General features: G+C 42.1%; 3 protein-coding genes and 3 pseudogenes across 6 annotated transcripts; 5 read left to right on the top strand and 1 right to left on the bottom strand.

Annotated features, from left to right (window-relative positions):
* The first annotated feature begins 8,170 nt into the window (after window positions 1-8,170).
* LOC143268759 (selenoprotein K pseudogene) lies at window positions 8,171-8,842 on the top strand (annotated as a pseudogene).
* Window positions 8,843-20,370: 11,528 nt separating this feature from the next.
* Window positions 20,371-55,148, top strand: Prkaa1 (protein kinase AMP-activated catalytic subunit alpha 1). 2 transcript variants are annotated; one of them, XM_076551840.1, is made up of 9 exons: window positions 20,371-20,641; window positions 39,875-40,016; window positions 41,738-41,831; window positions 45,744-45,888; window positions 47,127-47,214; window positions 50,044-50,268; window positions 51,834-52,320; window positions 52,430-52,556; window positions 54,896-55,148. In XM_076551840.1, the coding sequence occupies exons 1-9, from the start codon at window positions 20,515-20,517 to the stop codon at window positions 55,138-55,140; spliced, it is 1,680 nt and encodes a 559-aa protein (XP_076407955.1). In that variant the 5' UTR covers window positions 20,371-20,514; the 3' UTR covers window positions 55,141-55,148. The 2 variants fall into 2 exon arrangements, with proteins under 2 accessions (XP_076407955.1, XP_076407956.1); XM_076551841.1 differs by lacking the exon at window positions 41,738-41,831 and having other exon boundaries at window positions 20,527-20,641.
* Window positions 55,149-61,979: 6,831 nt separating this feature from the next.
* Ttc33 (tetratricopeptide repeat domain 33) lies at window positions 61,980-103,499 on the top strand. Of its 3 annotated transcripts, none has more exons than XM_006996790.4 (5): window positions 61,980-62,224; window positions 65,328-65,614; window positions 89,078-89,159; window positions 93,910-94,041; window positions 98,595-103,499. In XM_006996790.4, exons 2-5 carry the CDS (start codon window positions 65,394-65,396, stop codon window positions 98,946-98,948), a joined length of 789 nt encoding a protein of 262 aa, XP_006996852.1. In that variant the 5' UTR covers window positions 61,980-62,224; window positions 65,328-65,393; the 3' UTR covers window positions 98,949-103,499. The 3 variants fall into 3 exon arrangements, with proteins under 3 accessions (XP_006996852.1, XP_006996851.1, XP_076407957.1); XM_006996789.4 differs by having other exon boundaries at window positions 61,986-62,224; window positions 65,296-65,614; XM_076551842.1 differs by lacking the exon at window positions 93,910-94,041 and having other exon boundaries at window positions 61,996-62,224; window positions 65,296-65,614.
* On the top strand, window positions 89,223-91,546 carry LOC143268779 (heat shock protein HSP 90-alpha pseudogene; annotated as a pseudogene).
* On the top strand, window positions 91,461-92,203 carry LOC143268663 (heat shock protein HSP 90-alpha pseudogene; annotated as a pseudogene).
* An 8,687-nt stretch (window positions 103,500-112,186) lies between the features above and the next one.
* Ptger4 (prostaglandin E receptor 4) lies at window positions 112,187-123,184 on the bottom strand. The gene is made up of 3 exons (XM_006996787.4): window positions 122,633-123,184; window positions 121,261-122,179; window positions 112,187-114,013 (listed from the first exon to the last, which is right to left on the bottom strand). Exons 2-3 carry the CDS (start codon window positions 122,134-122,136, stop codon window positions 113,423-113,425), a joined length of 1,467 nt encoding a protein of 488 aa, XP_006996849.1. The 5' UTR covers window positions 122,137-122,179; window positions 122,633-123,184; the 3' UTR covers window positions 112,187-113,422.
* Between the last annotated feature and the right edge of the window lie 682 nt (window positions 123,185-123,866).

Genomic DNA, 123,866 nt, shown 5'->3' with positions numbered 1-123,866 from the left:
GACTTAGTCAGCTCAGACAGAGCCAAGGGGGAGCATGACCCTGCTCTCCCTTGCCGCACCTGCTCCTCCTTGGGTCTGAGTGGCCTGCGGGTGGCACCGTAGATGTAGCTGTAGCTGTGGCCTTTCTATCCACCATACCTGGCTGTTGAGGAAGTTCCTGGCTGGGCAAACCATCTCCACCCTTGGCATAACCTTGGGCTGGAGGGAAATGTTCCCTCCTTAGTCTGGGGGAATAATTACCCACCCCTGGGGCAGGCTTTATGGTCGTCACTGGTTTTGTTTTAGAATGAATGTCTTCTGTGAAGTGCTCCAGCTTTAAAGCCTTCCAGAAGCTCATTAGCATACAACTTTGCCTTTCTATCAATTTTTTTCCTTAGGAACTCTGGCTCAACACAAATCTTGCCACATTTGTCTTCCAATAACCCAGACAGATCTCTTCCTCTGCTTTACCATTTTTGAAAGTCTCCTCTAGGTTGCTCTCTCACTTGGTGGGCACTCTTTACATGTTGGTCTAAGTCACTGAGATCTGCCAAAGCCTTTCCTACTTATAAAGATCCTCTCCCACCAAAGGGCTCAGCAATACCACTAAAGGTCCATGCTGAATCAACCTGCTCCTTAACTCCTCTTTGAACACAGTTCTACCTGGGTCAGTGAACTGGGGTTCAAACACAGGTTCTCTTATTCCTAGTTCCCTCAATAGTGTCTGTCCCCCCTCTATTGTTTTCCATTCCCAGGCATTTATGGGGACTGTAGACAGAGATAACCAAGTGTTCCCAATGGTTCTGATAAGTCAGTCCATCAGGGACTGGTTTTCCTCACACTGTTTCAGGTTATTCGATCTTTGCCCTAAGCAGGGGTGAGAAGTTACATTACTCAGTTTTCTGCCTCCACAGCAGTCAGACTGATCCCATCTGCTCTCATGTCCCACAGCCTCACAAAAGCATGCTGTTAGATGCTCTCTCATTACTTCTTTGAAAGTCTCCCCTAATTCTAGCAATTCAAGCACTGAGCATTTCCTGATCATCCTAGTTTCTCACACTGCACCATTGTTTTGTTTTGTTGTTCGGTTTAGTTTTGATTTTTTTTTTTTTTTCGAGACAGGGTTTCTCTGTGTAGCTTTGTGCCTTTCCTGGAACTCACTTTGGAGACCAGGCTGGCCTTGAACTCACAGAGATCCACCTGTCTCTGCCTCCCAAGTGCTGGGATTAAAGGCATGTGCCACCACTGCCCGGCATGATTTTTTTTTTTTTTGAGACAGGGTTTCTCTGTGTAGCTCTGACTGTCCTGGAACTCACTCTGTAGACCAGGCTGGCCTCGAACTCAGAGACTGGGCTGCCTCTTTCTCCAGAGAGCTGGTGAAGAACTGAAGCACCCCCATTTCTAGCAAGCCCCTCACCCCAGCGTGAAACAGGCCTGAGTTTCAAAATTCTCAGAGCTGCTGACATAGGTCCCAGGACAAAGTCAGGATGTTTTAAGAGCCATCTGGTAGCAACTGATTAACCATAGAATACCCCAATGCTGGAGGTAATCTGTAAAGTTTGACAAACAACCTGTTAAAACTACAAAGTAAGATAACACAGAAATTCTAAAGGCCCTAAAACTTGAGTGAATCAGAATTGTACCCATACTAGCACCCCTAAATGATGTAACCTTATGGTTTTTGCCTTTAAAAACTGAGCTTGCAGAGGGGTGGGCACCCCCTCTAGTCTCCGCTGCGTCGGGGTGCTGGACTGAGGTCCCTGCCGTATAGCTTGAACTGCTCTAATAAACCTCGCTTTTGCATTTCGGTGAGTTCATGTCTCCGGTGGTCTCTTTGGGGGGGTCTCATGCCCAGGGCACAACACTGGGATTAAAGGCATGTGACACCACTGCCCAGTGTACAGGACCATTGTAAATGCCCTGTCTTAGTCATTGTTCTATTGCTGTGAGGAGACACCATGACCATGACAACATAGCAACTTTGATAAAGGAAAGCATTTAATTGGGGGTTGTTTATAATTTCAGAGTCTTAGTCCATTATTATCAAGGCAGGGAACATGGTGGCAGGCAGGCATGGTGCTGGAGAAGTAGCTAAGAGCTACATTCTGATCTATAGACCCATAGAGACACTGAGCCGGCCATGGGCTTTGTTTTTTGTTTGCTTTTTCGAAACAGGGTTTCTTTGTGTAGTTTTAGTGACTGTCCTAGATCTTGCCCTGTAGACCAGGCTGGCCTTGAACTCACAGAGATCTGCCTGGCTGTACCTCCCCAGTGCTGGAATCAAAGGTGTGCGCCACCCCCTCCCCCTCCCGCCCCCTGCCATGGGCTTTTTAAACCTCAAAGGCCACCCCCAGTGACACATTTTTTTTCCAACAAGGCCACACCTACTCCAACAAGGCCACATCTTCTAAACTTTCACTCCCTGATGATTAAGCATATTAAAATATGTTCCTATGGAGGCCATTCTTTCACAGACCCCTATCTGTATATTGGATCACAGAGTTCCCCTCTTTTTATACATTAGACTGCACTTGAGGGATCTCCTACACAGCCTTACCATCGCTCATCTTCTTGTTTATCTAATTTCCAAATCAGAGGCCAACACAAAAGATGTTAGCCATTTCTACCTTTCTTGTTGCAATTGGTCCTTTACACAGACAAGTTCTTCTTGGCTGCCATCTTGGCCTCAGATACATTTCTAATTATGCACCACTGTGGCCAGGCAACCTCTGCTGCTCCTTGCTAACAATCTCAATCCTTGTGTGCCAATCTCAAAGACTATAAAGTTTCCTCTGACCTTTAACTGTTTCCAAGGTATCTCCATAATACTGTCATGAACCCCACTTATCAAGCAGACATGCCACTCCATACCACATAGACAAAGACTGCCGTCCCAGGATTCTTCCTAATTTTGATGGCTTAGCCTTAGTTGAATGTCTCACTGTCCATAACAAGAACCATGCAACAGCTGCCATAGCACAAAGGCACATTAATACACAGCATACAGGAAAAGACAGTTGTATCAGAATTACCTCCACAGAGGCTCCCCACTCTGGCTTTTCAACCTCAGTTGCATGCCTTGCTACTCGTAGCCAGGACCGTACACTCACTTCTCCTCTTTGGTTTTGTCACGTCCCTGTTCTGGCACCAATTATGTTGCATGACAAAACTTGTCCTGGGGAGATGCTACACGTGTGACTGCTTAGCCCAGATAAGGAGTCCACTACAGACCAAAGCCAGGGATACCAACAAACCAACTTGGTGAGCCATGAGCTTTATTGGGCTTACGTACAGGAATATGGGGGAGGGGCTCCTCACAGGAGCACAGGAGCAGAGATGACTCAGAGACAGCTGCATCACCAAAGCCCACTCTGGCAAGGGTGACAGCTCACAAAGGCTGGAAAGCTTGGAGCTCACTGCACAGCGTTCAGGCAGCTCAACAGGTTAGACAGTGTCTTTTCAAGGTGACTATGGTCTAAAGGTCTTCCAGGCAGCTCAGCTGGTTTCTACTTCTTCCAGGCAGCAGATCTGGTCTCAGAGCTTGGATTGTCTAAGACACTTCTTGGCAGCTTGGCTCTTCTGAGGGGGACTCTCAGCTTTTGTTGCTTACTCTGGCAGGGAGGAGCCTAGTGGATCTGGTCAGGTTCAGGAACTTCCTGAAGCTATTTTAAATTGTTTACCTTCCTGCTTAAGGAGCGTCCCTGTAGGATAGAATGTTTCAATGTCGGAGGAAACTGTTACACAACATGCTGTAAGGCAGTGGTTCTCTACCTTCCTAATGCTGCGACCCTTAAATACAGTTCCTCATGCTATGGTGACCCCCAATCATAGAGTTATTTTCATTGCTACTTCATAACTGTAATTTTGCGACTGTTATGAATTGTAATGTAAATACCTGTATTTTCTGGTGGTCTTAGGTGACCCATGTGAAAGTGTTGTTCGGCCCCCAAAGGGGTTGCAACCCACAAGTTGAGAACCCTGCTTTAAGATTATGCTAAGAGAAAAGACATTCTGAAAGAGGCAAGAAAGACTGTAACAAAATTTGTGTGGGTAATGAAAATATTCTATATTCAGAGTGGTTCCGGCTAGACAACTGAATATGATTTTCTAAACTCACTGAATCCTACATCTAAGAGAGGTGAATTTCACTGCATGTCAATTTTACTTCAATAAACTTGTCAAGGAAACAAGCAAGGAAGCAGAGAGTAAGCCAGGCATGATGGAGAACACTGGTTATCCTGGAAATTGTAGTTTCTTCCTCCCAAATGTCTACAACCTGAGGCTGCTTCCCTACAGAGAATTCTTATGGAAACTAGCTAATGCCTTCCCCCTATGCTGTATATAATAGACCTGCTGGACAATCTCTAGGAACATTCTAAAAAGGACAACACCACACATCAAGGAAACTTCTCTTTGCAACAGATGGAGACCACTACAGAAAATTGCAACCAATCACAGTGCAGAGTGGTGGAGCCCAGTCCACATCTGATACATCTACAACACAACTCCTCCATGCAAGACTCGGAGACCACTGCAGAAGAGGAGCGGGAAGATGGTAAGAGCCAGAGGATCAGGGAGTCTGTGGTGAGATTGTGTGTCCCAGTATTACCAGAAGCTATACTGGTGAAGTCTCGCCAACATGATCGCCTAAGTAGGAGCTGAACCAAGACAACAATAAGCATCCTAATGTGGATGGGTGAAAGCCGAAGAGACTTCAACCCTACACAAAGGCAACTAAGCAGTGCCTAGAGTGGGAAAACCAGTATTCCCTAGGGAAGAGCACACCAATTACCCAAAACCAAATAGTCAGCCTTGAAAATCTACACACAACTAACATTATACAGACTGAGAAGACTGCATTCATGTATTTAAGAATGTGTATGTTTGTGAGTGAGTATGTATGTATGTATATATGTATGCATATGCATGTAACAACCATTATTTTTTTAAAGGCCATGAATTTGAAATGAGCAAAGAAGAGTATATGTGGGGTTGGAAGGAGGTGAGAATATAATATTATAATATAATTTTAGTTATATAATCAAGGCATAATATATTATATAGTTATATAATAATTTTAATATTAAAAATATGATAAATATGTTTTATTATTCTTCTCTTATATATTACATCCAGACTGTAATTTTCCCTTCCTCCCCTTCTCCCAGTCTCTCCCCGCTCATCTCCCCTCTCCCCCAGATCCAAGCCTCCTCCATCTCCCCTCAGAAAAGAGCAGGCCTCCTAGGAACACATTAAAAAATAAAATAAATAATTTTTAAAAATAATAAATAAACTCACCAAGGTTCTGGGTTGTTGCATAGTTGGTATGGTTCCATCAGAGCAAACACATCCCACCTGATCCCAGCGTTTCTAGATGTGTATCAGTCTTTCACTCCCTTGCTGACCTAGTCAGGTTTCTAGGACCAAGCTGTGTAGGACTTGCAGGGAAGGATTACATGGTGTGGCCTTGCTAGAGGAAGTGTGTCACTGGAGACAGGCTTTTGAGTTTTCAAAAGATGCCTGCCATTTTGAGTGAGCTCTCTGCTTTGTTTGTGGTTAAAGATCTGAGCTCTCAGCTGCTGCTCTTCAGCAGGCATGTTGTTAGAGCCAAAGTTATATATATATATATATGGTTTTTCGAGACAGGGTTTCTCTATGTAGCTTTGCGCCTTTCCTGGAACTCACTTGGTAGACCAGGCTGGCCTCGAACTCACAGAGATCCGCCTGCCTCTGCCTCCCAAGTGCTGGGATTAAAGGCGTGCGCCACCACCGCCCGGCTAAAAGTTATATTTTAAGTTTTAATTACTATGCATTGGAGATTCATGAAACAAAAATGCCTCAGATCTGCAAGCCGCTTGTCCAAGGACAGATAGTTCCTGGAACGCTGAAGGCTCTTGTTTATGGGAGATAACAAGCCACATGTTTTCACTCCCCTAAACAAGTTTGCTCGACCCATCTGCACCAGACATGCTTGATCACAGGTGGGTAGGAGGTTCACAGGCAGGAAATATGTCAGGAAGCATGCTTGCCCTGATTGGACCTGATGGAAAAGGCAGTGAATTGTGGGTTTTTTTTTTTTTTTCTTAAGCCTTTGCAAAATGTGATTCAAGGCCATTCCCAAGGAACCTTGAATTCGAGGCCATTTCCCAGGGTCTGGACCTGGCCAGAGCCATCCACGGGACCAGTATTTAACTAAAGCTTGTTTCAGATTTGGCTTTTAACTGTGGCAGTGGTCTTACTCTCAATCAGTGGGATTAACAATGTCTGCTGGCCGCCTCCACTCCACTATCATGGACTCTAACCCCGTGAAACCTGTTAGGATTTTGCCCTCATTTTAGCTATTCGCAGTTCAGGGTCTTGCATATTACATCATCAGTGTGCGCTGGTGACTATATCCATGCCTTAAAAGCCGGACGCAGACCCCACCCTCTTTCTCTGCTCTCTGCTCTGCTCCCTTCTTTCTCTCTCTCCTCCCCAGGCCTGGCTCCCACCACCACCACCACCACTTTCCCTCCTAATAAAGTTCTGAAAAGCAACATAGGGTTCTGTCATGACCCTGACTTTTCCATGCGGTAGCCAGTGCTGCCACCAGCGCCGTTTATCATCCTTTCAAAACCTTAAGTCCCGAATGAACTCTTTTTTTCTATAAATTGCTTTCGTGTGGTGTTTTGTCTCAGCAGTAGAAAAGTTGCTAATACTAGAGAGTATAAAAGTTAAATTAGCAATTCTATCCATGGGTCACATGTTTCATTCCATTCACACTGCTGTAACTAAGTAGTTTAGTCTGGGTGGCAGTTGCTCTTGTCCATTGATGGGTTTTAGAATCACCTAGGAGACACACCCAGCGGTGGATTTTGGTTTTAGTTAAGTATGATTGTTATTATGTCCTTTCTTTATGGAATACGAAGTATTTAACTTTTGATTTTTACAGGAGTCCACAGATAAGAGGTTTGGAATTTTTTAAAGAAACATTGAACTTCAGCCGGGCGGTGGTGGTGCACGCCTTTAATCCCAGCACTCCAGGAGGCAGAGGCAGGTGGGTCTCTTGAGTTCGAGGCCAGCTTGGTCTACAGAGTGAGTTCCAGGACAGTCAGGACTACACAGAGAAACCCTGTCTTGAAAAACCAAAAACCAACCAAACAAACAAACAAAAAAACAGAAACATTGAACTTTAAACTTATGAAAAATGTAAAGACTGTGGGACTTTTGAAATTGAACTGTGTTTCATATTATTATATTAACATCAGACTCTGGATACAGACAAGAGAGGAAAGGTTGTGGTTTAAAGTGACGTCTTTGCATGTCAGGTTGACAAGAGGTGAACAGTCCTAGTCGGATTTTATTGTTAACATGGTACAAGCTACAATCACATAGGAAGAAGGAACCTTAACCGAGGAATTATTCACCCATATCAAGTTGGCCTGTGGGGGGATTCTCTTCATTAGTAATTGATGCAAGAGGCCCCAGTCACAGGGGACAGTACCATCTCTGGGGAGGTAGTTCTGAGTGGTACCAAAAAAGCCACAAGGTATAATTCCTTCATGGCTTCTGCTTCAGCTCCTGCTTAACTTCCCGCCCTGACTTCTCTCAATGATGGATGGTGACCTGGAAGCACCAACCAAACCTCCCCCTTCTTCCCATTGGTCAGAGTATTTTACCAGACCAGCAGGGAGCAAGCTGTGTAACGTTTTCAGAGTGTTTTCTCTTGAAGGAGGTATTTCATGTAACTTTCATCCAAGTCACACCATTGTAATAAATCAAGTAGACAGCTATGGGTAGAGATTGTGGGGTGTGAATGAGAAATGTCCCTCATAGGCTCCTGTATGTGAGCGTTTGATTCCCAGTTAATGCCACTGTTTAGGAAGGCTAGGGAAACTTTAGGAGTTGGAGCCTAGCTAGTATATGGCTTGGGGAAGGCTTTGAAATTTGTTTGTTTTTGCCTGGCTCTACTTCCTGCTTGGTTTTGCTTCCTGTATGCAGATGGTGACACATGGGAACTTCCTGCTCCCATTGCCATGGCTTCCTTGCCCATTGCCATGTTTTCCCTGCCATAGTAGACTCTATCCTCCTGGAAACTTAAGCCAAAATAGCCCTTTTATTTTCTAAGTTACCCATGGTCAGGGTGTTTTATCATAGTTAAAGAAAAGTTACTAGTGTGAGCATGTACTACAGTCTGCACATTTGTGTCTCTCTGAAACTTACACATTGAAATCGACTCACCAATGCTACGGTGATGTGGAGACTAGGAGGGAATGACCAAGTCTCGAGAGTAAAGCCTTAAGAATGGTATCATGGTCTTTTGGAAGCAGGCGGCTGAAGGGAAGATGGCTTACATCTTGAATGGACATGTATTGGACAGCCAGAATCGGTCCCCATGGAGACTGTCTTTTATAACAGATTTCTTCTGGGGAATCGCCGAATTTGTATTTGTTTGTTTGTTTGTTTGTTTTCCAAAACTCTGCTTCAGCAAGATGTGAAAAAAAGAAGAGGCCATGGAAGCTCATCTGATTCCAGATATGATGATGGAAGAGGGTCACCAGGAAACCCTCCACGAAGAAGAATGGATCGAATCAGTCATCTTCAAGGCCCCAGCCCTCCTCCAATGGCTGGTGGATGAGGAAGGTAAATGTCTGCTCTATGGAGCAGACAACTAGACATGCACATGTGTAGAAGGAAACCATCAAGAGGTGAAGATGCTTATGCAGAACAAGATGGTGTATGTCTAAACGAGGACTGCTCTGTGTTGTCACCGATAAATGAGGTCATGCTGGGAACTCCCTCTGCAGGATCTGGCCTGACTGACATGCAGTCAGATAAATGGACATGTTTGTCTCCTTATCTTTTTGTATAGTTTACTAAAATAATAATATAGTTTTAATAAGTAAATATTTTTAGGTTGTAAAACTTGATTCTTCATGTTTATATGATTAAACCCAAGTCTCTGATCTGGAGGAAATAAAGGCTATGTATTTAAAAAAAAAAAAAAAGAACGGTATCACTGCCCTGTGAAAGAAGTTCCTGGGAGTGGCCTTCCCACCATGTGAAATGACAGCAATATGTCATCAACTTAGAACCAGGAGATGGCCTTTCACCAGACAATGGATGTGATGGCACTTTGATATTGGACTTCACATGCTCTACAACCATGAGCAATGAACTTTTGTTGCTTATGAGTCACCTGGTTTATAGTGTTTTGATAACACCAAGCAGTGTAGCTAGAGTTTTCCTGCCTGGCCCACAGTCAGGGCAAATCTCTGTCACCCGCCAGTTCCACAGCTGCTCAGACCCAACCAAGTAAACACAGAGACTTATATTGCTTACAAACTGTATAGCCGTGGCAGGCTTCTTGCTAACTGTTCTTATATCTTAAATTAATCCATTTCTATAAATCTATACCTTGCCACGTGGCTTGTGGCTTACCGGCATCTTTACATGCTGCTTGTCATGGCAGCAGCTGGCCGTGTCTCTCTCTCCCCCTTCCTGTTCTCTCAATTCTCTTCTCTGTTAGTCCCGCCTATACTTCCTGCCTGGCCACTGGCCAATGAGTGTTTTATTTATTGACCAATCAGAGCACATACAGACCATCCCACAACACTAGCAGCCTTCATGTCTGAAGACAATATGGTTCCCTGGATAGAATATTCTGAGATATTGCTGGGAGATGGTGGTGCATGCCTTTAATCCCAGCACTCAGGAGGCAGAGCCAGGCAGATCTCTGTGAGTTCAAGGCCAGCCTGGTCTGCAGAGTGAGATCCAGGAGAAGCACCAAAACTACACAGAGAAACCCTGTCTCGAAAAACAAAACAAAAACAAAAACAACAACAAAAAAGAATATTCTGAGATATGGATAGATGTATGAGTTAGTATACCCATACATGCCTATTTTTCTGTTCTTTTAGCAGAGAGGATCTAGGGGCAATGAGCATGCTTAGCACCAAATACAAATCTACAACAGAATTAACTAAGACTCTCCAAGAAATGGCTGATCTGAAGACAAGGGCTGGGACTACATAAGATGAGTCTGAAGCATCCTGGAATTGCATAACATGGAAAGGTGTGAAACTATTAAAACTACAGGGTTTCTCTTGGGCCACCAACCAGCTCCCAAATCATGACACAGTGACTTATTATTAGTTTTATGTTTAGCCTAAGTTTAGCTCTTATTTTAACCTATTTCTCCTTATCTACATTTTGCCTGGGGGGTTTTACCTTTCTTTCTGTATGTCTTACTTTCCTGCTGTCTCCAGGTCTGGCGGTCAGCTGCCTGGCTTCGGGCCCTGGGCATATCCTTCTGTTTCTTCCTTGATCTCCTCCTCCTCCTCCTCCTCCTCCTCCTCCTCCTCCTCCTCCTCTTCCTCCTCCTCCTCCTCCTCCTCCTCCTCCTCCCCTCTTCTCTCCTATTTATTCTCTCTGCCTGCCATCCCCACCTATCCCTCTCCTGCCTAGCTACTGGCCATTCAGCTTTTTATTAGACCAGTCAGGTGCCTTAGGCAGGCAAGGTGAAAGAGCAATACATTTTTACATATTTAAACAAATGCAGCAAAAATAAATGTAACACTTCTTTACATCATGAACAAAGGGAGCAGAAACAAATGTAACACATCTTTACTCAGTTAGGGTAATATTCCACAACATAAACAAATGTAACACATCTTTACATAGTTAAATATTCCACAACAGAAAGATGTCAAAGAGATACAGAAGCCAGTGAAAAGGGATCTCTAATGAAAGCTGAGACAATTTGAGTAACCAAAATAGTATTGGATTTAAAATATCCATGAATTCACACTGCTGTCAATAAATAACTAGACAGGCATGGTGATGCACAACTGTCATATTGGGACTAGGAGGCAGAGGCAAGAGGGCCACTGCAAGATCAAGGCCAGCCTGGTTATCTTAGTTCCTTCTCTACTGCCATGACAAAAAACTATGACCAGAGCAACTTATAAGACAAAGCATTTAATTTGGGGGCTCCTGGCTCCAGAATGTTAAAGTTCATGACCATCATGTTGGGAAGCATAACAGCAGGCAGGCATGGTGCTAGAGCAGTAGCTGAGAGCTTACATTGGATCCACAAGCATAAGATATGTAGGAGCACTAACTGGGAATTATATGGGCTTCTGAAACCTTGAAGCCCACTCCCAGTGACACACCTCCTCCAACAAGGCCACACCTCCTAATCCTTCCCAAACAGTTTCATCATCTGGGCATCAGTTATTCAAATACGTGAGTGTATGGGGGAATTCCCATTTAAACCACCACAGTGGTCCACAAACTGGGTTCAGATTCTAGGTCAGCCAAGGCTACATAGTGAGACTCTGCTTCATTAGTGGGGTAGGGGAGTGGTTGCTTGAGCAAACAAATAGATGGGAGAGAGGACATGAATAATTCCAAAATAATCTATGTAATGATACTCCACTTTTTTTTTACATTTTATTAAATCTTTATTGACAAATAATTCACATAGCATACAATTGTCCTGTTTGCACTATTTGATGGACTTTTGTCATAGGCCCATGACACCATCACCACTTTCTATTTTAGAACATTTCTATCTTCAATTTCATGCACACATATAATGTATAGTGATTACATTCCATCTTATTTTTTTAAATGAACATAATATTTGCAATTGTAACCATTTTTAAGTTCACAATTCAGTGGCATCAATTACATTCAAGATATTAATTACACTCATTCATTAATTATACTCATGATATTAATTACATTGGTGGTATTCATTGATTACATTTGCAGTATTCATTCAATAACTATATTTATGATATTCATTAATTACATTAATTGTATTGATTTATTCCATTCATGATATTATGTCCTGATACTACTCCTAATCCTTCCCAAACAGTTTTACCATCTGGGTTTTCTTTTTTTTTTTTTTTTTTTTTTTTTTTTTTTTTTTTTTTTTTTTTTTGGTTTTTTTTTCGAGACAGGGTTTCTCTGTGTAGCTTTGCGCCTTTCCTGGAGCTCACTTGGTAGCCCAGGCTGGCCTCGAACTCACAGAGATCCGCCTGGCTCTGCCTCCCGAGTGCTGGGATTAAAGGCGTGCGCCACCAACGCCCGGCTCCATCTGGGTTTTCAAATACATGAGTGTGTGGGGGAATTCCCATTTAAACCACCACACTGGTCCACAAACTGGGTTCAGATTCCAGGCCAGCCAAGGCTACATAGTGAGACTCTGCTTCAATAGTGGGATAAGGGAGTGGTTGCTTGAGCAATTAAATAGAGGGGAGAGAGGACATGAAGAATTCCAAAATAATCTATGTAATGATACTCCACTTTTTTTTTTTTAGATACAGTCTTAAAAAAGTGTAACCCACCTTGGCCTGGACTTTGCTTGTGATCTTTCCAATTCAGCCCCCCAAATGCTCAATGGACACTACAAGTTAAAGCAGAAGGAGTACAAGTTTACAGTGTTCTGAATAAGTGTGTGTGTGTGTGTGTGTGTGTGTGTGTGTGTGTGTGTGTGTGTGTGTGTGTGACCTGCTGTGGGTGTTGGGAACTGAACTTGGGTCCTCTGGAAGACCAATTAAGTGTTCTCTTATCCACTTATGCACTCAAACGTTTCTCCAGCCCTAAATTTCCAGTTCTTGAGGATGGGCTTTAATGAATGATTTCCTTTTAAACTCTGGAAAGAGGAAACAGAGTAACCATAAGAGGAAAATGTGACAAAGCCAGGTAACCAAGGTCAAGGTCAACAGGATGAATCCTGCCGACAGGATGCAACTTGGATATGTGTGGTGGAAGTAGACCATTAGGCTGTTTTTCTTTCTCCAAGCCCACCAGCAGTCTAGGTATGGGAAAAGCACCAGATGAACTTTACTGGGATATTCTGAAGTGTACTAGTATGCCACAGCAGTGCCAAGGATGCTAAAACTTGGAAATGTCTGAGAAAACATGGCAACTGAGAAAAGACTAAGGAGGCACAGTATCTTGGGCTGCTGTGGTAGTGGTATAAGAACAAACAGATATTTGATATTTGCACCTGGTTCCTGGTTCACAGCTTCTGACACCTTTGTAGAAAGAGGCACTAGAAAAATCTTTTGTCTAATATTTGGATTTTGAACCATGTTCCTGCCAGAGCGCTCGTCACCTTTACAATCTCCCATGTATATAATAGGAACATCTTTTGTTTTAACAAAGCCATTCTGGGATGCCTTAAGGTAGGGCATGCTTACCAAAGGATCCAACCCTGTGATTAGAAAATTAACACTGGCCAGGCAGTGGTGATGCATGCCTTTAATCCCAGCACTCGGGAGGCAGGCAGATCTCTTGAGTTCTAAGCCAGCCTGGTCTATAAAGTGAGTTCTAGGACAGCCACGACTGTTACATAGAGAAACTGTGCCTTGAAAAATCAAAAAAAAAGGGGGGGGGGAGAAAGAAAATTGGCACTGTCAGCTCTATCGCCCAGTCTCTGAGGAGGCAAAGGGATGAAAGTTGAATTCATTGCTCCTGCCTATGTAATATAGACGATACAAAAACGCAAAAGTGTAGTTGGGTTTTTTTTTTTGCTTGTTTGTTTTTACTCTTTGGGGGGGCGCACCACCCAGCTCCCAAATAAACACAGGGAGACTCATTCTTATTTATGAATGCCCAGCCTTAGCTTGGCTTGTTTCTCGATAGCTTTTGTTTTGTTTTGTTTTGAGACAGGGTTTCTCTGTAGTTTTGGTGCCTGTGCTGGACCTGGCTCTGTAGACCAGGCTGGCCTCAAGCTCACAGATATCCACCTGGCTCTGTCTCCCGAGTGCTGGGATCAAAGGTGTGCACCACCACCGCCCAGCCACTCACCAGCTTTTCTTACCTTAAATTATTCCATCTACCTTTTGCCTCTGGGCTTTTACCTTTCTTTCCTTCTTACTCCGTGGCTGGTTGTATGACTGGGTAGCTGGCCCCTGGCATCTTCCTCTCCTCCTTTCTCACTCCCGGCTCTTCTCTCTTCTCCTATTTATTCTCTCTGCCTGGCTGCCCCACCTTTCCTTTTTCCTGCCTTGCTATTGGCTGTTCATCTCTTTATTAGGCCAATCAGATGTTTTAGACAGGCAAAGTAACACATCTTTACAGAGTTAAACAAATGCAACATAAAAGAATGCAATACCTCTTTGTATCATTAAAAAATATTCCACAGCATAAACAAATGTAATACATCTTAAACTAATATTCCACAACACAAACGCACATGGTTTCGGTTGCTGAACATTTACAAGTTTCTGGGTGGTGTATGCTGGGAGTAGGCTTGGGTACCTCTTCCTAAATTCTTTGCCCAATCTGCCTCTTGCATCTAAATGACTCTTTTGTGACATCATCTGTAATTAACTATTTAAATAAACTGTCTAAGTAAACTGTTTTCTTAGGGTGTGTGAGCTGCTGTGGAAAACTACAGCACTCAAGGAAGGGGTTATGGGCTGAGACCCTGATGTACAGAAGTTCAAAGTCATAACCTTAGGTGTGTGGTTGACAACTGATAAGGGATGTGGTCCTAAGGGACTGAGCTCTTAACATAGGGCGTTCACCACTATTTTCAAGAAGAAATTGTCAAAAATTGATTTAACTTGTAAGGTACCCATTTGGTGTAGAATCTGGTCAAACAATGTTTTGATGAGGGGAACAAAACAAGCTTTGCATCTTTTTTCCAGATTTTATAAGCAAATAGACCAGGTGGCTTATGAACAAAGAAAGAAAGAAATAAAGATAGCAGACTTTTAGACTCCTTGTGTTGTTGTCCTACATGGTGGAAAGAGAGCCCTCTGTGGTCTTTAAAGGCACGAAACCTATCCCCATGGTCTTTACCTTCATGACCTAATTGATCATCAAATTATAATCAGAGTAAGAGTAGAATTTTAGCAGATATATTTTGGAGATACATGTATTTAGTCAGCAATATCTAAACATAGGGCAATATCCTGGGGCTTACCTGACCACAAAGAAAGAACGGAGTGTTAGTGATTTTGCTCATTGTTGAGATAAAATACCCAAGAAAAGTGGCTTCAGGAAGAGAGAATTTATTTTGTATCCCAGGTTGAATGTACATCATGTCTTGAGGGCATCATAGCAAGGGCAGCAGGTAGCCGGTTACATTGTTTCCACCATAAGGAAGCAGAGAGGGGTGGATGCCAATGCTCTCTTTCTAGTTGGAGAGACAGTAAGTGCTTTTGACACTGAACCATCTCTCTAGACACATCTTGCTTTTTATCAAACTTGGGTTATCCGGCTTGGGTAGCTAGTGCCTTTAGCCACTGAGCCATTTCCATGGTCCTCTTTATCTATCTTACTATCCCACCTCAGCTACCACAAATACAGGTGGACACTGAGGTAAAGTAAAAAGCACGATACTGTAGAATCTAGGACTTAAGAACAAGAAGAGATCCAATTTCACAGAGGCACCAATGGGCTAGAGAGTAAGCAGATGTCAGCCTCTGAGCTCCTCCACTATGCTCCATCAGTGCTGTGTCATCCTGGTGTTTTCATCAGGACTCAATTCACTTGAATTAATAAATGCCATAGCACAAGGGGCTGGAACACTGGCTGTTCTTCCAGAGGTTCTGAGTTCAATTCCCAGCACCCACATGGTGGCTCACAACCATCTGTAATGAGATCTGGCTCCCTCTACTGGCCTGCAGGCATACACGCAGACAGGGCACTGTATACATACTAAATAAATAAACCTTTTAAAAAAATGCCATAGCACTAACACAGGCTTACAGTGTATAGTATCTTTTCTTAAACTGGAGTGGATTCAAGCTACTTCTATGTAATTCCTGTTTGCTTATACTCCAATATGCTTTGCTGAGATGGGCTGGAGTTAAAACTGATAGGTCAGTAACTGGGTATCAGCCACAGGCCAGCTTATCTTTGCCTCTGGGCTAGAAGACTGTTGAGCTATGTAGCATAATCCATTGTGGGTGTGGGGGGCAGGGAAATACAAAGAATTCTCTCAGTAGAATATCATACTGTTAATCTTTCTCAACAGTAGGGACCATGACTCTTCATATCATTGAAAAAATGTCAGTTTTCATAGTGCCTGGAATTAAAGATTGTTTGAAGAAAGTGAAGGTTTGGAGATGGATCAGTGCCAGAATGAATGAAAAGGAGATAGAAGAAAGTGTTATTAACTTGTTTTTCTTTTTAAAACCAGGAAGGAAAGAGAAGAAGCAAAAAGATATAGAAGGCTTATTCTTTATCATTTCAGACACTCAATTTGATTCGGGTTTTAACTGAAAATAAGAAAAAACATACCCCCCCAAACCCCCTAAAAACAACACAATCCCTCCAAACAAAACCTTCAAAACCCTGAGCATGTAAAGCTGCTTAAGGCTGAGCTGTGGTCAAAAGATAAGACAATCTCTAAGTTCCTGCCCAACAGTTTGACTTACTATTTCAGACTTTCTACACAACTAGAAAATGTAGGCTTTACTGAAGACATTAAAAAAAAAAAAAAAAAAAAAAAAAAAAAAAAAAAAAAAAGGAGGGGCTGGAGAGATGGCTCAGGGGTTGGGGCACTGGCTGCTCTTCCAGAGGACCTGGGTTCATTTCACATGGCAGCTCACAACTGTCTGTAACTCCAGTTTCAGGGGAAAACACTAGTGCACATAAAATAAAAATAAATAAATCTTAAAAAAAAAAACAACCCTGAGGGTCTGGTGAGGGACTATCTGTAGGTGTCATGTCGGGCGGAGAAGGTGGCAAAAAAGAAGCCCCTGAGACATCCTAAGAAGCAGGCCAAGGAGATGGACGAGAAAGATAAGGCTTTGAAGCAGAAACAGAAAGAGGAGCAGAAGAAACGCGAGGAGCTAAAAGCCAAGGCCGGGGGGGGGGAAGGGACCCCTGGCCACAGTGGAATTAAGAAATCTGGCAAAAAGTAAACTGTTCCTCATATCTGAGATGATGGCGGCCCTCTTCCGTTCCTATTTAAACATCTGGATTCCTGGCCATAACATCTTTGCCTAGAATGTAGTGTTATCCCGGAGCCTGTTCAACATCTGGATTCCCTACTATAACATCTTTGCCACCTAATAGTTAGAATGAAGTGTTATCCTGGAGCCTGTTGTACATTCTAACAAACTTTGTAAAGTAAACAAATAAATAATACAGTGGCTCATTGTCTCTAGTGTTCAGCAATTCCTACCTCAGCTGCCAGTTTAAACAAACCCAGTCTGAGATCCTACCAGAGCTGTTTCATCTTTGCTGTCCTCTGAATTCTGCATCACTTTGAATTAAACCAACTCATTAAAAGGCTAAAAGAAACAGACAAAACAAAACAACCCAAACTAAGAATGAACATAAAATTAGTCAAGGTTGAGGAACGTAATTCTGTTTCAACAATAAGAGCAATAGTCCAAAAGTGAGAATAATACCAGAGTGCATTTCTTCAGTTTTTTTTTTTTTTTTTTTTTTTTTTTTCTTCCCGAGACAGGGTTTCTCTTGTGTAGCTTTGCGCCTTTCCTGGAACTCACTTGATAGCCCAGGCTGGCCTTGAACTCACAGAGATCCGCCTGCCTCTGCCTCCCGAGTGCTGGCATTAAAGGCGTGTGCCACCACCGCCCGGTCCAGTTTTTAAATTTTAAATTATCTTTTATTTAAATAGGTTTAATAATAAAACTTCATCGAATTACGAATTTTAAAATGTATGATTTATTAGATTAATTTTCTAGCTGAGACTATGGAAAGGCAAATCAAAGTGTTAAATCAACTTAAAATATGTTTCCAAGGAAAATTCCACTTTCTCACAGTACTTTATTTTGATTCTAGCATTTTGAACTCGATGTGTTAACTATAATTGTCTGTGATAATAACACTGTACATAAGACAAAACAAATACCAAACTCTCCAGTTGCCTTTGTTATGATTGGGAGCTTTTGCAGACTGTTTTCTCTTTTGAGATGGCCTCAGTCCTGCTAGCCTGGAGTGTCTGTGCAGCCCTGGAACTCACAGGTACACCTGCTTCTGTCTAGGAGTGCTGAGACCAAAGGTGGGCACTTCATGCTAATACGACAGTATTAGATTCTCAAGTCTCCGATGGTTTCAGGAGAAACTGGCAAATGGTTTTCACAACACTCAGTTTCCGTTTGCTCTTTTGCAACATCCTAGTGATGTAACTGGTACACAGTTGGACTGTTTTGTTATTCTTTTCTTTCTTTCTTTCTTTCTTTCTTTCTTTCTTTCTTTCTTTCTTTCTTTCTTTCTTTCTTTCTTTCTTTCTTTTTAAGCATTTACTTAATGTGTATATATGTAGGCATGCACGGGGAGGTCAGAGGATAACTTTGGGAATCTGTTCTCTCCTTCTGCCGTGTAGGTTCTGGGGTTGGAACTCAGGTCGTCAGGCTTGGCAGTGTGTACCTTTAACTGGTGAGCCATCTCTCCTACCTCAGTTGGTGTTAGTTTTGAGAGAGTCCCACGGATATAGTTCAGGGTGGCCTCAAAGTCCCTAGGTAGCAGAGGACGACCTTGAACATCTGATCCCCCTGCTGATAATCTCAAGTGCTGAGATTGCAGCCGTGAGCTGTCATGCTCATTTTTAAATGCTGCTGGGGATCAAACCCACAGCCTCACCCATGCTAGGCAGGCTCTCCACCAACTGAGCTACAGCCTTATCCCAACTATTTCTTTTAGATTAAAATAAATAGCAGAACCTCCCTGGGCCAAATCCTAGCCATGAAGTAAATCAAGATGCTATTTCAGGAGGTGGGAGAAGTTAAAGGGTTTCCCTTCTAGAGTTCAGAGCTATTTCTGCCTTATAATAATCCAAAAAACCTTACAAGGCAAACAGGAAAAGTTGAAGCCAGTCGCTCAATTAACCAGCGATTAAAAAAAAAAAAAGAAGTCTTATTTTTCTGTGAGCTCAAGACCAGCCTGGTCTATGGAGTGAGTTCCAAGACAGCCAGAGCTACACAGAGAAACCCTGTCCCAAAAAACAAAACAAACAAGTCTTATTTGACCTTTCAACGTAAGTGTAAAGTAGGGAGATGATTATCCAAGACTCATCTCAGTTACTATTCTCTGCTTATAAAATGCTCTAAGCCAGAGGTTCTCAACTTGTGGGTCGTGACCCTCCCCTTTTTTTTTTTTGGTCAAACGACCCTTTTACAGGGGTTGCCTGTCAGAAAAACACAGATATTTACATTGCAATTAGTAACAGTAGCAAAATTACAGTTATGAAGTAGCAACAAAAATAATTTTATGGTTTGGGGCGGGGTGGGGGAGTGGGGGTGGAAGAGGGTGGGGGAGTGGGGGTGGATGGGGGTGGGAGGGGGTGGGGGTGTACCACAACATGAGCAACTGTATTAAAGGATCGCAGCATTAGGAAGGCTGAGAACCAGTGCTCTAAGCTCAAAGTGGATTTCTTTCCCCTGAAGTGCTTTCCTTGGAACAAAGCAGTACTTAATGTACATCACGTTCATATCAGAAGCTAGAACATAAGGAAACTGGGAGAGATGGCAATTTTCATACTGAAGAAACATGGCATTTCTTGTCTCTTAAAAACAAAACATCCCTTCATGAAGACTGGCCATTTTGTCCATTGACATCGATAGAAATTGAAACTGTAAAACTGAAGGAGGGCCCATATATATTTGCATATATATTATGATAATGCAGTTGATTTTGCCTATTGTTGGGGTAGAATTGATTAACAGACTCTCGCTGGTAAATTCTATTGCAAACATATTTTCTTTGTGATACGTTATGACTCCATTTATATCAACAATACACTCATTTTTTTTTAGCGCAGTGAAAGTGTGCATTTTATTGAAAATGTGAAAATATTAATTTCTATACACGTAAGTTCGGGATGACATCCATCCCTCTTTCCCGAATACCCATACACTCGCACACATTCCCAGCCTGCTGCTCATCACAGAGGAAATTTGGGGGTAGCAAATTTCCTGGGACGGAAGACCCTCCGGGATGCTTGAGCTGTACGGTGCCCAATAGTAGTTAGTAGCTCGGAGTTTTTGTTGCTGTTTGTTGTTTGTTTTAAGCTGTGGGAAGTATTAAAAGTGCAAGTGAAAACACCCTGGGCTTCCAGATGCCATTGAGGTGAGATGGAAATCAAGGTTAGAAGTCAGTGGAAGGGCGGTGTCCCCTGCCATGTTTCCAAAGCACACTGCACTCACTCTCCCGGGGCAACGTGTCTGCATGCATGGCCCTCCTGGGAATTACAGGGGAGGGTGGGCTTGTCCCCCTTCCCACGCAGACCCCCGGAGGGGCAACCTAGGGGAGGCTGTGGCCCCGCTGCGCTGGAGGGGAAGCTAGGGAGCCCTCCCGCGTGCAGGTGGGCGGGCGGGCGCGCGCACAGGGATGCGGGGCGCCGAGGCGAGTACCGGCGCCGCTCCCGCCGCCCCGCCGCCCAGCCCGCCAGGGGGAGCGAGTGCGCTCGGCGGCCGGCTGCGGGGACTGCGGGGCCTGCGCGGGCGGCGGCCGGCGACTGCGCCCCGCCGCGGCGCACCCGCGTCCCCACCCCCTCGGCCCCCGCCCACCCCCGGCGCGGCCCTACCCGCCCCCTCCGCCCCCTCCCGCGGCGCCATGCGCAGACTCAGTTCCTGGAGGAAGATGGCGACGGCCGAGAAGCAGAAGCACGACGGGCGGGTGAAGATCGGCCACTACATTCTGGGGGACACGCTGGGCGTCGGCACCTTCGGCAAAGTGAAGGGTGAGGACGGCCCGGGCCAGCGCGGACCCCGCGAGCGGAGGGCGACGGTGCCCTTTCCGCACTCCGCATCCTCCCCCGCGCCCGCCTTCCGGGTCTCCGGGCTCGGTATCCCCGGTCCCGGAGGCGCTGGGAGCGGAGCCCGAGGCCGCCGCGGGCTGCAGAGCGACGGGGCCCCCGCTGCGGTGGGGTGGGGGCGGTCGCCATGGCGACGGCGCGGCGCCCGAGGGGCGGGGATGTCTCTGGGTGCAACTTTCCCAGGCGAGGGAGTTGGGCGCTGCGTGCGCGCGCGGGGGTGCCTGGCGGGGACGAGGAGGGTCTCGTCTGGCTCTCTGATCTCTTGTGCACCCCTTGGCGCACAGCCAGCTAGCTCCTCGCGCCTTGGCGGTCCTCGGAGTTGTCGCTGCCTCGCTTTGGGGAGGTTGTCGACTGAAGTGCTTCTTCAGTTTTTTTTCCTGAATCGAAATGTGTTCTCCCCAAAGCGAGGTAGCCACTGTGGGGGAGATCTTTCAGAAATTAACAGTAATAATAATAATACCCTTGTAAGAACTAATGATCTCCTTTAGACATTTGATGGATATGCATGTGAATTGGCGCTGTGTTTTCTATGCATGGTTTACAGTTCAGTGCAGACTCAGTGCTTTAAGTTTTCATTTTCGGAAGTTTTGTGATTTCTGAGAGCCATACCTGGTAGATAGGGATATGTTACCCCCAGATAGTATTTATTAGCCTATTGGTACAGTTTCCGTTTATTCTCACAATATATTTATATTGGTAATTTAGTGCATATCCTTTGGACTTTTTGTTTGTTTTGGTAGAACCCCCTCTTATTGTGGTAGCAAAAGTACAAGCATTCAGTTAACAAGCTTGCTCTCTAGCCCACCACCTCTGACAAGGAGAATTCTGATTGCAACCTTTGCGAGGTGGACTTTTTTCCCCTTTAAAATATTTAAGCTTGCTATTAAGTATTTAGAGGAAGGAAGTTTGGAACTGATAAGAAATAATTCATGCATCGGTTTTGGAGAAACATGACCATATGACCTGCATATAGTAAGTTAGCTCTTAGTAGACATTTGATTGAAATAAAAAAGTTCATAAAAACTTACATAGAGAGCTAACTGAGCTCTGTTCTCCCAGGAGGAACAGAAGAACCCTTCCTTCTCTTGCCCTTTCCCAGTCCTAAAACTTGGAAGTTGCTGTGTTACCGTCAGGGGAGCAAATGCATAAACACTAGGAAAAATCAGCCAGCAAGCACCTCAGTGTGAGGAGGAGGAGGAGCAGGTGAAAGTCTAGGGTGGGTTCATACTAGGCCAGTAAGATGTTTGCTCTTCCAGGCTTCTGCTTTGTTACAGTCTATCTAGCATCTGTCTATCTATTTATTTATTTGTTTGTTTGTTTAGAGTTTTACAGAGCTGCCCAGGTTGGCTTTGAACTTACCATCCTTTGTGTCTCGGCCTCCTAAGTAGCTGGTCTTACAGGCAGCCCTTTCAGTGTTTTGTGAACTTGGAGCTAGGCCTGCTCCTTCTTGGCCATTTAGTTTACGAGTGTTGGAAAGAAATGCTTCTTAGTGCGCTGATGGTAGTGATAAGCCAGTCTTGACCTCCCCACCCTCCTTCTGAGGGTTCTGCTCAGAAGGTGGTGTCCACAGTTCCCCTGACGCAGACCAGAGCGGACCAGGCAGATGAGAAAGGAAGAAGAGGTTGTTTGCAGCTTGGGGATTTGACCTGTGAAGTGTCAGTGACACACTCTTCCCCCTCAATGACTCTGCTTTTCCTTTCCTTAACCTTCACTTCTCCACCCACACAGCCTTCTCTTGAAATACTATCCTGTCAGTCATAAACCTCCCCAAATAGAGAGGACCAGTGTGAGTCAGAGGATCATAGCTTCATGGTTATAATTAAACTTGTCCTTAAACCTGTTAGTTGATGTCGGTCTCATTATTCAACCAGTTCATTTTAAAACTGTTAAACAGTTGGGATGCTTTTAAAAAAAAATACTTAATTTTATTTTATATGTGCATTGGTGTGAGGGTGTCAGATCTCCTGGAACTGGAGTTACAGACAGTTGTGAGCTGCCATGTGGGCGCTGGGAATTGAACCTGGGTCCTCTGGAATAGCAGCCAGTGCTCTTGACCACTGAGCCATCTCTCCAGCTTCTTAAAGAATTTTTTTTGATAGTAATAGAAACAATGACTTTTGCTGTGATCCTCTCCATAGCAAGGAATGGCCATATGTCTTCTGGTGTGCACATAAGAAAGGAGGATAGTATGACCGTGAGAGGAGTGAGACCCAGGCTTGGATATATGTTTTGGGAGCATCTTTTTTCCCCTGAGTACTTGGATTCAGTATATGGTTATATGTGTTCTTGCTCTTGCTGGAGGGGCACCTACAAAGAATGAGTATTGTTGGGGTAGGAGAGAACATGGCTGTGGGGGGGGGGCAGGAATGTTCAGTGGATAAAATTAACTCCTGTAGTGGTCATATTGGTAATTAACTCCAGTCTTAGTTTGATAAGAATTCTTAAGAGATGAGAGCATTCGTCCTGCCAGACGCCTTAATCCTAGCACTCGGGAGGCAGAGGCAGGCGGATCTCTGTGAGTTCGAGGCCAGCCTGGGCTACAGAGTGAGTTCCAGGACAGGCTCCAAAGCTACACAGAGAAACTCTGTCTCGAGAAGAGCATTCGTCCTGTATTGTAATTTTCAAGTATTATGTATGTTGGTAAATTTCTTAACATAAGAAAATTTAACAGAAAATGTCATCATGAGAGACAAATAAATCCCCAGTGTGATATTCAGTGCCTCCAGGGAATTTAAGTGGTTTTGTGTGTGTATGTTGTTGTTGTTTGTTTGTTTGTTTGTTTTATGACATAAGATCTCATTTAGCCCAGGTTGGCCCCAAACTAACTATGTAACTGAGGAGGGCCTTGGACTTCTGATCCTCTTGCGCCTGCCTCCCCCCTGCCGGGATTGCAGACATGTGTGCACGCCCCCCCCCCCCCCCCCCCCCCCCCCGCCGGCTTTTCTACCGTGTGAAGAGCTGAACCCCGGGCTTTGTGATCTACCAGCACTGTAATTTTGTGGCTAAATTGATAGTGACTGTCCTGTTATGAAATAATTACTAGTGAAAATAATCGGGTTACTTAATGCTGACATTTGGAGGGGAAAGGTTAAACAGAAAACTGGGGTTTGGGATTGGGCTTGAATTACAATTTTCAAGGTATCTTTTTTTTCCCCCTCTGTTTGTCAGTGTGTCAGTCTCTATTCCTTTGCATGTCATCTCCCATCTCCCATAGAACTGTTACAAAAGCATCAATGAACAGAGTCATATTCCTATAATAGTACAGGAAAACGGCAGCTCTTGAGAATTATTATGGGCTTATTTGTCTTCAGCAAATAAGTTACTTTTGCATATGATCTGTTAGGTTGGTGAGTATTTCTCTATTAAACCATTATTTCAGGTACATAGATACTCTTCTCTTTGAATGAATCAGGAAAATTCCCTCAAGTTAAAAATAAAATATATACGTATACATATATGCACACACACATATATTGTATATGTACATGTACGCCATATATATTTGGCATGCGTGAATCTTTAGAAAATAAGGGTAGGCACCAAAGGCAAGTTGTGGAGCAGGCATGCTCGGACATTCATCTCAGCACTTGGGAGGCCAAGACAGGAAGGTCAAGGAAGCTTGATAAGATACTGCGTTTGAGTCCTGCTGGGGCTACACAAGACCCTGGTTCTAAAAACAAAAACACAAGTTCATATTTTAGAAGAATATGTAACATCTAATATTTATATAGATTAAAAAACATACAAAACACTCATCTAATGCCAGTACAAATTAATACTGTCTATATTATGTACTAATGTTAGCCTAGCATTTTAACTTGTAGGAATTTATTCTGTATGTGTGCCTACGCTTAGAGATTGTGTTATTTGTTTCAGTGTGTATAATATAGAAGTTTAGGATTAGCTGGGTGTGGTAACAACACACACTGTAAACTCAGTACTTGAGAGCTAGAGGCAGGAGGATTAGGAGTTGAAGGCCAGCCTCTGCTATAGAAGTTAAAGATCAGCCTGGGCTGCAAGAGATCTTGCTTCAAAAAACTGAACAATTACAACAAAAAGTTTAGAAATCACTTTTTACACACACACACACACACACACACACACACACACACACACACACACACGTTTGGCACACTCATGCTATGGTGCATATGTGGAGATCAGAGGAAAACTTGGGAGTGAATCCTTTCTTTCTAGAGTTCTTTCTATCATGTTAGTCCCAGGGATCAGACTCGGATCCCTAAGGACCTTTACACACTAAACCATCTCCCTGGAACTAAAATCTTTCTTTCTATCTACCCTCCCTCTCTTTTTCTCTCCTTCCTTCTGGAAAACCCCCCCCCCCCCACTTTCATTTTTTTCAAGACAGGGTTTCTCTAACAGTCCTGGAACTCACTTTGTAGACCAGGCTGGCCTTGAACTCACAGGGATCGCCTGCCTCCGTCTTTTGAGTGCCGGGATGAAAAGCATACGCCACCACCTGGCTGGAACTAACTTTTCTGAAAGGCGAATAGTTAGTTTCTCCATACAATGAAATACCTTATATACATTTAAGGGAGAAGTAAGGAATTTTATATAATTTAGAGAAGAGTTTTAAGAGCAAAAAGTAATGTATAGCTACCTACCATTTCTCTATGGAAAGCAGAGGCAAATATGCACATTACTGTTTCTCTGTTTATAGTTTGTTCCTATGTAGATATGCACAAAACTGCTGTGGTCTTTGCTTCAGAGACTGGGCACCCAAGGATGCTGTGGTGTTGTGCAGCCTTTGTTCTTTTGTGCATGCACCACAGTCATTTTTAAATAAGTAAAATTGATGAAAAGAATGAGATGTCACTCTATTTTTATGGATTTATACTTACATAATAAAAATATATTAGTGTGTGGGGAGATGGACACTGAATTCAGAATGGTGGTCACCTCTTGGGGAGAGATGAAGAAAAGCTCTGGGAGGAATCATCTAGGTTGTCAAATGTGTCTGCAATGTATTGCTTAAGTAGCTGGTGCTTGAGTTTTGGTATGACTCTGAAAAAAAAAAAAACAACCAAAAAAAAGCTTACCCCCCCCCCCTTTTTTTTTTTTTTCAAGACAGGGTTTCTCTATGTGTAGCTTTGCTCCTTTCCTGGAACTCACTCTGTAGACCAGGCTGGCCTTGAACTCAGAAAGATCCACCTGCCTCTTGTCTTCCCGAGTGCTGGGATTAAAGGCGTGTGCCACCACTGCCCAGCACTTTTTTATTTATTAGGGTGTGTGTGTGTGTGTGTGTGTGTGTGTGTGTGTGTGTGTGTGTGTGTGTGGCATTGTGAAGATATTAGAGGAGAACTTTCTGGAGTTGGTTCTTTCCTTCCACCGTGTGGGTCCTGAGGCCGGAACTCAGGTTATCAGGCTTCAGCTCTGTTGCCTGAACCAGCTGTGCATCTATCTCACTGGCCCTTGGCATGTTTTGGTATGCCCGAAGGAAATCTTTTTCAACTCCTCCCTCGCTAGGATTAAGCTATTTCCTCACACTTTTAGTGGGATTTTCTTCTAATTTTAGAAGGGAAACGGAAATGGTTAGGTGGCTAGAGTGCTTTCAGGGGACATTCCTATCTCCATGGCATCTCTAGCCTGTTAAAATCCTTTCTTTAAAAATACCACCCTGTCTCGAAAACAAACAAACAAAACCATAAATTAAAAAAAAAAAAAGGATCTTGTTACACTTGAGCATTCCGGATCTGGTTAGATCATTTGTTGGCAATGTTTTGTAGTCAGAGTTCTCGGTAGAGAGCAGTCACTTGGTAGTTTGTTAGTTCATCTTTAGGTGACTAACCCGCTCATCTTGGGAGGTAGACCCTCTGCATGAGGCTATGCCTGGTTGGCTATGCCTGGTTGCATTTTGCTTCAAAGTAACCTTTTAGCGCTGTTGAAAACATAGTAACAGTCTGAAAAATACAGATTAAGTGTTGCTAAAGGGCAGGCGGGGCCCCTCAGGGAATAGATACTCCTGACAAAGTCCTTTTCTTACTTACATTCATTTTGTTCCTGATTGACGGGAACAGCAATTCTGGGGAACAGCAATTTCTTTGACTCCGCCTAAGTTTACTCAATAGAGAATCTTTAGCCCAGTTTTGAGAAAACAGTTCTGATTCTGACTTCATGCCATTTCCCCGCTTCCCCCTCTCACCGCAGTGGTTGGTAGAGGATGTGTACATCTTTCCCCTTGCTCCTCTTCACTGCAGTGGGTAAGAAAGAGTGGATAGGTTGAAAGACTTGGAGTCGCAAGAACAGTTGGATTTGATCAGAAATTACTTTGACGAATTACAGACCAGCAGAGTTTCTTCATGCTTAAAATAAACAGCTTGGCAGACTTACTGTGAGGCCTCGGATACTGTTTTTCAAAGTTTTCTGCTGCGGAAATGTTAATGTTGCCAATCCTACTCAAGGCAAACATTTCTGTGTTCCTGTGCATCTGTACTGGCAACATTGTAATGCCATAGCTTTAAATGACTGACTGAACTTGGAGGAAGAGGTGAGGCTTGGGTAGATTGAAGAGGTGTGTTGTTTTTCGAGACAGGATTTCTCTGTCGTGTAGCCCCGTGTGTCCTGGAATTCTTTGTAGACAAGGCTAGCCTTGAACTCTGCAATCCCATCATTGTCTGAGTGCTGGGATCGAAGATGTGCGCCATCCTGCCCAGCTGAGATAAGGTCTATTTTGAAAGAGAAAATATTTTATGATCATCAGGGTTGAGACACTGCTTAAAAATCTTAGAGACGTTTGTATTATTATTTTAATTTGTGTATATCTGTGTGTTTTTGTACGTCTGTCTGTGTGTTATGACACTGTGTGTGTGTGTGTGTGTGTGTGTGTGTGTGTGTGTGTGCAGGGTCTCTCCCCTTAAGCCAGAGCTCACGTATTTTGTTAGTGTGGCTAAACCAGCCTGCTCTGTGGGGTTAAAAGGAGGTGAAACAAGTGTAAAAGGACCTACTTCACACACAACTAACTGATGTGCAAGTTAAGATCTAGCAAATGTCAGAATAATCTTCTGCCATCATTAGTCTGATTTTGTTGTATTGACCAGTCAGCTTCCGATGATGGACCATGAAGAAGTAAAATGAAGCAAACAGGAGGGAAAATTCTGTGACTCTTTTTACTAGGGGCACAATACATCCAAATCAAATGCCTTAGTGGCAGGGATAGAGATTGAGGAGTATCTCAGTTACTGTTCTGTTGCTGTGCAGAGACACCATGACCAAGGCAACTTACAAAAGAAAGCATTTTTATTTTATTTTATTTTAGAAGGTACGTCCATAGCCATCATAGCATGGAGCATGGCGGGGGCAGGCAGGCAGATGTGGCACTGGAGCAGTAGCTGAGAGCTGACATCTGATTCATAAACAGGAGGCAGGGAGGGGGTGGCAGACAGACAGGCAGGCAGGCAGGCAGACAGACAGACAGAGAGAGAGAGAGAGAGAGAGAGACAGAGATAGACCCAGACACACACTGGGCCTGGTGTGGGCTAGTGAAACCTCAGAGCCCACACCTTCACAACAAGGCCACATCTCCTAATCCTTCCTAAACAGTCCACCAAAAACCAAGCATTCAAACCCACAAAGAGAGTCCATGTTTAACAGTTTTGTTTGTTTGTTTGTCTGTTTTTACTTGATCATTTTTCAGAGCCTTGTAAGTAAACATGAAGAGTCTATAGAAGGTAGAATATACATCCTTTCCTAGGTTTGGGAAATCTTTTTCTGTGGAGCCTTCACATACTATGTACATACATTATACATAAAGTACAATCTATTTTATGCTTACAGAACATGGCTTGAGAAAATCAATTCTGGTACTTATAGCTGTATGACTTTTTCATCCAGTAGGAAATAATCAGAGCACTGGAGAAGGGCTGTGGAGAGTGATTGCTGATAGGCTGTGAGGGATGCAGCTTAGCTTCAAAGGGAGAAAACCCCAGGAGCATCGGCAAAATTGGCTAGTCATAAGGAAGTCCTCTGAGCTAAACAGCTCCCAGCAGAGCATTGTATGAAAGCACATTGGACGTGTTTACATAAGCTGAACATTTGTGTCCCTGTCCTCATGAACACTATATTCTGTTTTTGAAACCTTGGGCATGTATAGTCCAGTTTAGAAAGCCCTTTTCCTAGGACTCTTGTTAGCAATGCTACTTTTAAAATTTATTATTATTTTAAAAATTATGTTTGTGTGTGTGTTTGCATATATGCACATGACTGCAGTGCCCGTGGAGGCCAGAGGTGTTGGATCCCCTTCCCGAAGCTGGAGTGACAGATGGTTGTATGCCTCCTGATGTGGGTGGTCCTCTGGAAGAGCAGTCTGTGCTCTGAACTGCTGAGCCATCTCTCCATCCCCCTAGCCTCATATACCTACCTGGCTTTGGCCTTGAACTCCCAGTCTATCTCCTTCCACCTCCAGAATGCTGGCCGCTTTTTAAATTGATAAGCATATCACCTTGCTGGGGCTGCAGTAGCAGTACTAAAGATCGGTGGCTTAAAACAAGAGAAAATTATTCTCTTCCAGTCTGGAGGTCAGAGGTAGAAGCCTGGTGTCCCCAGGGCTGTGCCCCCTTTAAAGGTCAGTGGAGAATGTGTTCCTTCCCTCTCAGCTTCTTCTGCCGGCTCCTGGTTTTGCTTGGCTTGTGGTCACATAGCTCCAGTCTCTTCTGCTGCCTCATAGCCAGTCATCATCTGTCTGTCTGTGCCCTCTCCTTATGAAAACAAGTCCTTAGCTAATTGTAAGCTCACCCTGAATGTAGCATCACAGCATTTTGACACCCTCTACTAATTCCATTTGTAAAGAGATTTTTCCAAATAAGAGAGCATTCTGAAGTTCCAGGTTGATGCAGATCTCAGCTCACCAAACTCACTGTGCTGTTTCATGTTTTATTATTTATGTGCACACAGACACACATGTGGAGGCGAGAGGAGGATGTCAGGTGTTTTCCTCTATTGTTCTCTGTTGTTCAAGGTCCCTCACTGGACCCTGAAGCCAGGCTAGCTGGCAGCTCCTGGGATCTGCTTGTCTCAGCATTTGAGACGCTGAGGTTCCAGGCATGCATTGCCATTCTTGGCTTTTATGTGGGAGCTGAGAATTTAAACCAGGTCCTCTTGCTTTCTTAGAAAGGTCTCTCACCTTTAAAGCTCAATGCTTTTTCTCTTTTCTTTTAAAGGATTTAGTTAATTAATTAATTTATGTATGTATTTATTTTTTTGAGACTAGGTCTTACTACATAGCTGTGGCTGTCTTGGAACTTTCTGTAAAGACCAGGTTGGCCTTGAACTCATAGAGATCAACTACCATTAATTCCCTTTGGGATTAAAACCATGTGCCACCACCACCCACTCTTAAATTCTAGGGTAACTTATAAGGTGATTTGAGAGACTGTTTTAACAAAATGTCTTTGTGGTATATCTTAAGATTTTTAAATTTCAAAAAGTAGAATAAAAAGATTTTGAAGTTGATAGGAGGCAGGTTTTTTTTTAGCAGACAAAGCGTATGTTCTAAGATAGGAAAAAGATCAAATGAAAAAGTGAAATTTTAGAACGATTTTTTCATTATGGGAAAATTCAATCTATTATTTTCAAAACTGCACTATAAACTGAAGATGCTTCTGATTGTTCGACTTTTATATGTTTTATTAGAAGGATGCATATATATGCATTACACTGTGCAATTTCTTTTGAAAGATTTATCTTTTTTTAAAGTTTAATTTTACATATCATCCTTATTTGAGATAGGTTTTCACTCTGTAGACTAGGAGGCCGTCAGCTCAGAGATCTACCTACCCCTGCTTCCTAGTGGTGGGATTAAGGGTGGACACCATATGTCTGGCTATTTATTACTTTTAATTATGAGTGTGGAGGGGGTCTGTGTGTGGGTTTGCACTTGTGAGTGTTGGTGCCAGCAGAGGCCAGAATTCTTGGGTCACTGGAGCTGGAGTCATTGGGAGTTGTGAGCAGCCCAATGTAGGTGCTGGGAAAAACCTGATGTGGGTGCTGGAAGCTGAACTCAGATTCTCCGCAAGACCGTTGGGAGCTCCTAACTGCTGAGCTATCTTTCTAGCTCCCAGATTTATCTTTTTATAAGAAATATATTAGCCGGGCGTTGGTGGCGCACGCCTTTAATCCCAGCACTCGGGAGGCAGAGGCAGGCGGATCTCTGTGAGTTCGAGGCCAGCCTGGGCTACCGAGTGAGCTCCAGGAAAGGCGCAAAGCTGCACAGAGAAACCCTGTCTCGAAAAACAAAAAACAAAAAACAAAAAAAAAAAAAAAAAAAGAAATATATTATTATGAGCTGGCAAGATGGCTCTGTTGGTACAAAGCCTTGCTGTGCTAGCTTGGTGAACCTGAGTTCTCTCCTTGGAGGCTGGATGGAGGAGAGAACTGACTCCTGAAGGTTCGTCTCTGACCTGTGAATGTGTGCTGGGGCACCAGGGTACCCACATTCACACATACATACCACACATAAAGTAATAATCCATAAAAATCATCTTGAAAATGTTTAAAGAGTGTTACCACATTTCCTCTCTTGGAAGAAGCAAGAAGTGTTTAAACCCAGTCTGAGTCTAGCTTTTGGCTGCGCTGCTCACCAGCTGTGTACCTGTGGATAAGTTATGTCTTCGTGTACCTCCGTTCCCTGTAGAGGGATGTTAGTAATGCCAATCTTCCAAAGTTGGTGAGAGTCGCAATATGTGTGTGTACACAGTGGATGGGCTGTTGACCAATAAGGTGGATGGCTTCATTGTATTGCATAATACAAATCAACGAGATTTATATTACAGAAAAAAAGTATTTGTTTAAGAAGATGTTACTTGTTTAAACTATAGTCAAATGAGCCTGTCTCCCTCTGACACCCCCCCCCCCCTCCAACCCCAGGCTGTTCCCATCTGTGGCCATAGAGCTGTTCCTGAAAATTTTAGGTAGAAGGTGACATGGGTGTAAGTGTGTAGCAGTGACCTGTTGAATATTAACTGGTGAGGAAGTGGGCTGAACTTTGGAATCCGGAAATCTCAGGCTCGGAGTGTAGTGGGTTGGGATGGTGGGATTTAAGCTGATGAGAGGGTGGCGCCAAAGGCTCGTATTTAGCTTTGATAAGGGTTGGCTGCTGAAGGCGAGTGGACAGGAACCACTGGTCAAAGAGCTAAGATCCCAGCACCTGTTCCAGTATTCAGATGGGTAATTCAGGGCCGATTAAATAGCGCTGGGGGACTGCGTTGGGAAGAATGGAAACTTGTCTCTGAATACTGATAGCCACAGTTGTCTGTGGTCCCTTACTATGAGCTAGGCAGTGTGAAAGGTGCTTTACAAACACTGCTTTATGTGCCATTATGGCCGCCCTTGTAGAACAGGAGGTTGCATTGACAGTTTTTTAACTTGCCTGTGGCACATGTCTACTAAATGCCTTCAAACAGGAACACCACTCAGGGCTATGGAATCTCTGCTTTGTACACACACTGCCTTCTGGGGTGGACAGGAAACTGGGTGTGCAATCCGCCCCTGTGGGAGATTGGATCTGCTAATGCCAAGTGTTGTAGCTGTCTCCTTGGATTTTTTTTTTTAAACTGAAATGAATATAAAACAGTAAAGTTTTAAAAACAGTACCTAGAGAATACCTTTCTTCTTTTTCTGTAGGTGGCAGAGGTGGAAGTCTGTAACTTTGCTTATTCTTCATATTGATAGGAACATGTCTCACAGGAATCTTCTGTATTGGAACAACAATGGATTAAACTATTTTCTGGAATTAGTCATTAGGAGATTTGCAGTCTTTTGTTCTTACATAATAAGCTGTGATAAACTGAGAAACATTTATGCATGTTTGCAACTTACTTTGTAGTTCACCTTGGAGCACTACATTTTTTTTTTTCTTTTTAAATACGGTGTCATCTTTAACTCTCAAGATATTTTTTTGGTTTCCCTAAAGTGTTCTGTTGGTTCATCCAGCCATCCCCCTCACACAAAAAAGGCACTATTATGTTAGTTTTTTTTATTAAGCAGGCAGAAAAAGCTATCAAACTGCTTTCTCTTTTGCTTCCTTTCTGTTTAGTTCATTGATGTCTGTGTGCTGGGAGGTCTGAATGATCCCTGGCTTTCTGATTGCTAATGTAGCACCTTCCATTCCCCGGTCAGCCCTTCTCAGTTTTTATCTGAGTACAGTTGAATTTATGTGACTTTTTTTGCTCTTTTTTTTGTATTTAAATAAGTAGCCCAACCCCCATTTTCATTTTGTGTGTGTGTGTGTGTGTGTGTGTGTGTGTGTGTGTGTTCTCGCATTCGCGTGTGCGTATGCACCATGTTGTGTTAGTGGAAGTCAGAAGACGACTTTGAGGAGTAGGTTCTTTCCTTCCGCTATGTTGATCCCAGGAATTGAACTCAGGAACTCAGGTCATCAGACTTGGCAGTAAGCAGCCTTACCTACTGAGCCATGCTAGATTTTTTCTTTTTTCTTTTTTTTTTTTTGAGACAGGGTCTTACACATTAGCCTCAGTTGGCCTTGAGTGTGACAGTCCTCCTGTCTCAGTCTACTAAGCATTGTAATCATTGGTATGAGCCACCGTATCTGGCTTTTCTTTAAAATGTCAGTCTTATTTATTACAGGCTGACCTTGAACTGGCTAGGATGACCTAGAACTTCGGGTCCTCCTGCGCTACCTTCTGTGGGCTGGAACTTCAAGGGTACACCATCACACTCACTTACACAGTACTGGGGATCAAACCCGGTGCTTTTTGTCCATGTTATCTATGTAAGCACTTTACCAAGTGAGTTACATCTGCAACCCTGCTTTATGAATACGAGACAGGGTCTTGCTGTGTAGCCCAGACTAGCCTCAGATTCTTGGCAGTTCCTCTTGCCTTAGCTCCCTAGTGCTCGTGTGACACCACTCAGGTTGTTCTTTGTGTATGTGCATAAATGTCTTAGTTAGGGTTTTATTGCTGTGGAGAGACCCATGACTACAGCAGCTTTTATAAAGGAAAACATTTGACTGGGGTGGCTTACAGTTTCAGAGGTTTAGTCTGTTATCATCATGGTGGGACATGGCAGTGTGCAGGGCAGACATGGTGCTGGAGAAGGAGCTGAGAGTTCTACATCTTGATCCACAGGAAGTTGTCTGTGTCACTGGGTATAGCTTGAGCATAGGAGACCTCAAAGCCCACCCCTACAGTGATACATTTCCTCCAATGAGGCCATACTACTCCAACAAAACCATGCCTTATAATGGTACCATTCCCTATGAGCTTATGGGGGCCAATTACATTCAAACTACCACAATATACATATATCTGTTTTTAGTTGCAGGTATATATTTGTGTTCAGGGGTGTTTATGTGTGTGCAGAATAGGGGTCAACCTCTGTCTGTGGTTCCACTGGCAGTGTCCACCTTGTTTTTTGTTTTGTCTTGAAACAGGTTTTCTCTATATGTGTAGCCAGGCCAGCCTAGAACTCACTATGTAGACCAGGCTGGCCTTGGACTCACAAAGATCCACCTCCCTCTGCCTCCTGAGTTGCTGGGATTAAAGGTGTGCACCTAGTTTTTTGAGATTGGGTTTCTCACTGTCTTGGAGCTCATGGACTATGCTAGGTTGATTTATAGGAAATGCGAGGTACAAAATCCCAAATGAGTCAAAGAGAATATTCAGAACCTCCTACTTTAGCTCTTTACTCAAGGGAAGAAATGATAACTACAGTTTTGGAAAACCTCAGGTGTTTTTGAAAAGAATAATGAATGTGTGTGTATCTATGTGTATGCAGGGCCATGTGTGACGCAGTGGGCTGGTGAGAGGGCAGTCTTCAGGAGTTCTCTCTCTCTTTCCACCGAGTGGACCCCAGGATCAAATGCAGGCTGCCAGGTTGGCAGCAGATGCCCTTGTCTACTGAGCTCTCTCCCTGGCCCTCAGTTATTGATTTACATTAGTTGGGTTGATATTCAGTTGAGCAGGGCCTAGTAGAAGACTAGTTGACTTGTGTTGAAGTTGAGGCCCAGATGGATTGTCTTCCAGCATTCTTTCCAGGTCTGAGTCTGCTATTACTCTGTTCTGTCTCCTAGTTGTGGCTCAGTTGGAAAGCTGATGGAGAAAGGGCTGCCACAGGGCCAGAGCTTGTGAATTTGGGGGACAGTTCGAACAGATGAGATTAAGTGTCAATAAACTAGTTCCCAGACAGAAAGTACTTCCCAAATCCGGCTATAACAGTTACTGTTCTTAATCGTATCTAATTAGGATTTGAGATTGGCAAAAGCCACGTCAGAATTTAGAATGTTCTTGATTTTATACTAATTTTAGCATTTTCTTCTTCCTGTGTATTTTCCTTTTCCCAATATAGTTATAGTCATATTTCTTTTACTTTTCAGCATTTGACTGCATGAATAATGTCTTAGGGTTTTTATTGCTGTGCAGAGACACCATGGCCATGGCAACTCTTATATAGGAAACATTTAATTGGGGTGGCTCGCTTACAGTTTCAGAGGTTCAGTCCATTGTCATCTTGGTGGGGAGCATGACCGTGGGCGGGCAGACACTACCTAGAGGAGTAGCTGAGAGTCCTCCATCTTGCAGGCAACAGGAAGTCAGTTGAGACACGGGGTGGTATCCTGAGCGTAGGAAACCTGAAAGCCTGTCCCCACAGTGACACACAGATAGTAATTGCTGAACCGACCCTGTAGCTTGTTTCTTTTTTTTTTTTTTTCCTCTTCTTGGTCTTTTGAGACTGGGTCTCACTAATGTAGCCCTGGATGGCCTGTAATTCACTGTGTAGCCCAGGCTGGCCTCGAACTCACAGAGATCCACTTGCATGTGCCTCTTAAGTGCTGGGATTAAAGGTATGTGCCACCATGCCTGGCTTCATAGTTCATTTCTTATAGAACCTTTAGTTCTTTCTGGCTTTCTGGCTTGAATTAATGAATTACTTTATTTTTTCTGACTTTTCTTTGAAATTAAGGCTATTTCCCATGTTTTTTATACCTTTGTAATAAATCTCTGTTTCAAATAATATTCCATACTTTTTTCCCCCCTAAGACAGGGTTTCTCTGTGTAACCCTTGGCTGTCCTGGAACTCGCTTTGTAGACTAGGCTGGTTTTGAACTCAGCGCTATACCTGCCTCTGCCTCCCAAGTGCTGGGATTAAGGATGTACGCCACCACACCTGGCTTTAATGTTCTGTCTGAATTTGCTGCTGTCTTACATCTCTTCCCTGTATCTTTCTTTCATCACCATCTGGGAGTTTTCTTAGTTTTCCTCCTGCTTTGGATTCCTGTTTTGCGGGGTGGGCTCATTTGGCTCTGATGCCAGTTAAGCTGGTCTTGGGATCTTTTTATAGCCCCAAATGGCCTTAGCCTCCTCCTCTCTCCTCTTCTCATGTGCTGGAATCACAGGCATGCACTACCACACTTGGCTTTGTTGGTTTGCTTTTTGAGACGGTGTCCCATTCGGTAGCCCTTGCTGGCTGGAAACTAGTAACAGTGCTTCCAAGACAAGGAAAAGAAGCCAGCACAGTTTTGGATCTCTCCTTCTTCTCTTTGTCCTCTGTTCTTTTTTTTTTTTATTGAGACAGGGTTTCTCCATGTAACAGCTCTGGCTGTCCTGGATCTCACTCTCTAGACCAGGCTGGCCTCAAACTCACAGAGTTCTGCCTGCCTCTGCCTCCAGAGTGCTGGGATAAAATGTGTGTGCCACCAACTGCCTGGTTTAGATCTCTTCTTAGCTAGATATGATGTCTTCTTTTTTTGTTTGTTGGTTTCCATTCTGATTTTGATAGGATCTATATTCTCCCATAGGTTCCTGATAAAGGGCACACATAGACGTTAAACTTTTGGAGACTGTGCCTCGGTAGCAGTATCCAAATTTTTCTGTGCCCATTGACTGTTTGGGTAGACATAGCATTGGACAAGATGGAATCTCTTTAAAAATGATTTATTTATTTTTTATGTGCATGAGTGTTTCCCCTGCATATATATCTGTACACTGTGTGTATGCCTGGTGCCCAAGGAGGCCAGAAGAAGTTATCAGATTCCCTGGAACTGGAGTTATGGATGGTTATGGGCTGCCATATGGGTGCTGGGGATTGAACCAGGGTCCTGTAGAAGCACAGGTGGTACCACTGACCCATCTCTCCAACCTAAACTCACTTCTTTTTAAGTTTCATATTTAAAACGGGAACTACATGCCATTGGGCTAAAACTGAAAAAAAAATACATGGGCTGTTAATAGTAGAGGAAGCATGTCAGTGCCACAGGGGAGTTTATTTATTTTGTTTTGTATGTGTGCATGTGTGTGTTATATGTGCACATGCCAGGCTAGAGGATGTGGCCTGCTTTATCGTCAATCTCTGACCTTTTCTCTTGAGACAAGATCTCTTTAGAAACTGGAGCTAGGCAGTCAGCTAGTAAGCGCCAGTGATCCCCGACACTGCCCAACTACCCTCTTTACCCCAGTCTTGGGGTTATAGGCATGTATCATGCTATGGTTCCCCGCCTCGTGGTTTTTCAAGACAGGGTTTGTCTGCGTAGCCCTGGCTATCTTGGAACTCATTCTGTAGACTAGGCTGGCCTCAAACTCAGATATCCATCTGCCTCTGTCTCTGGGATTCAAGTCATGTGCCATCACCCAGCAAATGATTAATTTTTAAATTTTTTTAGTTTTATTTTATGTACATTGGTGTTTTGCTGCATGCATGTCTGTGTGAGGGCATCAAGTCCCCTGGAACTGGAGTTAGAGTTGTGAGCTGCCACATGGGTGCTGGGACTTGAACTTGAGTCCTCTGGAAGAGCAGTCAGTGCTCTTTTTTTTTTTTTTTTTAAATTTGAAAGAGTTTATTTTGGCTGTGGCCCCAGAGAGAGAGAGAGAGAGAGAGAGAGAGAGAGAGAGAGAGAGAGAGAGAGAGAGAGAGAGAGAGAGAAGAAGAAGAAGAAGAAGAAGAAGAAGAAGAAGAAGAAGAAGAAGAAGAAGAAGAAGAAGAAGAAAAAAAGAGAGAGAGAGAGAGAGAGTGAGTAGAACATGGCAGGGAAGCAAGGAAACAAGCCGCGGGGTCGGAGCAAGAGTCTGAGAGCACATCCATGTGAAACATGTCAATCTTGTCAGGGAATTTCCTAAGGGTGCAAAGCCTATGCAGAACTTGGTGGGGGGCAGGCAAACCAAGAGGTCTCCTAACTGAGAATTTGCATGTAGCCATGTCTCTTTGGGGAGCTCCCATAAGAGGTGTTGGTATAAGGAAATTGACTTGCTAAAAGTGTGAGTTGTATAAGCCCTTTGCTAAGGACACTGGGTCAGTCCACCAGAGGCTTATGCCCCTACAGCTGGAAAAGGCTAAAATTCATCCTTAGAGTGCCTCCGTGTCTTCTTTCCATGGACCTATGTAAACCCCCATCCGATATGACAGTAGCTAATCAAAAAAAAAAATTCTTTTTAACATAAAAACAGGTTATAATTCAAAAGTCCAGGGTTATTTGAAACTGGAAAATATTTTCTCTGTAGAAAATAGTAAAAGTGATAACATTTCCCAATAAGCCATTTTAAGACAAATAATAGCTGAATTATACATATAAATATTGATTACATTCTGGGATACAGAAGAAACCAATTTTCATCTGTTGAGAGAGCTATGTTTTACTTAAGTTGTATAAGTGAGATTCCTATTCATCTTCCCCTTCACTGTTTGATTTACGGCAGATATTTTTCTATAGGCTAATCCATAATCTAAAAAGATTTTAGCCTCCCCTCCTGAAAGTACAGCCATCATTTTCTTTCATCAGCTTGATAGGGTACAAATTCTTGTCCTAATAGTGAAATGTTTCACTAAAGCTTGCCCAGTGATTGGGCAAAACCAAACTTATTGTAAGCCACAGTCATCCTAGGGTCCTTCCTTGCTAGGTAGCCTCCCTGGATCTGTGGGTTGCAGTCTGATTGTCCTTTGCTTTATATCTAGTATCCACTTATGAGTGAGTACATACCATGTTTGTCCTTCTGAGTCTGGGTTACCTCACTCAGGATGATATTTTCTAGTTCCATCCATTTGCCTGCAAAGTTCATGCTGTCATTGTTTTTCTCTGTTGAGTAGTACTCCATTGTGTAGATGTACTACATTTTCTTAATCCATTCTTCAGTTGAGGGGCATCTAGGTTGTTTCCAGTTTCTGGCTATTAGAAATAATGCTGCTATGAACATAGTTCAGCATGTATCATTGTGGTATGATTGAGCATTCCTTGGGTATATGCCCAAGAGTGGTATGGCTGGGTCTTGGGGTGGATCGATTCCCAATTTTCTGAGAAACCGGCATACTGATTTCCACAGTGGTTGTACAAGTTTGCCCTCCCACCAAATGTGTTCCCCTTGCTCTGCACCCTCTCATACATAGACTGTCATTATTGTTTGTGATCATAGCCATTCTGACAGGCGTAAGGTGTTATCTGAGTCGTTTTGATGTGCATTTCTCTGATGACCGTCAGTGCTCTTAAGTCCTGAGCCGTCTCTCCGTCACCCCCTCCTCTCTTTTTTTTTAAGGTGTGGGTCGTGGAAATTTGGATCTAAGGCCTCCTGCTTGTGCAGCTCTTGCTGGCCGAGCTGTCTTCCCAAGCCCTGCAGGGCGGTTTTCCGAGGGGAAGATGGAACTGTTCCGTGTCATAGGATTTTTGTTGGTTTCTATTGTTTTGAGACACAGTGTCACCACATAGCCCAGGCCTGTCCTGAGTTCTCGGTCCTCCTGCCTCTGCTGTCTGACTGTTAGGACTCCAGCCGTAAGCTACCATGTCTGTGTCCTTATCGTAGGATGTTAATGGCGGCATCCCAGTTTCTCCATGTGTGAACATCTGTGGAAAGTGTCAAAAAAAGATAGAGTTTGATTTTATATATCCAACAGTCTAGAAAGGAACAGTAAGTTAAAAGAATTTGAGTACCTGAAGGCATAGAGGAAGAGCGTAGAATTTCTCCTTTTCTCCCACAACTGTTCTAGTTTTCCTCTTCTCCCCCAAACCACTCTTAGTGAGAAGTTCCTTGTGTACTTCTCCTGACTTAAACATTTTAAACTTTCAGAGTCATAATTGGGGGTGGGGCGGGAAGCGAACATGCTAAAGTATTTTCTCAGAGTGCTTAGCTTACTGTTATAACACACCGAAGTATATTACCCATGAAACCTTGTCCTGACATATTGAAATGGTTCCTCCTGCAGTGGGCAAGCATGAATTAACTGGCCATAAAGTGGCCGTGAAGATACTCAACCGGCAGAAGATCCGGAGCCTCGACGTGGTTGGGAAAATCCGCCGAGAGATTCAGAACCTGAAGCTTTTCCGGCACCCTCACATCATTAAACTGTAAGCCCAGCTCATCGAACCTGCTCCCGTCATCCGCTCGTGCCTTTCATTAACCTGCCTAACCTGGCAAGCCAGAGAGAGGCCTGGCCCTCTTCCCGTTCGTTCCCGAGGCCGGAGGTGGCTGTCGGCTCCTGCAGCCAGCCCCGCTCACTGCCAATTGCAAAGCCCCGCCCTCGTGTTTTAGCCTGGCTCGTATCAGACGTGTTCTTGTTCTTCCCGTTGTCTGGACAGAGGCCCTTCTGATAACTTGGCCCTTCTGTTTTTATGCCGGGAACCAACTATTGATTTTCTAGTAAGAGTCTCTGTAGCAGGTGCCAGGCCCTCCCAGGTCCACCGGAAAGAAAAAAAGAGGCCAAATAAATAAATAAATAAATAAATAAATAAATAAATAAAATAAATAAAATAAAAAATAAAAAAATCCTTGACCTCTAAATTTCAAATTTCCATATGCTGGGAACTAGGGTCATGAGAGACTGTGTGCTAGAAATGGTTTTTCCCTACCCTGCTTGTACTTGTTCATGCACATAGCAGAATCTGGGGTGTTTGGCATTGCAGGAGGGCCGTGGTCCTCACTGCTGCATTCAGGCTGCCACTGGGCGGCTACAGGGAACTTAGTTCTTGCCCCCCACCCCCACCCCGTGTGACTGTGTAGGCTGTACTTTAAAGCTGCTTGGACTTTCCTGTTGAACTGTCCGGCTCAAAAACTGTTTTATCTCTCTCATTTATTAAAGCGTTTTGCAATATCATATATGCTAGTTGGCCCTAAGTGTACATTTCTTGCTTTGAACTCTGGGCCCTATGCCTGCTGCTGACTTTATATCCTCATTGGGATGTCCACGAGGCATTTCCAAAGACCTGGTCCAGTGTCATCTCTTTATCACCTCCTGGGATCTGCTTGCCACACTGTTCTCACCTCTGTGGTTAATTGCCACTTAATACTGATGAAAACGTAAGAGCATCATTAACAGTCCTATTTAACAGTCCCTCTCCACACCATCCCTCCATCTCTTCCTTCAGACTGGATCTCGGGTCTGTCTCTCAGTCCTCTGTCACCGCCATATTGGTGGGAACCATCTCCCCTCTCCTCCCCTCTCATGGGCTGCCAGAGGAGCCCTCAGCTTCTTCTTAGCATTCAGTCAGTTCTTCACACCGCTGCTACTTAGTCTTTGACTCTGCAGATCATGTGACTGCTAGCATTCAAAACATCCCATAGCTTTTCATCTTCCTTTAAAGCAAAGCTAAAAGTCCCTACCTTCCTGGCTTGTGACGTTCTGCATCTTTGGCCTCCAGTGACTGACTCCACATCCTGTTTCTCTCCTGGCTTGTTTGGCTCTTGCCTTACCATGAGCATGCCAAGCAGACTCCCACCTGGGCCCTTACCATTGCTGTTCCCTCTGCCTGGTTCACCTTCCTCCCGGGTAACGTAGTCTGCTCCTTCCTTCCTTCAGGCTCTGCTCAGGTGTCCTTGGTGGCCTTCCTGGAGAACTCTGTATAGAAGAGAGTTTGCTTTCTTTTCTCCATCACATGCTCTGCACTAGATAATGCTTATTTGCTGTCTGTTTCCTGGCACCTGGATCAAGAGCATCACAAAAACAGGATTGGCTTTGTAACCCAAGATCTTCTATCCCAGTACCTGGGTTCTTATAGGTTCTTAGTGAATCTTTATGGAATGGATGAATACACATGTTTTAATATTAGTAGATAATGTTTTCTCTCACCAGGTACCAGGTCATCAGTACACCATCTGATATTTTCATGGTGATGGAATATGTCTCAGGAGGAGAGCTATTTGATTATATCTGTAAAAATGGAAGGGTAAGCAGTTCTCATTTAATCCTGTACATATTTTATAACTCCCCTGTATCCCTTATTTGCATCAAAATGTCAGAGAGCAATTTTCAGAGGTCTGTTTAGTAACCAATTCCCTTAGTCGTATTTGTTTAGAATCATAGGCTACTTAGAGGTAGAAAGAAGGACCTCAGTGATGAAGCCCTGAGCCACTTACACAGACAGACATGGATATTGAGCCTCCCAGTTAAATATTTGTTCAAGGTCACATGATTTATTAGTGATAGAGTTCACTTAAATCCCCAAAATTTATAATCCTTAGACTCATGCTTTGGGGTATACAGACTTTTCTTTTTTTGAGACAGGGTCTCACTGTGCCACCTTAGCGGGCTTGGAACTCGCTCTTTAGGTCACACTGGCTTCCAATGCGTAGAGATCTCCCTGCCTCTGCCTCCCGAGTGTTGGGATTAAAGGCGTACCTGGCCTGTACAAACCCATTTAGTGTGCATCTTAAACTTTATAAGTATTCCTTACAAAATACATTATTATTAAATATTTAAGGATGTAGGCCTCGTTATTCAACCCTGGCCACATTTAAGTTGCGTTCATTGTTTCGTCTCTGAACTCGGATGTACCTGGGACAGTAAGAACGGGCTTTATGGAAGACTTTGGAATTAGACTTCGGGACTTTGGTGTTGGAGGGAACTTTGGAGACATTTAAGTTAGAGATACAAATACTGAGCGCTGTCCCCTGCCCATGCTCGACCTCAGGTCCTCGGATTTGTCCCTTCTAAAAGCCCCACATCTGGCACTGAGAAAAGAACTTGGCCTGCTTTCAGTCGAAAGTTATTTGCATTATTCATTCACCCATTTTACATAGTGTTTCTCTTTAATCAGAATAAAACTCACTAACCAAGTTAATCTTTACTTGCTTCTCAACATGGCCAATTTCTATTTTAAGTATTACCTTTCTCATCCTTCTAGGTCCCACTCCTACTCCCTAAAGGAATTCTTCCTAAAATCATCACTGCCTTCCTTTTTTTTTTTTTTAATTTCGAGACAGGGTTTCTCTGTGTTGTTTTGGTGCCTGTGCTGGATCTCGCTCTGTAGACTAGGCTGGCCTCGAACTCACAGAGATCCGCCTGCCTCTGCCTCCTGAGTGCTGGGATCAAAGGCATGCGCCACCGCCGCCGCCCGGCCATCACTGCCTTCTTTTCTTATCTTTTTTCTTCTGTTTGTCATTTCTAGCCATCTTGCACTACGATTTGGGGATGTCGTTAGTTTTACGTTTTGAGTGCTGAGTTTTCGGCTGCTTTGTTTCTGTATTTCAGGTATCTGCCTTATTTTCTGCAATTGCCCTTGGGCAGCCTGCCCGTTTGGCTTCACAGATGCACCTTTACCTGGTTGAGAAAGATGTTTTGGTTTTAGGTTTTAATTGTCTTTTGGCTCCTGCTCTGTTCCGTTCTTGGTGCCTCCTGGTCCCCCCACTGCCCCTCCCCCTTTTCCTCCTCATTTTATTTGTCTTTTTTTTTTAATGACTCTTCTCAGATCAGGTGATTCTTGGCTTTCCACTTAAATCTCAGAATGAAGTACCAAATGCCACGCTAATATACATCTGAGATTTAGTGATTGGTGGCTTTTCCCATAAGTTGAGTGGTTGGGAGAGCTGTTAATTTGGGTCGGGTAAATCTTTTGCTAACCATCATAAGTATTTTCCTTCTTCGTTTGATTTGGTACTTGGTGTTTCCTATTTTGTTGAAGGCAGTAGTTTAGCGGTTGGAACTGAGCTTTGAGTTGGGGTCCATTCTCTTCTGTTAGTGTCCTGATCGTCACTTAGAGCACATCTTCCTTACAATGCCCTGTTCCTGCCACAGTGTCCTTGAGAGTGATCCGGCTTGGCTTCACTTGAGTAACCAGAGGTCTTACTCCCCAGTGGCAGGGACTTTAAAAGTTCTCACCAGGACCAGCGGTCTTGTTTCTAGCCCACCCCTCACTCTGCCTCAGGAAGTCCTAATTCCTCAGTTTCTCTAGGGTTCCCTATGCATGTGTTTATTTCTTCCTCTAGGCTTTGGTTTTGCTGAGTCTTCATCCGCTGTCCAAGCACTCCTCTGGGTGGGTGCTGTCTCTCAGTCCTTTGTTTTGTGGGCCTTGTGTATTGCTGATTGCTTTGTAGTGCTGTTAACCCTGCACAAAAGATTCAGTGCATGATGTTCATCAGCTGCAGTATGCTCTGACTTGGCTCATCGTCTTCCTTTAGTCTCTGGCATTCTTTGTACTGTATTTTTGCAAATACATTACTTTCCACCCCTGTAGCCTTTCTACTTATTTTATTTCTTATGTTGTTTCTTAGTTAAATTTTCTCTTCCTCTTTCATAATCTTTTTATAAACATCTACTGGAACGAATAAAGGCACTAGATCGCAAAAATATTACTATATTTTTCTTGAAGAAGGGTGTCTTACATGTCAGTAGGAGTTTTGATTTTACATTCCAAGAAATGATCAGTTTATCTTTGTCCCCACATTATCCACGCATTGAAGGTGTAGAATTCTGGATTTAGAATGCTTGCTCATGACCTACCGGAGAATTGCATGTGAGAATCCTTGCCTAGGGGATCCGCAGCTTCTCTATTAAATGCGCTGTCCTGGAGCAGGTATAAACCAGTAGTGGTTATCACTTGTTGAGCAAACCTCAATAAATACAGGGAAGAGTTTTGAAGAGTATTTTTAAAAGATTATATTTGAAAATTTTATTTGTAGCATAAGATTTTTTTTTCAATAAACACACAAAAGGAAAAAGTATTAAGGATTTTCTTTTGTTTACATAAAAACATCTCGGGACTGAAGAATGGCTCAGCAGTTTTGAGGGTTTGCTCTTCTTTCGGAGGTCTGAAGTTTGGTTCTTAGCACCCATATAGGGTGACTCAAGACTGTCTCTAACTCTAGATCCAGAGAGTCCAATGTCCTCAGAATTCTGGCCTCTGTAGGCACCTGAATGCAGATGTGTAGACACACACACACACACACACACACACACACACACACACACACACACACACACACTCTTATACACATAAATCAAACTTAAAAATCATCGTAAGTTTCAGAACACAGACTATGGTTGCTTTGTGCTTCATTTACAGTGCTTACCTGTCACTTTATCATAGTCTGAAGTAGTACCCCCATCCCAGCGCCGCTTTCTGTATTCTTTTTCTTTTTCTTTCTTTTCTTATCAGTGAAATTTGTTCTGGGCAGTTTCGTCCGTGTATTAGTGCATTCTAGTTCTTCTCTCTCTCTGTGCTCTCTTCTCTGTCCCACTCCTCTCACTCCTCTCCTCCCTGCAGGCCTCTTTCTTACTTGCATGACTTCTTGTTTTGTCTTGTGATCCCGAGTCTGACTAGGACCACCTGTTTGACCACGGGTTTGCAGCTGTCCATCAGAGCACATTCTGCATCATTTTTTGTCAACTAGAATAGGGCCTTCCTTCCATTCATTTCTGTGTTATGAATGTCTAACCTGTATAGCATATTGAATATGTTCAATAAATATTTATTAAAAGAATGATTAACCAAAAAAAAAAAAAAAGAATGAAGGATTAAACATCACTAACTTAGAATGAAAAACATGCCTAATTTCAGGTAGAAGTTGAAACTACTAGAAAGAGCCCATGAACTACAGAAGAAGACAGGTTTTTAAATGTAGTCTGTGCAGGTATAGGACCAGAAAGTTGATCCAGGTCCCCGTAGCCTCCTGGCATTCCAGTTTATTGTTGCCTGCATTACTTCACCATTTCAAAAGTACCTCATGGGTGAAGTTCACTTGGAAGGTTTCATGCTTCGGCAGTTTATAGGCTGGAGAATTTTAAGTAGGAAAAGTTTCCATTGAAACTTTTTACTACTTGATATAATACACAGCTTAAAATACTTTTCCTCTTTTCCTAGTTGGATGAAAAGGAAAGTCGACGTCTGTTCCAACAGATCCTTTCTGGTGTGGATTATTGTCACAGGCACATGGTGGTCCACAGAGACTTGAAACCTGAGAACGTCCTGCTTGATGCACACATGAATGCAAAGATAGCTGATTTTGGTAAGGATGGTTTGAACTATTCAGTGAGTATATGTAGCAGTCTTTGGTAGTATCTGTAGGGTATGCTCAGAATCCCATCTTGCAAATAAGAATACAAAAGGGGAAAACAGTAAGTTACTCTCTTCTTCAAAACCGAGTATGAAGCAATTTAGTTACTTTGTGCACGCACACACATACACACATACACACAGACTCATATACACATGTCAAAGGACATCTTTGGGGGTTGTTTCTGGTCTTCCACCATGTGGGTCTTAATGACTTGAACTTAGGCTGTCAGGTTCAGTGGTAAACACCTTTGTCTGCTAAGCCATCTCTCGCCAGCCGTAAAATTCAGTTTTGTGATAACAAATACTTCAAGTTGTCAACATTAGAGAGATCATTTGAAAAGAGGTAACTAGCCAGGCATTGGTGGTGCATGCCTTTAATCCCAGCACTCGGGAGGCAGAGGCAGGCGGATCTTTGTGAGTTCGAGGACAGCCTCATCTACAAAGCGAGTTCCAGGAAAGGCGCAAAGCTACACAGAGAAACCCTGTCTCGAAAAACCAAAAAAAAAAAAAAAAAAAAAAAAGAGGTGGCTATTATTTGTGAAGGTAGCAGCTTCATTTCTAATATATTCTTTTGGTCAAGTGTGGAGAAAATGGAGAGTAAGTGGAATGGAATTATTGAAAAAAATTGAAATCAAGAAAGATGAAGTATATGAGGAAACTTTTAAATATTTAAATGCTATAAAGTTGAATTTCAGATGTGGTCGCACATGCCTGTAACCCCAGAGTTCCAGAGATGGAGGCAGGTGGATTCAAGGCCACAGTGGGCTACATAGTAAAACCCTGTCTCTAAAAAGAAAAGAGACTAAAATACCGAGATTACAGGTTTGGATGACCACTCTGAGCTTGGGCTTTGTTTTATAGAACAGAGGAGGAGTGGTGGAAATCTTTCTATTCATCTGAGATTATTTTCCTAGCAATGTCTATATGAAGAGTTAAACATTTCACATTTATTCTAGAGAGCAAAGCCGTCTGTAGTTTAATATATACTCATGAAACTCTAGTTATTGAAATACATTGTACATTTGTATATAAGGGCAGAATATTTGGGAAATAAAGTCCGTGATCACACTGAAGCAAAGGAAAAGTAAATGGTGGCTGGTCTTGTTAATACAAACTTAGCTGTGTTGTTTAATGGACTTTTCTTTTTGTCCTGGTGGAATCTTGAGTGGCCATTGTTTGTCTCTGCAGGTCTTTCAAACATGATGTCCGATGGTGAATTTTTGAGAACAAGCTGTGGCTCACCCAATTACGCTGCCCCGGAAGTGATTTCAGGAAGGTGTGTTTGACACGGCTCAGCTTTTGATGTGTTTGTCATTGTTTGTTTCTTTTCACGTTTTTAGTCTGTATTGTCACATTTAATAGTAGTGAAGGAAGGGAAAAGTATTTCCTTACCTGCAAATTCTGTAGTTTAAGAAGAATACACAAGGAGCTGGAGAGATGGCTGTGTGGTTAAGAGTACTGCTGGTCTTCCAGAGGACTGGAGTTGGGTCTCAGTACCCACATTTGGGTGACTCACAACTGCCTGTAACTTTACCTCCAGGAGATCCAACACTCTCTTTTGGTTTCTGCAAGCAGTTGCATGCATGTGTATATACACCACAGACACACACACACACACACACACACACACACACACACACACACACACACACACACACACACACACAAAAATAAAATAAAATAAATAAATAAATAAAAAGAAGGGCTGGAGAGATGGCTCAGTGGTTAAGAGCACCAACTGCTCTTCCAAAGGTCCTGAGTTCAATTCCCAGCAACCACATGGTGGCTCACAACCACTTGTAATGAGATCTGGTGCCCTCTTCTGGCCTGTATGGACACATGCAGGCAGAATACTGTATACATAATAAATAAGTAAAAAAAAAAAAAGAAAAAAGAGAGAGACATTAAAAAAAGTAAATAAAAATAAATTTTATAAAAAATGTAAGTGGGTAAATTAAAAAATCCATTTATAGAGGAAAATGTTGGTTTGCAAGTCATGTTAAAGTAGTTAGAATGAAATATGTTAATTTTTCCTCTGGTGGAAGAATTTAAAGCAAGTCAGTTGTCAAGGTAGATAGGTAAGATACTAAAAACCTGACTATCAAATTACTTACTCATGAGAAATGGCTTACTTGACAAAAATTAAAAAATGGGCATTACAAGAGGTCCATACTTGTAATTCTAGAGCTTGAGAGGTTGAGATCGTTCTGTGGTACCCAAGATGCTATCTCAAAAAAACAAAACAAAACAAACAGAAAAACCCAGACAGAAAGCAAAACTGAGTCACAAGTATAATGCAATGTATATAGTTTAATCAACTAGATATCATCTGTGTAGTAGCTTCATGTTTTTTTGTTTGTTTGTTTTTTTGGTTTTTCGAGACAGGGTTTCTCTGTGTAGCTTTGCGCCTTTCCTGGAACTTGCTTTGTAGACCAGGCTGGCCTTGAACTCACAGAGAACCGCCTGCCTCTGCCTCCCAAGTGCTGGGATTAAAGGTGTATGCCACCGCTGCCCATTGTGTAGCTTCATGTTTTATGAGGAATGAAAGTGTCTTAGGAAACTGAATTAAAGAAGTGGTCCTCCAAAAAACAGGAGTCATACCGGGTAGAGGTAGTGCATGCCTATAACCTGAACATGGCACATAGATTTTGAAGTGGGACTATATACATAGACTCTGTATCAAGAAAAGGCAAGGTGGGGGGAGGGAGAGAGGGAGAAAGTGAGGTTTGTTTGTGTTCTGTCTTGATCTGGATCTGTTAGACACTGCAGTATAAGAATGCTGAACTTGACTGGGCAGTGGTGGCACACGCCTTTAATCCCAGCACTCAGAGAGGCAGAGGCAGAGGCAGAGGCAGAGGCAGGAGGACTTCTGTGAGTTTGAGGCCAGCCTGGTCTATAGAGCGAGTTCCAGGACAGCCAGGGCTCCTCAGAAAAACCTTGCCTTGAAAAGCCAAACAAACAAACAAATAAACTCATTTGTGTTTTCTGTCTTAACTCCTTTGGTATGAAAACATCAGGACCTAGATACAATGGGGGATATAATCACATAGAAAGTGATGCATTATGATCAAGCATATACAAAATGAGCTATTAGTGAAATCTGTTTGTTCAATTTATTTTTATTTTTTAAATTAATTAATTTATTTTTCTATTATCAGCTTGATACAGTATAAATTCTTATCTTAAGAGTGAAATGTTGTTTGTTCAGTTTAGTCTTTCTTTGAGGTCTGGATGAATAGAAACACTTACTTTCAAAAAAAATTTTTTTTGTTGAGAGTTATAATTTATTTTTGTCGTTCTAAAGATTTGTTTTCTCCCCGAAGCCAGACTCTGAATGGATGATTCAACTTTTTTTTTTTTTTTTTTCCAGCTGGTTAAGATCCTTGTCTAAAAAAAAAGACCCTTGTCTACAGAGTGCTTCAAGTAGAAGTTTAAAGTATTCTGTGATTTCACTTACCGTGGCTTGCTTGTACAGCCACAGGCTCCTTGAACTTTGATGGGAGGGTTTTAGGAGAAATGGGTTCAGAGCCTGTCAGTACAGAATTTAATCTTGGGCCAGTGAGATGCCTGAGCATTTGAAGTGCTTGCTCTGAAGTTCGATGACCCGAGTTTGATCCCTGAAACGTCTGTCAAGATTGAAGGAGAGAACCGACTCCTCCAAGTTGTTCTTTCATGTCCACACTCACTCGGCGTATGCACAGATATACACACGGCACACACAGGCGTACAATACACGTGTATATACACACAGGAAATACAACTTATTTAAAAAAGTATTTTATCTCTGGCTCCAATTCAACATTGATTATGATGGTTCAAGGTTTTGGCCTTATTGGTAGGACCCTCTGAGGGTTATAGTAAGGTAGTGAGACAATTCTACCCACGATGCATAATTTACAAAACATCTTACCTTGTAAAAGGTAATGCTGGTAAGATTAACATCTTGATGTGTGGTGTGCAGCAGTTGCTGTAAATACCATATTCTGATCATTGGTTTCTTTAAAAATTGTTTTCTTGTGTTAATTCTTTGTAAAATATTTGCGTTCGAAGAGTGTCGGGCAGTGCACTCTGCTGTTGTGATTAATGCAGTGGCACCCCTGTTCAGATTGTACGCAGGCCCCGAGGTGGACATCTGGAGCAGTGGTGTCATTCTCTACGCCTTGTTATGTGGGACCCTCCCCTTTGACGATGACCACGTGCCAACGCTCTTTAAGAAGATATGCGACGGGATTTTTTATACCCCTCAGTATTTAAATCCCTCTGTCATCAGCCTTTTGAAGCATATGCTGCAGGTAGATCCCATGAAGAGGGCCACAATAAAAGATATCAGGTAATTTTAAACTAGACAGGAGAAAAGTTTCATTTTATTAATGAGGTGCTTTTTTCCCTAGCAATATACTTTTCATAGGAGATTGAGTTCTATAGGTAATGGTGCGTTGTGTGTGGTTGAACCTAAGAGTTTAAATAAGGCAGAACTGATGGTGACCGGTAACATTTTTCATGACATACATTCGAGGCAAGCCATTGCTCATGAACATTCAAGAGTGCTTCCTTGAGACTTTGTTCTACTATCAATGTTATCTCATCCTCCCCCCCGCCCCCCAATTTTTGTTTTCCTTAATTCTTTGCTATTCTGATGGCCGGACTACACATTTTTCTCATCCTGGAGGAAGAAAAGAAAGAAAGAAAAACTGTATGCATAAATAAGTAAGAAAGCATTAGGGTAACCAGGAAGAGGTTTATATGTGAATTTAAGCTTTATTCCTTTCCACTTACTCCTTATGCTAAAAGTCCTGCTAAAGCTGAGCAGTGGTGGTGCACGCCTTTAATCTCAGCACTTGGGAGGTGGAGGCAGGCAGATCTCTGTGAGTTCAAGGCCAGCCTGTTCTACAGAGTGAGATCAGGATAGCCAGGGATATGTAGAGAGACCCTGTCTCAAAAAAACCAAACACCAACAATAGCAAAAACCTGCTGCAGCGGAGATCCCAAGTGGCAGGGCATGGCTTTAACCCCCAGATGGGAAGGGAAACACATTCTGTTAAATTGCTATTGTAAACTGTCTAAGGGAGAAGTATATTTGCATATGTTTTAGGTATTTTTTTCAGAATTAAACTCTGATACAAAATGCTGTGCATGGTACTTGGGAAGCTGAAGGAGGATGACAGTGAGTTTGATTCCAGCCTGGGCTACCCAGTGGAGAGAGTCTGTCTCAAAAGCCAGTCTCCAGTTGGAAACAAACACCCTTAAAATTGCAACAACAGAAAGACTCCTGGGAATAAAAGCATACTTTTATGTCTACCACTTAGTGATAACCATTGTTCTTTTGAGTATTTTCCTCTGTGTTTTGTTTTCATTTTTTTAAGTTTTAGCATAGTTCTTGATGTGGTTCCATATCCTTTTATATGTGCAATTAAATAATCATTCAGAGAATGGCCTTTTGAGTCCTACAGAACTGGGTTGTGTGGATGAGAATAGATTTTGCATGTATGAATTGCTTAGCATATAACTAAGTACACAGTAAGAACTCAGGATATTGCATACCGTTTTTGTTACCAAGCTCTTTTCATGTAACATGAGACAGTGTGAAGAGGAATGTAACAGTGAAGCCACACAACATAATTTCTTTCTGACCTGGGGAAAAAACTTGCACTTTGTCATCATTTGGGTAGACATACTTTTCATTTGCTTGCATCAATCCTTAAAAATTAGCGGCAGGCTGGAACATTTTTCTCAACATATTCAATGAAGTATGAGTTAGAAGAGGAAAAGAGTTAAAAAAAACACAATAGTAACGTAGTGTGGGTATAAATTAATTCATATCTTAAACTCTTGAAAGGTATTGTTTTTATTCTTGGTTTTACTGAAAATTCTCTGCACACTGCTGTTTTCTCTTAGGGAACATGAATGGTTTAAACAGGACCTTCCAAAATATCTCTTTCCTGAGGATCCATCATACAGTTCAACCATGATTGATGATGAAGCCTTAAAAGAAGTGTGTGAGAAGTTCGAGTGCTCGGAAGAGGAGGTTCTCAGCTGCCTGTACAACAGAAATCACCAGGACCCGCTGGCAGTAGCCTACCATCTCATAATAGACAACAGGAGGATAATGAACGAGGCCAAAGATTTCTACCTGGCAACAAGCCCGCCCGATTCTTTCCTTGATGACCACCATTTAACTCGGCCCCATCCCGAAAGAGTCCCCTTCTTGGTTGCTGAGACACCAAGGGCACGGCATACCCTTGATGAGTTAAACCCACAGAAATCCAAACACCAAGGTGTCCGGAAAGCAAAATGGCATCTGGGAATTAGAAGTCAAAGTCGACCAAATGATATCATGGCAGAAGTATGTAGAGCAATCAAGCAATTGGATTATGAATGGAAGGTAAGAAGGCCCGTGTTCAACCTAACACATTTGCCGAACCTGTAGACAAGAGTCTTTTATAGAAGAGTTGATTTGATGTGCCTTTGTTTTTGTCTGTATCAAATGCTAGGTTGTAAATCCCTATTATTTGCGTGTACGAAGGAAGAATCCTGTGACTAGCACATTTTCCAAAATGAGTCTACAGCTCTATCAAGTGGATAGCCGGACTTACTTATTGGATTTCCGTAGTATTGATGGTATGTACACACAAACCCACAGAGGTGATATGTCAGACCTGGTTATCTAATTTGGCTTATAGTCTTTGTTTTTTGGTTTTATTTTGTTTTTAATTAAACCTAAGCATGCAAAGTACTAAATTTCAAAATGGCATTTCCTTTTCTTCCTTCCTTCCCTCCTTCACATGTGTGTTTCGGTTGCACTCACCCGTGTGTACATGGGGTGGGGGCAGCCGAGGTCAGTGTCAGGTCCCTTCCTCCGTCACTCTCCATCTTACTTTGGAGACAAGGTCTCTTTCCAAACAGGAGGTTGCCCTTTAGGCTAGACTTAGTGGCCAGCCAGCCCCAGGGATCGTCTCGTCCCCAGCCTCCAGTGTTGGGGTTATAGATGTGCACCTCCTGGCCTGGCTTCTCCATGGTGCTGGGGATCGGAGTTGAGGTCCTTCTGCGGTGCAGCGGGCTCCTTATCCACTGAGCCATCTCCCCAGCCCCAGGATGACACTTTGATCATACACTTTTGTCCTTATCATCCTCCCCCACTGCGCATCCTCTCCACCTCAACCTTTGTGTCTTATGAAACTTCCTGGCTTTTTCCTGGTAAGTAATAGTAAATGTGACTTTCTGTCCTCTAGGACACTGACAATTGTGAATCCTCCTCTCCTCCTCCTCCTCCTCCTCCTCCTATGTAGTACATTGTTCTTTTACAGATTATTATCCTGGGGCTAGGGATTTAGTTCAGTAGTGAAGTTCTTGCCTTGCAGACACAAAACACTGGCTCCCATCACCATTACCATTTCTCCCAAAGTAGAAAATGATTATTGTTCTATAAAATCTTTAAAAATACACAGTTTAATTCTAAAGTGATAATTCTCTTTCATATTTCTATTGCTTTGTAAGGTTCATTTTGGCAATGTAAATTTTTTTATTTAAAAGTAAATACTGATTTATTGTAGTTTTATTTAATTTTAAGTACTTTTAAAATTAAACACATGATTATGCCTGTTCTTCCAAATTGTTAAACAAGTATCTATGGGAGGATATTTAGAATACTTACTTACAGACTCAAAGACAGCACCTACAGAGTATAAGAAAGACAAAGGCTTGAGCTATGATATACACTGGCCAACTGCTTATGATGGTCTGCTTGTTGATTTATTGATTGATTCATTCATTTATTGATTTGTTTTTGAGACAGGATCTTCTATGTAGGCTGGCCTGGCTTTGACGGGGCAATCCTTTTTGGTCCATCTCTGAGTACTGGGTTACAGATGTACACCATCCGCTAGCATGTACCCGTCCGCTAACACACAACACACCGATACAGTTTGAGATCGGGAACGGGTTTTATTTTTCTCTTAGTGTTTAGATAATTTTACAGTCTTAGTTATATCGAACTTTGGACTTGGCAACCAAATGAATATTTACTATTTCTACTTATATTTTGTTCCCAACTAGTTTCCCTTTGATTTCATTTTCAGTGTTACTCTTGTGGTACTAGAGATTGAAATCAGGCCTTCTTAATGAGCTCTAGCTACAACCCCCCCCCCTCCCCCGAACTGAAGCCCGAACCCAGGGCCTTGTGCTTGCTAGGCAAGCGCTCTAGCTCTACCACTGAGCTAAATCCCCAACCTCTCCAACCCACTTTTTACTTTTTATTTTGGGGGAGGTCTCACAAGTTATCCAGGTTGTCCGTGGACTCACTAGCTCAGGTAGACCTTGAACTTATGATCCTCTTGCTTTAGCTTCCCGAGTAGCTGGGATTGAAGGCCTGTACCACTAAGCCCTGCTTTTCTGAATTTGCCTATTGGAATTGTTGCTCTTTCCTGCTTCTAAATGAAATACGAGAGACTGCATAGTAAAAAGCATTGAGCTGAGGTTGGGAGGGTAGAGTGCCCGAATGGCTGAAGCTTTCTGTTCATTTGTTTTCTTGAACAAATAAGATGACTGACTGCTCTGGCTTTGTTTTTATATCAGTAAAATTATTCTTGGGTGAGATGATTTCCAAGATACCTTCCATATTTCAAGTGATTGATTCTGTGGTTTTGATAGAAAAGAATTTTACTGCTAGGGGATTTTTATTAAAACCCAGGTTATTAGTTTACTGACTCTTAGTGTAAACGTCAAGAGTAGTAAGTTAAGTACCCTGTGTGGCCTGGTCATCCTAAGCATTCTTCATGCTGTGTGTGTGTGTGTGTGTAGAAATGATGAGTGGCTTAGTCCAGGCACACTGCCCCCGTTTGAGAATGTATTTAAAATAAACACGCTCTGGGGGAGCTGGTGAGTAGTCTCACTTAAAGAATCTGATACATACTGTTTGAAAACTTGAGGGAGAATAGTCACACGGAATTCTTTTCACCCAGATGAAATTGCAGAAGCCAAATCAGGGACGGCTACCCCACAGAGATCGGGATCCATCAGCAACTATCGATCTTGCCAAAGGAGTGACTCCGATGCCGAGGCTCCAGGGAAGCCCTCAGAAGTTTCTCTTACCTCGTCTGTGACCTCGCTCGACTCTTCTCCTGTCGACTTAGCTCCAAGACCAGGAAGTCACACAATAGAATTTTTTGAAATGTGTGCAAATCTAATTAAAATTCTTGCACAGTAAACCTAAAACTTTGCTTATTTCTTTGATGCAATAAGCATGCATAATAAATAATAGCCAAACACTTCCACTTACCAAGTTATATATATATATATATATATACATATATATAATTATAACTAAGGATTGGCCTTTTGGAATGCATTTTGCACAGGGATTGGAAAATGATCAATAATTAAAAGCCTAATGTGCAGAAATGAATTGGGACCATTTTGTTGTCCCTTATTCAATAGGTACATATGGTATAATATACACAGAATGGATCGCAGGACTCAAGCCCACTTGATCTTTGACCATTTTAATTTGGTGTAACAGGGCTTTGTAGGCCATAAATTTACCATAAAAGCCTTCGCGTATGTTGATGTGTTTTATATGAATTATTTGCGTAGAATCCCCAGAGACCTTAGGTGATGCTGTTTTCTGGGCTCCTTAGCTTCTTAAAAAGCTACCATTCCCATTTCTGGTAACATTGTGAATGATTTCCACATCCTTCTTAAAATTCTGTCTTGTGTGATAAGACATATCAGATACAGACTCAATTTAAAGATTGTCTTTAGCTTGTGAGCCTGCCAACCCACAGAATTGATATCCTCAGAAACGCTGAGCCCTACGTTTACTTCTGCAGTTTCCCCCTTATGTTTTGTATATGAAGTGCTGCTTTGGCTCCTAGAGCCAAGTTGCTCACACTGTACTGAATCATGTTTTTGTCGCTGTCACAGAGTTCTCCTGGCTATCATGCCAGCCGCTATTGAATGTCATTTGATTGTGTGTTTTTAAAATTGATTCAGTGCATAGAAAGGACATCTTTTATAAGCTTTGAATGCTTCAATTAGATTTTTTTTTTGGTTTTTCGAGACAGGGTTTCTCTGTGTAGCTTTGCGCCTTTCCTGGAACTCGCTTTGGAGACCAGGCTGGCCTCGAACTCACAGAGATCTGCCTGCCTCTGCCTCCCGAGTGCTGGGATTAAAGGCGTGTGCCACCACCGCCCGGCTCCTTCAATTGGATTTTTAACCCCCGATTTTATTCTGCACACATTTTAAAAAAGAAAAACGGAAAGATTATATTGATCGCATGTATATCTACTACGTAGTTCCAACAACTGCTTGGCTTCATTTGCCCTCTAGATTCACGTATGTACAAAAACATAGATATGCATATGTATTTGAATGTATGTATGCTTTTGCTCTGAACCATTGAGATGTTAAGATACCCATCCCAGCCTTCAGTACTTAAGCATCTCCTAAAAATAATGATATCGTCCTTTAAGAAACTCTTGAATCCTTTATAAAATCAATAATTTCCATATTTATCTCTTAACTGTTAAGAGTCCCATTTAAGTTTACAGTCTGATTTCAGTTGTAGCTCTTTAATCAGGTTTAATATTATTATTTTGAAAAGGTGTAGAAGAAATCCATTCTTCAAAATGGTCAAGTTTATTTCAGGTTTTAATTTTTTTAAAAATTACTTTTTAAAAAAGTAAGTTGAATCCTTCTTAGACCTCTGATTTATATGCCTCTCCCTGTTTTAGTGATAGCATGGCATAATAGTTGTAAATGAAGATTTAAAGTCGAGTAAGACAAAGCTGGCATTTTATGAGCTAATAATTAATTTCATATTGTCCATATTTGGCTTCTTTTATGTTTAAGAAATTTGGTCGGAGGCTCTAGCTCAGTGGTAGTGCTTGCCTAGGACATACCCAGCCTGTGGGTTTGATCCCAGCAATGCAAAAACTACATTTTCTTTAAACATTAATCATCTTCCCTTTGCAGGAGAGACATTTTTTTTCCCACTGCATTCATTGAAAAATCCTCCACCGCCATATCTGTCGAGCACTTCTTTAACCAGATGGGAACGAATTTGAAGGTGGATAGCTGGCATAAAAGATTGCTCTATAGTTTATGCACTGAATCCCGGACAAAAAATATGATTCATTTTGTTCAGGGCTTGTTTTATTCAACTCCACTTTGAATGCTGTATAAAGTAATGGAGACTCCGTTTAAACCAGTTCCAAACTGTATTTATACCTTGGTGTGTGTGTGTGTGTGTGTGTGTGTGTGTGTGTGTGTGTGTGTGTGTGTGTGTGTGTCCTAGGTTTGGGGTTTACTGATGTCACTTATGCTGTCCACATGCAGCATTGTGTTCCTGACGGGAAGAACGGAAGACTGCATTTTTAAACTTACAGATTTGTAAATAGAGCCAAGTAATATGTCTGTAAACTGTTGGGGGGCACAAAAGGAGGAACCAATTAAATAGGACCTTCTACAAATTGTTAATTTTGTAAACTTTGCTTCTTTTATAAGTTATTCTGTGATTCCTTTTAGTTACCAAGTTTTATTTTGAAGATATTTAAATATTGCACTTGTATAAATAGTATGATAAACGCAGACTGTTGCAGTCAATTTTTTTTTAAGCTAGGATATTTGAAATGACAACTTTTAGTTAAGTATGTCAAGCTCGCAACAGATTTTCACAACATGTATTGTAGTGTGCAGATTCTTATATTGAAAATGTAAGGGGAGTCAATGCAAATGATTTTTAATCTTTTTTATTATCTTTTCAGCAATTTATATTTTTTTGTGATTTTATGCAACCATATTTTTACTTTGTCTTGACAACTGAAAGCTGTATAAGGTTTTTGCCAGAAAAGTACTGTATACATAGTTTTAAATATAACAGATTTTGCTGATATGTAAAAATTTTGCCATTAAAATTGATTTCTCATGAAAGGAACTTTTCTACCAAGTTGGGACATGTGGGAGCTTAATATATCTAATTTAAAATAATTTCACTGAAATAAACACCATTGCTTTTACTTTGATTATATTTTTTTCTTAAGATGCTTTTGTAGTGTTTTGGAGTTCTAGATAATTTTATATAAATTCTCTCCCTTCCTTGCACCATCCTTTGGATCTTTGACACCATTCACAAATGAACTAATATGGCTGGGTGTGTAAGATCTGTGTTCCAAGTGGCATCTTGGGAATGAAAGAAAAACATGTTGTCTAAATCTTTCTTCTCCCTAACTCCTCCCCTCCACCTGTTCATTGTGGATTCTGAAAAGATGACTGAAGTTCCACATACAACCCAACACTAAGTTGGTTGTAGGGAGGAGTCAATCTTTGTGGTTTATGTATGATTGCCCAGAATACCTTGATTTAGAAAGATGGCATAATAAAGAAAAAAATTCATTTTTTTATCTGTTATGTCTTTCTTGTTTACTCTAGGTTTGGGAATTGGTGATTCCCTCATTCACAGCTGAGCTCTGGGCTCTTTCATATACTGAAATATAAAATAGCGCTTGGTTATATTTTAGTACTCAAAACACTGATGTTTGTTTGCCTCTCATAAATTGTCTAGATTTCCCTTATAAATCAGCCATCTAGACAAAAGGTTAAGATGAAAACAGAAAAGCTGAAGTGGCTGTCACATACTACTAGTCACAAACACTGGACTTGAATTCCATCATTGCTCGAATCCAGTTACTATTAAATCTAGAACCCATAGCACCCTTGGGGCTTTTGCTAGATTGCTGGCTTTCTAAATATTTAAAACAGCAAAGCCACATTAAGGAGTGTTATGAACACATGTACTTTCGGAGAATTCTTTTTCTACAAATTTGCACAAGAAACTCAGGTGAAACAACATCTATTAATCTGCCTTATTTATTATGAATAAATAAAGTTCTGTTTGTTGTAAATGCCAATAAATAGTGCCGAGTATTGAGAGGATGTTTAGTGACTTGGAAGACATTGCCAAGCCTTTACTGGAGTAGAGGCCATCAAAATTAAGCTACCCCGAGAGACTTAGAAAAGGAACAGAGCCTCAAGCACTATTTATTCACTCGTATGGCCACTGTGAGCCATTCATGACAAATATGACCAAGACTCCAAGATACAAATCTTGCTGTATCTTGTTAGGATGAATGGAGATGTGCACATACACACTAAAGTACAAAAAAAAGTAAGTATGGGCTCAGTGGATAGTCAGTTGCAGCGAATGTGAATGACCACATAAACCTCCATCCAGGAGGAACATTGCTGCACCCTAGTGTCTATTATGATTAATGAAAGTGAGGACACAGACCAATTCTGATACATCATGGGAAGGACATCACAGAAGTGTGAATACCAGGGGTAGGAAATACTGAAGCTGGCTACCACAGCCATGCACTGGTTATTTTGAAAACACTGACTTTATAACTCTTAAAAAATGTTAATGAATGCAATCAAATTATAAATAAAAATCACATCTGAAATCATCGCTTATCTCCAAGTCTAGACATATTGGGAAGCTGTCAAGATCATTATTTTTTCTAAGGAATACAATTTTGTCATTGGCACATTGTGAACTGTTTTTCTTGAGAGGAGTTTCTTTTCCAAGAAAGTGGTGTGTGTGTGTGTGTGTGTGTGTGTGTGTGTGTGTGTGTGTGTGTGTGTGTTTGCATGCCATAACACAAATATGGAGGCCAGATGACAATTCTCTTCCCACTCAGTGGGTTCTGGGGATGGAACTCATGTCATCAGAGTCAGCAGCAAGCATCCTTACCTGCTGAACCATCTCACAAGCCCCTTTGCTCATTTCCAGAAAAGGTCAAATACCCAAGTATGAGTAATCAGTTTGTCAGTGGTTCAAAAAAAAAAAAAAAAAAAAAAAGTTGTGTTCCACCAGAATGTGGAACTTCAATTTATAATAGTCTTGAAGAATTGATTTTATTCTTATTGATGTGTATGTGTGTATGTGCAGGCACCTGCAAAGGCCAAACACGGTGTTGGGTTTCTGTAGGGCTGGAGTTACAGGGAGGCTGTGAGCTGGCAGATGTTGGTGCTGGGAACTGAACTTGGGTCCTCTGCAAGAGCAGGAGCCAGTGCTCCTAACTGCTGTACTATCTTGTCCAGCCCTTATAATGCAGTCTTAAAACACTTAGAGACATCACACGTCAGTAGCAGCAAAGTACTTGGTACAGCAGAAAAATAAATTCCATCATTCAGAAATATCCTTGATGAAGCTAAGGTTTAATTGGTTTATTAAAGTGGGTCTGAAAGTTAGAGTCTTGCCAGGTAACACAGTCAGACCTCATCTCAAAAGAACATTGGACTCCAGAGTTACACTGTAGGGTTGTGATAGAGGACTACATCCCTACCATTACAGTTTGGCGTCATTACCTTAAATCAACACAGCATTTCTATCACCACGGCACTTTAACAATCAGCCTCAATGTTCACTTTTGTGAAAAATGCAACATGTAAGAGTTTTGGTAATGGATGGGTCTCTAACCCATATAGGCTAAGAAACACTGTTTGCATTCATGTTTTTTTCTTTTTCCTTTTTAAAGACATGAGTGTTTTGCCTTCATATTAGTGTGAAGGCCAGAAGAGGGTTCCCATAACAGGTAGGTATGAGCCTGTATACTAAATGTTGCCAACAGAACCCTCTGCAAGAGCAGCAAGCCTCTCCAGCCTTGCATCAGTGGTTTTGGCGCCAGTGTTGGAGGTAATTTTTTTTCTTCCAGGGTACATTTGATATTTTGGAGAGAAACAAATTGGTGGTGCTATTGGTGACTGGGGGTGTGGGAAGCATTATTTAATGGCATCTTAGCATCCTATGTTTCTCCCAACAAATAACTAACCAGTAAGAAATGCTAAGTGCTGAGGTGAAAAAGCGTGGTCTCCAACAATGAGTTTTCCTTTGCGTAGCATAGCTATGTGGATAAAAACTTAACAATATTTCAATTTCCTCAATATGTACCAGTGTTAACATTTTTTCACATTGATAGACATTGTATTTTATGTATGATTTTTAACAGTCTGATAAATGTTCATACCATAAGGCATTCTTTTCAATGAATGAATTGCCAAATACATTTTTCTTTCAACTACAGCATATTCACATTAAAGCAATTTAAAAACACATGGAGTATTTTTTTTTATTAGACTTTTAGAGTGCTTATCTCTGCAGAGTTGAGACATTCCCATCCTCTGGTACAGCTAAGTACCACAGCAATTCTTTCTTGACACAATATCTATCAAAATACAGTATTTGTCAGGAAACATAGAGGAACATAATACAACTGTCTTCTATTTTAAATGTTTTTTTTGAAATATAGATATTAAAGCACTTTTTTGTATGCTTTTCATTAGTTTTATCTTGTTAACATTTGCCTGCTAATTTACTGGTAAGAAATTAGTGCTACTTTCAGGCTGTGTTGTAGATTCTCACAGGAAGTCTACAGTTCACCCTTGGCCCTCCCTGATCAGCTGGCTTCTTAGTTTTCTATTGTTGGGATAAAACACCACGACCAAAGTCTACCTGGGGAGGAAAGGGTGTATTTCACCATATACTTCACATCATAGGGGGAAGTCAGGGCAGGAACTCAAGCAGGGCAGGGACTCGGAGGTAGAAAGGGATTGATGTGGTTGGCCGCGGTGGAAGGCTGCGTACTGGGTTGCTCCTCCTGACTAGCTCAGTTTGCTTCCTAATACCGACCAGGAACCACCTGCCCACTTATAATGCATTGGACCCTTCCACATCAATCATTACTCAAGGCAATACTCCCATAGATTTACCTATCGGCCAGTGTTATGGAGGCATTTTCTCAATTAACATTTCTTTTTCCTAGCTATGTTTAGGTTTGTGTCAAGTTGACAACACAGCTCCCCTTGAACTTATTTTCAGCTCAGTTTTTTTCCTCCTCTGCGTCTCACTGGCCCTCACTGGCTAGACCCGTGTGTTTTGCAAAGCACAGCTGCATGGCTCTCTGACATCCCGAGTCCTCTACTCCGGGCTGCTGCTAGAGGGCAGTTTTGGTCTCGTGGCCCTACTACAAATCCCATAGTGCCTTGGGCGCCGCAGTGGCTTCTGGGACCAGTGGTCTCGTAGAAGGCTCTGGCGGATAAAGAAAGCCTTCTTTTCTTCTTCCATCCGCTTTTCTGGACCAGCTCGAACGTCCCCGGATGACTTCGTGCGTTTTTCATCGAGGATTAAGAAGCGCAGGCAGGCAAGGCCAGTTCGAAGCCCGACGGGGTAACTTCCGCTTCCGGCGCCAGAGGGCAAGTGGAATGTAAACACGGCACCACGGAGTGGCTTTCAGGTAACTGGCTGCGGGGAGGCGGCGGGAGGCAGAGGAGCGGGAAGCGAGGCGAGAGGGTGCTGCGTGCGGGAGAGGGGGGCCGAGGGGGGCCCCCGGTGAGGTCCGCGGAGCCCGCAGGTTGGCCGCTGTCCCGGGCGCGGGGCGCGATGGCGGGATCGTGCGGGGCCCCGGCGGCCTGAGGAGCTGCGGCTGCGGGCTCCGTGTTTGTGGTCGGCCTCGGCGCGGGGAGATGGAGTCGCCTTTGGTAGCATTTTCAGGCAAATCGGGTCTCCCAGTTCTTCACCCCCGGGGTGCCGTTGCGACTCTTGGCGTCCAGCCGGTGTTTTTTTTCCACCCCGGGTGGCCGGCCGCATCCTCTCACGCAGTCCGTAGGAGAAGACGCTCGCCCAGTCGCCAAGTACTACCTGCCAGCCAGCTTGTGCCTGGGTCAAGTGTCCAGTCTAGCGATGCGCCCTGGGGCGTCACCGTACGTCAGCGTAGAACACAGGTGTCGTGGTTTAGAATTTTAATCCCACTCCTCGGTTCTGTAGGAAATGTGGGCGTGAACACCGGACACGAATGAACCCGAAACCTGTGCGGCTGTGATTCACGCACTTGGTTTCTTATCCTGGTGAAACGTGTTTAGGGTCTTGGCACCTTATCCATCCCAAGTCCAGATCTACCAAAGCCTCCCTTCTGTAAGGGGTTTTAGTGAGAAGTTAGTTAAAAACACAGCCTTAGAGGTACAAGACGCTCCTAGTTTAGCATGAGAACAGTTTAGTTGAGATATGACTGGCGTGTTATACAATTCCCTCCGAGAGAGTGCTTGAGTCAGTAGCCCCTTATTGCTATATGTATACGCGAGGGTCTGTCATTCTTTCCATCCTCATCCTATGCCCAGCTTCTACGAACAGATTTGACCAGTGATTTAAAGTGAAATTCCCTCCAGTAAACACTCCAGGTTTCTGTTGATACGTCAATTACACTGCCTGGTGCCTCACATTGGTGCTGTGGAAAGTAAGTTCCATTAGAAACTTGAAACCAGAAAATGTAATTATCATTCTCATTACCTTTAGGGACAGTCGTAAATACGAGAGAACCACCACTACCACCACCACCACCACCACCTCTTCTTATATTTTAATATCTTTTGAAGGCATTCTCAGCACCCACTTTTTTCCCAAGCTGTCTTCAGCTCTTGAGTTGTAATCCGTACTTTCATTTTTAGCCATTTCCTGGTCTTTCCCTGGGATATGTAAAGTGATTTTTTTTTCAGACAGAGGAAATATATTTCCTTATATCATGATGAGGCCAAGGAGGAGGCTTCCACTGTCCTAATTCCCTAGTGCACTCCACAGTGTACCCGGGATTTCCCCAAATTCACTGCTCTGTGGAAAGCACGTGGTGTGCTGCATCAGCCTGTGTACTTGGTTATTGCAGTGATCTGTTACATTTTCTCTTGCTCAGTAATAGGCCTGTGACCCTAATTTTCTCAATTTAGATAGTAACTTGAGGTTTTATGTGGCAGTGACTTTTATCTATCCTCACTTTTTTTTCTCTTCCTGCTGTTACTTATATTTCACTTTAATGGCGTGCATTAGTAACAGATCCTTCTATTGCTAAAAACTTAGTGTTACCTTCCTCCCTCCTTCCCTCTTTTAATGCCTGTTGTTGGATAACTTCAAAAAGACTTTTGAGTCCATTGCTTTTTTTTTTTCTTGTCTCCTTAGGGTTACAGACTCTCCTAAGACTCTTAGACACTCCTGAATATACACAGCATATAAGATAGTTATGCACTATTATAGGGATTCCACTTTATCTGTCTATCTGTCGATCTATCTATCTATCTATCTATCTGTCTATCTTGGTTTTTCCAAGGCAGGGTTTTTCTGTGTAACAGCCCTAGCTATCCTGGAACTTGCTGTGTAGACCAGTCTGGCCTCAAACTCACAGAGATCTGCCTGCCTCTGCCTCCCGAGTGCTGGGATTAAAGGCATGGGCCACACCATGCCTGGCTTGAATTCCCCTGTATCTTAAAGCCCATCTGTGTAGCTAGTGAATTACTGGATTTCTTAGTTAATCCTATCACTAAGTACTGTTAAAGACTTCCTGTCTTCACCTTTATTCTACCAGCTACCCTTTCTTTTCCTTAACATTTGAATATCATGGTAGATTTACAAAGCCATTTAATGTTGGTTGCTTTTGGACTTCCCCAATAGGCCTGTTGAGTCATTACCCGTCTAAATCTTTAAAAACTATTCTATAGTCAGGGGTAGTGGCACACATTTGTAATTTTAGCACATGGGAGGCTGAGCTAGGAGGATCATGAGTCCAGTCGGAGCTACAATGTTGAGTTTTAGGACAGCTGTATTCTATAGTAATTCCTGTTTTAAAAACAAAACAAAAAGTACTCAAGGCCTACAAGGCTTTCTCTTAAGGAAAATTTCACTATATATGAAAGGAGGTGAAAGGAGCAGTGAATCTTCTGTGTCTACCTCTCAACTTCCTCAGTTACCAATTCAGGGTGATCTTACTGTACCCCTCCACGGCATTTCTCACTGTTAATGATTTGGAAATAATTCCTAGGTATCATGTACTTTCATAAGAAATACTTTGCTTGTAGTTCTTCAAGGAAAGGTTTTTTTGAAATTCAGTCATACTATTGAGACAACTGAAGAACAGGAGTGACGTATATTGTCAGATGTCCAGTCAGCGTTGTGACTTCAGTGTTGTTTCTTCAAGTCAGGAGTGACAAAAGATGTTCACGCTAGGCTCAGTTTTGTCCCCTTGGCTCTCAACCTAAAGATGGCCGCCCGACCTTTTTCCTTTCCCATCCTTTTCCTGTTACTCATTTCTTGAAGAAACAGTCTTGTTTTTCTTCGGTTTCTGCTTCCCACTGCTCCACTTGATGTGTTACTAAACATGCTTCACTCTATCATGTGTTTGTGTAAGTTGGCTGAGGCCTGTTGGGATTCAGGGCTAGTCTGCAAGAGCACACCACTTCCATTAGGAGATGGGGTTAACAGTAGTGTCCAGATGTCGTCTTTGAAATTTCATGGTTCTTGCTGATTATTCCCCTTACCCATAAATAGGTGATAACATGGCTGTCGTCTCCTTCCGCTAGTCTGGATTCACCTGCTCACTGGAATACTTTGGAACGATTTTGAAGCAGTCCCTGAACTTTGACAGAATGGCTTCCTTTGGGTGGAAGAGGAAGATTGGTGAGAAGGTGTCCAAGGCCACGTCCCAGCAGTTTGAAGCTGAAGCAGCCGATGAGAAGGATGCAGCCGAGAATGAGGATGGCAGCTGGGTTCATGCCAGCAAGCGGAGGAAGGAGACCCTCCAGGAAGGCTGTAAACAGAAGAGTAAACAGCTGAAGGATGAGGGGGCTAATCTGGCGGAAAATAAAAGGTATGCTTTTGGATATTTTTTTTTTTAATGGAGGACAGTTTACTTTCTCTGGTTCATGGTCTCTAATGGAAGGAAGCGCTATTGTCTTAGGTAGGGTTTCTGTTGCTGGGATGACACACTGACCAAAAGCAACTTGGGGAGAACAGGGTTTATTTCTTCTTACTCTTCCATTAACAGTCTGTCACTGAGGAAAGTCAGGGCAGGAACTCAGGCAGAACCCTGGAGGCAGAAGCTGAAGCAGACTCCATGGAGGGATGCTGCTTACTGTCTTGCTCCTCATGGCTTGCCCAGCCTGCTTTCTTATACCACCCAGGACCACCAGTCTAGGGGTGGCACCACCCATAGTGATCTGGGCCCTTCCATATCAGACATTAATCAAGAAAATGTACCACAAGGCTTGGCCACAGGCCAGTCTGGTGGGGGCATTTTCTCAGTTGAGGTTCCCTCTTCCGCAGTGATTCTTACTTGTGTCAAGTTGACATGAAACTAGTCAGGCCAGCTATGTATTGTATAGATTCATGTTTTAAATGTCTGGTTTCATTTTTAAAAAGAGATGTTTCGGAGTCACCTGCAGAGTTCCCATTTTCAAGGAAAATGAGTTTGTAATAGTCACATTAAGGTACACATGCTGCCTTTTCCTCCTTTGTTCTGCTAGGGGCATGTCAGTGAAGCGTAATACAGTGTGTTGCTCTGCAGGAAAAAAAAAAATTACTTAGTTATCCTTTTACTTCTTTGCCTTTTTTTTTTTTTTTTTTTTGAGTCAGACTCTTGCTATATAGCCTAGGCTGAACTCAAACTCAATCCCCCTGGCCCCCCTACTCCCACCCTACCCCCTCCCACACATCAGTCTTTGCAGTGCTAGGATTACAGAGGTATGTGGCAGCCATACTGCTTGCCATTGACTTCTTGTGTACTTTTGTAAATGTGGTAGGTACTCAGGAACTTGATAATAGCATCTTTTATTCATAGCTCTTCCCTAGCTAAACCACGTATTTCCCATTTGTACCTGTTTCTCCCCCACCCCCCACCCCCACCCCCACATTGATTTCTTATTTTTTTTCTTCTTTCTTTTGCTTAGATATTTCAATGGGAATGAAAATTCCTTCACAAGTCAATGGAGAAAAGTCAAATTGTCTCATAGAATATATTTGGAAACAAGATTAGAAGAAAATAAAAATGGATCTTTATTAATAATGCCACATAAGAGACAGTCCCTTGAAAAACTTAAAGTCTAACAAAAGGAAGATTATCTTTATTTTTGAGACAAGACTTCTATAACCCAGGTTGGCCTTGAACTTCTGACCCTCCTCCTGTCTCTACCTCCCAAGTGCTGTGATTACAGGTGTGTGTCATTACATCTAGTTTTAGCTGGTGCTGGCAATGCTAGTGAAGTGCTTTAAGAACTGAGTTGCACCCTCAGCCCAGTAAAGTCAAACTATAAAATATAGGGGTTGGGGATTTAGCTCAGTGGTAGAGCGATTGCCTAGCAAGCGCAAGGCCCTGGGTTCGGTCCTCAGCTCCGGGGGGAAAATATATATATAAAATATAACAAGAATTTTTTTCAGTGTTTGAGACAGGATGACAGGTCTTACTTATGGCCCAGGCTGGTTGGGGCTTGTGATCTTTTTGTTTCTCCCTCCTGAGGGTTGGGATCCTAGGCAGCTGCCAACATTCACTGTGCCATTATAACTTTTTACTGTGAAAAATGTTCTGTTTGTAGTAAAGTTGAGAGATTATTGCAACCCTATATTTTGTATGCCTAGCAAAACTTTTTATTATCGTGTATTAACTATACATAATAATGGGTTTCATTATGACCTTGTCCTACATGTGTATAATGTTGTTGTCATATTCATCCCCTGCTAGCCTCTCTTACCTCCCACCCCCCACTCCTGATGATCTCCTTCCTTTTCCCAGGTTGTCTTTACATCCTGATGTCTCTGTTTGTTTGTTTGATGATGATGACCCAGTGAAATTCATTAGGGTTGCCTATAGGTGCATGGGGTAAGTGGTTATTTATAGGCATATGGTTACTGTAGTGGCTACACTCCTGAAGAAAATGTCTTTCCCTCCTCTAGCAACCACTGATGACTTATTGATTCTTGGGGAAGTGTGGCCTCATGAGCCCCCCCCCTCAGAAATGTTTGATATTTGCTTTAGCACGCATGTGCACCCCCCCCCCCCCCAGATAGGGAACCCAAGACAAACCAAAGTACAGCTATCAGTAAAGCCCAACTTGGTGAACCATGAGTTTTATTGGGGTTACTTAGAGGAAGATGAGTGAGAGGTTCCTTATAGGCGCAAAGACAAAAATGACTCAAAGACAGCTACATTACCAAAGCCCACCCCTGCATGGGTGATGCCCACAAAGCTGGGAACCTGGAGCACATTTTACAGCCTACAGGCAGCTCAACAGTTTGGAGAATGTCTTTTCTAAGTGCCTAAGTTGGTTTAGGAAGCTCTATAGATGTAACCAACCGTCTTATCAAACAAGAAACACAGAAACAATGCAAAAGAGAAAGCCGAGAGGTCAGAGCTCAGAGCCAAAATCTCACCCTTCTGCCTGCGGTGTCCCAGCCTCCCGAATGAGGGAGCTCTTTCCTGTCTGTTCGTCTATTTAAAGTATTTTGTTCTGCCTTCTCATTGGTTGCAAACCCAAACACGTGACTGCCTCGTCACTGTCTGAATGCACAGCCCCCTAGGTCTTAAAGGCATATGTCTCCAATGCTGGCTATATCCCTGAACACACAGATATCTATGGGATTAAAGGCGTGTGCCACCACCGCCACACTCTTGCTATGGCTCTAATAGCTCTGACCCCCGGGCAACTTTATTTATTAACATACAATCAAAATAATATTTCAGTACAATTAGATTACTACCACATTTCCCCTTTTCTATTTTAATAAAAAGAAAAAAAAAGCAAAAGGTTATAACTAACAAAAGAAAAACTATATACAAAAGTACAATAACTATATACAATATATACAAGTAATAAATACCTAAACAGGTATTTGACAAATCAGAGAAAATAATTCCATTATCTATCCTATTTTGGTAATTCCAAGATGTATCTAATGCACTTTCTATCCTAATTAATTTTTCAACTATAAGTAACTAATCTTCAACCATAACTAACTAATCTTCAACTCCCTCAGAGACCCAAGAAGGAAATAATATTAGCTAACAAAAATAAAAAACAGGAAGTGCATGCAAGCAACTTCCAAAAAATTTGTGAGTTGACAGAAACAGCCAGCTGCCTGGGCAGTCACCTGAGGTTTCTCCGCAGTGTTGGGGCATCATCTTCAGCCTTAGTGTATCTGACAGACTCATTTGTGAAGTAGGATGTACACAAGGTCAACAGTTCAATCTCACATTGGGTGAGAGCAGTCCATGTACCAGAAACACCTGAATTCCACTAGTGTCCTGTCATGATTCAGGATTTTAATTTCTGGAAATTGTTGACAGTTTTTTAATTCAGCTGTCCATTCTTCTTGGCTGTGTATATATGGCTTCATCTCAGCATCCTCTTCTTCTCCACATCCCTCTATTAAATGCCAGTCTACTTTCGAGAGGCATGAGCTTTCAGCTGCTGTTCCATTGTACAACAGAATCCTTTTGACAAGTTATTATCTGATTAAATAAAAAGGCATGTGTTATTGATATCAGTTAGTTTAAATTGGATGTTCATGCTGGTTGATGAACTATCACCTCCTCTAATTAAGAGATCTCTCTTGTTCAAATCGAACCTTTATCAATTTTGATGGTACCCACAGCTTATCTTCTCCTGTAGAAACAAAAGCAAAACCTCGTCCCCAATGTAATACATACCCTGGTTTCCATTCTGAGGTCAGCACATCCTTAAAGTATATAGGCTGATTTAATTCTGTAGTTTTTTCTATTATCCAATGTCTCTCTGCAAAGCTCGGCTGGTTTCTGCTTCCAGGTTGCCAGTCTGGACTCAGTCTTCTTTTTGGTTTGTCTTGTGTGAGTCTTTGCTGACTAACTTGTCTGAGAGGGACTCTCAGCTTTTAGTGCTTACTCCAGCAGGAAGGGGCCTAGTGGATCTGGTCAGTTTCAGGGACTTCCTGAAGCTACTTTGAGTGGTTTACCTTCCTGCCTACAGTGCTTCCCTGCTGGATAGAATGTTTGAATCTTGGAGGAAACTGTTACTAACAGTCATGGGTCCTGGCTTGTGCTTTTATCCTAGTATCGAGGAGGTAAAGATAGACAGCAAGATCCTTGGAGCTTGCTGGCCAGATCAGTGAAGTCCTAGTGCGAGACCCTATCCCAGAAGGTACATTAACTTGTGATGGAGGAACAGTATCTGTGCTTGAACCTGTGGCCTCCATAGGCATACACACACATGAGTATATACCCCCACATGAATATACACACATGGTCTACACCCCAATACATACACATAAATTTAAAGAATTTAATTTTTTTCCTTTTTTGTTCTATGGATCAAATCTTAGTCATTTGTCCTTGGTGAAGAAAATACCTTAGAAAAATTGGTGTTATAAATTTTTGATATATTTTCACTTACTATGATTTTTATAGGATGTCTATGTGACCAGAAGGAGTAATATATAGGTTTTTTTTTTTTTTTTAATTTTATTTTACAATACCATTCAGTTCTACATATCAGCCATGGGTTCCCCTATTCTCCCCCCTCCCACCCCCTCCCCTTGCCCCCAGCCTACCCCCCATTCCCACCTCCTCCAGGGCAAATCCTCCCCCGAGGACTGCGATCAACCTGATAGACTCAGTCCAGGCAGGTCCAGTCCCTTCCTCCCAGACTGAGCCAAGCGTCCCTGCATAATCTACAGGTTTCAAACAGCCAACTCATGCAATGAGCACAGGACTTGGTCCTACTGCCTAGTTGTCTCCCAAACTGATCAAGCCAGTCAGCTCTCTCACCTATTCAGAGGGCCTGATCCAGTTGGGGGCCCCTCAGGCTTTGGTTCATAGTTCATGTGTTTCCATTCATTTGGCTATATTTTTTTCAATAATTGAGTAAAACCGAAATTTATTATAGGCCACAGTCGTCCTAGGGACCTCCATGCTATCTGTATAGCCTCTATAGTTCTATGGGTTGTGGTCTGATTGTTCTTTATTTTATATCTAGAATCCACTTATGAGTGAGTACATACCATGACTGTTTTTCTGGGTTTGGGTTACCTCACTCAGGATGATTTTTTCTAGTTCCATCCATTTGCCTGCAAATTTCATGCTTTCATTGTTTTTCTCTGCTGAGTAGTACTCCATTGTGTATATGTACCACATTTTTTCCATCCATTCTTCCGTTGATGGGCATCTAGGTTGTTTCCAGGTTCTGGCTATTACAAATAGTGCTGCTATGAACATAGCTGAGCATGTATCTTTTTTTTTTTTTTTTGTGATATATATTTTTTATTTTACACTATCATTCAGTTCTACATATCAGCCATGGGTTCCCCTATTCTCCCCCATCCCACGCCCTCCCCTTACCCCCAGCCCACCCTCCATTCCCACCTCCTCCAGGACAAGTCCTCCCCCGAGGACTGTGATCAACTTGGTAGACTCAGTCCAGGGAGGTCCAGTCCCTTCCTCCCAGACTAAGCCAAGTGTCCCTGCATAAGTTCCAGGTTTCAGACAGCCAACTCATGCATTGAGCACAGGACTTGATGCCTCCCAAACTGATCAAGCCAATCAACTGTCTCACCTATTCAGAGGGCCTGATCCAGCTGGGAGCCCCTCAGCCTTTGGTTCATAGTTCATGTGTTTCCATTCATTTGGCTATTTTTTTTTTCAATAATTGAGTAAAACTGAAATTTATTATATGCCACAGTCGTCCTAGGGACCTCCATGCTATATATATAGCCTCTATGGTTCTATGGGTTGTGGTCTGATTGTTCTTTATTTTATATCTAGAATCCACCAATGAGTGAGTACATACCATAACTGTCTTTCTGGGTTTGGGTTACCTCACTCAGGATGATTTTTTCTAGTTCCATCCATTTGCCTGCAAATTTCATGCTTTCATTGTTTTTCTCTGCTGAGTAGTACTCCATTGTGTATATGTACCACATTTTTTTCATCCATTCTTCCGTTGATGGGCATCTAGGTTGTTTCCAGGTTCTGGCTATTACAAATAGTGCTGCTATGAACATAGCTGAGCATGTATCTTTATGGTATAAATCAGCATTCCTTGGGTATATGCCCAAGAGTGGGATGGCTGGGTCTTGAGGTAGTTCGATTCCTAATTTTCTGAGAAACCGCCATACTGATTTCCACAGTGGTTGTACAAGTTTACATTCCCACCAACAGTGGAGGAGTGTTCCCTTTGCTCCACATCCTCTCCAACATTGGTTGTCATTGGTGTTTTTGATCTTAGCCATTCTAACAGGTGTAAGGTGGTATCTCAGAGTCGTTTTGATTTGCATTTCTCTGATGATTAAGGATGTTGAGCATTTCTTTAAATGTCTTTCAGCCATTTGTAGTTCTTGTTTTGTGAATTCTCTGTTTAGCTCTTTAGCCCATTTTTTAATTGGACTGTTCAGTATTTTGATGTCTAGTTTCTTGAGTTCTTTATATACTGTGGAGATCAATCCTCTGTCAGATGTGGGGTTGGTGAAGATCTTTTCCCATTCTGTTGGCTGTCTTTTTGTCTTATTGACTGTGTCTTTTGCCCTGCAAAAGCTTCTCAGTTTCGAGAGGTCCCATTTATTAATTGTTGTGCTCAGGGTCTGTGCTGTTGGTGTTTTATTTAGGAAATGGTCTCTGGTGCCAATGCGTTCAAGAGTGCTTCCTACTTTCTTTTCTATTAAGTTTAGTGTAACTGGATTTATGTTCAGGTCTTTGATCCACTTGGACTTGAGTTTTGTGCATGGTGTGACAGATATGGATCTATTTGTAATCTTTTACATATTGAGATCCAGTTATGCCAGCACCATTTGTTGAAGATACTTTCTTTTTTCCATTGTATAGTTTTGGCTCCTTTGTCAAAAACCAGGTGTTCATATGTGCATGGATTAATGTCAGGGTCTTCAATTCGATTCCATTGGTCCGTATGTCGGTTTTTATACCAGTACCAAGCTGTTTTTATTACTATAGCTCTATAGTAGAGTTTGAGTTCAGGGATGGTGATGCCTCCAAAGGTTGCTTTATTGTATAGGATTCTTTTAGCTATCCTGGGTCTTTTGTTTTTCCATATGAAGTTGAGTATTTTTCTTTCCAAGTCTGTGAAGAATTGTGTTGGGATTTTGACGGGGATTGCATTGAATCTGTAGATTGCTTTTGGTAAGATTGCCATTTTTACTATGTTAATCCTACCTATCCATGAACATGGGAGATCCTTCCATTTTCTGATGTCTTCTTCAATTTCTTTCTTTAGAGATTTAAAGTTCTTATCAAAAAGGTCCTTCACTTGTTTAGTTAGTGTTATCCCAAGGTATTTTATATTATTTGTGGCTATTGTAAAGGGTGATGTTTCTCTGACTTCTTTCTCAGCCCTTTTATCATTTGTGTATAGGAGGGTTACTGATTTTTTTTTTGATTTATTTATTTATTATGTATACAGTGTTCTGTCAGTGTTCTGACACCTGCATGTCAGAAGAGGGCACCAGATCTCATTATGGATGGTTGTGAGCCACCATGTGGTTTCTGGGAATTGAACTCATGACCTCTGGAAGAACAGCCAGTGCTCTTAACCTCTGAGCCATCTCTCCAGCCCCGGTTACTGATTTTTTTGAGTTGATCTTGTATCCTGCCACTTTACTGAAGGAGTTTATCAGCTGTAGGAGTTCCCTGGTAGAGTTTTTGGGGTCACTTATGTATACTATCATATCATCTGCAAATAGTGAAAGTTTGACTTCTTCCTTGCCAATTTGTATCCCTTTGATCTCCTTATGTTGTCTTATTGCTCTAGCTAGAACTTCTATTACTATATTGAATAAATATGGGGAGAGTGGACAGCCTTGTCTTGTTCCTGAATTTAGTGGTAATATATAGTTTTATTTATTTATTTATTGGTCAGGGCCTTTTGCATGCTAAGCTTGTGCTGTACCCCTGAACTACCCCCTACCCCAGGAGTGGGATCTTTGATACAGAACATTATTCATATCATCTGAAGATGTGATAAAGTTGGGCCTGTGTGCTGCTAACTGTATCATCCATGTGGTGTGAAAACTGGTCAGTCTACCAGAGGCCACTCCCTTACAAAACTGACCCTCTTCCCAGCAGGTGCTGGAAGTAGAGAGAGGTGACAAAGGTTGGGGACAGCTCAGTCATAAGTGCTTGTTGAGTAATTCAGTCTGGGTCCACATTCACACAGACAGACATGCATGCACAGCCACACACATGCATGTACATGTATGCACACATGTGTCCCCATCTCCTCTCTATATTCTGTCTGTCCTGAGCCTGTGCAGGTCTTAAGTATGCTGTCATGACTGCTGTGAGTTGGTACGTGCTGCCACTCTGCTGTGAGAAGGTGCTGCTTCCTGTGGTCATCTACATGTCTTATACACTTCCTACTCCCTTTTCTGAAATGATCGTGGAGCCGTGTGGGGAGGCAGTGAGGTAGAGGAATGCTGTTGTCCTTTTTTTAAATTGTTGCTGCCTTTTAAGCCACGGCTGTCCGAATCAGCAACTGTGACTTCTCTGCTACGAGCAGTATTAGGCTGCAAGAGCCACAGAAAGCTACAAAGGGAACTTAATTAAATTTCTGTCCCTCTGAAGAACTCAAGATCCAAAGGTTAAGTTGGAATTCTGCTCTTCAGAGAGACTGAATAGCAAGTTGTTCACCTCTTCTCCTTGCTCACGACCTCTTCCTCTCTTCTCTCCTTCCAGTCCTTCCCTGCAGACTTTCTACCTCCCCCATCCATTTTCTCTCCCTTCCCTTCAGAAAAGTGCAGGCTTTCTATGTAGACCAGCCAGCCATGGCGTAGCAAGTTGCAGTCAGACCAGGCACCTCTTCTTCTATTAAGGCTGGACAGGGCAACCCATCAGGAGGAAAGGGTCCCAAGAGCAGGCAACAGAGTCAGAGACAGCCCTGCTCCCTCTGCCAGGAGTCCCACAGAAAGACCAAGCCACACAGCTGCAACACATATGCAGAGAGTCCAGATCAGTCCCATACAATTTCTCTGGTTGGTGGTTGAGTCTCCATGGGTCTCCATGAGCCCACGTCAGCTGACTCTGTGTGTTTTCCTGTGGTGTCCTTGACCACTCTGGCTCCCCTAATCCTTCCTCCCCTCTTTCACAAGATTTCCCGAGGTCCACCTAATGTTTGGCTGTGGGTCTCTGCATCTGTTCCCATTAGTTTCTAGTTGAAGCCTCTGTGATGACAGACTAGGCATGATCTAGTCATGAATATACCAGAGTAGCATTAGGAATCATTTCATTGTTTTTCTTGTTTTCCAATCGTGTTTGGTTCTATTCTAGGTCTTTGGGCTGTCTAGCTTCTGGGTCCTGGCCCTCCAGGCATTGTCAGGGGTGGACTCCCTCTCATGGTATGGGTCTCAAGCTGGACCAGTCATGGGTTGGCCACTCCCATAATTTCTGTGCCATCTTTGTCCCAACATATATTGTAGGTCAGAGGTTATGTCGCTGCATTGAGGCTCCAGTCTCTTCACTGGAAGTCTTGCCTGGTTACAGGAGATGCCAGTCAGGCTCCGTATCTCCCATTGCTAAGAGTTAGAGTCTTAGTTAGAGTCACCCTCATAGAGTCCTGGGAGTTTCCATTGCTCTAGGTTTCTAGCTCATCCCAGGTTTATTGTGCAATTTGAATTTTCTCCTCATAGTATAAATGGTTCTTCATAACAGAAGACTAGTACTTTCCTGTCCATCCCCAAGGAAGTTTTGTGCTCCTAAGGCGGGCTGTTTAATGTAATGGTTAAGAGTGGATTTTGAAGTCATTTTACCTCCATTCAGATCCTACCCTAATTATCATTTTTTCCCCCCGTATAAATTTTGGGCAGGTCAATTTCTGGTTTCTTCATATATAAATGATGATACATGTCTTAAAGATTAATGAAAGATTACAGAACAAGTCCATGTAAAGAGAATGTAGCATGTTATGTCACCTTAAATAAATTTGTGGTAGATAATCTATATTAAGATTTTATGTTACCAGTTTATATCATGCAGTGCTAAACTTTTTAGAAGTCAGTTTCTCCAAATACTTATTTGTAGACTTATTTCTAACTAGGATTTGCCTTCCTAAGGTAAAAGGAATAGCTCCCAACATTTTAAAATTGGTATATAGTTTCAACCACTAGATGGTGATACTTGCATAGCAAAGTGGCTAACTTTTCTTCGTTATTGTGGCATGAGTGTATATATGTGTGTGAAGGCCAAGTGTAATAGAATTTACTGTGAGCATTGTCTAGGGAAGCGAATGTGAATATGTTCTCACCATGTGATGCGGATCCTGATCCCAAGCATCAGTGCATTTCAAGCAGTGATTATGCTGCAGTCAGTGCAGTGTGAATATTTCCTCACTCTCATGGACTTTAGATGTATTCTATCTGTAGAGTAGTTGTCTTCTCTCTGTTGTAATGAGCACCAAATTCTCCTAAAGATCCACTTTCCCACTTAGGCACTGGGATTCATCCCTTCTCGCCTTCGCAGGGACATGTTTCCTAAATATCTCCTGGTGTCTGTGTGTCATCGGTTCCTCGCTCTTATCCCTCCTCTTACTGGCATGCTTTAGGACAATGCCTATTTGACTCCACATGGTCTAACAATTCTTGGCTCACTTTTGCTACAAACTCCTTTTTCTTTTTCACCATTCAAATTCTGTTCCCGTTAATCCACTGAAACAGTCATATATACATACTATTGTATATATGTACTATTCTACAGACTGAGCAGGTTATATTTAGAAATATAGCTGAGTATACATACACATGTATGCATGTGACAACAATGAAAAAAGAGGCCATGAACTTGAAAGAGAGCAAGGAGGGGTATATGGGAGTGTTTGGAAGACGGAAAAATAAATGATGTAATTATAATCTCAAGAATAAAAGAAAAAAGATTATCAGTGTTCCTAAGCTCATGATGGCCTCCAACTCTCTATGTAGTGAGGCTGGCCTTGAACTTGTGGTCCTTCTGCTGTCACATCTTGAGTCTTGGGATTATAGGCATGTGCCATTATGCCTGATGATTGTTTTCTTTCCTTAAACTTGTGTACTTTTCTTCATTTACTTTCTGGATGCTAGCAGTTATCAAATATGTGTGTCAGTGTTGTCCTCCCCTCTGAACCCCAGCCGTTTAAGTCTCTTGTACCTACTTGGATGTGGAAAACGTATGAAACTTCACAAAGCAGAACATCTGAGTTTTTACCTGAGCACCTGCTGCTTTCCCGTAGAGGTGAAAGGCACTGCCATTTCCCCCAGCTACTTAAGCCCCTACCATGAGTCAGCTCTACTGGCTTACTCACCCTTTTAGAGCTGTTCTGCCCACTTGCCTGTAAGCCACTGCTTGCCTGATAGCTCACTTGTTCCTGTAGCCATGTGTTTCTGGCTGCTGCTGTAGACTAGTAAGCCCTCACTTGTAATCTTGATAGAAAGGCCATCACCCCTTGACGTGGACCAGATGAGACTGACTTGGTGAAGTTCTGGAGAGAGTGGTGGAGGTTAAGGTTTTCTGTGACCATGGCTAAAGCCTGTGGATTCTCCATCACACCTTTATTAAATCAACACTTCCAACCACATAGCCTGTTAGGTTTTCTGTGGCCGTGGCTAAAGCCTATGGATTCCCCATCACAACTACAATAAATCAACACTTCCAACCATAGCCTGTTAGGTTTTCTGTGGCCATGGCTAAAGCCTATGGATTCTCCATCACAGCTGCTATAAATCAACACTTCCAACCATAGCCTGTTAGGTTTTCTGTGACCATAGCTGAAGCCTATGAATTCTTCATCACAACTACAATAAATCAACACTTTGAGCCATAGCCTGTTAGGGTTTTCTGTGATCATGGCTTGGCTTGCTTCTTTAATATCATTTCCTTCTCCTTATAATCTAACCATACTGGTTTGACTTCCTGTCCTCTGAACATAGAGTGCTTAGTCCTGTCTTGGGCTCTTGCCTTTGTCCGGAATGGTTTTCAGATGGTTGTCCTCTCTTGTCATTTCAGGTCTCAGCTCATATGCATTCCTATGAAGAATCTCCTGTTCACCCATTGTCCCATTGTGAGAAGACACTTGGTTATTACCTGTCACATCCTTTTTTAATCATTTTTAAATCAAATTTACATTTGAACCTTGTCTTTCCATGTTCACTTCCTCCCATATAGTTAATACTTTAGAAAGTTCTAGAAGAATAGTAGCGACGCTTTATATCTTGTTGAATGCAGCATTCTCAGTATCTAGAATGTTACCTTGCCCAGAGAAAATGACCTATAAATATTTATTAAATATGTCATTAACTAAATAGCTCATTAGATTTGAGCAGTTGTAAATTAGAAATGTAATTGGGAGCACAGTAACTAAGAGCTGTGACGTTTCCATCTGGTGAGTGAGCATGCTATCTAACTTATTTGGCTTGGTCACCAGCTGCTCTTCGATTCATTGTGGGGCATTATCTCACCCTGCCCTGTGTAATCCCTGAGCTATTCACTTTGCTTCCTTCCTTGTGCTGGTTTAGTTCCATGCTCTTAAGGCTGCCTTTAAACTGGCTGAATCAGACTTGGGTCATTTATTAACCACAGTGACTTTAAACCGAGTTTTTATCTTTTAATGTTTCCTATCCAACAGCTGCAACAGGGCTGTGTCTTTTCAGTCTGTTCCAGACTGAAGTTGAATTAGGAGATAGGCTACAGGAGTTGGGAGAGACCATTGATTGACGTGTAAGGTGCCAAGTTTCCTATGATTCCCAAACAGAGGAACTAAGCGGTGCCACCGTTGACCTGTAGGGCAGGGAAATGAACCAGAGTGGGAGAAGAGAGGAAGGGAGTCCAGCAGTCTGTCGGGGTGACTTGCTCTGCCTTGCTTGCTTCCCTTTAACCACTGGGGCTGGCTCATCTCCTTAAATGTTTGTGTACTTAGGCAAGAAAGGCCTCAGCTGGGAGCATTGATTGTATTTTCAAAATAGAAGTGCTGGGTGAGAAGACATGCTTTTCTTTTCCCTTTGCCTTTTGTATTCCATACCAGTCAGTGGGAAGTGTGTTTGCATGTGTGCATGTCTTTATGTGTATGCATGCATGCATATCTGCCTGATGCAAAGAGAAAGTAGAAGGAGTTGTGGTTAGTGTTCTTGAATTTCTTAATTTATCTTGCTCTTTGTATGTGGACAGCTTGCTTGGAAGGTGATAGGGTAAGCCGTCTTCTTTCTCTGCAGTGGGTCAGTGACACTTTGGATAGGACAACCCTTTGTAGTACAGGATTGCTGTTTTCCTTACAGGCTCTTCACATCCCTGGCTCTGTGCAGCCCCCTCCACTAATTCCTTAAACTCATAGTGACAGTTGAAAATGTCTCTGTGAATTCCCATAAATGACATCTGCTGTGTTGTAATAACTGCCTCTAGTTTATTCAGGCAGAGAGTAGAATGTGAGGTAAAAAGGACATTTGGCTAACATGACAAACTTTCATCAGTTAGCCAGGCCAGGCAGAGATTGGTAAGCAAACCATTGCTTGTTTTTGAAAGGAAAATGTCTGTCTTATTCTGACAGAGCCCTGGCCATTTGCTCACCTTGTGTCTGTGGCTGATTTTGTGACGCAATGGTAGAAGTAAGTAGTTGTGACAGAAAGTGTACTGCTCTTACGAAGTCTGAACTGTTTGTTAGATGGGGCTGTCGCCATGGCATCCCTTGCTCTAGAGACCAAGTCCCTACAAGGGGCTTAAAGCTGGAAAGATGTTTGGAACCTTACACATCTGAGAACTAAGGCCTCTCTGCTGTACCCAGAAGTCCCTGCCCTCCTGTTCCTTTCTCCTCTCCTGCACTTCCCTCTTCTTGGTTCTTTTTATCCCTACTCACAACTCTCTAGTCTTAGGATTTCTTATAATTTCTGTTACTGAAATGATGAGATGGAATAAGACAGAATTAAAATTGCTTCTTTTGTTTCAGGGAATAACTTGTTTTTACCACCCCCTACCCGGATATTACTTCCTGTCCTCTGTTAGCATGTGTTCCATGTGTCTCTCTCCTTTCAAAAGTCTCATGGGGCAGGTAGGACAATTGGGGTAGATAGAAACTGTGATATTAGTGTCTTCTAAGTGCTCAGAAATTTTCTGTGGGCTTAAAAGAATTAAACAAAACAAAACAAAACAAAAAACCCACACAATTAAGCAACAAAAACCAAAGCGAAAAAAGACCTATTCAGGTCAGATGTAGTGGCACAGTCAGGAGGAAGCGGCAGGCAGACTTTGAGTTCAAGTCCAGCTTGGTCTACAAAAGTGAGTTCCAAGTCAGCCAGGGTTACACAGTGATATTCTGACTCAAAACACCACCACCCCTAAAAAACAAACAAACAAACAAACAAGAAAACTCCAAAAAAAAAAAAAAACAAAAAACCAAACCTACTCTGATTTCCAAGTTAATAAAAAAAAGTATAAAGAAGGACTAGAGAACAAGTGAGTGAGAGACATTGTTGAAGTAGTTGTGGAGGGCACCGTGGGCTTGTAAGAGCTCCCTTACATACTAGCCTTGCACAGAACTTTTAACAGACACAGAAACAGTTCAGATTTCCAAATTATTCTATAAAGAGAAATTAACATAGCGCTATGACCAGTATTCACCAAAATATTTTTGAAAAGCATTCAGTTTCATTTGTTTACTTACTGTACATGTGCATTGTGGGCACATTCCATCGTTCACATGTGGAGGTCAGAGGGGAACTTGTGGGACCTGGTTCTTCCTTTTCCCCAGGTAGACTGAACTCCGGCCATGAGGTTTGGGGAAAGCACCTTCATTGCAGAGTCGTCTTGGCGGCACGTTCCTAGAATAAATTTGACTAGGGCTTTCCTGAGGAAAAAGGGGTTGGCTTTATTCTGGGGAGGGAATGAACTCCATTTGTGCTTTTCCCTTTGCATACTTTGCGATTTCATCATTAAAAGAGGACAGGACAACGTGCTATGATCATGCAGTTTATCTTCCATATTTTATTTAGTCAAAATCATTCTGTGATATCGATACTAATTTCTGACATTTATGTGTGTGAAGTAAATGAAAATGTAGGTAGTGAATATATTTAATTATCCCTCTATCAGAAGTCAAACTTGGAAGATTAAAACTGTGACTTCTTACATGTTTCAGAAAATGCATCTCTAGTACTCTTACAGAGAATAATAGAACTGTATGGTTGTGGTTAGTACAGTAAAACTCAAGAAGTTTCTTGCACTGGGTAGGAGTTGTGCCATTGTTGAAATGTGCTTTGGAAAATGACCTTCATACAGTGTTGTGTACACTTTCATGCAATGTCTGCTCCTTCTTCCTGTCCACAGTTCATCTGCCGCAGGTGGTTTGGTCTTGTCCATACTTAATCAGAAACATCTGAAGGCATATTCATCCATTTGTGTAAATAAGCAGCTTAATTACTGGAGGTGGACTTATGATTTAATACCCTGTAACTGTATAATTTCAGTAAGTGATATCGGCTGGAACTCTGAGCAGTTTCAGGTTTGTTTTAAGGCATACTTATACCTTTCCTTTGCCTGGTAAGATCACCCTAGGCCTCTTGTAGTCTGAGTACCATCTCTGATCCAGTTTCTGGTCTCCTATATATGACTGTCTTATCTTTGTATTAAATTTACCGACTTACTAAAATGTATTTTATTATTTTTAAACAATATTTTAAATTTTTGAAAGTTCACATATTATACAATGTATCGTATCCTTCCACTACTTCCACCCTCCAACTGCACCACGTCATTCCACTCCCTTCCACTAAATGTATTTTAACTGCAGAGTCAGTCCTTGCTGGTGGGTGAGCACAGAGGGGCAAAACCAGTGAGTCCTCTGAAAAGTATCTTCTCAGCTGAGGTCTAACAAGCCTGTGGTCTACCAGTGTTCCGGTTGTCATCCCTGTAATTGCTGTCCTCTTTGTGGTTTAGCACCATTGTCCATAGTGTGTTGTTTAGAGTCGCCATAGATGTAGTGCCAGAGTGCTGCATTAAAGAGGTTTATTGGATATTATAGAGACAAGACATTTAAGTGGAGGATCAGGGTCAGGGTTAAGAAGTGAAGAATGCTCGAGAAGGTTTACAGGAGGAAAGAGCACCAAGGCATGAGAACAGGCAGAGCCTTGCTTCAGGGCATCCGCTCAGGTCTTCATGTGTGTGGAAGGTTCTTTAGCAAACAAGCTGTCTCCCAGCTCTAGGAAACACTTTGGAAATGAGGAATTATTCTGTGCTAATCTTGACTTAAAATTTAAGCGTTTGTTACTTTATTTCTTACTCTGCTGAGGATTCTTAGTGGATTAACATAAATGTCCCAGTTTTATAGTATGCCTGTAAATGTTTGAAAGTATTAATTAATACCAGTGTCAGTGCAACACTAAGACTAAATATCATTTTAGTGCTATTTTTAAATTTCATTTTTTCTCCTGAATAATATCAAATATATTCACAAATAATTATGTCTGCTCTTGCATTCTCTACTTAGAATATTTTTTTCTCCGAATTTTCATATGGTAAGCTGATTTTTATCTTCAGCAATGACCCAAATAATACCATTTCAGGCAGGCCTTTTCTAACTACTGAGACAGTGTGGGTGGATTTCCCCTCTTACTTTTAGTCTTCTTCTTTTTTTTTTTTTTTTTTTTTTTTTGGTTTTTTGAGACAGAATTTCTCTGTATAGTTTTAGAGCTGTCCTGGATCTCGCTCTGTAGACCAGGCTGGCCTTGAACTCAGAGAGATTCACCTGGCTCTGCTTCCTGAGTGCTGGGATTAAAGGTGTGTACCACCACCACCCAGCTGTACTTTTAGTCTTCTGTTCTCTACCTTTTCTTTACAGCAGTTGTATTTATTCAGTTATTCATTTGATGCCTGTTTTTTTTTTAAATTTTTTTTTTATTAGAGTGTAAGCTCTGTGAAAGTAGACATTTCATCTCCTTCTTCATTGCTCTATGCCCTGCCTGTAGCCCCTAGGTTGTGTTGAATATACACTTGACTGACTGTGTGAATGTGGGACCACATCATTCTGCTCTGATGATGTTCTTAGCAGGATGCATCGTACTTTGCTAGAAAATTCTGAAAACTGATTTGATCAGAAGTTAGAGAAGTAATGTGTTTGGTAGAAACGTGACTAAGATTTGAATGCACTGCTGAGTTTGTTGAACTAGTCAGTTAATCGTATCTAGGGTATATGGGCAGGGCATTTTGTGATATGCTGGAATCAAAGACAGAAGTCTAGGGCATTCATAGTATGGTTATCTGGGGAAAGAGAAGTCCAGGCAGAGGGAACAACAAAAATGCCCTACAGTAGATGTATGCAGATGTACCACCAGAGGAGTAACAAAGAGTGTGACCAAAGTATGATCAAAGCATATCATGGAAAGGGGCCAGGGTCAGAGGGAAGGTTAGAATCAGAAAAGCTAGCCAGGCTTTGTAGGCCTCTGTAGATCCTGTTAAGGACTTGGACATTGCCTTAGTCACTGTTCTATTGCTGTGAAGAGACACCACGACCAACACAACTCTAGTAAGAGAAAGCATTTAACTGGGGGCTTCCTTACAACATCAGAGGTTTAGTTCATTATCATCATGTCAGGGAGTGTGGTGACGTGCAGGCAGGTGCTGGAACAGTAGGAGAGAGAGAGAGAGCGAGCGAGCACAAGCCTTCCTAATCTTTCTAATCTTTCCACATAGTGACACTCTCTTTTTATCCAGAGCACCACAGGCATTTATTCTCAGTAAGGTTGAGAACTATCAGTTTACTGTTGAGTTTCTCTGCTGTGCCCTACTGCTGCTTAATTTCCATATTTTTTCACTTTGCTCCTACACAGAGTTTCCACTCTCCAGTTTCCTATTTTCAGATTCCACAAAGAATCTAATAGGCTTATGCCAGTTGGACCAGGCTGTAGAAATTATACATAGTTAACTGGGATTGGTTTATTTGGGGTACATATTTTTTTTTTTTGTTCCAGTTAGCTATGGCTTGAGTAGGAAAACTTGTGGTCACCTTGCCTTGAAAAAAGGAGTGGTTAAAACGCAGGTTTTGATATCTACCAATAAAAGTACTATTAGTAGCTGTGTGTGTGTGTGTGTGTGTGTGTGTGTGTATGTGTAGAGGTGTAACTTTATAATATTCTAGAATGCTATAAAGAGAATCATTTTGTGGTCTAAAGACATGCAGAAATGTTTCTTATGCATATGAGAAGTACAATACATTAAAAACCCCAGTGTGTGATTTATTGCTGATAAAGGCAGAGCTAGGGAAAATACCCAGAACTGTGATGGCACATCATAAAGCTGGGTAGAACCAGTAGGTTGCCCATCCTTCTGTACAGCCCCACAGCCATGCTCATGTGGGCAGCACTGCTGGGACTGAATGGGTTATGAAGAAGAGGAAGAGGAAAAATTGGGAGGGGCCATGTTAGGGGGTGAGGAGGTGCTGGAAGAGGGCAAAGGGGGGCACATATGATCATATTTCATTGTATACATGGAAGAAATTCTCAATTAAAAAAGAAAACATAGTAAATATGATATTTACAAAGGATAAAACTGAGGTGAATAATGAAATAGTTTGAGTAATGAGTAAGAATGGCTATAGTGTTTTCATATTATTAAGAAGTAATTCCTAAAGTTTGAGTAGCCTTTCACCTAGAATTAAACAGTGTTCAGGTAGATGTATTTTCATCAGGGAATTCTGTGAGTTAAAAGCTATGAAGGAGCTGGGCTGGGTGGTACACACCTTTAATTCTAGTATTCAGGAGGCAGAGGCAGATGAGTCTCTGTGAGTTGGAGGCCAGCTTGGTCTATGTAGTAAGTTCTAGGCCAGCCAGGGCTACATAGAACCTGTCTTAAAAGCCCCTCAACGCTTAAAAAAAAAAAAAAAAAAAAAGGCTCTAACAGTGTTTAGGCTTACATATTTAGGTGTGATTTGGCTGGAAGTTGCCACCTGCTGTAAGTTGAACATTTAAGTCTTAGTTAAGTTTCAAGCACCACAACTAAGTTGTCCATTATAACTGTGAGTCGACTGCCACACCTTTTGTTGGGAGACTCCACTGGTCAGAGGTTGCAGTCTACCATAGCTTAGCGGCTCTCCCTGGGCTCAGCACAATATGGAGGACTCTCTCCCATACCCAAGCACTTCCTGCTCTCTACCTAGCCCTATCTGGAGGATGTCTCTAGGCCTGGATGCCTGACTTATCTCAAGGATAACTCTTGACACAGTTTCCTGCAAATACTCTTCCCCTGCTGCCCACATGGTAATTAAGTAACAGGTTCTAGCTGTTTTCACAGGGACGTGCTGCCACTAATCCAGCTATATGACAGGAGCATGCCACCTAATGCAAATTAGGGTTTACCCCAGCTAACAGTCCTATATATCTCCTGTACTCAGGAATAAACTTGAGCTGATTCACTGAAGCTGTCTCCCAGAGAGCTATCTCAGCATGTTCATAGGCTGCATCCAAAGCTTCTGTCAAAGCTTCTGCCCCTTTGTCCTTGTGGACTGGTGGCCAATGGACCCCAAGGAAAAAGGAGATTCCACAGCCTTTAATGACTCTAAAGGCAAACTCTGTAAAGCCACCCCTCTGTGTACTCTCTGCTTTGTCAGGTTGGTGTGAGTCTTAACCTGGAGCTTGCCAGATGCCTAGACTGGCCACTAAGTCCAAGGGCTCCTCCTGTCTCCCCTCACAGTGCTGATAGGACAGGTTTGCTGCTCTGCTGCCTTGTATGTGGAACTGAGCTCTGGTCCTCATGCTTTGGCAGCACACACTTTACTGATAGGGCCGTACCCCCAGCCTCTGGTTTGGATCTTTATATACAGTATACTTTGCTTAATATAGTGGACGTGTTCTGAAATAGGTTTCACTAGGCAGCTTCCTTGTGTGAACACTGTAGAGTTTACTTACAAAAACTTGAAGGCCACTAAAAAAGGATGCCTAATGATGAAGTTGTGAGGCCTAGGATCCAGTTGTGGCTTAGCATTAGGCTCTGCTGTTACAGTAGGCCTTCAAATCCTACTTCAGCCTTGTAACTGCAGCATTGTCTGTAGCAGGAATCTTAAAAGTACTTATTAATAAAATCAAACCCGAGGCCAGTTATGTGCTTAATCAGCCACATGCTTAACCAGCCAAATGCTTAACCAGCCAAATGCCTCTAGTTTCTGGTCCTCAAGCCTTATATACCTTTCTGCTTTCTACCATCACTCCCTAGGATTAAAGGCTTGCTTCCTGGGATTAAAGGCGTGAGTCACCATGCCTGGCTGTTTCCAATGTGGCCTTGAACTCACAGAGATCCCAGATGGATTTCTGCCTCTGGAATGCTAGGATTAAAGGCGTGTGCTATCACTGCCTAACTAGTGGCTTTTCTGTTCTCTGACCCCAGATAAGTTTATTAAGGTACACAATATTTTGGGGAACACAATACCACCACAATTGTCTACCTTTGGCAAGTTAGCTTCCCTTTTAATCTTCAGCACCCTCACTTATAAAATGGAGATAATAGTTAATGCCACCAGGGGTTCTGGTGAGGGTAAAGTAAAATAATGAATGTAAAGTAACTGGCATCATAGTCAGTGCTCAATGACTGTTAGCCTTTGGTAATGCATAATTAACAAATCACTTGCCTTTTCCAATCAGTATAATGTGCAAATGAGAAATATATTTAAGGCCCATGTAATAATTACATGGCCTGTAGTATAAATAAAAATAATTAGACTAAAAAAGTAAAAAAAAATCTGGATGGTTCAGGTCAGTCTCTTGCTGTGGCTTTTGATACAGTCCAGAGACTCAGTGAGAATGAAGGGTATGCAGTTTTGCTTTTGGTGTAATGTACAATGATCCTGTACAGTAATCTTGTTCTCCTAAGCTCCCTAAATAAAAAGTAGGTGAGGTAGGTGGGAGATGACCCAGTTTGGAAGAATGCCTACTGAATAAGCATAGGGACCTTAGTCCAGGTCTCCAGCCCTCACGTAAAGACTGGACATGGCAATGTGTACCTGCAATCCCAGCATTGCTGGGTGGGAGATAGAGGATCCCTGGAGCTCACTGGCCAGCTAACCTGACAGAAGCTAGGTGTCTCAGTCCTGGAAAGGACCTATCTCAAGTGAAGAAGGCAGAGAGCAGTAAAGGAGGATACCTTCCTATGGCCTCCACACATCTGTCAGCATGTGCATACACCTCTCTCTCTATCTCTATGTGATATATATTATATACTTATATATAATATATATCACACATATAAATAACAGTTATTTACCATCAAGTGTTATGTCTTGTACATACAGAACACATACTGGGGAAATGAAGGGTCTAGAAAACAAGAAACAAAAAGAGAAGATAGTACATGCTAATACTGACTGTGACATAGATTGTCAGTGATCACAGCTCTGGGGTTGCAGACATGTTCAGGTACTTGGAAATAGGAACAGTGCTCATTAGCATTGCCTAGGCAGTAGGAAGGTAGCGCCACATTGGCAGGAGTGTGCAGGGACTCCTCTTGTCTCACATCCTAGTGGGAAAGGACAAGGGCAGAAAGACAGGAAGTAGGGCTGTCTACTTTGTTTTAGGTTAGCCCCTAGTGATCTATTTTCCACTGAGGCTCTACCTCTTTTTTTTTTTTTTTTAAATGCCAAATGCTGTTTATTGAAGGAGGGAGGAGGTGTTAAATACAGGCTTACAGCACAATGGGAGAACCCCGGAGGGCAGAAGTTCGCTATTGATGTTTTACAATCTTGTATCTAAGCTGCTAATGCCTATTATGCAGGATACACATACAAGGAACTTCCTTTCAGCATTCAGGAGGGTGGAACCCGGCAGGGAATTAGCATAGGGAGGATATCAAGGTCAAGGTCAGCAAGCAAGGCAACAGTTACCCCAAAAAGGGGCCAGGACCCTACAGGTCCCCCTTTTACTAATAAATGAGCTTCTGACTTAGGTTGCCTGGGATGTCAGCAGGTCACTTTACCTGTCATGGAGACGCCTGCCCAGGCCACGCTCTGTCTTAGGTTGGCGAGCGCCCACAGGCATTACCCGTCTTTGAATACTCATTATCATACAGGCTCAGTCATGTATGAGCTGCAGAGTTAACTGCTGCCAAAGATCTCAAAGTGGCACTGGGCTTGCAATCTGTGTGTTCGACACAGAAAAGACCAACAGAAATCCTAACCCACCCATAGCCAGTAGGCTAAAGACAACTGGAGGCTCTACCTCTTAAAGGTTGCACAACTTTTTCAAACAGTGCCACTATCTGGACCAAGTGTTCATGCATATACCTTTAAGGGACATGACACATTCAAACCACCACGTAATAGAAGTTGTCTGCATATTATTTTGGGTGCATTTCACCCATCTCTTAAGTTTGCCATATATTTATAGTTATGAACAAAAATAAATAATTGTTCTTTCCATGACCAAAAGCAATTTGGGGAGGAAAAGGTTTATTTTGCTTACATTTCCACATCATTATTTGTCATTGAAGGAAATCAGGGCAGGAATTCAAACAGGACAGGAACGTGGAGGCAGGAGCTGTACAGAGGCGATGAAGGAGTGCTGCTTACTGGCTTGTCCCCCATGGCTTGCTCAGCCTGTTTTCTTATAGAACCCAGGACCACCAGCTCAGAAGTGGCCTCACACACAATGGGATGGGCCCTCCCCCAACAACTACTAATTAAGAAAATGCCTACAAGTTTACCTACCTACAATCTGATCTTATGGAGGCGTTTTTTTCAATTGAGGTTTCCTCCTCTCAGATGAATTTAGATGTGCCAAATTGTCATAGAAGTAGCCAGGATAGACTGCCATCTCTACTAGGTAGATTTCTATGGGAGAACCTAGGCATGGAACTGGATTGCAAACATTTAAGACAAATCCTTTGGAGTACATATCCTGTCAGTGAAGTTAAATAAAAAAGAAAGACATTTTGGTAGTGATTTCTCAGTTCACAAGTCTCTTTTAAAATATATTTTCTTATTACTATTATTACTATTAATTATGTGTTTATACATGCTATAGTGTGTGTGTATGTAGAGGAAAAGTTTGTGGAGTTAGTTTTCTTCTTTTACCTTTATGTGGGATACAGGGATTGAACTCGAGGGTTAGGCTTTATCTCCTGAGCCATCTTGCTAGCCTGGGCTCCAAAATCTTAGAGATTTGTCAGATCTCTTATTTATATTTTGTCCTTTTCTCTTTTGTTGTTTTTTTTTCCTTTCCTTTCTTTAATTTGCCTAAGCTTTTATAACAGTATTATTATCAATTTCTAAACAGAAAAAATTTCTTAGTAATTATTTTCAGGTTCCCGATTTTCACATTTAACATGTGAAAAAGATTTAGTTAAGATATGGTATTAATGTAACTTTAACAATTACAGATACCAGGAGGCAATTCAGAAGTGGGATGAAGCACTACAGCTGACCCCAGATGATGCCACCCTCTATGAGATGAAGTCACAGGTAACTATTAGAAGGAATTTGATTTTACTACGCAATTATGCTGTTCTTGTTCCGTGAACAGTGATGAACAAATACGTCTGCTCTCATTTCTCTTTTCCAGTACAATTTATTTTTAAAAATTTAGCATACTATTTAAAATGTTGTTTTGTCTGTAAAGTTAGAAATGCATTTGCTTTTACAATGAGGTCAACTGTTATTTCAACCTAGCTCTGAGAAGATATAACATATAGATAAAATTACTAGTACATTTTTTAAATAGGTGAAAAGTTTCTACTTTGACTATAAATCATCTATTCTAGCAATAGCTAATTTTTCTTCAAAATGAGGGTGCATTATATTTTGGAATACACACACACACACACACACACACACACACACACACACACACACACACACACATATTTAAATGGTATGGGTCCATTGCTCCAGCATCCCACAGTTGCTGCTAGTGCAGCATGTACTAATCACTCAGTGAAGATGCTTGAGGAAACCCAGACCTAAGCCTGACCAATGAGGAGGAAGAGGTTGAAACTGCCTTTCATGTACAAATTGCCCAGTTAATGTCCTGTGATTATCAATAATTTCTATTCAAAGAGATCTTTCTTGGGGCATTCATTTCAAATTTATCAGATGCTTTGGATAAATCAGATGTGAGAGTGTAACAGATCCCAGTAAACAAGACTGTGGGAAGAAGTTCCTTATCAATTCTTATTCCTAGCAAACAGGATCAAACTCTCATTATTGTGGATACTGGAATTAGAATGACCAGTGTTGACTTGATCAACAGCTTTGGTACTGTTGCCAAAAGTACCATTGTGGTGCGGTAATCCCAGCACTCGGGAGGCAGAGCCAGGAGGATCTCTGTGAGTTCGAGGCCAGCCTGAGCTACAGAGAGAGATTCAGGACAGGCACCAAAACTATACAGAGAAACCCTGTCTCAAAAAACCAAAACCAACCAACCAAACAAATAAAAAAAACCAAACAAAAAAGAAAACATAAGTACTTTTGTGAAAGCCTTCATGGGGGCTTTGCAGATACTTTTGTGATTAGCCAGTTTGGTGCTGTTTTTTACTGTATATTTCATTGCTGAGAAAGTGATTGTGGTCATGAAACATAATAATGGTGAGCATCATGCTTGGGAATCTTTAGCAGAGTGATCATTCACAGTGAAGACTGCCACAGGGGACCTGTGAGCCATGTAACAAAGGCTAGCCTATGTCTGAAAGAAGACCAAGCTGACTACTCAGAGGAAAGAATAATAAAAGAGATTATGAAGATGCATTCTCAGTTTATTGGATAACCCATTGCTCTCTCTGCAAGAGTGTGATAAAGAAGTCAGTGATCATGAGGCTGAAGACAAGGAAGAAGAGTCTGGTGGCAACCCTTAAATAGAAGTTCATTCAGAAGAAAGAGGAGGAGGGGGGAGTGGATAGGGAGTGAGGAGGAGGGAGAGGTGGAGAAGGAGTGAGGGTGAGAAGGAGGGAGGGGAGGAGAATGGTAGCAAGAAAAAGAAGATTAAGAAAAGGTACAGCCATCAAGAAACATTCACCCAAGCAAATCCTATTTGGACCAGAAACCCTGATGACATTATCAGTGAAGAATGTGGGAAGGTTTATAAGAGCTTGACCAGTGATTGGGAAGCACACTTGGCAGTGGATCATTCTTCTGTTGAAGGACATTTGGAATTCTAAGTGCTTATTTTTGTCCCAAGACATGTTCCTTTTGATCTATTTGAAACCAGAAAAAAAAAAAAAAAAAAAGAATAACATTAAATTGTATGTATGCTGTTTCCATCCTGTCTACCTGTAAGGAGTTAATAATCCCAGAGCATGTGATTGTCATTACAGGGCTGGCAGACTCTAAATAGGGAGATATTACAACTGTGGTAAGTTATAACAAAGCAAAACTTGAATGTTATCAAAAAGAATTGGGTCAAAAATTGCTTAGAACTGTTGAGTGTACTGGCAGAAGATAAAGTATTATGAACAATGCTTGAAAAATAGAACTTAGAAATCATTAAAGACTCAAAATTGCAAGAACCTTTCAGAGCTGTACAGTACTCCACATCGGCTCTGGGCTTGAGACCATCTTGTAGGACTACTTGCCAGAATAAAGGAAAACCAGAAACACATCTGTTTTGTCACAGGTGAGACCAAGTACGTTGTTGCTAATGTGGCCTTTGTGAAACATGTCAAAGCATGGTTTCAAAATGGTGCAGATGGCTGGGCAGTGGTGGCGCACGCCTTTAATTGCAGCACTCAGGAGGCAGAGGCAGGCAGATCTCTGTGAGTTTGAGGCCAGCCTGGGCTGCAGAGCGAGAACCAGGACAGGCACCAAAACTCCACAGGGTTTTTCTCGAAAAACAACAACAGTAACAACAAAAGAAACGGTGCAAATGTAAAGCCCATTGGTAAGTACTGTGTCCAACAGCCAAAGGAGCTTAAGCAGAGGATTTTATGTCAGTCACCGAAGAGGGAGGGAGTGGAACTTCCAGAAGATGAAGAAGAAAGAAAGAAAAAAAAAGGAGGAAAAGAAAAAAGAGGAGAAAAAGACAAAATTTCTGCAAAATTATGGAAAGACATTTTGGAACGAAAGGTGGAAAAGGTAGTCATATCAGACTTACTGGTAACTTCCCCAGGCTGTATGTCCCAGGCACATATGCATGGACAGCAAACATGGGAAGAGTCAAGCCTTAAGAGACCAATCAGCAGTGACTCACATGGTGGCAAGGAGACACCTGTGGGTCCACCCCGACCACTCCATTTCTGAGGCCTTGCAGCAGACGGTGGAGGCTGACAAGAATGGCACCTCTCGGGAGGGCCTGCTCATCTTGCTGTGTGAACCTGTAGTTGTGGCTTCTGCCTTCAGTCTGGAAGATCTCAGACATGCTAACAGCATTCAGAAGATGATCAACCTTCGTCTAAGATGATCCCTGCTGCTGTAACTGAAGAGATGCTGCTCCTGGAAGGACATGAAAGAGGACAGCTTCATCAGAAGAACCATGTAGTTTTACATCTTTGATACTTATCTTCTTTTCTTCTATTTTATAGGATTTTTTGGTTTATTTTTGTTAACATTTTAAAAAGTTTGTGACATGATAACTAGGGAAGAAAAGGTTTTTTGTTTTTTTTTTTCTCCTCCTTAGGAATTAAAGAAAAACTAGGAATGCCTTTTCTGGTTTTGCCTTGGCTTATTTGAACAGGTTTGTAGAACATTTGGTGTAGGAATATAACCTATTGTTGACTTTGTGGTCGATAGCAAGCTGGATTCCTCAGTAGAACTGAATCTTGCCACTGAAATGTTCTGAGATATATCTTGATGTTTAAAAGAACAAAAATGTTAAAATGCCCTGAGTTCATCTTCCAGAATCCCCCTTTCAAAGTTTCCATCTTCTCTAGTTATTTCTAAATGCAGTAATCTTAGAAATAAGTGTATATGCTGAATCAAATTGATAGAAAGCAATCCTCACAGGGCTTGTTGCCCCAAAGAAGCACTGAGGAACAAAGCCTTAACCCTCCCTAGATCTCGGAAAGGCAACCCAGCAGTAGTTAGCTAAGACTCATGGATGGAAATGCAGTTCCCAGGTCACATTTGCCTAAAAGGTAAACACATACAACATGAAAAGAAAAGAAACAGCATAGGACTGAGCAAAAGGCTGGCATAGATGTGATTTATTACCAGGTAAGAAACTAGCATCTGTATTAGATATGCATTTCTAGTGCTTGTGGAGACACTCTGCAGAAAGTCTCTGAGTACCTGATCTAGTTGTCTAAGGACTACTACACGTCTTAGACAGCCCAGTGTGGTGGTGCATGCTTTAATCCAGAGTTTAGGAAGACTAAGGCAAGGAGAGTCAGGAGTTCCAGGACAGCTTGAGCTTCATAGGGAAACTCTCAAAATTAAAATAACACAACAGCCTCTAAAAAATGTTCAGTACAAATTTGACAAATAATTAATCATTTGCAGTTCAGCCTTGATCTATATTAACAAGTATTTCTCTCATAATACTTTGAAATGAAAGGTGCATGCTTTAACAGTTTTGATTTATTTTATAGAGGAAGAACCTAAATAAATTAGGTCCACTGAAGCAGAATCTGTAAAGTCCTTCCTTGGAATGCTTTCATATTCAGGATTAAAGTATGTGTAGATTAAGGGAAGATTCGTGGGGAATTATATGAAGAGTTTAATTTAGAACCTAAGAATGGTGTTGTGTCAAGAATGTTCCAAACGTTCATGGAATCAAAGATTATGAAGGAAGTACAACTGTTTCCCATGGGCATTCAGTTCTCTAGTTCCGTGAATTTTCTGGTTTGTGTGGCTTAAAAAGCCCAGGTGTTAGGCCTACAGGGTGTATAATTTTCACAACAGTAAATGTGCACTTGGGACTGGTTGAACAAATGTATTTATCTAGTTTTAACAACAAGATTTGAGTGTTTCCTAAAAAATACATTGTAAATAAATAGAGTAACTGTAAGTGAAACCTGGACTTCAGATACAACCTCTTGGTTTTGATCAGATGAACATAGAGATACTTTATATTTTTATTTATTTGAGGAGGGAAAAAAAGGTCTAGAGTTTCTGATACTGAATGTGAAGTAGGGGATAAAATCCTTGGGAATGCTGTGTGCCAGGTTAAAATATATTTTGTAAAGAAAAAGCATTGTTCATGTGTGATATGTACCAGTAGTTTGCTAGTTTATATTACATATGCTCATGACGGGGTTTGTTTCTTCTTCTTTGTGGCACATAGGTCCTGATGTCTCTTCATGAAATGTTTCCAGCAGTACATGCAGCAGAAATGGCCGTCAAGCGTAACCCACACTCATGGGAGTCTTGGCAAACTTTAGGTCGTGCTCAGCTTGGATTAGGAGAGATAGTGCTGGTAAAGAAATGTGATTGTTATAATGCTCAGATTTAATTATATTTTGATTTTTAAAGTATGTTTCTTCCAGGCGCATGTTGTATATTGAGCATACCCCTTCCTGCCTCTTCTTGTTTTCCTGTATTCTCTCTACCCTCCTTTTTCTCCATTACCCCACCCTGTTAGTCTGTATTGTTTCCCTACACAAATTTACTTTTATTTTCATTAATGTCTACATAGATGACTTTCTGTGACTAGATAAAATCTAGGAGCAATAGGGGAGACAAAATATGTCATGTTTGTCTTTCTGAAGCTGGCTTAATGCCCTTAATATGATTGTTTCCAGTCACATTCATTTTCCTAAGAAGAATATAACTTCATTTTTTATAGCTTAAAAAATTCAGTACACACACACACACACACACACACACACACACTCTCACACACACACACACACACACACTCTCACACACACGCATACACACCACAGTTTCCTTGTTCTGTTGTTGGGCACCTGGGTTGTTTCCTGCTTAGCTGTTGTGAATGGTGGTGCATAAATATCGATGTGTAAGTATTTCTGTGATGTGTCTGCTTGGTGTCCTTGAGTACCCAGGAGTGCTGTAGCTGGATCAGAGCTGGGTCAAATGATAGATCCATTTCTAGTTTGTTTGTTTTTCCCCTAAAAAAACCTCCATGCTTTTCATGAAAGAATCTCACCGAGTTTTGATTTGTGTTCCCTGATTCCTAATGAGGCCGAACATTCTTTCATGTTTATTGGCCATTTGTGTTTTCTCTTTTTCTAATTTGACATTTTAAAAATTAAAATGTGATTACATCATTTTCTTCTTTCTTTCCTCCAACCTCTCCTATATCCCTCCACTTGCTCCTTCTCAAATTCATGGCCTCTTCTTTGTTATTATATTTGTGTGTTTTATATGTAAATTCACAAGTATATCAATATAACCTGCTCAGTCCGTTTAGTGTTACTGTGATTTCAGGGCTGACCATTGGTATCAGATAGCCAGTTAGGTTGCTCCTCCCTAGAGATGATTATTTCTCCCACTTTCAGGATTCTTTATTTTTCTCTAGTTCTCTTTCTAGTGGTGGGGCCCTGTGAACTTGATCCCTTCCTTCCAGTTACCATGTCTATTGGTGTTTTACTTGGTCTTAGGTAGGCATCCATATTGTTGAGGTATAATGGTTGAAGCTTTTCTGTCCTTTCTAGGGAATACAGTCTCACATCAGATTTCCTAGTCCTATGGATCTTAGTCTCTTGTCCCCCTCTTCCTTGATGGCCTCTGGGTCTTAGTGTCAGAAGTTGTGTTGTGGCTATATATTGGGTCTGGGAACCTCATGATCAGTGGTTCTGTGCATTTTGACCAGTTGTGGCTTTCTGTAATGGTTTCCATCTGTTGCAGGAAGTTTTTTTTGATGAATGGTGAGATCTAACTTACTGTGGGCATAAGAATAAATATTTAAAGTGCAGTTATAAAAGTGTTGACTTACTAAAGTAGTAGTAGTAGTAGTAGTAGTAGTAGTAGTAGTAGTAGTAGTAGTGTCTCCTCTAAGATCTGTGACCTCATTAGCCCCAGGAGTTGGCTAGGTTTCTAGTACCAGGCATCATTTCCTTTCCATTGAGCTGGCCTTAAACCCTATTAGATAGCCATTGGTTACCGCTAAGATATGAGTACCACTATTGCACCCTTAAGATAATATGCCATCCTGGTCCTTGTTGTGGTTCAGAGTCATCACAGCTAGATAGGACTTTCAGTAACTTCCCCTTCTTGGTGAGTTATTTGGTACCTTCCAGTGCTAGGAAAGCTTATCCTTGGGAGAAGACTTTTGAGTCAGATCTAGCTCAGACCTTCTCAGTCCTCTATCTGAAGTGCATGATTTCTCTAGCAATAGGGACTTAACATTCCACCTCTGAGAGGCAGCCAAAGGAAATATTAATCGCCTATAATGTTTTGGAGTTTCTTGGACTACCTTGACCAACATCTTGAAAGGGGGTTTCTCTGCCTGGTACTGAAGTTTTTCTTACAGTCTATGGCTCTTGCGGGGAGCATTATTAGCCTGACTGGCATAACACTCTTTAAACCTTATATGTACATATATATACAAATACACTAACATGCCTTATCTATAATTTTAGGTACATAAAAGTAATTCCTCAAGGACATTCCTTCAAATATCCTTAGTGCTGCTGTCCCTTCTTCCCGCTCCTCTCCCCCATTTCCCTTTCGTATCAGTGTATCCTGCTGTTCCTCTCTCTGGAAAATACTTAAGGAAATACAGACACCTAGTGGAATGGGAGAGTGAGAAAGCAGGAGGTCAAGAGCAAAGCAGAGAGGGCAAGGCTTGTCAGGAGAATGCTAGTTTAGGGGGACAGTGTAAAAGAGTGAGAACATGGAAAACAATGGCCCAGTAATGAAAAAAAAGCTATGAAAGAATGGGATTACTGAGATATTACTGAGATTTATTGGAGAAGTTGGAAAGGAAAGAAGAGTAGGAAAATGTGTAGGTAGCTCTTAATGGACAGTGGTTCAGTTCATTCATGTGGCCCTTAACCGCTAGTGCTAAAATTAGCTTGGGCCTGCCTTTTCAGGTGTGGCGTATGGCATTACCACTTTTTGAATTTTTGTGTCAGTATGTGATACATACTGCCTACCTAAAAGTCTTAATTCCCTGATGTTTTCCAGTCTCATTTGAGTTAGTAGTTTTAATACTGTGACAATTGTTGCATTAGACCTTTCATTTGCACAGCTTGGCATTTCTTTGCATCTGTGTACTACTGTTTTGTGTACAATAACTTTGTAACACATACTGGAAATCAAGAAGTGTGATGCTTCTGGCCTTGTCTTTTCTCAAAATTGATTTGGTGAGGTGTTTTGTAGTCCTGTGTTAATTCCAGAATTCTATTTTCTGTCTCTATTAAAATGCTGTTGTATGTATTGTAGTTTCGCGGTGGGTAGTAGAAGCATGTTATTGGCATGAAGTTTTCCAAACATGAGCAGGAGATACGATCCATTTATTTGTGTCTCTAACTTCCTTTAGCCACTTTTGTGGCCTCAGGTTGGAAGTCTTCGCCCTCTAGCAGCTCCAGATCTGTGAGTGCCTCCTCCCATCTTCTGTCACCTAGTTCTCAGTGTGGAGAAGCATAATCCAGCTTTGCATGTTGACTTCATATACTGCAGCTTTTGGGAGGTTTTTATTACTCTTCATAGATTTTTGTTTTTTGTTATTGTTCTTTTTTTTTTTTTGTAACTGAAAGTCACTATTTTGTCCAGGCTAGCCATGACTTCCTTGGTACAAGTCATCCTCCTGCTTCAGCTTCCTGAGTAAGCTAGGACTTAGACACTTGCTCCTGTGACTGGCAGTTCTTACAGTCATCTTGTGCAGTTTTTAGAGTCTTCTCTAAGTAAGATTATGTCATCTGCAAATGGGGGTAATTTTACTTCTTCCTCCCCATTTGGATGATTTATATTCTTTCCTAATTCTCTGGCTAGAACTTACTGTTCAATTGTGAATATAAGTGGGAAGAACATACCAATTGTTGTCTAATACCAAATGATCAGCCCTGAAAACACACACAAGTAACCTTCTACAGAGTGAGCAGGTTATATTTAGGAATATATGCATACATATGTGCATGTAATAACAATTAATGAAAAAAGAGGCCTTGGATTTGAAACAGAGCAAGGAGGAGCATGAGAATATTTAGAGGGAGAGCATGGAAGGGAGAAGTGATGTAATTATATTATAATCTCTAAAATAAAATTGAAAAAAAGAAATGGAAAGATCTGGCCTCGTTCTGATCTTGCAGGAAATCGCCCAGTTTTTCACTGTGGAGTGTGAAGAGTTAGTTGGTCTTGAGTGTTGTATTGCATGGCTTTTATTTCCATGTGTTCCTAGATTGTTGACTTTCTAATCACAAAAAGGTATTGAATTTTGTCAAATATTTTTCTTTACCTATTGGGACAAATACTATGATTTTGGTGTTTTATTATGTGGTTTATGATTTTAATTGCCCGTGTTGAACTGTGTGACTAGCATCTGAGGGATAAATCTTTTTTTTTTGGGGGGGGGGGGTTTCCGAGATGTGGTTTCTCTGTGTAGTTTTGGTGCCTGTCTTGGAACTTGCTCTGTAGACCAGGCTGGCCTCAAACTCACAGAGATCTGCCTGGCTCTACCTCCCGAGTGCTGGGATTAAAGGCGTGCACCACCACCACCACCACCACCACCACCACCACCACCACCACCACCCGGCCTGAGGGATAAATCTTATGTGGACATAATGTCTGACTCTTTTAAGGTGCTCAAACCCTAAGTATCAGTGCCCCTAATTGAATAGTCCATCAGCATGTTCTTAGTCTTTCCCCCTCACACCTGTATGTTTTTCTCTACCATAATCATCTAGACAGATGGCCTGTCTTTTGTGTTAAAATTAATTATAGTAGTATGCTAGAATAGATATGTATGGATGCATAGATACCCACACCTACTTGTATGTTTGTAATTGTAGCTAACATGGTGATTTTTAGAAATAAGCAAATGAAAAAATCTTTTTCCCCCAGGCAATTCGAAGTTTTCAAGTAGCCCTCCACATATATCCAATGAACCCTGAACTATGGAAGGAGGACCTTTCTTGGGCAAGAAAGCTTCAGGAGCAGCAGAAAGTAGCACAGAGGATTGAAAAAAAAGAAATCCCACCAGAAGGAACAGACATCTCACCAGAGTCAATCCCTGACTATGACTTTGAAAGCGATGAGATTGTTGCTGTTTGTGAAGCTGTTGCAGAAAAACAGAAGTCAGTGTCTGCAAATAAAACCATGGTTATTGTGTCAGCTTCTGGAACTGTGGAGATAGTAAATGAGAAGGAGGAGGGCTCTTCCACCCCAGATGGCTCTGTCTTTATCAAAGCCCGATGAAGCAGTACACAATGAAAAGATGTTTGAATCTAGTTTTGGTTTGGTTTGGGTGTGTTTTTTTGGTTGCTACTTAATGCTTAGATGACATAGGGATATCCACTCTGGAGGAGAAGGGCAAAACTTGTGTTTGTAAAATACAAAAATCAAGTAGTGGAATTATTCTTTAGTGATTGGACTGTGCTTCTATAAGCAACTTATACTTAAGGATAGCATCTTAAGTGAAATGTGTTTTGACTGATGGACATTTAATTTGACTGTATGGGGAGAGTACATTTAAAGATACAATTTGGAAAGCGTGTTCTTGAATAGTGGTTAACTTGACAGGCAGTGTTATTACAATGTAGACTTGCAGACTTTTATTTTATGATAAAGGAAGTATGTGATTTCTTTTCCTCCTAGAAATCTGCTGTTGTCTCTCTTCCATTTTTCTTGCTTCACTAGTGTAAGCTTAGATATTTCTGACATTCATCTTGATTCAGAGTTATCATTTGAAATATTTTAAAATTTGCCTAAAAATGCATGCAAATGTGTGTATCCTGAACATTTCTTTGAAATTTTTTGTTCTAATTTGTGCTTCTGTTTTGACTTTATAAAGTTAAGAAGTGGTAACCGTCTTCTTCAGTATTTGCTAACGATGAATACTGATGTGTCAGAATGATGTTTAATTTCATTGTTAAGGTTGACTCATCTTTATCACAAGTCAGTCATTTGTAAAGGTGAACAGCATTTACAGATTGTCAGTAAATTCTCCTCTTATGTTATCCTGGTCAAAACAGAGTTTCTTTCCTTTTTCCCTTTTATGGGGGAGGGTGTACCTAGAGCCCCAGCGTGCTAGACTAGCACCCTGCTGCTGAGCTAAATCCTCCTGTTTCTTTTTCTTATTTTTGAAAGTATGAAGAACCCAGAAAACATTTCTTCCCCTTTTGGTTTTGTTTTTTGAGAGACAAGGTCTTACTTTTAACTCAGGCTGACCTCAAGGCTCTCTTCCTGCTTCAGTGTCTGGGACTGCTGGGAATACATGTTTGAGCTTACTTCTTGCTTATAAATTTGCAGTGAACAACTTATAAACGTCTTTCTAAATAGCTGTTTTTGAACTATTCAGTGAAATGAAAAAATAATTACAATTTCAAATAGGTATAAAATAACTCTCTCTTTAAAAGTAACAAGGCAGATATATTATTAGCTTGTCAATATGTGACTGACGAGCAAGGAACTGGAATGTGATTAGTAGTATAATCTCATGAAGTGAGCAGATATGGAAGCAAAATGCCTGTAATCCCAGCACTGTCAGAGGCTAAGGCAGGAGAGTTGTAAGTTCAAGGCCAGTCTGGCTACTCATAGCAAGTCCTTGCCTCAGAATAAAACAAAAACAGCGGAACAAAAGAAAAAAGTTTATTAAAAATCCCCATTCACAGCTACAAACCAATACTATTATTGCCATGAATTACTGTTTTTATTGTATATATTGTAGAACAAACAAACGCAACTGTCAGGTGCTGTCCCTTCTGATACTCAGGAAGATATTATTGATGTAAATTTTTTCCATTAGAGATGAGAGTTATTTCTGTTGTGTTATGCAGTCTTAGCAAAAACTGTTGAGACAGGTAAGTATGGTCAGCATTTTTGTGAGGATGATATGTTTTAGAAGTATTTTAAGGGAGTGTTCTTTTTTTTTTTCTTTGAGAGTTGGAGAAATCAGCAGTTGCCTTAAAAAGTATTATATTTCCCCCCAAATTATATCATCAAAAATTTAGCCCCTGGGTAGAAAGGCCAGTTTTAGAACGAGTAAAAATACATATTTTGTTAAATAGCAAGGGATATTCTCAGAGGGTTCTTAGATGGCTAGAGATGAATGTCACATTTGATATGTTACATATGGATATCTGTTTATTGTGTAATTTACAAACAGACAGATTTCCCCTATGTTTTGGAGTTTTCCCTCTTAGATTTGGAAATTAGATTGGTAGATTTTGTTTTTTCTGTGTAAAAGTACACACGAAACATTTGCATGGTTCCTCACACATGCCCTGCTTAGTAAATGCTAGCCATTCTAGGAAGAACTTGTCTTAGTTTGGGAATACTTCCTCTCACTTCCTTCTGATTTTAGAAAAGTTTTTTTTTCCCCCATAATCTTTTATCTGAATCAAATCACTGCTTGTGATACTAAAAGATGGTTGTCAGTTAGAGATTGCTCTTGGCATGGGGTTTATGCTTCAACCTGAAAAGAGGCAAGACCCTATATGGCCTGCATGCTGCTTCTAGACTGTTAAATCTGTTGTTTCAGCTGGTTTGGCATTAGTGGGTCATGCTAGTCTCTTTATTACTCAGATATAAGATGTAAAGTAGACAAGATGGGGAGAAAAAGGAAGAATGATTTATGGAAAAAGAATCATTTTTCCAGACCCCAAAAGGTACTTGAGCTAATAATTCCATTCAGGAAGAGAAAAACACATTCATTATTTTGCTCGGATGTGAGTATATAAAAGTTTACTAAGTTTGTCCATTAGAATAATACATTTTTATGAATCTGGAGAAAAATGACATTCATGGGATATAATTATGTTTAATGATCTTAAACAACAGTATTAGTGTTAAAATTATATTGAATATGATTTGTATTGTTCTGGTTTCAAAATTGTATGGTATAGATACTTATTAGAACATTACACATTGAGATCATTCCTGAAAACTTGAGACTCATGTTACTCTCTAGAATGCAGGCGCCTGGGTGATAAAGTATTGTATCTTAAATACCTAACAGAATTGAAAAGTTATCAGGGAGGCATTTCCGAGCTCATACCTACTACAGCTGGGTCCTGTGGACAACAGGATGTGACAGCATAAGCACGCAGGTATTTTAAATTGCTATTGCTGTTTGGCTAAAACTAATGAGGAGTTAAAAGGAGTTGTCTTAGAAAACTGGCATTTTCATGACTGTAGCAGGACAGCCTCGCCAGTTTGCTGATTATACTTTATGCAGGGACCCAGAGGCTAGCTTTCCTTTCCCAGCAGTCAGAGAATTATTAATCAGCTCTTTAATTTCCTTCAGTCAGAAACCCTTCAAAACCTGCTCTGTAGTAGACATTCTAGGCCATGGTTTCAAGATATAGCATGTGTCTAAATGAGTTAGGAGTTAACACAGAACCATCATCATCAGTGTGTGTGTTAAAATGTGACTTTTCTGAGACACCAACAGGAGTTCATGATTGGTGCCGTTTTTGGACACAGAAAATCCCTTTTTAAACCGTATTAAAGCATGACAGTTGTAAATGACCTCTTTACTCATGTAAGTTCAAATTAAATGAAGGAGGTTGTATCTGAAGTCATGCACCTTAGCCACATGAATGCAGGAGCTACGGTGGCCCGTTAGCTGGTATAGAATACCTGATTGAGTGCTGCGTGTGAACTACCTGAATTGTACTTGGAGAGTGGTGGGAAAGCTGAACATGCACTGACCTTTTTGGGAAAGCAGGTTAGGTAGGGAGGGATGAATTCCTTTCATCTTGCTTCTTAGAACATCCATTAACCAAGGACTTCTGATCCCCCTCCCACCTTCCAAGGAGAGAAGGAGCCTAGTCAACAGGACTGAACTTGCTGGTCCCTTCCTCCTGTTTCTCTGGGCTGGTCATGCCTCCTTCCAGCTACGTTGTGAGTCTTGCAGGAAAGGGGAATCCTGTGCTTCAGGGCTGCCCAGAGCCTGGTGAGGCCTCCCTAGTTCTGGGTTCAGTATTACTTAGCCACTGTATGCAGTCATGTGGTGTATTCTCCAGGTCTCCGACTTGTCTCTTAAGTAGTTAGGCCACAAGGGAGCACAGATCATTTAGGACTCCCTTAAGCTCTCATAAAGATTTGAGTTTATTTCAAAAGTATGAAATTTAGTAAAAACAAGATGTAAAAATTCCAATTTTTATTTTTTTCTTAGTGGAGATTTTATTGAAAATGAATAATGTTTATTACAAGGCAGCAGGAAATTTTGCTTATGCTATTTAAAGGTCTGCTGCCTCGGAATGGTAGTAAACCACAAAGTTGAAGGAAGGAATGTGGACTGAGTTATGATACCCTCTACCCCCTTCTGTCAGTTTTTTTAAGGGACTAATTTAGTTACAGGAAAAGGCAACCACGTTACATTTGCAGTTTGAAAAGTTCTTGACAAATTTACCTATCCCAGACATTGTGAGGAGTCCTATGTCCACCTAAAAAGTCTCTTAAAATTCTTAAGCACTCTAGTTCACCTCTACCCCAGCACCCCGCTCTATTCAACAACTTATCTGCTCTCTGTGACTACAAATTAGAGTTTTCTTTTATAGAATTATAAATAAATAGAGCATATGGTATGTACTTCATGTCTGGCATATTTTGCTTAGCACAGTGTATTTGAAGTTCTTCCATCTCAGATTGACCCATATTATTGCGTATGTCAGTAATATGTTCTGTTCTGTTCCTTAGTATTCTGTTGTAGGAATGTACCACAGTTTAACTATTGGTAATAATGAACATTTAGGTTGTTTCAAATTTTGCTTTATTATGAATAAAGCTGATATGTACAAATGACACATTCTGCTTATGGACATATGCATTAATTTCTTTTGGGTAAATGTGTGAAATGAAGGCTGACTCTTCATATAAGGAAGTTTATGAAGCTTTTAAAGATCTCCCAAATTATTTCCCAAAATTTCCCTTGTTTTGTATTTACTAGCAATTGCTAAAGAAGTGTTCGTTTTCCCACAGCTTTGTCAATCTTGGTATTGTCCATCTTTATCATTTTATCCAGGTTAGTGGATGTTTTTGTCTGAGTATACATTTCCCTGCTGTTCTTCCTTGTTTCTTTTTTTGGACATAATCTTTCTCATATCCTGGCTAAGCTGGCCTTGAATTTGCTGTGTAGTTAAGGATGAACTACTGATCTCCCTTTCTCCACCTTCCAAGTGTTGGGATTGTAGGCGCTGTGGACCATCACACCTGGTTTACATCACCTGGTTTACATGGTGCCAGGGACTGAAGCCTGGGTAGGTAAACACTTCCAGCTGCCCTGCATCCCGGTCCCTGATGCTGGTTTTCATGGGCTTCCTTGACATCTTTTGGGGAGAAGGGTATGTTCAAATTTCCCCATTTTAAATTTTGGTTTCCTTACTCAGTTTTGTAACTAATACTGGCTAAAAAATCTTTATGAGTTAGTATTGTGAATATTTTCTCTCCTGTACTTTTCTTTAAACACTGTTCTGAAAGTTGACACTGTAAACTTGGGGAAGGCCAGTATGTAGGGTTTTTCTCAGTTCTAAGTCACGAAGAATTTCCATAATTTCTGCTAGATATTTTGTAGTTTTAGCTTTCATGACTAGGTTTTTTTTTTTTTTTTTTTTTTTTAAGTTCATTTTGTATGTGATATTTGGTAGGAGCTGAGGTTCATTTTTTATTGACTTAATTGTTAACGCTGTTCAATGAAAACTGTTCTTTCCTTCCTGGCATATGCCTGTCATCACAGCCCTGGGGAGCAGGGGCCAGGCTTGTGGCATTCAGGTGAGCTGGAGCTACTTAACAAGAGCTGCCTCAAAAAACAAAACAAAACAACCCAAAAAACAAGTATTTATGTAAATAAGTAAGTAAATAAAATAAAAGTAAATGATCTCTTTTTTATGATTTATTTTATAAATGTTAAATCAATTACATTTCTTATAATTTTGGTTTTGAGCCTAGCCTTCAACAGCTGAGCCATCTCTCCAGCCCAAATTCATTATATTTCTGGGATAAACTTCTCCTAGTCATAATGGATTACTCATTTTAAGTACTGCTCAATTCAATTTGGTAATATTACATTAGGGATTTTTGTGTCTGTTTGTACAGGATATTTTATTGTCTATGTTCAGTTTTCAAATAGGAATGATGCTGAGCCCTCTATAAATGAAAAGTATCTCCGCCTCCTCTTCTTTCTCAAGCGCTTAATGGAGATCACACATGAAGTCACGTGGGCCTAGGTTTTTCTTTGGGAGAAGATTTTTAATTACAAATGCAGTTTTAAAAATAGGTATAGTGCGCCAGGCGGTGGTGGCACACGACTTTAATCCCAGCACTTGGGAGGCAGAAGCAGGTGGATCTCTGTGAGTTGAGGCCATCCTGGTCTACAAAGCAAGTTCCAGGACAGGCTCCAAAGCTACACAGAGAAACCCTGTCTGGAAAAACAAAAAAACAAAACAAAACAAAATAGGTATAGTGGGCTGGAGAGATGGCTTGGGGTTAAGAGTCCTGGCTGCTCTTCCAGAGGTCCTGGGTTCAATTCCCAGCAACCACATGGTGGCTCACAGCCATCTACAATGAGATCTGGTGCCTCTTCTGGTGTGCAAGCATACATGCAGGCAGAACACTGTGTACATTATAAATTATTTGCTGTATATATAATAAATAAATATATAAAAATAGGTATAGAGCAGGAATTATGAGTCGTTGAGTAATAATATTAAACAAAGATCTGAAAGAGTCCATTCACAGCCATGTTGATATGACTCACAGTCCTTTATTATTTGAAAGTCTCCTTCCTGTTCCTCCCCCACTACTATTTTCATTTTTTAATTTTGAGATCATAACAATCACACCATTTCTCCCTTCCCTTTCCTTCCTCCAAATCCTCTCATACATCCCTCCCTATGCTCCCTCAAATTCATAGCCTCTTTTCACTAATTGTGTGTGTGTGTGTGTACATACACACACATATATGTACACACACACACACACACACACACACACACACACACACACACACACCCTTTAATATAAACTGTCCAGTCTGAGTAATATTATTTGTATGTGCCTTTTCAGAGCCGATCATTTGGCACTGGACAACAATTGGTGTGCTCTTCCCTGGGGAGGAACACTTCTGCCCAGCTTTCCTCACTCGCCTACCATTCCTTGTGTATGACTGTGGGCTTTTCCTGTCCAGTTTGGCTTGTCCACTGCTGTCATCCTTGTTCTGCTTGCATTTGCGCAGTCATGTTGGGGCTTTATGGATGTCGCTTCTGATGTTACTAGGAGACACAATCTCGCAACAAACTCTTTAATCTTCTGGTTCCTTCTTTTTAAAAATTTTGTGTGCATTGGTGTTTTGCCTGCATACACATCTGTGGGGGTGTCAGTCCCCTGGAACTGGAGCTACAGACATTTGTGAGCTGCCATGTGGGTACTGGGACTTGAACCTAAGTCCTCTGGAAGAGCAGCCAGTGTTCTTAACAGCTGAGCCAGCTCTCCAGCCTGATCCTTCTGGCCCTTAACAATCTTTCTGCCCCCTCTTCTGCAGTGTTCCCTGAGCTTTAGGGACAGGATGCTTTGTAGATAGGATTGGGATTGGGCTCCACAACTCTGCATTTTGATTGGTTGTGGTTTTCTCTGGTGGCCTTCCATCTTTTACAAAGAGAAGTTTCCTTGATGAGGGGTGAAGACCATATTTATCTTTACTTATAAGTATAGATATTTAGAGTTTAGTTAGGGATTATGCTGATTTCATAAAGTGGTGATTGTAGGTGGTTCTCTTCTAAAAGCCATGACTTCCCTATTCCTGGGTAGTTGGCTAGATGTCCAGTGCCAGGCATGATTTCTCTTTTGAGTGCGTCTTCATTTTAATTAGAGAACTGTTGGTTACTGCCAAGGTCTATGTGCTGCTACCGCCTCCTTAGGGTTATCATGGCCTGCTGGTCATTGATGTGGTTCACAGGAATCATAGCTGGATAGGACTGTTGTCTCCCTCTGGAAGCCTGCCTGGTGCCTTCTGGTGCCATGAAAGCTAGTCCTCAGATGGGGCATCCAGGTCAGTCTCAGCTCAGGGGTCCCTGGGCTCTGTTTCTAGAGTACATGGTATCTTCAGCAACAGGGACCACTTACCTCCCACCTCTGGTCCCCCCATTGTTTTAAAAAGGAACTAGTCATTTTTCCTTAAGTGTTTTTCACATTTTATATTTTGCTTATTGTATCCTACCTGATACTTTAATTTTCTTCTGTGTTCATATTGCTTATAAATGAATGGGGTCTTAGTTCTGGAGGCCGGTCAGATTCATTTTCTTGATGGGGCTCAGGGAGGAGGGTTAGAGCCTTGACTACTTCTACCAGAAGTTAAATATTTCTAGCTATCACTTCTTGGTCTTATCAGCATCTATTGATTGATTGCCTTTGTCTGGTGTACTTTCCTTGTCGCAGAGATCAAACACCTCACACAGAGAGCAGTAGAAGGAAGGCATTGTTTTGGCTAATGATCCCACCATACAATACAGTCCATCAGGGAGTGGAAGGCAAGGGGGCAGCCCAGGAAGGTAGCTAGCTGGTCACGTGGCACCTGCAGGCAGGAAGCAGAAGGAGCTAATGCTGGTGCTCAGCTTGCCTTCTTGCTATTCAGTGAGGACTGCAGCCCACCCATGGGATGGCTCCACCCACATTCAGGGTGGGTGTTTCTTCTGGAAACCTCTCCTAGATATACCCAAAAGTCTGTGTCCTAGGCGTTTCCAAATAGCATCAAGTTGATGCGATTAACCATTCAATCTCAGTCATTATTTCATGAGAGGTCATAATAATAGTGATAATTCTGTTTGTCTTTTGGTCCCAGAAGACTCTAAAGAGAAACTTCCTGAGTCAACTATGTTTTCTTTCTCTGGGGAATAATTTGTATAGTAAAGCCATTCAGGAGTAAAGACCTGGTTCTTTTTCTTTCTCACCTAAAACTTAGAATTTGAAGTTAGCATACAAAATGGTGGATTTCATTATGTCATTTTCATATAGATGCCATTAGACTTGGTTCTTATTGCCCATTGCTCCTCACGGCCCTCTTTTATTTCTCCCTTCCTTCCCCCAAATCGTCCCTTTTCCCTTTTCTTGTCACGGGTAGTTCATTATCTGTTTGCCCTACTTGAGCTCTGTTTGCCCTACTTGACCTCCCTTAAGGTGTCTACCTTCCTTCTCATTGTCCTCTAGTTTCATATTCCACACCTTGTGTACACAGATAGATACCCCTAACACATGTTCTCTCTCTCTCTCTCTCTCTCTCTCTCTCTCTCTCTCTCTCTCTCTCTCTCTCTCTCTCTCTCGTCTTTCTGGATCTAGCTTACTTCACTGAATTCAGTGATCTCTGGTTCTGTCCATGTTCCTGCACACAAATCTTCCTTATTTCATGTTTAAAAATAATAGATTGGTTCTCTAGCATTCTTCAGTGGTGACCAACGAACTGTTTAGTTGTGTTGTGTCTTATAAAGCCATGCATTAAGACATATTTTTGACATACTTCAGTTCCTAAAATTACTATGCAAGTTAAATTTCAAGGTGGATGTATTAAGTTTGCACCTCTACCAACAGTGTGGAAGATTTTCTAAAGTGTATTTGGTGTTCTCTAACTTTTTTGATCTTAACTGTGTTTTTATTGATTTTTAACAGTTAAGACATTTTTTAACAGTTGTTGGTTTTTCTTGCTGCAGGTAAGTCTAACTTATGGTATATATATATTTACTATCTTCCATGTAATTAATTATGATTTGGTTCAGTCTGTATTCAATATTTAGTAGAGTTAGGTATATCATATTTGTCTTTCCATTCCAGGACCCCTCTTTGTTTTCCCTGGAGTCAGTAAGTGTCTTGATTTTTGTTTTCTAGGTAAATATTACAAAAAATTCCAACTGTTTAATGAATTTATAATTTTCCTTTTAGTAATGCTACATATCAAACAATTTCCCTTAAAAAATCTTAGGGGTGGCCTAGTGTTCTTTCCAGCTGCCTTCTGACTTCACCGTGCTCTTGGCCTGCTGCAGAGCAGTGATTGAGTGCTTTCATCTGTCATGGAATTCTATTGATTTTTCCTTTGTATTAAATCCTGTTTTATTCTTCTCAAGAAAGAAAAGTAATAATGTATCTGTTGAAATTTTAAGTGTTGTTTAAGGCATAGGTAAGTTTGGTGTTCTCTCCTGTCCCCTTCCTTCCATGGTGGGAAGTGGAGAGAATGGCAAGGCAAGGTATTGAATGAATGAATGGCAGAGATGTTGATGCTAGAGATCCGGTTCTCTTGCCCTCTTCTTTGACCCCATGTGATTCAAGTTTGTCTCTAAAGCACCAACTGTGGCCCATGGCAGCTTCATGTGCATGTGATTAAATGATCTCTTGCTGTCAAGCTTTGTTATCTAGTTCCTTGCCTCATGGACCTGGAAGGCAATCATGAGATCATAGCTTCAGAATCAGGCTCAGGTTTGGATGTAGTAGTCAGAAGGATGAGGCAGGGGGATGGTGGAGAAAGTATCGTTTCTTTTTGTTCTGAAACTAATTCAGGTAGTTTACGGAAAATGTTTTGTATAGCATGGATTTTTCTAACTTCATATTCAAGGCTAAAAAGTATAGCTTACAGTAAATGGAATAAATGACTGAGAAATGGTGGCCTTCTTTTCCCTTGGCTGTTCTTTAAAGTATATACTAGATTCAGCAATAAATCAAATTGTGTATCTGTCAAGTTCATTTGTTGAATCTCAACTTCCTAAATATGACTGTATTTGGAGATAAAGCTTTTACAGGGAGGATATCAAGGTGAGGTCCTCTCCAGCATGTCTGGTGTTGTTATAATGGGGTATATGTGTGAGTGGAGATATGCATACAGCATGGGAATAAAGACAAAGGCTGTGTGGGAACGTATTGAGAAGGTTATCATCCATAAACCAACAAGAGAAGCCTCAAGAGCAACCAACCCCGCCAACAACTTAAACTTGAACTTCCAGCCAATAGAACTCTGAGAAAATAAATTTTTGTTGGTTAAGCCATCCAGTCTGTGGCAGCTTTGGCAGATTATCATAGCCATATAAACCACTAAAAATGAAAACAAAAATCTTCAGTGGACATTTCTCTAAAATATAAAACCAGCCAGTAACTATGTATATACTTTCAAAATATCATTAGCCATTAGGATGTGCAGTGAAACTACTTCATGCCCATTAGATGGCTATGATAAAAATACAACAATAAATAGTGCAAGGTTATTGAAAAATCAAGGTCTTATATATTGCTGGTGGCAATGTAAAATATTATAGTCATGTGGAAAACAGTTCAACATTGCCTCAAAATACTGAACTTAGAATTTCACTCCCAGTTATGAGCCCAAAAGGGTTAAAAACATTTATACACAAAAAAGTTCTTAGCAGCATTATTTACAATAGCCAAAAAGTGAGATCAATGCAACGCTGGTCTATTAGTGTGTGGATTTTAAAAAGTGGTATGGCAGTTCATGGGATATTATTCAGACATAAGGAATAAAGTATTGACTAATGTTGCCATATCAACAAACCATGAAAAGTTATTCTAACACAAAGATGGCCAACAAAAAATGCCAGTTACTGCATTATTTCCCTCGTATAAAATGTTCACAATAGAGAAATCAATAGGCATATATTGGTTGTCAGGGACTAGGGCTGGACAGTGTGGATTGATTGCAGATGGCAGGTGATTTCTTGGGATGATGAAAATGGGAATTGGACATCAGTGATTTTTTTTAAGTTGAACTTACTAAAACATTTTAAAGGATGTATACTTTAAAGAATAAATGTCATAGTATGTGAATTTCAGTAAACAAGATTAAGCCAAGTCAGTGTTCTTGGGAGTGAACCTGAAGTATACATGAATGAGATATGTCGTGCTTATTAGTAATGCTAATTCATGAGTGAGGCTTTGCTTGCCTCAGGGATGTAAGTGAGGTTATATATACATTCATTGATTTATATATAAATCTAGGGATGGGTGATCTCTATGGATCATATTTGTGGAGACAAAATAAAATCCATATTCATAGCACATTTTCTGAAACCATTGTTTCTTAGGCATTCATTCAGATGGTGACAGAAAACATTTTAGAAGTTAAATCCACATGCTCCTTTCTTGAGTCATCCTTACCTTAATCCCAGAGCCAGTAGGCCTACAAAGATGATGTCTTGCTTTTCTGACACTATCTAAAAATATCTTGAAGTACTTGCAGATAGCAAACCTTGACCTCAGGCCTAGAGATTATTGCTAAAGTCTGTCTTAAAACTGGCAGCGTCAGTGTCACCCAGGGAAGCCGAGGAAATGTCTATCTTACTGAATCAGAGGCCCCTGCAGGGTGGGCTGGTGCAGCTCTGTAATCTCTGCACTCCACACGAGTCACAGGCTGGCTTGAGCAAGAGTCTGTCAAGAAAGACAGATGGACAGACAGGCAAGAAAGAAAGAAAAGAAAAGGAAGGAAGGAAGAAAAGGAAGGAAGAAAAAGAGAAAAAGCAGGGGAAGGAAGGGAAGAAGAGAAAAAATTACGTATGTTCTATTGATGACTTGTGCAGGCTAATGTCTCAGAAATGCAGATGCGGGGAATAGGAAGTATTGATAATAATAATTAGTGATAATTATTTGGATATTGAGCATGCAGCTAGTTAAGTATGACATTGCTTCTCCCACCAGCAACATAAACTGGTGACATTGAGTACTAGTTGTCTATCACTTAGATCACGGTTCCTAAGTACCATTTATTCTCCACTAAGTAGATAGAATACACTGTATCATACTATGGATGACATTTTAATAATAGCCTCAGTTTTAAATGTTTAGAAATTCAGTTTATCATTAAAGGAATAATTAATCTTCCTATTTCTTTAGTATAGCTTGAGGTGGACCCTACTTGCTAAGGGTATGCCTCTTGGCCAGGTGATTGACATGGCCAACTGGGTTAGCTCAGGAGACATGGCATGTCTCCACTCTTCACCTAGAGATAATGCACTTTGCTAGAATTCCTTCCCTCTATGATGTCAATTCTTGGCTGTCACGAGCTCCTGATGGGTCTGCCCACCTGTTAGAACCCTTACTCAGAGAGGCATGACTTCATTTTTTGTCTTTTCCATCTCATTCTTTCAGATGCTAGTCAGAGCCCGAGTGTGCTTATTTTGGTATGCTGTGCTCTCTTTCTCTCCAAAGCTCTTCTTCCTACTGTGTGGCTGCTGTGTGCCATGTGTCTGACCTCCATGCCCACTCAGCTAAAATGTCATGGCCCTTTCTCTCTTCTGTCCTCTGGGCAGCTAGTGAGATTTACAACTTGTTGCCTTGGAGTTTTTCTTCAAAATCTAATAAAAGTGCCTTCAAGCTTCAGACAAAACAAAAAGAACTCTTTCAATTTAGAAGGATATAGAAGGCACCCCAAAACAAAACAGTGGCAAAAACAAACAAACAAACAACAAAAAAAAACCCATACACGGTTTCCAAAATTGAAGCTATGGAACTCAGATTGAATGCAATTATTTATTGTAATCTCTGAAATAATTTCAGTCGGTTCAACTACTCTTTAAACCCTTATCAGTATCAGGCTCAGAATTCAGTCACAACCAAGCAATTCACAAGAACATGTTAAGCAACAAAGCATGCTTAAGATTTCTCCGAGAAAGCGCCTCCAAACACAGGTACAGCAGAACTGGGCCACACAAAACTCTCAGTATCTGTTGACACACACCACAGAGTGGAAACCACACCGAACGAAGAGTCACCTTCCTCTTTAAATTTGAAAGGATGCTGTCAGACATTCTGTTGGCAAGTAAAACTACACAGGCTTTCAGGACAGAACAAGCCACTTAGACTGTTTATACTACACACTTCACTTATGGGTAGTCAGAGACTTTAAAAAAGTATGTTACATCTTTAAAAATACCAATTACCGGGGACAATGTCTGAAAATGTTTACCAGCAATGTTAGGTCCTCCTGAAATCACAGTTTTCTGGATAAATAAATGTAATATTATGTTTCTAAATTTTTTTCTTTATTATATATAGCTTGGAAAATATATTTTAGGTTGTTTAATTTTCACATCTTAAATATTCTTTCTTTTTCCTTTGATAATACTAAACTCTTTAAAAATTTGTACCTATTTTATAGATATTAATTTCACTCTGTTTTCAATACTTTGGCCTGACTTGTTTATGGAAAAAAAATAACATCGACAATATTAGCTGGTTATACTGGCAGGAGAGGGCATATCATCATTTTCTTATACCTTGTATTAACAATAAACCTTCTCACAGAGAAGAACATAAATACCTTAAATTATAGTTCCAACAATAAAAATTCACATTTCATGCTTTAGTGAGACACTTAAATCAGCTGTAAGATAGTCCTCAGAGTTTGGGGTAGAGCCCTTCCAGTATCTGGACCTCTGGTATGTGCCAAATCGGAAGTTCTGATGTTATGAAAATACGTAGCTTCTGCCATCTTCCTATCCAGCAGAAAAAGCTGGCAAGTTCCAGCTGCAGTCTTGAGTCTCATCAGAGTGACAGCCAATGTGCTTCAGGCCTTGGCACTCAGGGGACTCATCCGCAGCACTGAAGAGTACTCACAAGCTCGAATGTTCTCGAATAGGATCGCAGACGGAGACAGCCCTTCTGAGTACAGCTAAACACGTGGATGTCTATTGCACAGGATTTTATAAAGTTCCCGAAACAGTGCTCCCTTCCCACCCCTTCAGCTACTATATACATTTTTCAGATAAGTTCAGTGTCTCACTGGGGAACGTGACTTGCAGAGAGTTTCCTTTAGGGGCAGGCTCCTCCCTGCTGCCCCCACCAACTTCATCCACCAACAAGACACTCTCCGAGTCCTGGCCCTGGGAGGAGTCTGAGGTCTCTGATACTCGCAAAGTTCTCAGTGAGGTGGTGTCTGCTTGGGTCAGGCTCATGCCATGCACACCTGGAAGCAAATTCCTGCCTCCGAGGCTGCTTTCGTTTAGGTCAGGCAGGTACAGGAGGGTCTGAGATGTGCTACTGATTTCCCTCAGCTCCCGAGAAAGGAAGGAGCGAGAATGGCTTGACACGGCAGAGGATGTCCTCCGACTCTCCGAACAGTGCTGCGCTGAGCCATCTCTGCCGGGCCCACCTATGCGGCAGAAGAGGCACTTGATCTTCTCTATGGCTTTACTGAGGACAGTCTTGCGCAGAAGGATATAGATCCAGGGGTCCAGGATGGGGTTCACCGAAGCAATTCTGATGGCCTGCAAATCGGGGTTTCGGCTGATGTCTTTCACCACACTTGGCTGATATAACTGGTTGATGAACACTCGCACCTGCGCAAACGAGAGGCCCACGTTGAGATTTTATAATTAAGCAATTTGGCCAAACACTTAAGTGCCGCATTTACCTTTGCAGCGCGTGATGTGACGCGTAGCTGCCTGTACGTGGTGATGTCTGCTTTGCAACGCCAGTTTACACAAGGCAGTTACTGTATTTTAAAAGACACTCATTTTGTAAGTCAATTAACCGTGTAATCATTACAGAACACGGAGGCACCTATGCCTTTACACTCAGAGAAAATACTTTGTACTTTTGAACCAGCATCAGTATCTCCTGTCAGCCAGAATGACAAGAGCATAGTTTTTCTCTGTGGCTCTCCTCACTCCCCATAATAATTATCTGCTGTTATTGTTTCTTGAACCCAGACTTGTTTCTGATCCATTTTCTCAACAGCATCCCTCATGGGAGATACCACTGCATTAGCCACCCAGATAAACTTTTCACCCGAGATCCCTTCTCCAAATCGCCCAGAAGATTATTTCTGAAGTACATGTCCCATTATGCAGTTTAGCTGCTAAAAAACCTCCCATGGCTCCTCATGAGCTATAGTTTTGTGCATCTTCAAGATAGGGGTCGACTGAATCCAGCGACTATTACACAACTCTAATGAGAAGCAATCCCACTGTGCTTCTCAAGCCTCAAAAACAAGCGCACACAAAGGATCCTGGGTTCTTCCTTAGTGATACATGGTAGCTGAGCAAGTTCCTTCTCTTTTCTCATATGATATACTTGTTACCTGGACCCGGAAGGCTGCGTGCATGCGTGCGTGCGTGCGTGCGTGTGTGTGTGTATGTGTGTGTGTGTGTGTGTCAAGGTAATTCTTTACCAGGCTGATCCTCCTTCTTGCCTCAACTTCCAAAGTGCTGGGATAAACAGGCATAAAACTAGAGTCCTGAAAATGTTGAGGAACTTTTCAAACTCTCTCTTACCCTGTTGATAATCAGGTCTGCTCTGGGCTCTATAGTTTCCAGATGAATTCCATGTGGCTTTTATTGTTCTACCAGGCTGGATTTATGTTTAAAATTTATTCTTAGTAATGAAGTCATCACTAGAAAATATTAGGTCTGTATTTTACTCACACTCCACATTACATTTCTAAAGATGAAGGAAGTGATGGGCTTGATTGAACCAGCTAGTAGCAAGCCCTGGCTGTGGCAGGTTTGTGTGAACCTGACACTTGAAGCCTCTAGAGGGCAGTGTTGCTCTACGTTGGAGTGGCTGGTACCCTGCATCTCTTGGGATGCATTTTCCACATGTATTTTCCAAGAAGCTTTCAGAATGGAGTCTGGCCAAGTTTGGACTTTGAATTTCATATATATTAACATTAACATGTATTTTGGCTGGTTGGTTCTCCACCACAACCTCAAAGGAAACACAGTTACCCCTGAAAAGAGGAAATTTCTGAACAGTTAAAACAAAACAAAACAAAAAGCTGTACCTACTTAAAGCAATTCACATTTTGTTTTCAAATTTCTGTGCTGTTTTAAAAAGTCAGTGTTGTGAAGAATTAATGATATTTTTTTATAATCAAAACTAACAGGGAGCAAGGAAGAAATCTCGTTTGTATTTCATTTTATCTGCAGCCATAATTAAATTTGACTGCTGCAGAAGGGAATGAAAGAAGCTGTAATTTTAAAATGTTCTATTTTAGAGTTCCACAGGGGCTTGGAGGGACTTACGATTAGCACAGGCCCCTGGATCTCATCATTTAGTGCCTTTCAGTAAAGGAGTATTTATAGAGGTCACATACAGATGAGCATAAAATACAACATTCTGGGTTAGGATGTAGTGCAGTGTGAGAATACTTGTCTAGTGTGAATAAAGCCTCAGGCTTAATTCCCTAAACTTCAGAGTAAATTCAGTATACACACCCCAATTCCAAATTCATATCAAAATTCTCAAAAGTCAATTAAGTTATTTTCAGAGACTCCAAATGAATGGGCATGACTTGGCCTTGTATCCTCAGTTTAGTTTCAAGTGGAGTGAAGGAAAAAGAAACAAAACTAACAACTCGAGGCATTTTATGGCACTTGAAAAATTATGGCAACTCTGGCTTCACTTTAAAGGCCACAGAGCGAGTCCCATGACAGCCAGAGCCACACAGAGAAACTCTGTCATGAAAAACCAACCAATCAACAAAAAAACAAAACAAAACAAAAAACCCAAAAAACAAACAAACAAACAAACAAACAAACAACCACTTGCTTTCCGAAATGTCCCTGAAGAGCAGTGACCGGCTCGATAGGAATACCCACAGCAGTACTTTTCTACACCCCTCCTCCAGCAAGCCCTGGATGTTGTATAAATAAATAAGTTCAGGCAGTCTGCAGTTAGGGAAGCATGTGTTGCTGATAAAACAGAACCTGAGTCAGAGAGGGGAAAACGTCTAAAAACCTTACTGGATACAAACAAGGCCCCTAACTTTCTTCCCTGTTGACGATGAGCAGCTGCAGACTTGGTGGATGTGACTTGTGCCTGATACTGGCAATGATTCCAAGATTCTAAACTTCTTAAGACTGGTGAGGAGTCAAGCTTAGGAGCTCTGGAATAGAACCGGCCAAGGATTCAATAAAGACTAGAAGGTACGACCGCGGGAATGTTAATGGGGAGGCTATATGGCAGGGTGGTAAATGCCCAGGATTTGTCACCAAACAAACTTCTCTGTATTTTGGCTGTGGTCTTTACCATTTCTACATAAAGGTTTTTGTTTTTGTTTTGAGACAGGGCTATGTAACTCTGGCTGTTCTGAAATTTGCTGCATAGATAAGGCTGACCTTGAACCCACAGAGCTCTGCCTGCCTCTGCCTTCCTAGTGCTGGGATTCAAGGCAAGCGCTACCAGGCCAGGCTATGCCTAAGTTCTTAAAGTGCTGAGGCTAGTGCCTAGAATTTAACACTCTTTTGTCAATTCCGACTTTCCTTTTAACACATATGTGGAAACATGGCCACTCAGGGCTACTCTGATAATTGCAGGTCACAGGTAGCTTTGGGGTATAATTGATGGCTGGTATTCAAACCATGCACTTCCTACCTAAGAAAAATCTGTTTGAAGAGAATGTTGAACTGAAATATTGAACTCTTGACTAGACCAATGCAACAATTGATTGTCTGAATTGAAATGCTATCCAGTAAATGGAAGGATCTGTAACTGGATTTGCGCATGCGGGCTACCTGTTCTGTTCCAAGCGCATGAGAGGAATTGTCCCTGTGTACTCTGTAATCGCATTGCCTTGTGAAGAGTCCAGAATTGACACAGCTGTTACTTTTAACAAGGGTCATGGAAAGTGTTCTGAACTGAGTGGTGGTAGAAGAGTCTGTATTTCTTGTTCCTTCTAGACCACTAACTGGCCATCCACTGCATGCAAGTTACTTCATCCCTAGTGGTTAATATCTACATGGTAAATCTATTCTAAAAGCTTTCTTCCCTCCCAATTTATAGCTTCAACATTTCAGCTCTAGGGGAGAAAAATACCTTGCTATAAATCTTCAATAAAATCAAAGCTTGAGATGTCAGGAAAGATGATAAGAAGTGAAGGAGGATGCATTCCCAGCCACCCCGTCAGTCACAGTTGCTCATCTGGGGCTGGGGCAACTGAGGTGTTGAGTGGGTGGAAACGTGAGATTACTCCACTGAGCAGATTCCGATATGCTGCTGGGTTCGGTGAAATTGTTTCTATGTGCTACTCTGGAGTCATCCAAGTACTTCTAAAAAGCCTGTCATTTCAAGCTGTGACTCAAAATTTACTTCTAGGAATTGCAGTTCTTTTTAAAAACTTAGCCACACTTATTAGAAAAGTGATCAAATATCTTTGATTTCGCTATAGTGGCATCTAAATTAATCACATTACTTTTACCTGTGCGTGGGCTATTTGTTCATCCGATCCTTTAATGGGCCCACTTCCAGTTTGCCTTCTACAAAACATGTTCCTGTTTACAGTTTTGTCTGCCGCTATAAGCTGTTGCTGATGCCTTTCTAGCCACAACCAAAGAACACACAGGAAACTATTTCCCTAAGGGCGTAGAGTTTACCTGACCAAAGCAGAAAATTAATTAATTTGCCATACTGCTGGTAGCTCAGAGGAAGAAGAAAGAAAAGGAACAAATAAGCAATAAATGTGCCCTTGGCTTGCCTGCGTGTGGAGGGACATGCCTTTCCAAACCTGACAGTCTAGCTCTTTAGCCCTGAGGCAAAAGATCTGATTAGAACTGTTATCGCAACATTAGTATTATAACTGCAAAATTAAATAGCAGAAATCGATCTAGTTACAGTATTTAATATGGTATCCTTGGGAGTTCATGCTGATTGCATGTTGCTAAAAAATGCAAGATATTTATCTTAAGCATGTACTTTCATTTCTTTAGCTTCTTCTGCTTTGAAAAAAAAAAAAAAAAAAACAACAGCTGAACCCTGAGACCAGTTATAAATAGCAGAAAGGACAAAGTGACAAAAACTGTATTCCTACCAAATGTTGTGTGTGCTGTAAAGTCTGCTTATACTTTCTCTGTTCATTGATTATGATCCACGGAGAATTTTGCAAATTTGGCATATTCATTGTGTCCACAATGGAATTCACAGCCTCTCTCAGCTTTAGCTCTCAAGCCGTGGCTCCATTTTGCACAACAAATTAAAATTTACTTTTCATATTAAATTTATTATCAACCGTCCCGAAAGAGCTAATCTAGCCTCTTCCCTCGGGTCCAAAAGACAGACTGGGCTGCTTTGCAGTGGCTGCCTGTCCTCCCTCTATGTTGCATGTAGCTCTCTGAAAGTCCAAGCAAGCTGTGTTTGCTCTCTCAGGTAAGCCTTCTGAAAGCATTGAAAGTGACCCAGAGGGTTTCATTTCCCTCCAGCAGAATCAGCACTTAATTTTATTCAATAATGCTCAAGCAGGTGCTTCATCCCTCTTTTGAACTGAAAATATGCCCAACTGCTTTAACCATCAGGGCGTTTTCAGAGCTTTCATCTCATTTATTCTCTGAATATATGAGAAATGTGGGGGTGGGGCTGCAAAATAAGCCAAGAAAGATGGTAACTGTGCAAGTTCCTTTTGATTATTTCTATAATTACTGAATCGTGGGGGAATACATGGGTGCTATAGCTCCTCATTGCTTGTGACAAATTTTAATTTAATCTGGCCTCTGAATAAGTAGATTTTTTTTTTTTGTAGCTCAAACTCCAGGCTAAAATCTGAAGCTACTCCTATTTATTTTATTAGTTATTTCTCACGAAAGCATTCAGGCTCTTGACCAACATGCTCACCCCTTAGCTGAGTCAATTTCAGCTTTCACATAGAGGTCCTTAACCTCGATCCCTGGTACTGACTTCTTTAGACTGGACAGTATTCTTCATTAGCTAAAATGTGATTAACTTGCCAGACATAAATATAGCTCTGGGTCCTCACATAATTTCAGGCTTTGTCATAAATGGCCCTGAACCTGAGGGCCAGGCCAGCCCGAAGAATTAGTTCTGTAAGCCTCTCCAGATGACAGAGGAGAACACCTTATTGGTAGCTTCATGTGAATCAGTGGTGTCACATGCTCACTTCTAACCAAAACATTTAGAAAGTTTGTGCATGGTTACGAATGGCCTAGCTCCGACCCCTCAGTTCCATGAAGTGGACATCCTGTAAATTACAGCTGCTCCCTTTGTCATTTACCGTCCCGTAAAATACAAGACCGAGGAGAGACTAGAGGCCCCAGCAGAAACAGGGGCCTTCCCTTCCAACTCTCACTTTATTTTGAGTCAACATTACAGACAGTAAAATATATTTATGTGGCTCAAGTGTGACTTAACTCTGTAAATTACATTAGGTTCTGGGACGGCTTAAAGGCCCTTCTGGCCAGTCATATTTACTTCTGTTTATACAAATTGGCAAGAAGCTACTGTATGCTGGCTCTCAGCCACCACTGAGTTTCTTCCATTTACAGTCACTTTTGTAAGGCATAAAAATATTTTTATATCAAAGATCCCTAGTAGTATTAATAAGAGAAAGAAAAGCATAATAGTCCATTAAGCTTATTTCCACTGGCTCCCAATGAACATAGATAGTAATTTCTTTTTGAATAGGTAGTTTAGAATTTCCAGGAATGCAGTATTTTGAGAGATAGAACTTGGGACAAGATAAATTCTAGATGAAGAATCATGTTCTACCACCGACCTGTTTCTAGTGCATTCTACCAACAACAGGTAAAAGCAGAGAACTTAAGAGGCACCTGCACCTCTCTGTTTATAGTATTTCAAGCGTTACTAAAGGCAGTTTTTAAAGAGTGTGTTACCTCAATGACAGAGTGCACCCAAACGCCAACGGACACTCCACAAAAGCCCAAGTTAGAAGAGACTGTAATTCTACAGTAGTGGACAGTGGAGTCTGGTGGCCTAGGGGGAACCATCTCCATAAAGGAGAAACCGGACCTCTCCTGGTCACTGAGAATTAAAATGCAACACCGGATGCATATCAACTTGTCCAAATCCCATCTCCAGCGTGCTTTCTTGGCTTGCAAAAAGAATAGGGAACTTGAATTTGGACATTACCTCGTTCAAGAGTCTTCTCAAGCATGACATGGTTCTGTGTGTATGTGGTGGTGGTGGTGGTGGGGGGCGGATGGGCGGGTGGAGGTTGAGGCGGGGCGGGGAGCAGTTTGAATGTGTCTGCAAGATTATTCTAAGCAAGTCACTCTTTTTCTTCCGTGAAGTGATTCGAGTCAGGCTTTTAAACTAAAAAGCATCTCATCTATTCTAGCTTTAAAATGCTGCATAATCTAGGAACAAGAAAAATGCCTACAGAAATCAAAACACTCAAACCGCACTCACCCAAGGAATAAGTTCAACAGAGCTTATCACCTCTGGTTTGCAATGCTCTGGGGGCCACACAGTGGAGTGCTAGAGTAAGTAACCCTATAGTCCCCACCCCCCATCTGGCTGGGCCAGCCAGAAGTGAGGGTTCTGGGAAGATACAAAGCAAAACATCAGACTAAGGGGAGCCCAGGGGGCTGTCCAGGGGACCTCAGAACCCATGCTTTCGGGGAAAGAACCTCGGGAGACCAAGGGGGAAATCACCTGCTGAGTCTCCTTAGGGTCAGAACTTAGGAGAGCCTGGGTCTACTTAGAGAAGCCTTGAGCAGGTCTCCATCCAGACCTGGAGGAAACTGTCACCGCCAAGGAATCAGGGAGAAAGCGGGAGCGGGGAAAGAGAGATGGATGCGGGAGAAGGACTGAGTGGACCCCAGCCCCTGACACTCACCACCAGCGGAATGGAGCAGATGAGCACCACCAGGGAGGTGGCGATGAGTAAGATGACCATCTGGATTTCCGCGCCGGCGATGCGCCGGAAGCTCCTGCGGCGGCGAAAGTCGCTGAGGCGCTGCAGGGCTGGGGAGGCGGCCGCGTGGCCCCGACAGGCCGCCGAAGCCACTGCTGCGGCGGCGGCCGCATGATGCTGCTCCGTGCCCAGCGAGGTGCGGCGCATGAACTGGCGGTGCATGCGGAGCAGCGCGCCGCACACGAGCACGTTGCAGAGCACGGTGGCGAGGATGAGGAAGGAACTGAAGCCCGCGTACATGTACGAGAAGGCGGCGTAGGCCGTCACGTTGGAGGTCCAGTCGATGAAGCACCAGGTGCCGGGGTACTGTCGCTCAGACCTGCCCAGGCCCATGTTGGGCAGTGCGCAGAACAGTACGTTAGATGCATAGACGGCAAAGAGCGTGAGGCCCGCCAGCCGCTTGTCCACGTAGTGGCTGTAGAAGTAGGCGTGGTTGATGGCCAGGTAGCGTTCAATGCTCATGGCACAGATGATGCTGAGACCCGACAGGCCGAAGAAGAGTAGGATGAAGGTGCTGTAGTCACACAGTGCCTGGTCCCCGGGCCACTGGCCCTTCATGTATGTGGCGATGGTCACTGGGCTTACCAGCAACGTGCCTAGTAGGTCAGTGACAGCCAGCCCACATACTAGAGTGTAGAAGGTCGTCTCCTTCTGCTCCTTGCGCGACTTGCACAGCACTACGATGGCCACCAGGTTGCCCACGACCCCGAAGATGAACATCACTGCCGGAATGGTCACTGGGCTGTTCAGCCTCTCCGAAGCGGAGGAGAAGGACGCATTGACCCCGGGAATGGACATGATGGTGGGCAGTAGTACACAGCTGTGGAGCTCACGGTTCTATCTAGGGATGGTGAGAGAGGAAAGAGAGAGGTGAACCGCTTACCACTTGCAAGGTGTTCGACCCATGGCCAAAAATGCTATGTCAATGAGACAAGGAGAGCAACCGGATCCGACTTCCTGATCTGTAGCCACTCACTAACTGTGGCTACTCAAATCCCCAAGCTCTGAATGGGTCCTGCCAAGAGCACCACTCTGCTGACATTAATATTTATAAGCTGATAACTGCCATTCCCGCCTACCCCCACCCCCCCTCCACTCACTCCATCGCCAAGATGAGCAAGACCCTTCTCTAGGGAAAAGTGACTCGCTAGGGATATTCCCGACAGAGTCGATAAAATTCTCATCGAAACAAGTTATGGACAATTTGAGAAGCACATTCTGTTCTTTGATTTCCCCGAAAGAGCGCCTGGCCACTCACTGTGCTGTCCACGGAAAGACCTCCATCCCAACTTACCTGTAGGGTGGGGTCTGGAGCACGGTGCGCCCCAAGGTTCAGGCCTCAGACGTTCGGGACCGGCCTCTAACCTCAGCCATCAGTCTCTTCCCGCTCAGCGAGGAACTTGTCAAGGCTTTGCCCCCCTCGGAACCGGGTCCCGGTGGCTGCCAACTTTCCGGAACTGAGGTCAGAGGATCAAGCTTTCAAAAAGCTTAGAAAGCAAGCGAGGCTCAGTGAAGACGGGTCTTGGGGTTCTTGTTTGATTGACCGCCCCCCCCCCCTTTTCGTTCAAAGGCGAGTCTCAGCTTTGCAGAGCCCGCAGATCTGGTGCGGGAGGGCAGCGTCCAGGTGTGCCGCCACGCGTGCAGGTGGAACGGAGCGAAGGTCCGGGCTCCCTCCTCCCCAGCCGCGGGCTGAACGGACAGCTACCGCAGAAGGCGGCTGCCGCGGAGGCCGCTTCTGGTGCTCTGGGGGTGGCGCGGGGTCCACTGGGCCTGGGGCTCTGACCTGGGGCTGTTCATCTTCCTCTCCCGCCGCCGGGTTTCGAGCTTCGCTCTCGCCCTTGCAGACTCTGTACAAACTTTTCTCCTCCCGCAAGTTTCCCCAACGGGGGCGGAGACAGTCAGCGCGCGGCCCGGGCGCCCATTGGCTGGCCTGGAAAAGGGGCGGGGGGAGTCTTCCGATAGCACCGCCCGGGAGCCTGGTGATAGGGGGCGGAGCGGAGAGCCTGGGGAGGTTTAGAGGGACCTGCCAAGGTGCCACCGGGCTGCGGGGGTCCTCTCCAGTGCTTTCCCTCTCTCCGAGAGCACTTGGGACGAGCCCCAGGGGAGTCCCTGCACGCGCTTTGCCACTCCTGAGCTGGGCATTTAGTGGGGGAATGATGCTGGGACCGGCGTCTGGTCTATGTCGCTCCTGCGGGTTAGAGGGAATTCTCTCACTTCCACCCGCGGAGCGAGCATGTGTGGGTCTTGGGACGTCAGGGCAGTTTCTTTAGGACGCTACCCGAGAGCGGCAGAACGGAGAGGAGAAGTGGGTGTGTGGTTGTGCGTGGGTGTGTACGCCCGAGCGCTCCGGGTGGGACTTGGCAGACGTGTGGGTGGACGGGTGGGTAGGTACCAGGCTTGGGCGGGGAGACGATGAAGAATCCATCCTCTCACCATAAAAGGAGTTACTTGGCAGTGCCCTGGCTGCGCACAATAGGGCACCAAAGCGGGGGCGGGGAGGAAGGCGAGGGACATCGACTAGCAAGTTC

This window comes from Peromyscus maniculatus, chromosome 15 (genome assembly GCF_049852395.1).
Source record: "Peromyscus maniculatus bairdii isolate BWxNUB_F1_BW_parent chromosome 15, HU_Pman_BW_mat_3.1, whole genome shotgun sequence".
Lineage (NCBI taxonomy): Eukaryota > Metazoa > Chordata > Mammalia > Rodentia > Cricetidae > Peromyscus > Peromyscus maniculatus.
This window is presented reverse-complemented; position numbering and strand designations above follow the sequence as displayed.

Excerpts from the sequence above, each read along its gene's own strand:
- Prkaa1 (XM_076551840.1), top strand. The coding sequence starts at position 20,515 with ATGCGCAGACTCAGTTCCTGGAGGAAGATGGCGACGGCCGAGAAGCAG. Across the intron at positions 20,642-39,874 it reads CACCTTCGGCAAAGTGAAGG|TGGGCAAGCATGAATTAACT; the intron begins GTGAGGACGGCC and ends TTCCTCCTGCAG. Across the intron at positions 52,557-54,895 it reads GGATTTCCGTAGTATTGATG|ATGAAATTGCAGAAGCCAAA; the intron begins GTATGTACACAC and ends CTTTTCACCCAG.
- Ttc33 (XM_006996790.4), top strand. The coding sequence starts at position 65,394 with ATGGCTTCCTTTGGGTGGAAGAGGAAGATTGGTGAGAAGGTGTCCAAG. Across the intron at positions 65,615-89,077 it reads AATCTGGCGGAAAATAAAAG|ATACCAGGAGGCAATTCAGA; the intron begins GTATGCTTTTGG and ends TAACAATTACAG. Across the intron at positions 89,160-93,909 it reads TCTATGAGATGAAGTCACAG|GTCCTGATGTCTCTTCATGA; the intron begins GTAACTATTAGA and ends TGTGGCACATAG.
- Ptger4 (XM_006996787.4), bottom strand. The coding sequence starts at position 122,136 with ATGTCCATTCCCGGGGTCAATGCGTCCTTCTCCTCCGCTTCGGAGAGG. Across the intron at positions 114,014-121,260 it reads TCTGCTCCATTCCGCTGGTG|GTGCGAGTGTTCATCAACCA; the intron begins GTGAGTGTCAGG and ends TCGTTTGCGCAG.